The 123459-nt window shown below is 46.5% G+C and overlaps 2 protein-coding genes across 3 annotated transcripts; both read left to right on the forward strand.

Moving 5' to 3' along the window:
- Positions 1 to 735: 735 nt before the first annotated feature.
- Positions 736 to 90170, forward strand: PLXND1 (plexin D1). Its single transcript, XM_078872456.1, has 36 exons — positions 736 to 2212; positions 6240 to 6416; positions 10134 to 10268; positions 11645 to 11745; positions 14348 to 14477; positions 15292 to 15451; positions 17343 to 17451; positions 19264 to 19369; positions 22274 to 22384; positions 24953 to 25048; positions 26724 to 26814; positions 27991 to 28166; positions 30576 to 30727; positions 31277 to 31376; positions 33012 to 33151; positions 33887 to 34060; positions 35107 to 35197; positions 36629 to 36844; positions 38932 to 39084; positions 44629 to 44737; positions 45535 to 45645; positions 46252 to 46364; positions 52472 to 52573; positions 54501 to 54631; positions 55459 to 55657; positions 58304 to 58450; positions 72179 to 72335; positions 75501 to 75604; positions 76943 to 77006; positions 77404 to 77438; positions 77550 to 77657; positions 78531 to 78694; positions 80749 to 80896; positions 85435 to 85575; positions 88389 to 88463; positions 89617 to 90170. The coding sequence occupies exons 1-36, from the start codon at positions 1031 to 1033 to the stop codon at positions 89731 to 89733; spliced, it is 5625 nt and encodes a 1874-aa protein (XP_078728582.1). The 5' UTR covers positions 736 to 1030; the 3' UTR covers positions 89734 to 90170.
- Positions 90171 to 103419: 13249 nt separating this feature from the next.
- CENPK (centromere protein K) lies at positions 103420 to 115124 on the forward strand. Of its 2 annotated transcripts, XM_078872588.1 has the most exons (12): positions 103420 to 103787; positions 106094 to 106263; positions 106619 to 106756; positions 109091 to 109144; positions 109781 to 109856; positions 109964 to 110010; positions 110289 to 110371; positions 110480 to 110581; positions 111049 to 111184; positions 112848 to 112910; positions 113160 to 113194; positions 113758 to 113824. In XM_078872588.1, exons 2-12 carry the CDS (start codon positions 106147 to 106149, stop codon positions 113762 to 113764), a joined length of 858 nt encoding a protein of 285 aa, XP_078728714.1. In that variant the 5' UTR covers positions 103420 to 103787; positions 106094 to 106146; the 3' UTR covers positions 113765 to 113824. The 2 variants fall into 2 exon arrangements, with proteins under 2 accessions (XP_078728714.1, XP_078728712.1); XM_078872586.1 differs by lacking the exon at positions 113160 to 113194 and having other exon boundaries at positions 113758 to 115124.
- The last annotated feature ends 8335 nt before the right edge of the window (positions 115125 to 123459 follow it).

The following is a 123459-nucleotide window of genomic DNA, read 5'->3' on the forward strand; positions in this document are numbered from 1 at the left end:
GAGCAGTGTTACACGACTTCATTGGGTACACACACGCGCGCAGAGAGACGCACAGTGCCGCCTTTCTCGAGATAAAACTACCATAGCTAGCAACATCATCGCATCACATATCACAGCAGCAGCAGCAAGCAGCACCATGATTATTCCGGCTTCGCTCGACGTACGCACATTATACTGAACAAATACGGGCAACACTGAGAGGGCATATAACATTTGCAACAACAACATCAACAACAAAAATCAACGTACGGTTTTTTTTCCCCCAGAAAGAACGGAGAGAAAGAGAGAGAGCCGTGCAAGGAAGGATGGGGTAGTCAGTAGCCACTATGTAAACAAACAGAAGGGCTGGCAGAGCGGATGGCTACACGCAACGCAATATGGCACATCACTGCCTTACGTTACGCACGCGTGTGTATGTGTGACCGTGCGTGTCTAAGTGTGCGTGTGCAATTGGCTGGCTGCGTGCAAGGGGTGGAAATGCATAGAGAGGAGGCTGAGAGAGAGAGGGGGGAGGGGAGGGCAGGCGGAGAGGAAAGAGAGGGAGAGAGAGAGCCTCATGAAGATCATGAGCTCGGGGAAGTTCCGCTCTTCCTTGTCACGATATCGGTCACACAGCGCGCGCACGCTGAGACGCGCGCACACGCACGTGCACACACGCGCACCGCACACACCGCACGCACACACGCGCGCACGCCAGAGGAAACGTGCACACGGGACAATGGGCTGTTAGGAAGCGGACGCAGTTGTAAGTTAAAGCGGAGAGAGAGAGAGAACTCACGCCAAACTTTTGTTTTGTATTTGTGTTCGCGAGCCGAGGACATCTCTACCCCCCGCCCGACCGCCTCACTCCCGTCTCGCTCTCTGTAGCGCCAGTGGCTGATGCCGTTCTCGTAAAGGAGTGGAACCACATCGAGTGATGACCGTCGTTTGAGCGCGGCAGCGATTTGGCGAGTTGACGACCAGAAGAAGAAGAGAGATAGAGAGGTGGTGGTGGGGAGGGAGAAAAAATAAAACCCCGAGGGGGCTCAACATGCGAGCGGGAGGAGGAACGGCGGTGGCCACCGTCCGGGCGTTTCACCTGCCCAGCGTCTTCTCCATCACCACCACCATCATCGTTGTCGTAGCCATCGTCCAGCAACTGCTCACGCGGTCCGCGCACGGCTTCCACGTGCACGGCAAGTTCCAGTTCGGCGAGAAGACCAACAACTTCGCCGTGGACGGCGTCTTTCGCAAGGTGTACGTGGGGACTGTGAACAACATCTACCAGCTGAGCGACACGCTGCGTCGAGAGGACAGCGTCTCCACCGGGCCGATCAACGACAGCATGCTGTGCCACGCGCCCACCGTGTCCCCCACGTGCGTGCACGAGCGCACCAGCACGGACAACTACAACAAGCTGCTGGTGGTGGACTCGGAGCAGCAGATCTTGCTGAGCTGTGGCAGCGTCCACCAGGGCGCGTGCGAGGTGAGGCGTCTGGGCAGCATCGTCGACGTCGTCGTGAGCACGGAGAAGCTCAACACCAAGAACCTGTACATGGCCTCCAACCACGCCGACGCGCCCACGGTGGGCGTACTGGTGAGGATCGACGGCAGCAAGTACGGCATCATGGTCGGGGCAACGTTCACGGGGCAAGGGTCGGACTACTGGAAGCCGTCGGGCAGTCCGCCGGACTACCGCTACGAGAACACGCCCGAGATCGCCTTCAGGAGCATGAACGTGAGCGAGAAGGAGAGGCTCTTCAGCTACGAGTACGACTCGGAGGAGAGCATCTTCAAGATCAGCGGCGAGAACAAGGTGAGGAGCAAGCTGCAGTTCGTCGACATGTTCGCGGTGAACAACTACGTGTACATCCTGGTCAACAACAACACGGGCGACGCCAAGGAGAACAACTACAAGACATCCATCGTCCGCATCTGTCTCAGCAACACGCGCATTCACGAATCGTACGTGCAGCTGAGCATCGACTGCGGCGAGAAGTACGACAACATCCAGTCGGCCTTCGTGAGCCGCGACCTCCTCTACGTCCTCTTCAAGAGCTTCAAGAACGGCAGCACCATCGTGTGCGAGTTCCCCCTGGGCGACATCGACACCCGGATCGCCAATGCTCGCAAGGACTGTTTCACCCGTCACTTGCCCGTCATGACCGCCCTGGATTTCAAGATGGACAAGTCGGAGACGTGCAAAAAGGCCGGAACGACCTCCACGCTGACGGTAAAAGTTCATCTGTTTTCACCAACCTCCTCCCAGACCACCCCCTTCAAAATTATTGTAACCATTGGGCTGGACTGCTTCTCCCTTGATTTGAAGTTTTCGTGACTGCAGGAATCCAAATTCTTTGGTTCTTTCGGTAGAGTCACGTAGGTAGAAAATGAAACGAAATAAATCGCGACGTTTCGGGCGCAACACAAGCGTCCGTCATCAGGTGGGAAAGCGTATCTTTCTCGTTTCTTTTCAGAAGCGACCCGGCCACAAGTGATAGCGCGGAAATTGTATAGCAGCCAAAGGCTGGAAACGCGTGTTTCGATAAATGTGGAGAGAAAAACCGGAGTAACCCGGAGACAAATCCACGCGACCACGGGGAGAGAGACACGCAAACTCCAAATTGACAGCAGGCGTCTGGGTCGGGATGGAACCCACGACCTCCTGTATACAAGGCGAGGGAGTTAACATCTGGCCACCGCTGCGCCCATTTGGAAAGTTGATCGCTGCCGCTGCCACTTTTGAAAGGGCATTGAAAGTGTCGCTTATGGTGAGTGGATCAACTAGGAGAGTTGATATCTACGTGACCTTTTTTTTGCCGGTTTCAAAAAGCTGAAAAAAGAACACGTTTTTGCCACAAATATGTGTGGTCAAATGCAGACTTGGGTGCCTTGCAATAGGTACCTATTTGGTGTTTGAACATCTTAACAGCTGTTTTATTGCCAAAAATGATAAGAGGCTATTTCTATTTTGTTTTCACCCATTGGGAAAGTTGATTGCTGCTGCTGCTGTTGCCACTTTTGCAGAGGGCGTGGAAGTCTGCGGGCACGCTGTCTGTTGGCCACGCCTGTGTTTTCAGCGTTTTGGAGGCGAGGAAAGGGTTCCTTGAGTAACGCAGTGTATTCGAGTCGGTGCACGGATATTCGTGAAAGTGCCCCCAGTGTTCAGCGTTGTAGATGTGGTAAATGAATGAATAAGTAAAGAACGCTGATGCTGCGTAGAACACGTGTGCAGAACGTAGGAGGGCAGCTCTGGGTCTGGCGATCAAAGGGATAGACTGAAGACCAGATTGTTTATGGAGACTGCTACGGCAGATATTTGGAATGCGTGTGTGCCGTGCAGCAGCTGTGGCGATATGGAGGAGGTGTAAGAAAGCATTGGCGAGGTGCAGTGTGGTCATTACACTGGTCAACAAAAAAAACAATTTCTGGCCTGGACTTTTGCAGCTGTTTTAGACTAATTTCAGGGTGCTGATTCCAAATCTGATCTCAGATTTGCTCTATCACATCTACATTTTTTATGCTATCGGCATACCCCATTTTAATTGATTTTACCCGAAATTAACTCCGTCACTTATGATTGCAAGTTGTTGCGAGTCAGTGACTGCTTTAGTGTTAAAATATGGTGCTGTATTTTTAGGATAGTGTGTTTATAATATCATTTTATGTAGATATCCACATTTATTTAATATTTTTCTTCTGCAGTTTTTTTTAAATGCAATATTTGATATCTCAAAAACCTGATGTGATAGACAAAAACTGATGCCAGACCGTTGGCATACTTTATGCCAGAAAAAGTGTGTTGACCAGTGAATTATCAGCTGTAGCCACGGCGTGTGTATGTACGTTGAGCTTCTTTCGCACCGTACGTAGCCAACCGTGATAATCGGAGTTGCTGTGGACTTCTTGATCGAGGTCGCCAGGGGATGATGATACAGCAAGTTGATTATTTTAATAAATGTGTGTCCAGCTTTGAGTGTTATCCCATCATATGTGTGCAAAAGAAGTTCAACGTGCATACGCACTGTGGTGGAATTGTCCAAACATTCAAATAAAAAAAGTGTTTACACTCAGCGGGACCTCTGTGGAGCAATTGAGATGACAAGTTAAATTTAACTATTTAATAAAACATTTTACGAAGGAAGGCGTCCGAGGGAGTACGTCAACCATGGAAACGGAGTGATGAAATCAGCTCGTGTGCAGGTGCTAGGTAGGGTTGCTAGATCACTGGATCGTGGAGATTGCGGCGGCGTGGGGAGGCGTTCATCCAGCAGTGTATTGACCATGGTTGCCATACAGAAAGGGTGTTTAATTTATACGTAACGTGTGACTGTGACCATATCATAAGTCGCTGTACAAGGGTGGTGGCTATGCACACCTCCTGTAATCCGGCACTGTGAGACTTCCTTCCCGTGGGGCGGTGAGATGCCATTCCGTGGCTCGTCAGCAGAAGGCGATACAGCAAATGTGGACTTAAGCCCGTTCCGTCGGTATGGGATAGAGTGTTGCCCCCTCGCACACGTGTTTTTTTTTAAGGTGCTTCGGTTTCATCCCACAAGTAAACACTCATTAATTGACCGAAAATACATTCAGATATTGAGCGGATCGCAGAGGTTTAGGGGGAATTTGGCGCCAGATCACCACCTTTGCTGCCTTTCCTGCTTGTCCGTGATTCCTCGCGCCTCTGAGTCATTCTCTCTCTTTGGGAGTGAGTGACTACCGTGTGCTTTACACCCGTTGAAATTATTATCAGGCACACGAGAAGATGACAGATTTTTTGTTGTTGGTGAAGGCGATGGGGATGGTAGTACACTACACAGAACGTGCGACCAAAGATGTGTTATATAAATGACACGTTCAGTCGCAGCTAGAGGACAACGATGTGTTGGGCCTAGACTAGAACGAGATTGAGGAGGTGAGTGGCACACACCTACGGGAGGGGCTTCCAGACATTGGGAGCAGCAGCAGAGATGGATCGACCTCTCTCAGTGAGTGCGGGTTGACTTCAAGGCTTTCACAGAATGCCTTGATTGCTCCAGTCGTCCATGTTCGTAACACTAAACTAGCTAGTGCGTGCACTTCGCAACACTGCCGTGCACGCTGCTGGGATGCCGATACACGGTTGGTAAACTTTTTGCTGTTCAAGAATGAGAGAATATCTATTCGCCGGCATCAACGGCTTTTGAAAAGTGTTGCGATTTACCTTAATACATAAAGACGTTCAAACACACAATATATATATATTTTTAAACATTATATATAATAAATACGAATCTAAACTACAAACGAGATTAAGAGAAATGCAGGCCAGAGACGGAACTGATAAGCCAAACGTCAATCCTAGAGAAGAGACAAGAGGAAGAAGACGACCTTGCGCCTTCGGCATGGAAGTGCACTTTGGTCAGAGGAAGGGAATTCCAAACTTTTGGGGCCTACACACGAGAGGATGCGACACTCCCAATGAGTGAAAAATGAAGAATGACTTCGAGTTTCAACAAAGGGATTCGTTTGCTGGAGCGAATGTGTGCACGATTCCTGGGGTCATCTATATTTAACAAATCTGCATTCCAGTGTTCCTTTTCGAGGATGCATGTTTAAATCTACAACATATATGTACAGTGGAAGTAAATCAACCCATAAAGGTCAGTTCATTAGATATATTTACATTAGAATAAAACAAGGAAGCACACTGCACTACGTTCAGCGGTTTAGTGTAACTCCCTTTAGGTTTTAAAGTTGGGTTTATATCACGGTTACTGAGCAGAGACCCAAAACGCCAGGGGGCCAGAAAAAACATCACTGTTAACGTGTTCTTATGTAGCAGTCAATTTGATCAAGGTTATACGAACACGGAATATGGGATGGTGGTGAGTGCATTAATTATTTACTGCACCTGCATGTGATGCTGTCGCTTTGAATTCACCTGTGGTTCACATTTAATTTGTTGATCCCGGTGTGTGTCTGTGTGTGGGGAGCGGTAGTGCAGCAGTTAGCGCACTGCACTACGAACCCGGCGACCCGAGTTTGATTCCCGCTCACGTCCAACGCCGGTGACGATTATTTGAACCTCTCCTGGGCCTCCCCTAGGTCGACTGAGTACCCGGTGCAATGTGTAAACATGGCCAACTAGGGAGACAAAGGCGGCCGGGCGTGGTGCTGGCCCGTTTCGGCCTTCATAGGTGCTCGCTAAAAGCACTTGCCCCGAAAGACTGTTAAGAATATACGGGGGGGGGGGGATCTTTGTCTGTGTCTTTTGTCAGCTGACCCCCGAGCAAGCCAACTGTGGTGGGACTCACATGGAAAACCTGCTGGTGGTGCTGGCACCTGTGAGCGGCCATCTCGTCTTCACGCAGCCCAACCTCACGGCCGTAGCGGCGATCAGGCTGCACGGCTTCACCGTGCTCTTCCTGGGCAACTCCACGGGTCATCTCATAAAGGTGCGTCGTCGTCATCGTCGTCGCCGTCGTTGTCGTCGTCGTCATCATCACCACGTGATATTTACACCGTGCCTCCCACGCGGTACGTCTCTAGCCACCCCGCAGCAGGGGACAGACACACAGTGGCGGCTGTCCCTGCAAGGCACGGGGTGAACTTAGCGCTGGCAAGCAAGTGGACATTGCGCTGCCAGTAGACAGAGGGTGGTGTTGCCACGTGGTTTCCAAATTAAGTAATTTACGTGCAATCGATAAATTTGGCGAATTGGACCGTGATGCGCTCTTTCTGAATAATGCCGTGTAATATTTAACGTCTGCCGCGAATCAGACGGCGGCCTGTTTTCACGGCGAGTGTATATGGAACCGTGACCGCCTTGGACCTCTGCAACCAGCGGAAAACGCACTTCTGCATGGCATTGTCTGGGCGTGGTGATTAGATGTTTGGCAGCATGTTGCCATCGTTGTTACACCGCATGGCTAACGTAACGCGATCGCTGTGTGGATACATGAATCCCACACCTCAGATTAGAAGTTTGGCTGTGTATGGTGCGAAAGAAGTTCAACATGCATACCATGAAACAGAAGAGAATACGCTTCAGCAGCTACGATCGGAATACCTTTATAAGTATGGCTTGTTGTGCACAGGTAATGCTGCACATATTTATATTGGAAATGTATTATTGATATATATATTTTTATTTTACCAGTTAAAGCCCACTGATCTATGTAGCTCTTCTTTAGTAGTGCCCTGGTCACAAATGATAGCTCAACGAAGTGGCTTATCATCACGTGGAAATTTATAGCAGCCAAATACTCTAAACGCAAGTCGTTTCTAAATGTGGAGGGAAGGACGGGAGGACCCGGAGAAAAATCCACGCGGCCAATGGGAGAGAGAACACCGCAAACTCAAAATATACAACAGACGTCGTCAGGTTCGGGATGGAACCCACAATCTCCTGTATCCTGGGCGAGATAGTTAACATCTCGCGACCATAGCGAGGTGGGTAGGAATATGCTGCCGCCCAGTGTCAATCATGATAGAATGAAGCTTGCATTTACATTTTACTTGATCTGTCGCGTAACGAAACCTGACGCAGCGAAGGGTGGCGCTGGCCGTTAGTCTGCCAGTAGTGGCCGGCGATCGCTGTGTGAATGATTGTGGGTACATTTTTCGAAAGTTTTCTCAATTTTTAGCAAGATTGACATTGTGTGTGTTGTTTTTGGTCGTGGGAAGAAACTGGGAGAATCCGGCGGAAATCAATTATAACAAGGGGAGAATAAATAAACTCCACAGTAATACATCCTAGTGAGGAATCAAACCCAGATGGCGCTTGCTGTGAAGCGCAAGCGTTAGCGCTGCGCCGTCCTGCCTCCCCAACTCACACGCAAGGATGAGTAGCAACTTGAAGAGATTTTCGGAAGCAGTCCCGTGACATCCCTTTGTGCAGACCGTTTTGAGTTTGATTTTTCGTCTTGCGTCACGACGCCCGAGCACGGTTGGAACACAGTTTTGGGGGGGGGGGGGGGGGCGAAAGACTGAAAATTGCGGTAGCCAAACGTTTGGTTCTGTGTGAGCGCAACCACAGCGGTGGTGCCATGAGGGCAACCGACCTCGGCCCACGCACTGAACGCATGACCCATCCACCCCCAATCTCACACGCACAACCCCACAACCACCAAGCTGCCCAGTACAGAACACCTTTGAAGGCTGGTATGGAGCAGGAGGGGTGGTGGTACAGCCAGCGCCGCACCCAGCCGCCTTTGTCTCCCCAGTGCTGCTGTTTACATTCCACAACGGGTACTAATTTTAGAGTCGAACCAGTGGAGGCCCACGACCGGTTCAGATGATTACCGCCGATGTTAGCCGTGGCCGGGAATCGAACTCCAACGGGATCACAGCCATCTGGGGCGCTAATCTCTGCACTTCTGCTCTCGCAACACGCAAAGACAAAGGTTCCCCCGTAAAATCTGGACAGACCGTTGAGACAAGTGTTGCTAGCGAGCACCTGTGAAGGCCGGCACGGCACACACACACACACTCAGCCCCCAGATGCTTCTTTGTTAATTCGTTGCGATCAGTGCTGGTTTGCACGATCGGAAAGAAATTGGGTTACAAGCGGTGTAATTGCGTTCGTCTAAACAGCTGCGATGTTTAATTATTAAAGAGATAAATAAAAAAAAATACATAACCAAATTCTACTGTGATGAGAATGTATCTCATCTGTGCTTCTCCAATTACAATTTGCTGCCCCTTCACTTAGCACATTGGAGCTGAGCGAGTGCCTCATGAAAATGCAAATTATTTTCTGGAGGGGATATTAAGATTACATTCACACAAATATAATCGAGTCTATGCCTACAACCAGATTTTTTTCATTAGCCTTTTCTAATTTGTGCCCGCCAAAACTGATATTCCGGCGGTTAATTTGTTTCGCCGATAGGACAAGGTCATCCAAAAGTTCTACACCGCAGGCGTCAGGGTTGGGATCGAACCCCCGACCTGTTTACCAAGCGAGGTAGTTAACATCTCGCCACCGTGGTGGCTTAACCATAGACCAGCTGCGTGATTCGAAACGGGAACCTCTGCAGCAAGCGGCGAGCACGTCACCGCTGAGCCGCGTCACCGCCCCCCGCTCGTGTAACAGCTGTTTATCTCATTGCAGGTGAATATCTAGATTTGAAGCTTCGTGACTGCAGGAATCCATACTTTTTGGTTCTTTCGGTAAAGTCACGTTTCGATCACAACACAAGCAGTCGTCATCAGGCAAAGTTCTTGCGATCGAAACGTCGTGATTTATTTTATTTCTAACTACGTGACTTTACCGAAAGAACCAAAGAGTATGTGCAGGTGAATGAGCAAATTATTTTCATGGTATTCACACCTTTGAGCCGCAACACGTTCAACTCTGGGGGTTTTTGGCAGTCACCGCGTGAGTCCAATGAAATCGATGCTGATTCGAGGAGTATGAGCGCATTGCAGATGTCGGGTAGCGTAGGGTAATGGTGCGCAGGTTTGAAATCCTGCCTTGCAATGAATGTTGCGAGTACGGATCCAAATACAAGCAGCCTCACAATGAAAAAAAACTCAGTGTCCGTATCCTAATAATAGTTGTAAGTGGTCGTTTGAAAAGTAATCGTACGTAGTTTAAGAACATGGGGCTTAGTTATAAGTCAATAGTTTGACACTTAGGCATACATGGTACGAACAAAAGTGTTGACTGCACCGTGCCAGCACGGATGAATGTCAGTTCGTCTGAGTACATCCAACGCCACGGTACTTAATGAACATTTATCTTCTATCAAGGAAGGTGGAAAATGTGTTTTTTATTAGAACTACAGCCTCTAATTGGCTGACACATCGTGCACAAATACAATGCCACTTCGTGATTAGGATAACGAGCACGCACATATTTCAAGCGTGGATCTGACTTCGTGGATCTGCCTTCGCGGGCAATTAAATTAAACAAAACTTTTTATTTTACCAGGTAAGGCCCCACTGAGCTATATCGCTCTTTTTCAGAAGCGACCTGGCCACCGAATGATACCTCAACGAAGTGGCTTATCACGTGGACATTTTTCGCGGGCGAGAACATGCAAACTCCAAATATACAGGCGTCAAAGTCGGGATTGAACCCACGACCTCGTGTACACCAGGCGAGGTAGTTAACATTTCTTGATTCAACAGTGGAGTGAACACGCACTGCGTTTGGTGTGCGCCAGGCAGTCAAAGGTGACGCTGGCAGCGGCGTGAAGGTGATGGACACGGAGCTGCTCGACTACGGGAACCCAGTTCACCCCAACATGCTCTTTGACCCGGCGGACAACAGTTTCCTGTACGTCATGACCTCCAGCAAGGTGCGTGGGTGGTGTGGTGTGCGGGCACGTGGCAGCAGGACTTGCACTCGACTGCACGCGCCAACCGACGTTCTCACGAATAATAAATCCCGCATGCTGTGTGGGCTATGGATGTGGCCGAGGGACGGTTGCAAACATTTTCCTCCCCCTGGTTAGCACGCACGGTCAACACACTCGTTCACAGAGTCAGCGCGCACATACACACAATCAGCACACACACACACATTCACAATGAACACACACGTTCACAGAGTCAGCGTGCACATACACACAATCAGCACACACACACATTCACAATGAACTCACAACACACACACACGTTCACAGAGTCAGCGCAAACACAAACACAATCAGCACACACACACATTCGCAATGAACTCACAACACACACGTTTACAAAATCAGCACACACACACATTCACAATGAACTCACAACACACACATTCACAGAGTCAGCGCACACATACACACAATTAGCACACACACACTTTCACAATGAACTCACAACACACACATTCACAGAGTCAGCGCACACACACACACACAATCAGCACACACACACATTCACAATGAACACACACGTTCACAGAGTCAGCACGCACATACACACAATCAGCACACACACATTCACAATGAACACACAACACACACCAACATTTAGAGTCAGTGCACACATACACACAATCAGCACACACACATTCACAATGAACACACAACACACACCAACATTTAGAGTTAGCGCACACACACACATACATTAACACAACCAAATTCAATGACGACTTTCACCTTATCGCCTACATTAGATATTGGGGCAGTGCTGTTTCCAAGCACGATGCACGAGGGGGTGATGTGGCTAGCACCACTTCCAGCCACCTTTGTCTCCCCAGTGCTGATGTTTACACACTGCACCAGGTACTCATTTACGATTGAGTCGACTTAGCGGAGGCTGAGGACTGGTATATGTTTGCCACTGATGTTTGCCATGTGCGGGAATCGAACTTGGGAAACCGGGTTGTGTTGTGCAGTGTGCTTACTCACTGCGCTTTCGCTCCCCAGCACATAGAAAGACAAAGATCCCCCTTATAGCCTTTTAACAAACTTCTGAGAAAGTGCTGTTAGTGAGCAACTGTGAAGGCTGGAACGGCGCACGAGGGGGTGGGTAGCTAGCACCACTCCCTGGCCGCCTTTGTCTCCCTAGTTGTCATGTTTACATACCGCACCAGGTACTCATTTGAGGCTCAGTCGACCTAAACACAGACGCACATACAAATCCCACCGTTAGTCAGACTGTGCCAATTTCGGAACGGTGACTGCGTTCCCTGGTGTCCTACAGCGCTGTGAATGATCTCGTTTCCTGCACTTACCCGCCGCAGATCGGGCGAGTGAAGGTGACGCGGTGTGCCCACCACACTTCGTGCGCAAGCTGCCTGCACGCCGGGGACCCATACTGCGGCTGGTGCACGCTGCTGGGCAGGTGAGCCGGCACCCTCTCCCGCCCTCCTGCGCGGCGCGGTTTTTCGTTTCAGCCGCAGCAGTCCGGAACGATGTTCCGGGAAATCTTTTCGGAGTATGTATTTATTATTTTGCGCCGTGCATAGCCAATCGCGCTAATCAGGGACGTGACATCCGCCTTGCCTTGTCCCCGTGATAACCATGGTGATGCGTGCGGTGGTTTGTGCATATCGGAGTACAGGAACATCCTTCTTGAGTTTTTCTCCTAAGTGACCCACTCTTCCTCCAACCAGTCAGATCTTGTGCTTCCCGTTGAATTTCCCAGGACACCTCCCCACTTTGCAATCTTTCAAACAGCGCCTTCCTCTTTCGACCTCCAGACATTTTTTTTACCAATCACCCTACCCACCAGAGCATCCCGCAGTAAGCCCTCCCCTCTGACAAAACATGCCAGTCACGTTGCCTTCTTGGCAAGGTTGACATCGGGCCTCATCCTTTATTTCCGAACCTGCCGAAAGACCGACTCGTTCGTTTTCCGTCCTCTTGATTCTCTCGTTCGATACCAAAACCTCTTGATTGGATGACCTCCAATCAAGGACACAGGATAACAGCACTACAGCATTGCTGTGAATAGGTGTGCTCCGTACGCCACTGGTAGTAGTGCTTTATGCTGACATAATCCCTACTCCACGCCAGCCGAGCAGCCAGCGTTCCAGACGATCAACGAGTGAAATGAAGTCCTGGACGTAGTCCTAGACGTAGCCCCGCCCTCCACCCCCACGTTCCATTCCCTGGTTACCACATTCAGATAAGCCCCTCCCCCCTTAACTTGTATTTAAGGGCTGGTCTTTTGGAATTGTCCTCACTTGATGCAGTAATTTTAGCTGTGACGGTCCCACCTGATGACGGAGACTTGTGTTGCCTCCGAAACGTCGTGATTTATTATTTTATTTTATTTCCATTATTACTTTGATTAACTTTTAATTGTATTTTTTACCTACGTGACTTTACCGAAAAAACCTAAGAGTATGAATCCTTGCAGTCACGAAAGCTTCAAATCTAGCAGTGATGACCCCCATGAATCCTCCGTAGCCAGAAGTGCACAGCTGTTGCATCTCAAACTCCCCCAGGAACATTTCCCTTTCACCGTTGCTGTGTGCTTGAACAGCAAAACTACAGCTGCAAAGGATTGTTTTGAAGTCACTAATTATAAATGTTATTTATTTATCCAGGAATGCCTCCAAGATATTTTCAGGAGGGCGGCTGCTTTGGAATGTTTTGCCCAATTACTTTGTTTGAGAAGTGCAACAACAGTGGACATGTTACGTGTATGCATCCAATCTCGTTACGCTTTTCTGGGGGGCGGATATGGGAAACAGCAAATATAATCTAAATTCCGTTTTGCCTCTACAATTTAAAAAATATCTCTTAAGTCCATCATCCGACCAGCTTTCCAAGACCAATCTTACCAAGCAGCATTCGTTTAAAGCAAGCAAACTCTGGACCAGTTTTGACAGCAATCAGGCTTGTTAAACATGTGTGGCTCGTTTAAATCTCCATCTGGATGATGGGAAGGTAACTAAATAAACTATATATTTATTTTACCAGCTAAGGCCCACTGAGCTACATAGCTCTTTTTCAGAAGCGACCTGGCCACAAATGATAGCTCAACAGAGTGGCTTATCGCGTGCAAATGTATAGCAGCCAAAAATTCAAAACGCACGTTTCTAAATGTCGGAGGGCAAACCGGAGGACCCAGAGAAAAACCCACGCCACCACCGTGAGAACATGCAAACTCCAAATATATAGCAGGCATCAGGGTCAAATACTCTAAACGGTCACCCTCGCTCACCAGTTTCCACTCCTCACCCAAAACTCACTTGTTATCCCGAGCTCACCCCGCAACCCATTAATTTCCCCTTCATAACCACCACCGCTACCGTTCCCTCTTCACATTCTCATTATATGGCTATCACTCATTCCCCATTCATCATCATTTACTGTCACCAATTTCACTTTCAACAAATTCACGCGTACACAGTTTTGCCCCATTGCTTCCTCTCATCTATGTTATTCACCTAATCTCCACCATTTCATTCATAAGCACCGTTCTTAATCATCTGTAAAGCGCCTTGGTTAAGGCACTATATACATTCTCTTAGTTCTTTCGGTAAAGTCACGTAGGTAAAAAATGAAATTAATATTAATAAAATTAAAACAATAAAATCACGACGTTTTGGAGGCAACACAAGCTTCCGTCTTCAGGTGAAACCGTCACAGCAAAATATCTGTACCTTATATAGTGGTTAAGGGGGGAGGAGCCAGGAAGGGCAGCGGGGGAGGAGGAGTTGTGAAGTGGTCAATTACTGCTTTTTGTTATACTGCTGGGTGGATAAATGAATTAGATACGATTAAGCCGCTCTTTGTTATGCTGTTTGTGCGCAAGTCACTGTGGGATGAATGGACTCGTGGTCAGGGGTATATACATTCCTTTAAGATAGGATAATGGTCGGGGTCGAACCCACGACCTCCTGCATACCAGGCGAGGTAGTAAACATCTGGCCACCGTGGCGTTCTGCGTGCATGACGGCTGTGTGTGTGTGGCTGTGTGTGCGCGCAAACAGATGCACGTTGCAAAATAGGTGCCCTCACTCCAGCGTGGCCTCACACTGGGTGGACATTGGCTCTGGGATGACTCTGTGTCCTACTCTGGAGTTTACCACCACGTACATCAACGCGGATGAGAGACCGCAGGTCAGCCCCACGTGATTGTTCTTAAGCTAGTGATTGTGTGTTGAAGTGGACGCCTATAGTTTATTCTAGATTTGAAGTTTTCGTGACTGTAAGGACCCATACTCTTTGGTTCTTTTGGTAAAGTCACGTAGGTGAAGAAATATATATATAGTTTAACAAGAAGTTCTGTAAAAATCAAACGAAAGTTCTTGCACTTGATTTGCTGACAGCGACGATTGGCGGGTAATTACATACAGCATCATCGGGCTATTGCTGAATGATGCTGGATGTAATTACCAGCGAAACGTCGCACTCAAATTTAAAAACTTCAGTTTGGCATTGTAATGATCGTGATAAGATGTAAGGCACTTTGAGATGCTGTGGCATGTAAGTGCCCATTAAATGCAAACCTTTATATTTCTGTATGTGTGAGACTTTGTGAGTGTTTTTTTTTTATCTACGTGTGTATATGTGAGTTTCTGTGTGGGTGTCTTTGTGTGTGTCAGATTTCTCTGAATGAATTTCATGTGGGGGAGTTTAGACGTGCGTGTGTCGGTTTCTCTGTACGTTTGTGTAAGTTTCTCTGTCTGCACATACTTGGGTGAGTTTCTGTGTGTGTGTGTACGTTTATCTTTGTATGTATGCATGCTTTTCTCTGTATGTGTATCTTTCTCTATATATGTATGTTAAACTGATTTCGCACTGTACGTAGTCAACCGTGCTATTCGGAGGTGAGCAAATTTCTCCGTACCTTTGAGTGTGCGCGAGATTTTCTCTGTGTGCTCCTCTGTACACCGACGTGTGCCTGTACGTGATATGCTTGGCGCGATTGCAGGAGGTCAAGGTTCAGGTGTCAGGCCTTGTCCCTGAGCTCAAAGACTTGGACTTGTGGTGTGAGTATGAGGCGACCAAAACCAAGCTCAGCTACGTAAACTCCACGCTGGCCTGCAGCCTCCCACCACCCGCCAACCTCTCTCAGCTCTCCTCAAACGAAGGTGTGCCCAGCAGACGCGTGGCGTGAACAGTCACGTGGCATGAGCAGTCGCGTGGCATGAGCAGTCTTGGGCCCTGGCGCAAGAATAACGTTTTTTTGTGAGATTGCGTAAATATAAATACGTCGTTAAACCTGCCAACACCCCATACATGCCAATTAGTAAGGTTTGTCAAGTGAACAAAACGTGCCAGTTACTCCCGGTGTGGTGGAGAGTAAACCCACAACATTTACAATGTGAGTGCCGATGTTTTATTTGGTGATTACAACCAGGACAGGTGGCAACCCCAGCCTCCTACGATGTAGACCGAGGCGCCCTCGGTGGTGTCGCGCGAGCAGTTCACGTGCACGCATCCGCCAATCACAGCCACCCGACTTCAGGACCTGACATTGCTGCACCTCCCAGGAATCTCGGAACGTTTCCACGTTGCCTACACCTGAAGCCGACAGTGCCAGGGCCACCAGTCGACCACCAGCGCTTGCCCCTCCCCCCACCCCAATGCACCACGGTTAATCTGGTGTCACGTTGTTCACTTACGGTTCGCGGGAATTTGCCATCGGGCAGGTGCCACGACGCAGATGCTCCTGTTCGCGTTTGCTCCTCCGGGATGACTGTACAATGCTAACTGTACAAGGCCTTGACCTTCGATCACTGTCAATATAAATATCATATTCAGTATCCCTTTGGCTTTTGATGCACGCCACGATGCAAATTGCTTGAACTTGACATCAATAAGGTCACGAGCATTAGACACTCCGCGGAATGAAATGCGATCATGCAATTGGGATTCGTACAGTGTCGATTGTGAGCCTCATCTCCTGTGGGTTGGTGTGTGAGTGCGTTTACGCTTGGGCAAGCAGAGTCTCGCTGTATTTGTATAAGCCTTAGTGCCCTACCATGGCGTAGATGCATGTAGAGATGCATACCCTCCCCCAGCCTGCACTGACCAGCCCTGTGATGAAGTATGGTAACACAACCTCCATGACTGAAAAGTGTGCGGAGGCCTTCATCCAGCAGTAGATAGATAGAGTACGAGAGATGATGTTATATACCATCGCTCTTTAGAAGTCACGTGACAATTCATTGGCTAAGGCCAAATCTGAAGCTCATTGTGCATGCATCCAATCACGCTTAGACTAAATACTACGATATTACTGAAAATTATTTGTATTTTACCTGTTAATGTCCACTGAGCTAAAAAGCGCTTTTTCAGAAGCGACCTGGCAACAATTGATAGCTCAACAAAGTAGCTTATTACGTGGACATGTATAGCAGCCAAATACTCAAAGAGCATCCATAATAGAGGTTTTTGGGTTTGATCGCGTAAATATATAAATGTGTCGTTAAAACCCGCCACCACCCGACACAGCCAACTAGTAAGGGTTGTCACTTTAAACAGAACGTGCCAATTCGTCACTCGTACAGCCAAGCTCTCCAACACACGGGTGGTGGCGGGTTTTAACGACATATTTATATATTTACGCGATCTAACCCAAAAACCTCTATTATGTATGATATTGGTCACGTGTTAAACTCAAAGAGCACGTTTCTAAATGCGGATGGAAAAACCGCAGGACCCGGAGAAAATTCATGTTACCACGGGGAGAGACATTCAAACTCCAAATATACAGCAGGCGTCAGGGTCTGGATCGAACCCACGACCTGCCCAGCGAGGGAGTTAACATCTTAAGAAGACTTGAAACAGAACAAACAATATAGAAGAAATGAGTAATACAAAACGAGACAAAAAAATATTAATTCACCAGCCTTTGGTCGATCATTAGATGACTACATTCCAGCGCAATTCTGGATTTCCTCAAACGGTCACAAAGCAGTTTGCTTGTGCGTAGCCAAACTGAAACGCTGAAACGTGTGGCTTCCCGCTCAACCGCAGGTTCCCGGACGGTGACAGTCTTCATGGTGCACAACCAAACCCGAATACTGTCAGGCAACGTGACATTCTACAAGTGCTCAAACATCGGAGCAATACATGTGAACATTCCGTAAGTTCAACTTCTTGTTTAACGAGTTGCTTTTCTTTTTAGTCGAGGTTGTTATTGCTTGTTAGGTATCTGCCCCTTTTTTCGCAAGCGTTGTCCTTTTTTCTCTCTTAAAAAAAACGTGTTTTTCAATTCACCGTCACTTACGCCACAGCCCACCTATATGGTGACACGTGCAACCTCGTGAATTGTGTGCACGTCGCAGCTTGCAACCTCGTTGTTAGAGTGGGGCAACGCATGCCGGTAATGCATGCGGACAAACAAATTAACGGTTGTCACGACGTGCCCGCAAAAGAAATAAAACATCTATTTGGGGAAAATCACACCGTTACATATATAAAAAAAAACATTTTGACTGACTCGCTGGTTGGCACGCAAGTGAGAGTGAACCTGTAGTGACGTCACCCACACCTCACAGGGTGTTGCGCTTATCATCACCCACCCTACCCACCTTGCACCCCGGGCCGTGTATCCCATGAAAATGCGTGGGCCGTGCCAGTCTATATGCTATACGGCTGTGAAACATCGTACCTGCTCCTCTTTTGCCTGGCAAAAAAAATTACCTTTTGTAAGGCGTCCAATATATGATTTGAACGCGTGAGAATAATTTTACGTAGTATGCAAAGTACAGAAACGTCACTCATACCGCTATGCAGTATGTAATGCACTGTTAGAAGGGTCGATGGCCGTCGGTGGGGAACATGAATGATGGGAGTCGCAGCTTACGAATGGAACGCATCTGGGAAGATGTCCATTGATGAGTTGGAGTGATGAAATCAGCCTGTACCGACTGTGCTAGGCGGATTGTTACATTGCAGGATCGTGAGGTATCAGTGCAGACCTTCGATCAGAAGTGGATAGGACATGGCTGAGATGATGACGATGATGATTTTGAAGAGAATGCTCTTACATGGGCGTATATTTCTTCCGGGCATATTGGCGCTTTGCAAACCACTTTGAACGCTGCTTCCAACTGATGTTTGTTGTATGTCATCTGCTGCCAGCGTGAGACACGGAGATTGGAAAGAGGCAGCAGTCGTAGAGGCCACAGCTTCTTTGTGTCTCAGCCACCACTTGGCCTGCCACAAGTGGGGTGATGTGTCGAGTGACCATATGCTACTAATAACAACAACAACGAGAATTATTCGTACATTTGGCAATCACACCATTCTCATAGCATACGGTTACCACAAAGGCGCTATGTTTCACAGATGGGGGGTATAGTCTGCCAGTTGGGGGGGGGGGGGTAACCAAATGAAGTAATTAGTCAAGTTGTTGACTTGCTGATACATTTATTTTGAGCGTGACGCCAGCGCGCATGGCCTACGCTTGTTCACACAACGTCAAACAACGTCGCGGGATCCGTGACGTCCACAACTCGCAGGGACGGTGCCGTGGACGGAGTTTGCACGGGGGCGGGGGGCGACACTCCGACCAAAATGGGCACCTTTATACAATTATTTTCAGTAGTTTACAATTCAGATAAAACAAAATGAAGTTATATTCACCCGGGATTCCTAATGTGACGGACAAAGCGAACCCCTACCCGCCCGCCCGCCTGCCCCCCAAAATATAGAAGCCAAACTCCGCCTATGGACGGCGCGCATTCGCGGCCAACACGCCCGCAGTATTAACCAGGGCGGTCGCCCGGTATCCAACCGCGAATCCGTGCAACAATGCCGGCGAAATAGCGACGCCAACCGCTCAGCTCGCGTTGCCGCCTCGCCGCGTGACCCGGCCTGGACCGCGTCGCGCCCAACCGTTTGCGTCGATGCGCCTTTTCCTTTTTTTTTGTTGCTTTGCCACCACGAGCAGTTGCACCAGCTGCACGGACAGAAGATGGGCCTGCCACTGGTGCGCCGGCGAGCACAGCTGCGTGTCCGCGCCGTCGCAGTGCTCCGACGTCAGTAACGTGGTTACGGTACGTAACACGAGGATGATGAGGCTGCGCGCGCCGCGCTTTATCGCCGCCGATACGTCTAAGTGCACGAATGCCGCGCCGATCTGCTTTTTGCCGAAATTACTTTAGAACGCCATTAATGGCCACCGCTGCAAAGAAATATCACAGAGGGCTGCCCATTTGAACGAGTTGAGTCACGGTGAGAACTCGCCAAACGGTTTATCTGCTGTTGAAGCTTTCTTTGCTGGATTCGGCTAAGTGGTCATTCTGAAGAAGCAATAAATGCTTAAGTAACCCAGATATGTCGGTAATGACGCGAGTGTGCATCGATTACCGCGATTGCCGGTGCAGTATCTCTCTCTTTTGGCTGCCGTTTTGGCCATTCACTTTGCTTCACTGAGGGAGAGAGAGAAAAGTTTTAAAAAACACACAAACTAGGCAAGCAAGTCTAATAAGTAACCTAATCATTAATAATTACACAGCCCTTTGTCAATCCCCTGCTGGATGAAAGCCTTGTCAGACGTCGTTCAAGTTTCATTTATTAGGTATAGCCCTGTGAGCCATTCGGCTCTTGAACAAAAAAACATCTTAAAGTGACTATGTGCAAACAGAAAATCCAAAATATTGCAGAAAAAGCACCATACACCAACACTGTGTGCAAAAATCCCAGTGGGATGCAAGTCGTGTCGGTCTTGAGAGTTGTTTGACTATACTTCACCACGTTGGTCAGCGTACGGGTTGATAAGGAACGGGAGAGGGGGGCCCGGGACCAGGACCAGAATCAGTGAGAATATTTATTTAGACTGCAGGAGGAATCTGATGAGATGTAAAGCTATTTTTCACAGATGTCCAGTCGGGGCACGGGGTAAGAACGTTACAACAACAAACAGTACAAAAACACGATAGGAGTACAGAGTACAAGAAAGGTAAACAAATCACCCAAACACAAACACAAACAAATACAACACTGAACCCTCCTCATCCTACCAGACAAAGCCCACCGAGGTATGAACTTATTTTTCAAAAGCGACCTGCCCACAAATGATAGCTCAACAAAGTGGCGCATCATTTGGACATTTAAAGCAGCAAAATTATCTGAATAGTCTAAACGCATGTTGCTATGATGATCACTCGACACTGATGTTAACCATTGCTACGAATCAAGTTAAAACTGTCTGCATTCACGGCACAGTGCTCAGACTTCCGCTCCACCGCTCCGCCGATTAAACTTCTGACCTCTCTCAAATCTTTAACTGGTCACACGTGACAAAGTGTTTTGTTTACCAGAGGTATATTTTGAAGGCTAGAACTACTGGCAAATAATCGAAAACTAAATTGCCAATTTTTATTTTTGCAGAATCGAATCTTGCCAATGGTGCGTATGGACACTCGAATGAATACAATAGACCCACAAAAGAGAGCACAAATATTCACAACTATCATCATTAACACCGTCCATTGACTGAATTTTAGTTTGATTTAAAACAATGGATAACCTCACCAATACACACTTACTATCGATTTCGATTTAAAGCTTTCGTGACTGCAGGGATTCATCTTCTTGGTTCTTTCGGTAAAGTCACGTAGAAAGGAGAATAATCAAATAATAAAAATAAACATAATAAAATAATTCTCACAGGTGAGAATTCTCACCTAATAAAGTAATTCTCACCTGTGAGAATTCTCACCTGTGAGAATTATTTTATTATGTTTTATTTTTATTATTTTATTATTCTCCTACTACGTGACTTTACCGAAAGAACCAAGAAGACTTACTATCGAGTTGAAATAAATCGCCCACGACTGATATGCATGCGAATGCTTTCATTCAGCAGCGGATTGAGTGAAGGTACAATTTACATTATTTTCGCTATTATTTGTTATTAATAATTCACATATGTTTTGATTGTCAAAGTGTTTGCAATGTAATTGCATGAGTTTCCGTCCGTTTTCTTCTTCTTTTTAATCTTGGGCAGCCATGCGTGTTGCTTTTTTTCTAGGAACACGCACACACCCGCCAACCCATGTGTATTTCATCTGAGAATGAGAAACCCGTCTGGATTAAATTTTCCATTGCATAAAAAGCCACCACTAAATTTCATGTAAGGGAAGGACAGACAATTTATATGCTCACCTACACAAGTGAAAATGTTTTCCTCAGAAAAACAAAACCGAAAAAAAACTGCACAAATAGGGAAAATACAAATAATGTTTCAATAAACTTAATAGGTTGATTGAATAGGTCACAGGTTAAATCACGACAAGGCTACGTTGCTTAGTGGGATCATATTTAACAATTTAATAATTTGTAATGTGCAGCGCTCACAGTTTTCGTTCGCCTCTGAGTGAGAGAGAGAGAATGATTCAGAGGCGCGGGAAACCACAGATTGGTGAGGAAGGCAGTCATGGCCGGTGCCACAACATTTTCCCAAGCTCTACAGTCCTACATTGGGAAGTTTGTCCAACTCCATTCACGAGTGTTTTTACATGTGGGAGGAAACCGCAGGGCCTGGAAAAAACCCACGGGGGCGGGTGGCGGTGGTGGTGGCGGGGGGGTTAAAACACTCAATCATCGTACAGATGGAATACAGATGGACATTAACACACTTGGCGTACTGCCATGCTCTGGCAACCCTGGAGATAGCGACCTGGACGCCTACGGGTAGGGATTGTAGGTACAGTACCTTGAACGTCTTTCGTGCCGTACGTTGCCAACCGTGGTTATCGGAGGTGCGGGGGAAGGACAACAAATAAACAAACAAAAATCAGTTCTAGCAAAAAAATTAGCGAGGGAGTTTCGCGAGTGCGCGCGATCAACCAACGCCGTTGATTGACGGCGATGTTCCGACGCTTCGTGCGGCCGGTGCGTCTGCTTGGCGCGGTCTTGGCGTGGCGAAGCACTGCGTGATTGCCATTTCCTGCCAGGATGCAAGTGCTTGCCCCCGCATCACGGCCTCTTCCAGCGCGGGGCAGCCCTCCGCGAGTGGGAGCACGACATCCCTCTTCCTCAACACCACCAACACCAAGGCCATCAAGGTACCCCACTGCCGCCCGGAGACTCGGCAACACCCCGTGGCTCTTGTTTCAGCGTTTCGACTCAGGACGGTGGAAGAATGTGTCCGTCATCTCTGTCCGTCTGTCTGTTCATAGCGGGGTAGGGGCATGATGGGGTGCCACGGTGGTGAGATGTGCACTACCTCGCCTGGTATACAGGAGGTCGCGGGTTCGATCTCGACCCTGACACCTGTATATTTGAAGTTTGCATGTTAGAATCAACTTGCGTTTTAGAGTATTTGGCGCGCTGTAAATGTCCACGTGATAATCCACTTTGTTGAGCTATCATTTGTGGCCAGGACGCTTCTGAAATACATATTTTTTTTGTTTTAAATCCTGTAAAGATGTGAACCAATATGAACCCAAATTTAGTATACATTTCCTGTTGACGTTAGAAACTAAGTCAATAAAAAAACATTTAGGCATTAGCTCGATCTGTCCATCCGTTTGTCCATCTCTGTCTGTCTATCTGTCCATCTGTGTGTCCATCCTGAACGGGAGGTGGGTGGTAAACACGTTGTTTTAATTGAGCGATGTTATTATACTAGCTCAAGAAAGGAGGCGATGGGAGAGAATTCCAAAGTGGAGCAGTGCGTGGGAAGCAGGAAGAGAAGTGCTGTTGTGATCTACAGTTTGGCGGTTGCATACTTTATGGATGACACGAAACAGTCGCGTCTTCTATCCTGAATCCTCAACATGGGTGGATAAATCAACGAGTGAAGTTCACAAGCCATGCGAGAAGGGAAACAACGGTGATAAGGGGGCGACTGACTGCCAGTGAGCAAGTGACTGGAGATTCAACATCCCACTGTTTCCAGATGTAATCAAACAACCAACTAACAACCCAAAGTGCTTGGGCCTGGAAAAATTAAATTAAGAATCCTCTCTGAACCCAGCTGGGCTCTGGCAATGAAGACCACAGTTAAGAGAATCATGCGTTAGATTTACGACCTATTACAATGTTAAAGAGATCTGATTTCTCACAACGCATTCACCACGTGCCCACTGCAGACTGTGCGGTGGGAAAGGGTCCAATCCCAGTCCACCCACCAGCGCCTGCCAGCAGCATCTGCTCTCACTGCAGACATAGCTCGTCCTTAATCTTGACCCATCTTCATACGAATACTCCCACAAGAGCCCTTTAACTGTCCGCCGCCTCCGGTAGCTGTTCATTCGGCGTTATTTTCCCGTTTGATGTGACAGCTTAGCAGCTGCGTATGGTCTCGGACTAAGCGCGTAGACCAGCAGTCGGAGCCGCTCACTCCCGATGTGTACAGTAATTGCTCTTGGGTCAACAATGCGATATCCGCAGCCGCCCACTGGCTGTTGTGGGTTTATTGCCAACGCCGTAGGGGGACATTAACCACACACACCGCGGCACCGTTAGCAGGCGTGGGCCATCGCCCACAAATTGCCATCGTGACTAATCCCAAATTTTGATAGTTACTCAGTAACTCAGCGGTTTCTTTTTTTTCTCGACAAAGAGCTCTCACGTCTGTTATTCATTGGAGTGAAATGATACACCCCCGCCTCCCCCTTCTCCCTCACCTCATCTTCCCCCACTTTGACGCAAGTGCATAGATTCTGTGAATTGTTATCTTTGTTCAGTTTCTCAATTTACATGTTGAGGCCCCTCTCGTGGCTGCAAGGGGTGATGCAAAACCCATTACACGCACACAAACTGAAGGTGCAGCCCCTGCAATTGCACTTTGCTGGCACGACTGCTGGTGGAAGGGCCTCCACTGGGAGCTCTAGAGAGGCCCTTTACAATGTTTTTTTTTGCCAACTCGTCCTCGCTGTCAAATATGTTTTGTGACAGGTGGCAGTGTCCACACTTTACCCCACCGCATGCCACGTGCCGACTGAACGGCTGCCATGTACCCACGTGTGCCGCTGGGCAGACAAGAGGCGGGGTGGGGGGGGGGATCTAAGAAACTTGCACCCTTGTTTCAACTGCCGTGCCGGGATATCGAAGCAGAGGCCTTTGGATCAAAAGTTCAGTGTTGAAATCATTACCCCTTTGGCATATATGAACCTTATGGCGGTACCCCGGGGGGGGGTACCATAGTAGCCCGGCTCTCGCATAATGTCCGTGATGCAGTCACGTTTAGTCTGTTGATGGTCGGCGATGCGGCAATCGACTCATCTCGACGAGCTGTACTCACGATGCACCACCACTATGGTGTACACGATGCACCACTACTATGGTGTACACGATGCACCACTATGGTGCGTACCGCGAGCGTTCAGGGTCTCAGCGCAATCATCGTCCTCGCTGCGTTTCGACATCGCGGAGTGGCACTGATTTCAGATTGATTGGGGCCCCAGTCGCGGAGTTAAGTAACACCCCTGGAAAAAATAGTGTCCCAGAAATAAAATATTTAATTGCCTCGGCCATTTTGTGTTATTTGGATTCATATCGAAAAATAAATACGTATGAATGGGTGGATAGATCACTATGCTTCTAATAATTTCTAAGGTGTTCCCTTGAAATAAATAGTTGCAGCTAAAAAGGAAGTTTTTTGAATGAATGGGCGTGCCTCTTTGCAGGACAAGAATGTGAAGCTTGTGTGCAAGATTGGGACGAAAATCATCGTAGATGCAGAATGGGTCGACGCAGACACCATCAAATGTTCTCCCGTAAAGGTGAGCCCCGTACGTCAGGTGCCCCCAAGTAAGGTTATAACGTGAATATAAATGTTGTCGTTAAGCCACCACCACCCCACACACCCAGTAAGATTTGTCACGTGAGCAAAACTATTTACGACTTCAGCACACCGGTGTGTTGGAGTAAACCCACAACATTTACAATTTAACTACTACGTTTCGCTGCTTGTAACTACAACCGGCTTCATCAGGCCATTTTGCCACAATTGTGAAGAAGTCTTCTTGGTTCCGGTCTTTAAAAAAAAAAACGCAAAATTTCGGTAACCAGAGGGGGGTTAATTATTATGAATAACTTTGGTCGCGACAACCTACGTGTTCAACTAGGATTAAACGTCGCGTAGCTTACTCGCTGGGGACTGAGATGCAGGCGGATATGTGAAACGGTCGCAGACTGTACACGCGAACATCCGGAGGAAATGACAAAAGTGAAGCGAAAACCTGTCGAGACGTGAAATGCTGTTTACGGTGCGTTAGACTTAAGCGAGCGTCCGCGAGATTTAGAACACGCGACTGAGTGACTCTGAGCTTGGCTCCGCGCCTCTGAATTGCGGCCGTTACGTCCGCAAATTTGCGCGCGTTATAAATTGCATTATTATTATTGTAAAAAGGTTGGATTTGTGACCATCTGCAGGAAATGACAGATACACCGTGCACAGACACTGATAATCAGAATTAGCGCCCTTAAACAATAATTCTCAGGGCATTATGCGTGGCAAGGTGGAAATAGTTGAACAACAACCAAGGAAAGACGAAGTGAGAAAGACGTTTGAAAATAACTAGAGAGAGAAAGCCATCATACACGTATACGTTTTTAGTCGAGATTTGAAGGTTTGTAACGTGTCTGCGTAGTCCCCTGACCTCGGAACGTCAAAGAGCTTCACAGTTCAGGTGCCACAATTGCGAAGGCGCCGAGACCGTGGTGAGAGTGAGCAAACAAAAATCTGAGGACCGTAATGACCTTGATGGAATATACGTGGCCGAAGAAGGTCATGCAAGAAGGAGCAAGTCCATTTAAGTGCTTGAACACCGGTAAGGAAATGTTTAAATGACTACGGCTACGGACAGGGAGCCGATGAAGGGACAGGTGTGATGTAATCCTTGAAAGGTGTGAGCAGTTAGCAACCTGGCCGCCGCGTTTTGAACGCACCACAGACTGTTCAGGAGTTTCCTCGGGGTTTCAAAAATCAGGGCACTACAGTAGTCAATGAGGGAGAAAACAAACGCGTGGATTGCTCTTTCAGTGTCTGCAGTGTTAAGGATGTGTTGGAGCCAAGATGTGTTTCTCAGGTGGAAAGGAAAGAGGTTATTTAGGGTTCTGTTGACATGGGGCTGTAAGGATAAAGTTTGTTGATCTCATGGTCTTGATAGACGTTCCAACCATCAATAACCAAGTTAAGAGGGATTGAATTGGATAGCTGATGGGGGGGGGGGGGTTACCGACTAAAATAAGCTAGGTATGGGCAGTTCATTGGTCTGGGCGGATAAGTGACGTTCAAATGTATACACAAGTGGTTCTTCGAATAATTAACAGCAAAATATCAGTTGGCACCGATGCTGATGCATTGCCTGGACGTCAGAGAGCTGTTGATGGTACGTGGGGTCTTCATTCTTGCGTGTGAATTGTGACCATGACGTTCTCTTCGCTGTGTTGCAGCTGACAACCAATATGATATCGGAAATATTTCCGGTGAATTTGGCTTGGAAGAGCAACGGTGCTTCAGTTGACAACCCAGATAACATACAAGGTTTGCTGCGGTACACCGACATTAACAAAAAAACACTCAAGCGTGATTCTCGGCAGCGTCAACAGCAGCAAAATCCGCACCATTCTTACCATCAGCATCGCCATCAGCACCAGTAGCAGTAGCCATATCATCATTGTCAATTGTATCATCATCCTTGCCTTCAATGTTATTACCATCATCATCATCATGATGGCTATTTTCATCACCACAATCAGCAGCTGCATTTTTACCACCGTCAACAGCCACATTATGTTCATTAGCAGCAGTATCAGCAGCAGAAGTTGTCAAAGTAGCTTTGTTAATATCATCATCATCATCATCATCCTATCATCAGAATCATAAATCATCATCATCGTTGTCATCAACATTTTATTCGCCATCATCATCGTCATTGGTGATTGCCATTCATCAGGGTCGGATTAAGTTTGATGGGGGGCCCATTGTTCTAGTTTTGGGGGGCCAATCCTCTACTGGTTTATCACCACCCGTGCCCAAAGCCAAACACTGCATGGTTGTTCCCTTTCGTTATTTTAAGTCCAGTTTTTAAATGTGATTCACGAATTGTAAAGCTCCATCAAAGTTAAAATATACAGAACACATTCATATTTTCGCCACGAAACTGGTCAGAATAAAGATTGCGATGGTATGATTCATAAGCATTTTTTTTAGGTTAGGCAGCCACATAATGTCTTGGCCAAATTTACGTAATGAAACAAACCACCACCCAACATGGGCTAACAAATGAAATGTTCACGCGGTGTGCAAGAGTTTAACGTGCCAATTGTTATTGTTTGAGCTCACCAGCAAGTTGAAGATCAATTCTCACAACCGAATTTAGCAATAATATAACGCGACGTTTTCGCTTGAAACTGCACCAAGTATATTCCTGGCACTTAAAGCTGTGGGTTTAAATGACCACATGACACTGTAGAGTTTATCATAGTACCACAATCTTGTATTGAAATTATTATAAAGCTGTACGTATACATTTGGGGGACCCTCAAAATCCAAGGCCCCAATGGACCGTGGCACCCAAACAACTTGTGCTGACCTGGCCCTGGGTCACGACGTTCACTGTGAGTGTTGAGTGAGCCCTGCTTTCTCACTCTCTCCTTTCCTCTCCCTCCCTCTCTCTCTGTCCCCGCGTGTCCCGCTGTGGCCCGGCCGCGACCGCAGTGGAGGTTTACACGTGCGGTGGAGCAACCGTGGACTGCGGCCAATGCTCGGCCATGCGTCACCGGCAGCTGCGGTGCGAGTGGTGCGCGACGCCCGACGACGCCGTCCCCGGCTGCAGGCTCAACACCACGTGCCGGCAGCCCATCGGGGAGTGCCCGGCGCCGGTCGTGACACAGGTCAGACTCGCGGTCACGACGAGTACTGACTGGACCTTGCTTTGTTGGGGGGGGGGGGGGGGTTCAGGACAAACAAAAAGTCCGGCGGACTTCAGCAATATAATTAAGATGGGGGTCCATGGTATATATATTTTTAAAAACCATTCAGAATATTTACATGTTCTTGGTTCTTTCGGTAAAGTCACGTAGAATGGAAAAAATAAAATAATAAAAAATACAACATAATAAAATAATTCTCATATAATAATTGTGAGAATTATTTTATTATGTTTTATTATTTTTTATTTTATTATTTCCCTTCTACGTGACTTTACCGAAAGAACCAAGAAGATGAATCCCTGCAGTCACGAAAGCTTTAAATCGAAATATTTACATGTAAAGTATAACTGCCTCCGCAAATCAAAGCACCACATCTCCACAATTCTATGGGTACCCCCAGTGACAGCTGTCCACGTGTGGCACAAGGCGACACCTTGCCTGCAAGTCGGCATGGGTCTGCCAGTGACGGGCGACGATGCTGCTGTGCGTGTAATCCCCACTGAGCAATTTGCAGTTGAAGTATTTCGGATTTGGCAATTTTTTACCATCACGCCCACGCGCACTCAATGTCCTGCTCACCTCGAATGACTTCACGCGACCTTTAACGTTCACTGTGAAGCTGTCGGCGCGTTCTATGCAATGGTTAACACACGCTGCAGTGATGACCAGGGTGCCCTGCCAGATTCGAACTTAGAACCTTTGTAACAAGCGGCAAACGCTCTACCGCTGGTTTACGTCTCCTCACCCATGCAATGGCCTCTCTTCTTCTTTCTTCTGCTGCTTCTTCTGAGCGGAGACAGAGAGAGCGCGAAGGAATTGACTCGTTGTTAGTTGTAAATGACGTCCTACGCTGGAAGGGCCGTGAGAAAACGGGGTAGTTGTAAGGAAGTTGACAAGTGAAGGGTTTTTAACTGACACTTGTGAATTTTATTGTTTTGTAGACATTGCTTCATGAATGAAAATCATTTTATTGATGATATACAGCACTGTATGTTGATCCACTCCTGGATGGCGGCCACCCAAAGCTGTCTACTTGGCCATGCTGGTCAGTGTGGGGTTAGAGAAGTTATTATTTTTAATTAAAACGTAGCTTTTCTGTAGTGATGTGATAGTCGTTAGTTTTTTTTCTGTTTTGTTCTCGCACTGAAAACTATTGGTCAAGTTTTAATGTACACTGTCGGACACCAGTAACGCCATGAGAGATTTGGGAACAAAAATAACTGCTGTGAATTGAAATTTGGCATTTTTTTTAAATATTTGACCGTATTTCACCGTGCCGGTCAGTTTGGGTTGGCGAAAAGGTGAGGGAAGGCGCGGTGGAGGGAGCAGGATTGTTCCAACTACCACTTACCAGAGTTGAACCCAAGACCAGGAACAGAACTCGGATGACAAGTTTGCAGTACAGTGTTCTAACCACAGCACCACCCAAAACAGGAAGGCAAATTTATAACGTTTAATCTGATCAACTGTAGTGGCAAGTGCAGCTAGTGATCACCTGCTCAGGAAAGTATGTTATGATGCAGAGATGCATACGAAAGCATTTACAAATACAAGATCTCCCATGTAGCCAGAACAGACTGTTGGGGCCAGTGCTGTTTGCGAGCACCTATGAAGGCCGGCATAGTACGCATGGGGGTGGGTGGCCAACACCACGCCTGGCCGCCTTTGTCTCCCTAGTGGCGATGTTTACACACCGCACCAGGTACTCATTTGAGACTGAGTTGACCTAGGAGAGGCCCAGGGACAGAACAAATAATCGCCACCAGTGTTGGCCGTGAGCGGGAATCGAACCCCGGTCGCCTGGTTCGTAGCGCAGCGCGCTAACTGCTGCACTACCGCTGCCCACACACGCACACACGCATGCACACACACACAGACACACGCACACGTGCACACACACGTGCACACACACACAGACACACGTGCACACACACGCGTGCACACACACATGCACACAGACACGCGTGCACACACACACGCGTGCACACACACACACGTGCACACACGTGCACACACACGTGCACACACACGTGCACACACACACGTGCACACACACACGCGGGCACACACACACACGCGTGCACACACACACACGTGCACACACACAAACACACATGCACACACACACACGCGTGCACACACACGTGCACACACACACGCGTACACACACACACGCACACGTGCACACACACGCACACGTGCACACACACACACGCGTGCACACACACGCACCGTCGTGAGGCTGCGCGAGGGGGAGTGACCGCCGAGCGTGCCGATCGCAGTGGGTGGCCTCTCACCTCGTTAACCCCGCAGCAGCGCCACAGAGCTCGTGCCTTGCTTACTTACGTCGTTTGCCCGTTGTTTGTTTAGATTTCTCCCCAGAGTGGTCCACTCCAAGGAGGCACTCGCGTCACCATCACGGGCAGCAATATGGGCGGCCGCTTTGAGGACATTGAGCAAGGGCTCTTCATCGGAGCAGCCCACTGCAGCCCGCTGAAGGAGTTCTACGAAGTGTCCAAGCGGTGTGTGTGGCTCTATGCATGCGCCGCGGTAGACGGGATGTTAACCACCTCGCCTGGTATACAGGGGGTCGTGGGTTCGATCCCGACACCGATGCCTGCTGTGTATTTTGGAGGTTGCATGTTCTCCCCGTGGGGTTTTCTTTGGGTCCTCTGGCTTTTTTCCCTCCACGTTTAGGATCAGCGTTTCACGAGTATTTGGCTGCTAGGAATGTCCACGTGATCAGCCGCTTCGTTGAGCTATCATTGGTGGCCAGGTTGCTTCTGAAAAAGAGCTATAAAGCTCCGTGGGCCTTTCCTGTAAAGTTGTATACATATTAAAAACACATCCCTGGTACAGCCTTTAACAGACTGTTGGGGCAAGCGCTGTTTGCGAGCACCTATTGAGAATGTCACGGTACATGTGTGGGGGTGGGTGGCCAGCACCAAGCCTGGCCCGCCTTTGCTTCCTATATTACCCCCCCCCCCGCACCAGGTACTCATTTAATGCTGAGTTGACCTAGGGGGACATCGAACGTAAACAATAAATGCCACGTTCCTTTTTTTCGCCAGCATCGTGTGCGTCACGAGTCGCAGCAACGTCACCGGGACCCAGGTGCACGTGCACGTGAATGGGAGAGTGTCGGAGTCCACCGTCACTTACACATACGCGGTGAGTTCCGGATGGTAGCCCTGCCTATCGGGTGCCTCGTTAACTCGACACAAGCTTCGTATCGTATACATATACGTATAGCAAAAAACTCAACTCATTCGTCGAGGACACTGTGTGGGGAGCGGTAGTGTGGCGATTAGCGCGCCGCACTACGAACCTTGGTGACCCACGTTGGAGTCCCGCTCAACACCATTGACGATTATCTGAACCGGTCCTGGGCCTCCCCTAGGTTGACTCAGTCTCAAATTAGTACCTGGTGTGGTGTGTAAATATCACCACGAGGGAGACAAAGGCGGCCGGGGGTGGTGCTGGCCACCCACCTCCTCGTGTGCCGTGCCGGTCTTCATAGGTGCTCGCTAACAGCACTTGCCCCAACAGTCTGTTAAGGCTACACGGGGGATCTTTGTATTTGTTTAGCCTTAAAAGGAAAAATAGATCAGAGTCTAAATTTGGGGCAATGGTCCTCCACAGCACTGAAGGGCCATTGCCTGAATCACCGCCGATGACAGAGCGTTCCTTTTAAAGCGACGGTGTTATTTTTGACGAATGTGTGCAGTCTTGTTTTGGTTGTTTGTGAGTGTGCACCCCTGCCGATGCAGTGTCGCCGGACAATGTATTTACAGAGTTGATACAACAACAAAAAAGACTCGTTTGACTTTGCCTTTTAACATTAAAACACATAGTCGTGATGGAATTTTCACTCATGGACTTTCTTGAGAGCACACAGAGAGGGCAGAGAGATTGATTGACTTGGAGTTGGTTATGAGACTTTTTATCTGGAAATTCGTTTCCGAAAACTCGTGTCATTTTTGGCTTAAAGGGTTGTTGAGTTAAGAGGTCATGCTAAAAAAAATATCCTGAAGCAAAACATTAGTGCTGGATGCAGCCACATTTGCCAATGCGATTTGTAAACGTGATCCTTTCCAGTTTATCGATAGTTCACTGTAAATGGGATATTTTATCGAGGGACCCCTATTGCTGCGTGTTGTCTTGGTGTGGTCTGGGACTGTTTCATTGTTACTTTTTCTGCCTTGCTCAAGGTTGATAAAGCAGACTTAATTAATTATTTTTGTGACCTGCTCACATTTTTCTCCATGTTGCACTCCTATCGCTTTTTGTTTTGTTGTTGCAACTTGCTGATCCGCCCATACGGGGACACGTGTTGACAAAGAGCTTCCATAGCTTATGGGATTCCGCCTGCAGTCTAAAATTAAGATTCTAAAAGATGATGATTATCGAGCCATATGTACCATGCAACTTTTAAATTGGGTAAAAAAGCATTTCCCTACCACGATAATCTCACGACCTTCTCAACTCTCTCGCCATTCCACGCCGTTTTATTGAGCCGAGAGTTGGGAATGGTGTTGTATATGGACGTTTGTATGTTGAACTTCTTTCGCACCATACGTGCTAATCGGAGGTGCGTATATACATCCAAGTCAAACAAATAATGGCCAAATGGAGACTTTGGAGGAACTTAAACTTTAACATTTGTCGGCATTTTTCAAACACTCGACGAAATTTTTCCACGCGGCCATTTGCAGCCGGAATGAGACCCAAGAATTTCCTTTCAGGTTTCCTGAAACAACTCAAATACAACCACAAAACATAGCCCAACGACTCTCCCACTCACAGGACCCCAAGGTGGACAAAGTGGAGCCCCTGAAGGGGATCAAGGCTGGTGGCATGGTGGTCACCATCAGGGGGAGAGACCTCGACGTTGGTTCCAGTCTTGATGTCCGACTTGATGCGAACAAATCCTGCACGATACTCAAGTGAGGACGCCTCGAGTTGATACCACGCAGCCCATCTGCTGCACAAGGGCGCCACAGTGGCGAGATGTTATCTACCTCGCCGGGTATACAGGAGGTCGTGGGTTCAACCCCGACCCTGACGCCTGCCGTATTTGGAGTTTGCATGTGCTCTCTCCCCGAGGCCACGTGGATTGTTTTCCAGGTCCTCCGGTTTTTCCCTCCACATTTAGAAACACGCGTTTTAAATATTTGGCTGCAATAAATTTCGACGCGATAAGCCACTATGTTGAGCTATCATTTGTGGCCAGGTCGCTTCTGAAAAAGCTATATAGCTCAGTGGTCCTTACCTGGTAAAATAAAAATATTTGGCCACTGACCAACTCCAGGACTGGCTTATCGGCCAACTGCCTGGTAGGCCAGTGGCCAAATTGAACCGTGTCGGAGACCTCGGCACAGAGTGCAGCGTTCTGGTTCACGTATTAAAACTAAAACACACATTGATTCTAATTGTGGAGGGAAAACTGAAGGACTCGAATAAAAATCCACGCGACCTCCTTGTACACCGGGCGAGGTAGTTAACATCTCGACACTGCGGCGCCCACCATACACATGGTGATCATCGCCCCCCTACTCGAAGACTAATGTCCGATGTCACTTTTGCAAATTCAACTTAGCCTGGTATTTTGAGTTGATCAAGTTGTGAAACGAAATCAACTTGGGACTTGTTTCACTAAACAAATGTATGTCTCTTCCCAGTAAAATCAGCACGGTGATCAAGTGCAAGATGCCAGAATGGGACAGCGTTGGCGAGACCAACATCTGCCTGTACTGCGATGACAGCAGGCAGTGCCTCTTGGAAAAGACGGATAAATTCAAAATCATCGACAACCCCATGGTGGTGAAGCTGCACCCGTACAAGAGCCACAAAGAGTGAGTGTGCTTACAAACGACATCAACAACAATAACAGCAACATCAATAAAAACATCAACAACAATAACAAGATATTCTTGGTTCTTTCGGTAAAGTCACATAGAAGGGAAATAATAAATAATAAAAATTCTTGTATTATATTAATATTATTTTATTATTTCCCTTCTACGTGACTTTACCGAAAGAACCAAGAATATGAATCCCTGCAGTCACGAAAGCTTTAAATCAAAACAATAACAACATCAACAACAATGACGTACTCCATGTGCAAGTTCCCAGGTTGGGCTCTGTGCCGAGCATTTCTTCTTTTCAGCTTCTGCCACGCGCTATTGCGAACATCTTCAATTAAACTCCCGAAGCTGCCCACAGTAATGCATGGTCGAGGGCATATGAGAGAGGAAACGCTCGATGCGCAGCCCAGCCCAGCCCAGAAAACAAACACTTGGGTTACAAGTGACCGCAAGACCTCACGCGTTAAAATAAACAACAACTCACGTGTGTAACGCACTTAGAACTTACCGGTCATCTCCGATGGTTAGGATTACATGTGGAGAATAGGAGCGAACGGGGGCTTAGCAAGGGCAGGAGAGAAAGGAAGCGGTTAAGGGAGTCCGAAGGCACGCCGCTGAACAGGAAGGTTTTGAGCAGAGACTTGATGCAGAGAGAGCGAGGAGGCCAAACGGAGGTCCCTGTGGAGGGAGGTCCAAAGGGTGGAGGCTCCGTGGTTACAAAATTGAAGCCACCAATGCGCCACAACACGCACCGCGTGCTCACAATGTCTTTATGATTATTGCTCTTCTCATTATGGATGAATAGGAGATCTACCGTGGCTATGCTGATCTCTAAACTGTCTCCGAGAGCTCTGCGCATACATAGGTGTACGTGCAGGTGGGAGCATCTCCTGTGCGCTGTGACATCATAGTGCCCTACGTGCCGTTTGCTCTTTGGCGACGGACGCAGCTTCACGATGTCGATTTATCGTGCAGTTGTCGTTTATCAAGTTGTCGGCGTGCATTTCATCTCTCGTTTCACTGCCGCACTTTAGGGGAGGACGACAAATCCAGGTGTCCTTGACGGGCGAAGTCGTGGCGCAGAAAGTGGCTATGAGCATTCACCTGGACAGCACGGAAGTGAGTGTGAGTATCCACACAACGGAGCGCGGTCTCTCCCACTCACACACAGCACAGACTATCCCACTCACACACAGTGTGGTCTCTCCCACTCACACACAGCACAGATTATCCCACTCACACACAGCACAGACTATCCCACTCACACACAGCACAGACTCTCCCACTCACACACAGTGTGGTCTCTCCCACTCACACACAGCACAGACTCTCCCACTCACACACAGTGTGGTCTCTCCCACTCACACACAGCACAGACTATCCCACTCACACACAGTGTGGTCTCTCCCACTCACACACAGCACAGACTCTCCCACTCACACACAGCACAGACTATCCCACTCACACACAGTGTGGTCTCTCCCACTCACACACAGCACAGACTATCCCACTCACACACAGTGTGGTCTCTCTCACTCACACACAGCACAGACTATCCCACTCACACACAGTGTGGTCTCTCCTACTCACACACAGCACAGACTATCCCACTCACACACAGTGTGGTCTATCCCACTCACAGCACAGACTATCCCACTCACACACAGTGTGGTCTATCCCACTCACACACAGCACAGACTATCCCACTCACCCACAGTGTGGTCTATCCCACTCACACACAGCACAGACTATCCCACTCACACACAGTGTGGTCTATCCCACTCACACACAGCACAGACTATCCCACTCACCCACAGTGTGGTCTATCCCACTCACACACAGCACAGACTATCCCACTCACACACAGTGTGGTCTATCCCACTCACAGCGCAATCTGCTTTAGGAGGGTTTTCCCAGTGATCTTTCCTGTGCTGGACAGAAAAGCAATCCCGTTCGTACGTGTCTCCTTTCTTGAAGATTGTTACGATCGTGGCATCTGAGCAATCTCATCCCAACACGTCTCACCTGTACAGCAATGCCCTCTGTCCTGTCTGTACAGTACCGCACGTGGCCTCTATGGAGGAGGTGTGCATCTCCGGTTTGATGTCATTAGACGAAGTCTCCATTCGGAACTCTCGCGGCTGGGATGGCAGTGAACTCTTCCCTGTATACATACTATAATCCAGAACGCACCCACACTTCAACCTTCACGGGTCACTCAATTCAGGGGAGGCCACGGTGGTGAGATGTTTACTACCTCACCTGGTACACAGGAGGTCGTGAGTTCGAGCTCGATCCTGACGCCCGTCTCCCCGTGGTGCGTTTCACAGTATGTGGCTGCTATAAATATCCACTGGATGATGAGCCACTTCTTTGCAACCATCATTTGCGGCGAGATCGCTTCTGAAAGAGAGCTATATAGCTCAGTGGGCTTCACCTGCTAAGCAATACAATTATTTAAAAGTTTAGTTCTCCCTCCGTACATCTTGAACGGACCCTCGTGCCCCCCCCCCCGCCCCCACTGCCCCCCGCTTCTGCTCCGCTTCCCGTCCGCAGAAATGCAATATTTCGTCGTCGTCGAAAGAGCCGATGATCGAGTGCCCGTCCCCACGGCTCAACAGGACGACGGGCAGCCGTCTGCGGGTCAAAGCGCAGTTTCATTTCGACAACCACATCAGCATCCAGGACTTTGACTACTACGAAAACCCACGGTTTGAGTTGATCAACAAGCCGACGCTGCAGAAAAAGGAGCTAATCCAGCTGACGTTCAAGGTGAGGCAATGCTCCACCGGGGATGAGTGTCCACTCTGTGGGAAAGTTCATCGGTGGTTGTCCTATGGATGTACAGGCAGTCCTCTACTTACGATGGAGATGCGTTACAACGAGCCCATCGTAAGTCAAAAATATCGTAAGTCGAAAATGGCCTAGCCTACCCAGGAGTCTTAAAGAATGGTGATAATTTAGCAAAACAGAGTAATTTACAGTACCGTACTGTGTAAACTATACACTGTATGTATTTATTAATTACAATACTGTATTGCACAGTAAAATGTAAAGTAAAAAAACCAAAGTAAATTCTTAGCCTGTCTATATGAATTGCAATATAATAGAAAGTTTTTTCAGGAAACAATCCTATCTGCTATAAAAACTTTTAACATGCATTGAACGTATCGTATCGTGGTAACCTTAAAATGAAATCGCTAAAGCTACGTATCATACATGCATTGAACGTATCGTAACGTATCATATTGTACTGTACTCACCAAGATCCTGTGCGTCGTCTGCATACTTGAACGATGTTAAGGTTGTTGATGGCAATTTTGTCATATCGCTATCGCCATCGTAAGATCGAAATATCGTAAATCGGACCATCATAACTCGGGGACTACCTGTACTCGCTCCCCGCCATATGAATGTGGAATTTCCACTACCGGCTCAGGGCTGTACACTGGGGATGAGTGCCGCCTCAGTGTTAATGTGAGCAGAACACTCCCATTGACTGTGGCTTGAAGTGAGCGCAGCGTTGAATAGTATTTTGAATCTATTCAGTAGGAATTACAATGCAAGACACTTTTTACAATATCGATTGGATTCATCGAGTGTCGAAGCAACATATCTTATGAAAGCATATTACTGTTCCTGCTACGATACACGGTTTACAAAATACAGATGTTGATGAATGAAAATGTAGCAAATAAATGAAACATGTACAGGTGTAATTACGTCACATCAGATGGGTGCCCCGGTGACGAGATGTTAACTACTTCGCCTGGTATGCAGGAGGTCGTGGGTTTGATCCCGACCCTGACGCAGGTATATTTAGAGTTTGCATGTTCTCCCCGTGGTCATGTGGATTTTTCTCCGGGTATTCCGGTTTTTCCCTCCAACATTTAGAAACATGTGTTTGGCAGCGATAAAATTCCACGCGATAAGCCACTTCGTTTAGGTGTGATTTGTGGCCAGGTCGCTTCTGAAAAAGAGCTGCATAGCTCAGTGAGCTTTACCTGGTCCCATATCAATAGTCGAGTTTTACAATCGTGTTTAGTTTGCAAGGGAGATGTGTGGTGCATCAGCACAGTGAGAGGGACATTTTTTTGTAATGGTGGCCTTCATCCAGCAGTGGATTGAGCATTGCTGGCGATAATGATGATAGCATCTAAATACAACTGATTTGGACTCCGAATTACTTCTGGTATTGGGTCCAATGTGGGATGTGATGGCAAGGAATCTGGTGCTCAGTTATCATCCCAAACAGAGAACACCACCCCTTAACATATACATTTCCCATTGCAGGTCCCTTCTCTCTAGAGACCCGGTGGGCCTTTCCTGAATAAATAAATCATGTTATTATTATTATAAACCCCATGATTATGTGTTTAGTTTTGTCTCCGTTCTGATGCATTGTTAAATAATGACTCCAAAATCACGTTGTTGAGCACATTTGTCGGATAACAAAAACACGCAAAAATCTATTGCATGTGCGCATGTGTGTGTGCTGTTGCTTAGTTCTAATACAATCGAATAATGGCATTTTTATTAGAGAGTGGGAAGGAGACACGGCGTCTGTGACAGCCCATTGTGTGTTGTGTATTAAAAACACATTACAGATGTGCCTCTGGTGCTTTGTTGCACTGTTTAATCCCACCCTGTCCGTGCGCCATGCAAAACTACTTACTGCAAACAATGGAGCTATTATATTTAGAAACACAGCGAGGCATTGTGTTGTAAAATGAAATCCACCAATCTGAAAAAAAAAAGATTACGATGTTGTCCACGTGCCACTCAGAGAAGTTGTGCGTTGAGAATTGTTGTTTATTTATTTAATTCTGCATCCTCCCACCCACCCCTCGCCTGTAAAGAATTTCTCTTCAAACTTGGACCTCGCGTTGTCGGAGATCTACATCTTTGTCGGCCACGTGCCTTGCCTGAGCCTTCAATTCTTGGACAACAAAGACAGATTCACCTGCTCCGTCAACCTCTCCACCGTGGAGGACTCGTCTCTGCCGGTGACAGTAAGTGCAGCCTCCTTTTTGAAGAAGAAAAAAAACAAGTTTCTTCACCGCCTCGCGGTCGTGGTACAATGTTGTCGCTGTGAAGAATCTTCACATCTTAGTCCAAAAATGTCAAAGCCATATCTTTTTTTCAAATGAACTTTAAGGCAGTGCTTATCTCCTGTTTGCAGTCCTGAGCCACTTTCAGTCCCGAGCCAATGGTGGAAATTCCACGTTCTTATGACGGGGTTGAGTCTATCCATCGGATATCCACTGTTTACCTTGCCCACAAATTGTTAGCCAAGTCAATCCCCAACCAGGAATTGAACTTGCAATCTTGTGATTGCGAGCCTATTGCTCTACCGCTGAGCCAACGCGCCAGGTTAACATCGTAGTCATTGTACCTGATATTGAGTAGTGCCTGATAACCAGGAGAACCTCGCTGAGTCTCGAGACTCTTTTTCAGGAGGGTCCTGCTTTTGGGTTATTGGCCAATATTTGGCTTCTTGTGGGAGGAAACTGGACTACCCAGAGAAAATCCACACACAGCAGGAGATAGCATTGAAAGCTCCACACAGATAGCTTCAAGAATCCGTTTGCTGTATTGCCTTCTGGCCATCTCGCAGCCCTAGCCAACAGCGCAGAGCGCTCCCTGGAAATCTTCCATCCACTTACGAACCCGGCGCTAATTCGTAACAACTGACAAGATCTCGTCACATTCCGGGTTTATTTGGCATTCGGACTTGTCTGAGGCTCATTTGAGTCAAGCGAAAGCATCCAGATGTAGAAGGGAGACCTTGGGACACCGGAGGATTGCACAGCGCAGCATCCGAGCCACTGAGAGATCCCATCGGCTCGTTTGCTAATCCCACTGGCCGCATGAGATTACTGCAACCACCAAGCCCACTTCCTGAGCCAACTCGTGGCTCTCTGCTTTGGATTTACGCGAGCAAATATCTCTAGACAAAATGCGTATATATATTTACATATACAAAGGTATTGCCTGCGCATGCCACTGCTGGCAGAACGGCATGCACTAGAGCAGGGGTGGCCAACCTGCAACGGACCAAGAGCCAAAAGGTTATCCATGAGTTCTGCAAAGAGCCAAGCGTATACGCGAGTGTAATATATCTTGACAGTTTTCGGCACAACACGGGAGACATTCACTATTCGTTGCCACTGTGATCGTACGTTCTACGTTATGCCCCTTCGGTAGAGCCGTGTGCGGTGGATTAAAGAGTCGCACGCGGCTCGGGACACACCAGTTGGCTACCGCTGCGCGAGATGGAGCTCCCGAGAGGCCCGCCACTTGAGCTTTCTCGAAGGGGTTATTTTGGCGAACTTTTTCCACGCTTCTGCAAAGATTTTGGGAGTACACAAACTTTACCCTAAAACAGACGACGTGCCCATCGACTACCTGTGCTGTACCCACGGTTACTGCTGGGCGGACAGAGGCAGCAATCGAGGCCGGGCTGTGGCAATAAAAACACATTTTCAGTTTTTAAATCTTATTAGATAAGGCCCCACTGAGCTATGTAGCTCTTTTTCAGAAACGACCTGGCCACAAATGATAGCTCAACGACGTGGCTTATCATCACGTGGAAATGTTTCGCAGCCAAATACTCTGGATGCGTGTTTCTAAATGCGGACGGATAAAACCGGAGGATCCGGAGAATAAGCGACGGCGTCACGGGGGAGAGGGACACGCAAACTGCAAATATAGAGCAGGCGTCAGGGTCGGAATCGAACCCACGACCTCCTGTATACCAGGCGAGGGAGTTGACATCTTGCTCCATTGTTTCCACTCTCATGCCCAGGAGATTGCAAGTCCAGTTTGCTAACCATTACACCATGGCAGCATTCCAGTGTTAGAATGCATCTGTCAAATTGATCTTAAGTTTCCTCATTGCACAAATTGTACTTTAGTTAATTGTGCTCAAATTACCCTTAATTCATGGTGTGAATATGGAATCCAGTGTGCTAACCATTACTGCATTGCAAATATATTGGAACGTGTGTTTCATTTAGATTTCAAGCTTTCGTGACTGCAGGGATTCATCTTCTTGGTTCTTTCGGTAAAGTCACATAGAAGGGAAATAATAAAATAAGAAAAAGTAAACAATAAAATACCATTCTCACGACGTTTCGGCCACAACGCAAGCAGCCGTCCTCAGGTGAAGAACAGGTCTGTCGGAAAGACACGGTTCATTCAGACGCTGTCTTTCCGACAGACCTGTTCTTCACCTGAGGACGGCTGCTTGCGTTGTGGCCGAAACGTCGTGAGAATTATATTTTATTATGTTTTATTATTATTATTTTATATTTCCCGTCTACGTGACTTTACCGAAAGAACCAAGAAGATGAACGTGTGTTACCTTAAATGGTATTATGCAACCGCCGCATAAACGCACCGTAAATGTCGCGGAGGTTTTCTTAGTTCATATTATTTTACAGTAAGATGAACACAAATGAAACATGCTGCTTCTAGCACATGCAGGAAAGGCTGTTGCATCACAAACTCGACCACGGACGACTTATCTCTTCCTTGCACGCATCACAGGCTTCTTTTTTTTTTGCCGCTCAACCGCAGCCTGCGGCGCGTTCCGCCAAGCAAGCAACAGCAGAATGTGTCGGTTCTACTTACAGGTCGATACATTTATAGATACCCCACGAAAATCAAAGAGGCGGGTGGGGGGGGGGGGAATTATAGAAGAAACTACAAGTTCATTCAAAGCCTCCGCACGTCACCTCCGACCCATCTCAACCCGCTCATTAAATCCACAGCTGCTCTTCTCCGCCATGCGGCGTGGGAGACGTCGCCTTCATGGCCGTTCAATCGGCCGTCGTGAAGAGAGAAAGAGTGAGGTTGAGAAATCAGCGGGGTGTCTGTAAATGGATCGCCCCGATGAATAAGAAACACGCCGTTGGACACTTGCGACCTTGATTCAAGTAAGATTTGATTTAGATGATCAGAATTTACAGCTGGAAATCTGCTCATATTGGTGAATTCAAAAGTCGTCACCTTTTGTCAATTGCCCTTCGGGATTCCCAGTGTTCTCAGTGCGCTCTCCCTCCGCCCACCTGTAGAGTCAGTGCACCAGTTAGAATCAGCGTGACGAGCGTCGAGTATTTGGCTGCTATTAACGTCCACGTGATGATAGGCCGCTTCGTTGAGCCATCATTTGTGGCCAGATCGCTTCTGAAACAGAGCTGCATTGGCCAGTGGGACTTACACCTGGTAACGAAAACATGGTTTTGTGATTTAAAGCTTTCGTGACTGCAGGGATTCATATTCTTGGTTCTTTCGGTAAAGTCACGTAGAAGGGAAATAATAAAATAATATAAAATAATACAAATTCTCACGACGTTTCGACTGCAACAAAAGCAATCATCATGAGGTGTGAAATAGACAGCAAGAAAATTTGAAAAAAAGTTTGTTTTAAAAAAAAAATTCTAATTATTCTTGCTGTGGATTTCACACCTGATGATGATTGCTTGTGTTGCAGTCGAAACGTCGTGAGATTTTTATTGTTTTATATTTATATTATTTTGGTTTAAGTTTTTATTTCCTGTCTCGAGATGAGGCATCAGCCGGTTACGTATCTTTAGATTGTGATGCGCTAAGAGGTGGAGAAAGCAACAGTGCGTGATTGCAGAACACGGGCAGGTTAAAGATGTCACGTATTGACCGTTCATAAAAACACAACTTGACTTGGGCAGGAGACACACCACTCCCGAACAAGAGAACCACAGGCGGTGGGTGTGAATAATGACGGAGCAGCAGTGCAAGTAATGAGCACTCGTGAGAGCACGACCTCCATCGCGGAGATGGAGCGACTAGACCGGCCCATGTGCTGCTCAACGTGGCGACACATCGTGAGCCTGTTGGGAGATGGAGCTGGCTTTAACCAACAGTGCATAGATCGTGGTAGATGATGATGGGACACTTTACAGTTGGTCAAAGGTAATTAACATCTTCAGAGTATATTTTCGCAAAGCAGAGAGACGTGGACTTTGCCGCTGGTTTTGATAAAGGATGTATTCGTTGATTTACGATAATATCCATATTGTGGAGTGATAACAAACACATGTGAAGTAATTGCTTCCTCCTTAAGCTGGATTCAGTTAACTAAAAAAAACGGATGCAACGTTTTCTTGTTGCCTTTGAAGGCATCGCTCTCACTGAGACATGTAAGCAGCCCTTCCATGACAATTGGCACTCTTGTGAAACCCTGGACACGTGTGAGTGAGGAGAGACAACAGCAACACAACATTCGTCAAGAGATGCCTTTGACAGGCATTTGTCATGGATTCTCTTTGTGTTTTACCGTCACATCCTTTGCACTGAAGGAACGTCCTTGAAAAGCCAAATACATTCCAGTAACTTATTCCAACGATTGGCTCATTATGCCGAATCGTTTGGCCAGGAAAGAATCGATGATGATCAGAATTTGTTTCAGTTTTGGCCCTGCTGCGTTGGGATGTTTGGCCTATTCCAATGACGATTGTTTGACCCATGTGGGCGTCACGGTAGCGAGATGTTAACTACCTCGCCTGGTATACAGGAGGTCGTGGGTTCAATCCCGACCCTGAAGCTTGCTGCTGTATATTTGGAGTTTGCGTGCCTCTCGCCCCGTGGTCGCGTGGATTTTTCTCCGGGTCTTTAGAATCAACATCACGCGTTTAGAGTATATGTCTGCTATACATTTCCACACGAAAAGCCACTTCGTTGAGCTGTCATTTGTGGCCAGGTTGCTTTCGAAAAAGAGCTACATAGCTCAGTGGGCCTTTGCTGGTAAAATAAAATTAAAGTTTAATATTTGAATGCTACCACTACTCCCTGCCCCCCAGCTACGACCAGGCCTACCACATCCCCTTCTTAACCACTTGCACTTGTTCTGTCAGCATAACTACGTCACCACCACTTTTGATGATAGACTCACTCTTTATCTCAAGCACTGTCATCTTGTGTCCCATTTTATGCGTTACTTGAATAAGGCGCCATACAAATATATACGAGACAAGGCACTTGGGAGGAAACTGGAGAACGCGGAGAAAACCTACCACACGCGCGAGAGGGTGACACTCAATGCAGCCACCTTGTGGTCTCTCTGCCTACAACACCTGGCAAGCCACGGTGGTCACCCATCCGAGGACTAAGCAGGCTTAAGTCTGAAAAGCTGAGATTCGACAAGATCGGTCACATTCACGGTGATATGGTCATGGGGCAAATCAGTGTGAACTCAATTGGAACATACAGAGCGGCCATTGCCCCGTTACACTGACAACTTGGCAGGGCCCTCTTGAAAGAGAGTCATGAGACTGAGTGAGGCTTTCCTGGGTCAGTAAACAATGATATTAGTGCAGTGACGTGAGGCTGATTCCGATGGACACCTCATGAACTCTGATTCTGTCTCTGAGCAGTCGCATAGCTCTCGACTTTACAGGCAGTGTCACTGCACTGGGACCCATGGGTTGCAGTGGCCTTCGTGCGGGGATACCAACCAACCACGTTCCACAGCCACCCCTGACATTGCGTTTCCCCTCGGCTGTCTGTGCCCGCAGGTTCAGGTCGGGCACTACAAGGTGACGGTGGAAATGCTGACGGTGGATAAATCCAACTTGACGACTGCCATTGCTCTCTTCCTGGCCCTGCTCATCGTCTGCATTATTGGTGAGCGAGCTCTCGGCTCACCTTCTTCGTCGTCGTCGTCGTCGTCTTTGTGAGCTCTCTGCCCAAGGGCAGGTCCCCTGGCTCTCGGGCTGCCTCCGTGCCACCCCACCCCCTGGCTTTCCCTCTTTAGCGCGAGACGGCAAACTCGACGCAAGGGGGTTCTTTGCGCAGGAACGAGCGGAGGTCGAACCGTTAACCCCCTCCTCCCCTTCCTCCTCCCCCTGTCTCCGCAGCGGAGTTTCGATGAATTGTTGAAATTTGTGGTTGTGATTCAATTGGAGAATACATTTTTCTTAGGTTTTTTCGGTAAAGTCACGTAGGTGAAAAATTAAAATTAATAAAAGTAAAATAATTCTCACGACCTTTCGGCCACAACGCAAGCAGCTGTCCTCAGGTGGGGTGAATCCCACCCTCCTCTCCCTTCCTCAGTCTTCTTCCCGTCCGCCTTAAATAGGCTGTTCCCGATCGTCGCCCCCTACCGCGGCAGGGCAGCGAGCACGGACGGCCCCGGTCGGACCGTAATTTTGCGGGTGCATCGCTTCGGGTTTGTTGCTGTTTCCCCCTCTTCGAAACATACTTTGTATTCTGGGCTCTTGAATTACAACAAAGAACATAAAACTTGTCGGGGTGGATATAGGGGCACACCCGTGGCTGCGCGCTATCACAAACGTTAATTGATTGTCACAATTCAGGTTCGATTCAAGAAACATTTGTGTTACTGTTGTGATGCATAGCAGCGCCTTTAGTTGCTGGAGGGGGTCACATTAATCAGCCACATGACTACCGTTGTTCGGCAGTGTTGGTGATGGTGTTTTACATCAAAAACAAGAGAGCCAAGCACAACCTAAAGAAAATCCTCGTGCAGATGGCGGACATGGAGGCGCAGATCCGAGACGAAATCCGCAAAGGTGAGGACAGAATTCTTCGCTTCATCGCTGCACGTTAAACACGCACACACACACACACCTGTCACCAAACCACGTGGAATGTGCCCGATATAGTCAGATCCCTGGAAGCTAAGCAGGCTCGAGCCTGGATAGTGCTTGATTGGGTGACCAACACGCAGCAGAGGGCAGTGCAGCAAAATCCATTGTTGTACTCTACTTTATATGCTCCCGTAGCATTGCAAAAACGAGCAACACACAACAAATCTGGCTTGGGGCAGCGAGCAAACATGTTTAACGGAGAGAGAACTAACAGCTCGGTGACCACCGCCTCACTGCCATCTGCGAGTCGCAAAGCAGCAGGTACCGTGCGTATCAAACACTCGGCAATGCACAATAGTGCACGTTTGGACAAGGAAAAGTGAGAGAACGGGAACTGCACACCGCCCACTTTCCATCCGTTCGAGGCGAACGAGCGGCAATCTGCGGGGCGCGACCGCGACATCGCGACGGTGCCAAGGAACGCCGTCGGAGCTCGTCATGGGAAATGCTCAAACCACGTCGTTGCTCACTCTCTAACGATTGCCTTCACACCCCACTCCCCCCCCCCCACCCCCCCGGCGTAAAAAGGATTCGCGGAGCTGCAGACGGACATGACGGACCTGGCGTCGGAGTTCAACGGCAACCAGGGCATCCCCTTCCTCGAGTACAAGCACTTCGCCATCAGGATCCTGTTTCCGGAGGTGCGTCGCCCACCCGGTCACCGTCGACGGAGGGCACGGCTCGCGTCAGCGGGGGTAGCGCCAGCAGCGGGGGTCCGGGGTAGTACGCGTGCGCGCAATGGTTCATGGCTCAGTCCCCCGGCGATACCGCCAGTTGTCACGATTGGGATTCAATTGAATTAATTCTAGATTTGAAGCTTTCGTGACTGCAAGGATTCATATTCTTAGGTTTTTTCGGTAAAGTCACGTAGGTACAAAATTTAAATTAATAAAAGTAAAATAAAATAAAAATCACGACGTTTCAGGTCGAACCGTCACAGCCCGACAGCTGTATCAAGTAAATGAGAGATTACAGGAGATAACACTCCGTATATATAATGGTTGAGGGGGGGGAAGGGCCAGGAATGGCCCACTTTTTATTATTATGGTAAGGTGCGGCTTGAGACTATGAATAGACTGCATAACAAAAGACTGAGCCTTTATTATGGAGAGGTTCGGTTTGTGACTACGCCTAGCCTACATAACAAAAGTGTGAAAAAAGAAAGCTAAACCTGGTAGAAAGCTAAACCTGGTAAAACAAAACTGGCTGTCCATCAGTAACCTGCAATAGTGTGGTTTTTTTGTTCGGCCGAGATAATACCCTGTTGGAGAGGCTCTCTCGAGAAGCTGCCTCTGTCCAAGGCCACTCGTGCCAGCAGTGGCGTGAGCAGGCCAATTGCAGGGCTGCACCTTTACTTTAAACAATTATAAAAAAAATTGCCGCTTGAGTTACTGCGACGATTGATTGCTCATTTTTATTGGCAGTTCACGTGCAGTGTGCTTGTTTGCTCTTAACGCAATGTTTTAGAGGATGAGGCGCAGTGAGATAAATTGTTCAGCAACTCGCAGCGGGTTTTTATTGTGAAGTTGTGCTTGCGTGGTGGTCACTTTCTATCTCCCCACAAGTCCACTTGCAGCTGCCGCTCGTACTTTATTGAGGTCATCCTTGCGAAAGCCTTTGGCCAGTCTCCCAACCTCACAAAAATGATGAAATGAAGGAACTGAGAGGCTGATGCATGCTACAGATTAGCTTACACAATTACGTCAACCGCCAAACGTTGAACATTTATCGTTACCAGATTTTAAAACCGTTTGGATGTAATGATGTTATGGTTTTACAGTGCTTTCATAATGAACGGGCAGAGTGGTGAGTGCCGCTGCGCTACGATTCCAGCAACCTGAGTTTGGTTCCTGGGTGCAGCTCACACGAGCGTAAGCCAGTCCTGGATCCTTCCTACACTCATCCACCAGCCTGCACTGACCAGTGTGGTGAAGTATGGTCAAACAATCCCCATAACCAACACCGCACGTGGAGCCCTTCATCCAGCGGTAGATCGACAGGGAGGTACGTTGTTATAACGGAGGACAGAAGAGGCATGAAAGATTTATGTTCAAGGTTTTGTTACGTATAAATTTCGATTTAAAGCTTTCGTGACTGCAGGGATTCATCTTCTTGGTTCTTTCGGTAAAGTCACGTAGAAGGGAAGTAATAAAATAATAAAAATAAAACATAATAAAATAATTCTCACGACGTTTCGGCCACAATGCAAGCAGCCGTCCTCAATCGTCGCAGTAACTCAAGCGGCATAATGCACGGGCATAAGTGGTACTATCTTAATTTTTAGAACTTTCGTGACTGCAGGAATTATTATTTGGTTCTTTCGGTTAAGTCACGTCTAAAGATAAAATAATAAATTAAATTAAATAATAGAATACGACGTTTCGATTGCAACACACGCAATCATCATCAGGTATAATGAAATAGCGACATAAAATCTAACCAGAGAACTATAGACAGACATATTAGCAGACAGATATTACCAAGATACATAGAGAGAGCAACACAGGTAACAGAGAGAGGTGGTCGTCTCTGTGGGGTGGCCTTAAATAGACAGAGGGGGGCGGAGGCAGAGAGAGGGAGGGGGGTTAGAGAAAAAATTAGCATATCAATGAGTGGACAACAAAACGTGGTGCTGCAAGTGCGATGACACGGCAAGCAAGCCTGAAAATCAGGAGAAGGACACACTAAAATTAAATAACCTAGTAAAATATCGAAATGTAATGTAATACAACACAGAGGGTCGGTCAACACACAATTAACGCATAGCCTGGTTGATTACGTATTTCAAAGATTGCTAATGCGTTAAATGTGTGTTGACCGACCCTCTGTGTTGTATTACATTACATTTCGATATTTTACTAGGTTATTTAATTTTAGTGTGTCCTTCTCCTGATTTTCTTGCCGTGTCATTGCACTTACAGCACCACGTTTTGTTGTCCACTCATTGATATGCTAATTTTTTCTCTAACCCCCCTCCCTCTCTCTGCCTCCGCCCCCCTCTGTCTATTTAAGGCCACCCCACAGAGACGACCACCTCTCTCTGTTACCTGTGTTGCTCTCTCTATGTATCTTGGTGATATCTGTCTGCTAATATGTCTGTCTATAGTTCTCTGGTTAGATTTTATGTCGCTATTTCATTATACCTGATGATGATTGCTTGTGTTGCAATCGAAACGTCGTATTCTATTATTTAATTTAATTTATTGTTTTATCTTTAGACGTGACTTAACCGAAAGAACCAAATAATAAGTGGTACTGGTCGCATACCTGCATTTTCCATGGGTATGCTAGATTCCTCTTGATATGCGAATTCCTTTGTCGGGGCGCTCTTCCCCTTCTAACCCAGCTTAAATATACGCTGCCACGCCTGGTGGTTTTCATTCAGACGCTGTCTTTCTGACAGACCTGTTCTTCACCTGAGGACGGCTGCTTGCGTTGTGGCCGAAGCGTCGTGAAAATTATTTTATTATGTTTTATTTTTATTATTTTATTACTTCCCTTCTACCTGACTTTACCAAAAGAACCAAGAAGATTTTGTTACGTATGTTATGCAAACACAAATATCCCCCAGTATAGCCTTCACAGACTATTGGGACAAGTGCTGTTAGCAAGCACCTATGAAGGCCGGCACGACAAATGAGGGGGTGGATGGCCAGCACCACGCCTGGTCGCCTTTGTCTCCCAAGTGGCAACGTTTTTGCACATCGAATTTGGCACCCAATGAAGCTGGGCCGACCAATGGGATGCCCAAGACCAGTTCAAATAATCGTCACTGGTGTTGGCCATGAGCAGCAATTGAATTCGGATGACCGGGTTCGTAGCGCGTCAAACTACAAACCGCTACACTCCCACTGCAGGGGCGGTTTCTTCATTAGGGCGATTGGGCGACGCACCACCAATGTCATTCAACCACAGAGTCACGCTAGCCGTCACTGTGCCTCTGGATATAGTCCAATCAGCGTCATGCTACGTTCTGTGGAGTACCGCCTCTTTTTGGGCGATTTCACTCCGGCTGAGAATCGCCCCGAGTGGCCCCATAGACTTACATTCAAAGATGTTTTTTTTCGAACGGGGGCGCTGCAATGCATTCTCTATGGCTTCCGGGATGGCTCGCCCTAACGTGCTTACGTCATCATACGTGCTAACGTCATCATACGTAAGCACGTTTCATCCAACAATATAATTTATCGCCACCTAGTGGAATCTTTAATAAAATAAACTTGAGTGGTTTGTTTTAATAGTGAGTATAGAAACAAACAAGATGTATTGTAAGAGTCACTTTATTTTTCATTAATATTAAAGAAGTGAAGTTGCCTTTACATGCTTAAGCTGTTAATTTATCCATTGCATGGGTGGACCTTATCCTTATCAATCATCCAGACATTTGCCCCCCCTGAGAGATTTTGCAGGAGCCGCCACTGTCCCACTGTAACTTATACATGTACTCATATGCAGTACGTTTTTTTTGGGACTTATTTGTCCACAAAAGATCCTCAGTGAGTCACATGACCCTTTTTTAGTCAGGGTCCTGCTGCATTGGGCGTTTTATTTTAAGATGTTTTCAGCCGGTTAATGCAAAGGCGATTTAAAGCTTTCGTGACTGCAGGGATTCATCTTCTTGGTTCTTTCGGTAAAGTCACGTAGAAGGGAAATAATATAATAAAAAATAAAGCATAATAAAATAATTCTCACGAAAGACAGCGTCATTCGAAAGACAGCGTCATTCAGACGCTGTTTTTCCGACAGCCCTGTTCTTCACCTGATGACGGCTGCTTGCGTTGTGGCCGAAACGTCGTGAGAATTATTTTATTATGTTTTATTTGTATTATTTTATTATTTCCCTTCTACGTGACTTTACCGAAAGAACCAAGAAGATAATGCAAAGGCATTTATACAAATGTGGGAGGAAACCGCAGAACCTGGAGAAAACCCACGCACTCAAGGAGGCAGCATTCTCCAGATGGAAACTTTACTTCTTGTGGACATGTCAAGTTGTCTTCACTTGTACGTCGCCATCATCAGCCGTGGTCAATCCACCGCTGGACGCAGGCACCTCCCAAAGCTGCTGCTGCTGCTACCTCTCGCGATCGATCCCGCGATGTAAAACTCCATCCGGCACCTGGCACACCAAACGATTTCATTGCTCCTTCTCCTGAGTGACAGCGTCTCTGGAGTGTTCACACACACACATACATACCACAGATATACATCATATTAGAAACTCGTTTTTGTGTGCCAGAGAACAGCAACATTTTGTTAAGTCCGTGGATTCAGAGTGCTGGGCAACACATGCGGGTTGTTATTCCGATTACGTAATGCGGGAATCTTTATGGAGCAGGCTCTCTGCGCATTAAAACAGAAAAAAACCGTACACACACGCGCATTCCCTTCTGTAGAGCGGTTACAGACTCAAACCCTGCTCGCCCCAGGGAGATCGGCGACTCGAGACGGCAGAATGGGAAAGGCATGGGGGACTATGCTCGCATTGTTCTCCGTGTGTCTCCGCAGCACGAGCAGACACGCACAGCCCGAGTCTGAGCACAATGAGGTGTCGCGGTTGCAAGATGTTAACTACCTCGCCTGGTATACAGGAGGTCGCAGATTTGATCGTGTTACCGACTCCGACGCCTGTATATTTTGAGTTTGCGTGTTCTCCCCGTGGTCGTGTGGATTTTTCCTGGGGTCCTCCGGTTTGGCCTTCCACATTTAGAAACATGTGTTACGAGTGTTTGGCTGCTATAAATGTCCACACGATAAACTAATTAATTGGGGTCTTTTCCAGAAGCGACCTGGCCACAAAAGATAGCGCAAGGAAGTGGCTTATCAAGTGGAAATTTATAGTGGTCAAATACTCTAAATTCTTGTTGATTCTCAATGTGGAGGGAAAAACCGGAGGACCCGGAGAAAAATCCACACGACCATGGGGAGAACACGCAAACTCCAAATATACAGCAGGCGTCAGGGTCAGGATCATACCCGTGACCTCCTGTATACCAGGCGAGGTAGTTACCATCTCACCACAGTACAGTTTATGGAAGCATAGGAGTACAGTACAACAATGCACTTTATTGCAATGCCTTCTGCTGACAAATTATGCTAACAGCTGCTGCCTACAAAACCACGTTTTTTTTCATGGCGGTTGCCAATTCCAAGCACTATCCATGCTCATCCCTGCTTAGCTTTTGTGATCTTATGAGATTGCGTGCGTTCTGGGTGATTTGGTCAGAGGATCGCACCCTTACACTCTCTCAGAATGCAAGGCCTGTGTCTCCCTGCTCAAAAGAGCAATGCAGTGGCGCTTATCTGTAGAAGCCTCCGATTAGCATGGTTGGATATATACGGTGCGAAAGAAGTTCAACACACACACATAAACGCCAGTGGTATAACAGTCTCTCCAAAGGACAACCAACTGTTGATGTTTATTCAAAAAGTGGTCCTGATTTTAGTGACTGCCCCCCCGAAGGGATAATTGGCTGGGGGTAATCGGCCCCAGGAGGGGGCATTTGAACTCGCGGGGAAAACCTTTCCCCGATTGTGAGTCAATCGCTATAAACCGCAGTGCCAACCCAAGATAAACATCAATCAACTTTTCCCCCCACCCACCACCACCCGCAAAACATTAAAAAAAAGGTCACAAAGTTGCAGCGCAATCACGGTTGTGGCGAAATTTCCGATGGCTCCGTCGTCATTTTGTCTTGCGTTTGTTGTTCTGTTGTCGTTGCCTTTTTGTTTGTCCCCCTCAAACCAGACAGTGGAGCAGTTTCACACAGTATCACGCCAACTGCGCAGAATCCCCGCCACCGATAGCGCGCTCGTGCTGGACCATCCGCTCTTCGCCGCCGAGTGGAAGGTGAGAAGCGGCGATTTGCCAGCGGTTGCTCTATGAATTGAGCAAGTGAAGCAAGTGATTCTAGATTTGAAGCTTTCGTGACTGCAAGGATTCACACTCTTAGTTCTTTCGGTAAAGTCACGTAGGTAAAATTTGTAATTTTAATTTCATTTTTTACCTACGTGACTTTACCGAAAGAACTAAGAGTATGAAGCAAGTGAATATAACCCCCCCCCCCCCACCCCTACCGTGTAGTTTAAAGGCGAGGGTTGGCGGCATACAACAAATCAGGGGAGCACGGCAGAGTCAGTGGCTGGATTATCCCCGGAGCAAAAGTAGATGCATATCAGAATCAGAATCAGAAAGGGTTTTATTCGCCATGAAAGTTCGCACAGACAAGGAATTTACTATGGCAGGAAGGTGCATACATTCAACATGTAGGAATCTTAAAACTTAAATAAGTGGTATACAGTCTAACTATACTAAAGTTACAAAGTCTAACTAATACTAAGGGGCTAAAGTATGTAAAAATTTTGAATAAGTATGCAATATATGCTACACGCCCCGCACTTTCAAGGGCCCCACGCTAAATTATTTCAAGCTATCAATTCCGCACTCTTTGGTTCTTTCGGTAAAGTCACGTAGGTAGAAAAATAAAATCCAAAAGAATAATATATCACAACGTTTCAATCAATTCCGGTTCAGTGAGTCTGCACTTGCTCTATTACTATAGTACTATACTGCCCAACTTTTTTGAACGACTGGGTGTTCAAGGTTAGCGATTTGTCGTATTATTTGACTGTATAGCAAATGAAAAAATACAATTACTATGCAAGTTATAAATGTGTGTTGTTAATATTTATGTTTTTATTTAGGGCCTCGTTAGAACATATGCCACAGGCCCCGCACTAGCTTAATCCGTCACTGGGCAGAGTCATTCTAAAGTAAACGTTCGGCCAGCGTTGAACACCCACACCTGCGATTGGCACGGCTGGCTACGTACGGTGCGAAAGAAGTTCAACATACATGCACATTCGATATTGAACAAGTGTCTGGTAAGATGTGCATTCTACTCTCGCTCTCTCGCCTTCTGTGTACACATACAGGGCTGCCCACAGAGAGGTGGGTTGGGTGGGGACACACAAAAGAGGACCCCACAACAGCCCTGGGCTTTTTATCAGCCACGAAATGATGGAGCCCCCACATGGACATTTTTTTGCCCGGGGGTCTCCGCTAACCTCTGGGCGCCCCTGTACACAAATGCACGTATATGAAATAACAATTGCGCAAATTATACAACAAAACTACACAGCGGGGTTGTGGCGTCTATGCTTTGTGTGTACATGTTATGTGGGGAGCGGTAGCGTAGCGGTTAGCATGCTCTGCTACGAACCCAGCGACCCGAGTTCGATTCCCACTCATGGCCAACACCAGTGACAATTATCTGAACCGGTCCTGGCCCTCCCCTAAGTTGACTCAGCCTCAAATGAGTACCTGGTGCGGTGTGTAAACATCGCCACTGGGGAGACAAATCTGGCCGGGCGTGGTGTTGGCCACCCACCCCCTCGTGTGCCGTGCCGGCCTTTATATGTGCTCACTAACAGTGCTTGCCCCAACAGTCTCTTAAGGCTATACAGCGGATCTTTGTCTTTGTATGTTACGTGCGTGGTGCGTATGTATGTGAGGGTAGCGGTAGTTTAATGGTTAGCGCAGCGACCCGAGTTCGATTCCTGCTCATGACCAATATGAGTGGCGAACACTTGAACCGGAATCAGAATTTGTATTTGTCCTGGAGATAACAGTGGCGAATATGTGAACCGATCCTCCCCTCGGTCAACTCAGCCTCATATTAGTATCTGCATCCATCCCCTGGTGTGCCGTGCTCACAGTCTGTTCAAGGGCATTCGGGGGATGCGTGTCTTTGTGTTGTGCGTGGTGTTTCTCGCAGGTTCCCGAATTGCGTAGGCAAATGATGGAGGAGGGAATCGGCATTTTCTCCACGCTGCTCAACAACCAGAAATTCCTCATCACGTTCATCCACACGCTGGAGCAGCAGAAGGATTTCACGGTCAAGGACAGGTGCACAGCACAACTCCTTGCAATGCCCTAGGAACGCTGCGTTCCTGTACACAATCCCAATGCGGCCATTCAGAGAGACCCATACATTTTTAGAGGGATTAGACTTGCATGGGGACCCACAGGCTTAGAGACCCATACGATTCGCATCCAATACAGCTACAACAGATCTGGCATGTTTCGTTAATTCAGAGAGGCAACGATTCATGGGAGGAAGAAACAAGGAAGGACTTGACGTTAGACTTTAACAGGGGCCGGAAGTTGACCGCACGGATGGCTGGGGGCAGAGAGATTTAGATTGAGGGCGGCAAAGGAAAATGAGCGACCTCCTACCGAGCGAAGATTGTTTGGAGGGCTTTTACAGAAAACATTCTGGGGTGCAGCGGAGAGTGTGTGGAACGGAGAAGGGCGAGCTGAGAGGGAAGTGGTAGGAGGCATGGGGAAGTGAGTAGAGTGAGAAGGGGGAGGTTAGGAGGGGGTGAGTCTAAGAAGTATCTCGGCGGCGGTGAGTGGATAAGTCCCCTACTCTTTCACTGCTCGGGCTGGCTGTGGTGGAACTCGCCCATTGTGCACCCTAACTTCAAGTCGTAAAATACTCGTGGGATGACGAAAGAGAGGTGCGGCGATGATGAGAGAAGAGAGGGACTAGTCACCTCTGCATATGAGTCAGCTCGTTAATTGGAATTTGAATTCGATATTTTGGGGCGAACCCCGATTTTGTGTCACGAACCCGGTGCCGCCGCCGCCCCCCCCACCGCCTTGAGCTGCTTGCCGACCCTGGCTCCGCTTGCGCCCCGCGCCGGCGCTGTCGTCCCCACGGCGTGCGCTAGGTGCTACCTGGCGTCGTGGCTCACGGCGGCGCTGCAGGGCAAGCTCGAGTACTACACGGCCGTGCTCAAGGAGCTGCTCGTCGACCTCATCAGGTCGTCCACCAACAAGCACCCCAAGCTCATGCTGCGCCGCACCGAGTCCGTCGTGGAGAAGATGCTCACCAACTGGATGTCCATCTGCATGTACGGCTTCCTGCGGGTGGGTGAAGGCGACGGGACAGAGGGTCGAGGCGGCCCCCTCCCCGTCTGTCCGCGTGATTGCGCGTCTGTACGTACGGCCGTCTCTTTGACCGTCCGTCCGTCCATACGTTTACGTGTGTCGACGGGACTGCCTGTCGTTTTATTTGTCTGACCGTTTCTCCGACTGTTTGTTTGTCCACCCTCCTTCCCTGTCGTTGATGATAATTATCATTGTTATTCAGATGAATCTGAACATCGGCGGCACATCCCTAACTGAGAGACAGACAGACACACAGGCAGGTAGGCAGATAAACAGCCAGACAGGCAAAGAGATAGACACGTAGGCAGACAGAATGACAGGCAGAGAAACAAATAAACATACAGACAGAGAGAAAGAGTGACTCTATCAAACACAAATTATAATTTGTCTATCTCTTTGCCTGTCTGGCTGTTCATCTGCCTACCTGCCTGTGTGTCTGTCTCTCAGTTAGGGATGTACTGCTGATGTTCAGATTCATCTGAATAATCCTAAGATCGGATACATTTTTGATGATTTCAAGTGAAATAATTGTTTTGGATTATTCCAATTATTTCCCCTTACAAATGAAACTGATGTCTCTATAATGACGTCACTTTCACAGCTTTTCTGCAAAAAGTGACGTGGCATGGCATTTGGTGACGTCACTTTTATTAGCACCATGTCATTTGCATGAAAATCCGAAGAAAAACAACCATTCAAATTGTTCTTAAAATTCTGACCAGAATGCAAAATGTTGAAGTCTGAAACTCATCCGCATCAGAATCAAAACATGTATTTATTCTGGAGGAATCCGATGAGCGTATGGCTGTCCATCCAACCTCCTGCCCAACGGCCCGTTTGCCAGTGTGCCTGTGTTTGTACGCGTGTCCGTGTATCTGTACGTAATGTCAGGTAACATGCAGAAAGCACTGGCTAACCGGACAAGTGCTAAAGCTTGTAGGCTTATCGCTGCAGAGCAGTTTACTTCCACACCCTATATATATAAACACACGCCATTACACCGTGTAGATCTGCTTTCTGGCTCTATTTAAGTATGGCAAACTAGATAAGGACAAAGGCTGGCCAAGGCATCAATCTTAATCTGCCTCTAAAGCGGCACTCCTTTGCAAGACGGCAGGCAGTCATTAGTCCCCCCCTCCCCCATGTTATTTTTGTCTACATTCCAAGACAGATTGGAGAGAGTGGACAGGGCAGGGGGGGGTGGGGAAGGTGGGAGTGTGAATGGAGATTGTAAACGGGAGAGGGTGTGGGGAAGGAAAGGATGGCGGGTCGGTAGGTGGTTGTTTGGGGTTAGCGTGAGGGAGGGTTGGTCTTACCGAGGGCCCAAACACTTTGACCAAATTACCCCGAAATGGGTGCACGGACACAGACACCGCGGCCCTTCACAGTCACGCACGGGAAGGAAACCCATATAAACACACACCGTACTTAAAAAATATATATATATACGCACTTGTTTTGACTAGATGAAACAAGTGTTTCGTTCGAATCACGTACATTAAATATAACGAATAAGTAAAATAGAAATACTGAACAAAGGTGTTATAACAGACACACGTTCCAAATTTATCTCAACAGGGTCACTTTGCATGCCAGTTTTAACCTGGATTTGCACAAAGATCCCCCGCACAACGAGTGCACATCACAGAACGTCATCACAGTCGTGCGATTAGTCACAGGTCGCCCGCCACATTTAGCTCGGGGTCATGTCGAGGGATGTGATGCGAGAAGGAGGCAGACAGGGGACACAGACTGGAGCAAGCCCTCACTCTCGTGGTGTGCCTTTTCCTCCTCTTTGGGCGATTTATCAGACACTGGTGCCTGTGAGCCTAAACTAAAACCAAACTATTTTTTATTTTACGAGGTAGGACACACTGAGCACAACTGATAGCTCAACAAAATGGCTTATAGTGTGCTCATTTATAGCAGCCAGTTACTCTAAACGCGTGTTAATTCTAAATGTGGAGGACCCGGAGACAAATCCACGCAACCATGGGGAGGACATGCCAACTCCAAATATGAAGGTGTCAAGATTGGGATCGAACCCACGACCTCCTATATACCAGGCGAGGGAGTTAACATCTTGCCAATGTGGTGTCCCTCTAGAGCCTCTATCAATGCTGCTTATAACTCTCTGCCACGGATCGTACCGTGTACTGCTAAATCCGACCGTGTCCGTCCAGGGCTCGCTGAGCTGCATTGGCTTCTGGTTGCTAAGCGAATACATTCTAAGGTCGCACTCAACACACACAAAGTGCTTCCCACAAACGAACCACGATAGCTCGCTGATCTCGTCAAAGAGCATAAACCACCATCACGCGAACTCCGGTCATCCTCGCAGCGGCTTTTGGCTCGCCGTCGAACAAAGACGGTCACCGCATCGCGCGCTTTCAGACGTGCTTCTGGAACGCTCTCCCTTCCGATGTTAGGAAGCCACTGCAGCTGTGCACTTTTAAGTCACCTAGATTGAAAACTCATTTTTTTCAGAACTCCTATTTGTCTTTAGTTTGTTGTCCTTCCCCCGCACCTCCGATTAGCACGGTTGGCTACGTACAGTGCGAAATAAGTTCAGCATACGTACGTACGTGCATCCTCCTCCCCCTCCTCCGCGCTGTGCACACACAGGACCGAGTCGGGGAGCCGTTTTTTCTGCTGCTCACGGCCATTCGGCAGCAGATCAGCAAGGGGCCGGTGGACGCGGTCACGGGCCGTGCCAAGTACACGCTGAGCGAGGACTGGCTGCTGCGCGAGAACATCGAGGCGACCCCCCTGGTGGGTGACATAAGCCCACGACGCCATGCCGGACGGTCTTTAGCAGCTTTCTCTGCAACCCGGCGTCACGCGCACGCTCACGGCCGTGTTGTAGCTTCGTCCCGGCCACACCGCACCTCCACCTCCCATGCCTCCCCCCTGCACATGCTCGCTGGCTGTATGAACTTATCCCACGGCGTTGTCCATCTCTCAAGTGGCGGCAGCAAATGAGTGAATGAAAAAATCAAATTCACGTGAATACCGGCCAGCAATCTCGTTAATAAAAAATTTGGAAATGTAATAATCCTGTTTAATGGGGAGGTAGGAGGTAAGTCCAGATTATTTATCAGTTGTTGGAATGCCTGTCACTCGAGTGAGTTTTGTTCCCTGATAGGGACATTTGGGTAGATATCATTCGTGCACACACAGATTAGCCGAATGTATTTCTGGCCAGGTGAGAGACAACCCATTGACACAAGCCTGCCTTTCATATATTTTGATTTAGATGAACAACACGCAAGTACAGTGCAAGCACAGTACAAGTACAGACAGCCCTTTTGTCAATCCACTGCCGGATGGGGCGCCTCTCTCTGTGCTGTGTGGGCCACGGGGGTGTCATGTGACCACCCTTGCGAGAAGGGCGCCGTGGTGAAGAGATGTTTACCACCTCGCCCGGTGTACAGAAGGTCGTGGGTTCGATCCCGACCCTCCGGGTACTCCGGCTTTTCCCCTCCACATTAGGAAACACGCGTTTAGAGTATTTGGCTGCTGTGAAGTTCCACACGATAAGCCACTTCGTTGAGCTATCATTTGTGGCCCAGGTCGCTTCTGAAAAAGAGCTACATCGCTCAGTGGGCCTTTCCTGGTAAATAAACAACATAGTTCAAATAGTTCTAAGTACTTCACGCTGGAAAAGTTGGGGAGCACATACGACGTTTGAGCATCATCCATAACAACACCGGCTTTTACTTCACTGACTCTGCAGACGATGTAGTAGACCCAGGCGGTCGCCTACTGCAGCTGTTTTTATGCACTAACCAGCACTATCCAGGCTCAGCTTTGCTTTAACTTTTACGGGTCTAACTTTGGTCATTGACAAACATGCAATTGCAATGGCTTAAAATAAAAAAAACAGGAGCAGTTTATTGACATCCGTTTTATCTATTCGTTGTTAACAGGTGGAGGCGTTTGTTTGCTGCTCATTCAAAGTTTAACACACTGCAAATGCAATCTCCAGCCGACAGTCAGTCAGTCCCTCTGCTCTCTCCAGATAATGTTTTTTTTCCTGTCAATCATTCACTGAGCGAGCTTTATGATGGGTGATTTCACACCATTGTCAGTACCAGTCCTGTAATTTTACTGCTGACTCGCCACCGGCTCAATCAATCACTCTTTATTTGTTACACGGAAAGTTCCGTTTACTCAGTTACCCACATGTTTTGGGTGCCACGGTGGCGAGATGTTGACTACCTCACCTGGTGTACAGAAGGTCATGGGGTCGAGGCCGACCCTGACACCTGTATACTTGTGGTTTGCGTGTTCTTTCCGTGGTCGGGTGGATTTTTCTCCGAATTCTCCGGTTTTTCTCTCTACATTTAGAAAAATTACGTGTAGAGAAGTTGACTGCTGTCAAATTTCCACGTGATAAGCCACTTCGTTGAGCCATCATTTGTGGCCAGGTCGCTTTTAATAAAGAGCTACATAGCTCAGTGATCCTTCCCTTGTAAAATAGAAATAGTTTCGTTTTTAAGTAGTTTATCGTTTGCAAGGGAGATGTGTGGTGCATCAGCGCACAAAAAGCACCGCGAGAGCCACCCTTGCAGAGGAACGGGGCAACGATGGAATATAACGTGTCAGAGGTGCAGGCAAAAAATAGTGCTTAGAGAACAAATATGTACAGTGTTAACATGGGCCTGCACGAGAGGGAATTGTACAGAGCCCCATGATATATTGGCCTAATTTCCATGCTGGCCAGACGTCTTGTAAGAGATTTAAACATATATGTGTACGATATATACATATTTTCTGATTCGATTTATTCAAACTGTCAATGGAAAGAGCAATAAACAAACAATCGAGGGCATGGCGTGTTCATGGTCCCATGCTCGTTACGCTTAAGCAAAGCAGGCTGGCGAGTCAGTAGACGTTGACGTCAGAGCACAGGGAAGTCGCGCCCGGAGAGCCCCCCGCGTCTCATTCCTCTCCAGACAGGGACGATGAAACCCACTCGATTGGAAACCACAGATCACTACTTCCTCCGCCCTGCACTTGGGCTTCGCTTGAGCCAGTCGATTCAAGCAGAAGTGCAAGCATGTTTAAAACAAATAGCACAGCACAACTCTTGAACACGAGCTTCACAACGGACGCGTGTACAAGTACTGTACAGAGCTTTCATCGATCCACTGCTGGATGAGGGCCCCCCCACTCCCCCCAAAATGTATCACGCTGGGTTATTGTGGGTTGGCGAGCGCGGCGAGCACAGACACCACACGGAAGCGTAGAAGTAGAGTACAGCCACGGGTATACAGAATCAGAATATGTATTGATACTGAAGAAATCCGATGAGCTATGAAGCTCTATTTCACATATGTCCAGTAGGGGCGGGTGAAAACGTTACGACAACAAACAGTACAACAACACGATAGGAGTGCAAAGTATATGAAAGGTGAACAAATCAATTTCAAAGTTAGACAAATAAAAAAAAACTATTTTTTTTAATCTTACCAGGTAAAGCCCACTAAGCTATTAGTTTATTTTTCAAAAGTGGCCTGGCCACAAACGACAGCTCAACGAAGTGGCTTATCACGTGGAAATGTATAGTAGGCTCACTAACACCTGCTTGTGCACAGTGGTCACCCATCCAAGCACTCTCCCGGCTCAAACCTTGCTTAGCTTCTGAGATGTGATGAGATAGAGGCGCGTCACAACAAGACAATTGCTGCCAATTTGCTGCCTGGGTGAATGGTGAATGGAAAAACGCTTGAATGGCAGGGAACTATTGCACACCTAAAGTTCGGAGGCGAGGGGGGAAGCAGATGCTATTGTTTACTTACACTTGATGTGGTCCAGTAGAACACTGGTCCATTAGTTCATTTGTAAGGCTGCTAAGTTAAGCCCCCAGCCAGGAAGACCTCACTTCCTTTGAGACAATGTCTATAACAACAAGCGGGCAGAAGCAGGAAAGCGTATGTGGAAGGGGGGTGTCGCGTGTAAACTAAACTATTTAACAATTTTTTTTTACCAGCTACCAACAATGTATATGGAACTCCTCTTAATTGCCGTGATACGGGCGACCAATATTGCAGATCCCATGATCCTTGATTGTATTCCTCTTAGGGGCATAGCATGGTGCCACGGTGGCGAGATGTTAATGACCTCGCTTGATATACAGGAGGTCGTGGGCTCGATCCTGACCCTGACACATGTCCTCTCTCCGTGGTTGCGTGGATTTTTCCCCGGGTGCTTCGGTTTTTCCGTCCACATTTAGAAGCACGTGTTTAGAGTATCCGGCTGTCATACATTTCCACGTGATTTGCCACTTTGTTGAGCTATCATTTGTGGGCAGGTTGCTTCTGAGAAAGAGCTATATAGTTCACTGGGCCTCACCGAAAAAAATGTAAATAGTTTATGTGTGGGGTGATACATCGTGGGTTAATGCGGATAATAGGACGAGTTTACCGCAGGACCCCTTATCCACAAAGAAATCGCAGATGACAGGATGCCATTCCGCAAAGGCTTATGGGAAATGTTGCGGATAATCGTGCATAATAGGAAGATATAGAGTAGTGGATAATAGGGTTTTTCACAGATCGTACAGCTGCTAGATATAATAGGAGTTGCGGATAATAGGGCCGTGGTTAAGAGGACTGTACATATATTATTGTATTGAAAGTGTGCAGTGAGTGAATGCTATCATCAGTGCATATTATGGGTGAGCAACATAAACATTGACATATAATTGGACAAAAGCTGAACATTGTACAAAATAATGCAAACATTCTTGGAGTACAATGAGAGGCAGAAAGAGACACTTAGATTGGAGAACATACGCGTAAAATATATCTTGACGACTTTGAAGAAATAGAAAATTATAATAAAAATTAGCAGGCTGGGCAGGGACAATGACCGGCGGTCGAGACAGCGACAGCTAAGGGAGAGAAGGCGCTAAAAAAAGTCTACTTGCAGAGATGGAGCGCGAAATACATCAGCTGGTGTGCGGGTGTTCGTTGGATTGCTACATCAGACCACGGCGAGACATGGCTGACAACTTGTGGGCGGCCTGCATCAAGTAGTGGATAGATCATGGATGATAATGACACGTAACTTCATCCATATCAATGTTTAAGGTCATGATATAGGCATAGAATTGATTGATTTGAAGCTTTGGTGACTGCAGGAATCCATACTCTTTCAGCAGTTTTCTTGCTGTGGTTGTCTCACCTGATGACGATTGCTTGTTTTGCGATTGAAACATCGTGATCTATTATTTTTTCTACCTACGTGACTTTACCGAAAGAACCAAAGAGTATGGAAATGATTCTAGATTTGAAGCTTTCGTGCCTGCAAGCCAGATTTGCTGCAGCAAATCTGGCTGTGACGGTCCCACCTGATGACGGAGACTTGTGTTGCCTCCGAAACGTCGTGTTTTTTTATTTTATTTTCATTAATTTTAATTTAATTTTTTACCGACGTGACTTTACCGAAAGAACTAAGAGTATGAGTATGGAATTGCTTGTTTAACTATCGGTCTTTTCTTATTGTACCCCTATAGCCACTAGAGGTGCTATCATTCACCGCAGTGTAAATCATATATATCATCATATATTCTTGTATCAAATTGCGATCCTGCATTCCAACAATTAATCGCACATCCAGGAGGGAATTTAAACCCTTTCACCCCTAAATATAGTGATATATTTTATGCCTGCTTATTCCTTTAAGGAACTTAAAATTAAAATCAAGGTCATGTTTCGTTTAAAATATCTTGCTAATAATAACACGTTGATATGTTGCGAACACTGAGTACATTGCGAAAGCCTTCAACTGAGAAAGGAAACGTCTGAGGACGCTGATGGGAGGCTTTGTGGGGGTTCATGGGACACGCGCGGGGTGCCGCAGAGGTATGATGCAGGAGGTCGTGGGTTCGTTCCCGACCCTGACGCTTGTGTATTTGGAGTTTGCGTGTTCTCCCCGTCGCCGCGTGGATTCTTCACCGCATCCTGCGGTTTTCCACTCCACATTTAGAATTGACGTGCGTTTTAGAGGATTTAGCTGCGACACATTTCCACTCGATGTATAAACCACGTCATCAGTTGGTGGCCGGGTGGCATCTGAAAAGAAGCTACATAGCTCAGTGGGCCTTACCTGGTAAAATAACAAAACTAGTTTAGTTTATATTCTTGGTTCTTTCGGTAAAGTCACATAGAAGGGAAATAATAAAATAATATAAATATAATCATCATCAGGTGTGAAATCCACAGCAAGAAAATTTGCTGTGGATTTCACACCTGATGATGATTGCTTGTGTTGCAGTCGAAACGTCGTGAGGATTTTTATTGTTTTATATTTATATTATTTTATTATTTCCCTTCTACGTGACTTTACCGAAAGAACCAAGAATACGAATCCCTGCAGTCACGAAAGCTTTAAATCAAAATTTAGTTTAGTTTAGATTTAGTTGTGTTGGGCTGTGTCCTTGGGGAGAGCGAGAGGGAGAGACGGTGCAATCACAGCGAGGGAAGCGGGGCGTCTCTCTTCATTGCCATGCATCCCAGCTGCAAGGTGCCGGACAACAATGCTCATTTATTTATTTACTTATTTTCACATTTTGTTTATATTTTTTACTCGGAGGATATTTTTATCGGGGCTGTCGTAAAGGAGCAATGCATGTTGGGTATTACAAGGGCTTGCGAGAGTGAGAGGTTTGTGTAAGATTAGTACGTAACCTTCAAGTGTCTCATCACGGGAATTTGTAATGTGAGGCTGCTTTGTTTTTGTCGTCATGAGTTGTTAAGGGAAATTATTAGAAACAATTGGGAACAACCAAATCGTTTGCAGACTCATCACCGTTGTGATTTTGCAATAACTGAATAGAAGGCAGAATGAAAAGCGTATATCTTAGTTAAACTACGCAGATGGTTATAAACGCTGTTTACATTTCATTTACAGATTTTTTTTGTGTGTGTAATTAATAGCAAGAATAATAAAACACATTTACAGCCCTGGGTCAATTTGCTGCTAGATCAAGGCCTCCCAATGCCGTTTAGATCATGGCTTTATTTTTACCATACTTCACCACGCTGGTCATTGCCAGTGGCTCGAGATTGGGCCGTGTCACCCAGGACCGGTGCAGATGTCAAGCGCCGCTGATGTTACCTGTGGCCAGGAATCAAACTCGGGTCGTCGGGTTTATAGCTCAATGTCATTTATATCTAATTCAGTGTAATTAATATTTAACAAAAATATGCTAAAGGTGCAGGCTTGCAATCATTTACTCATGCCACTGCCATGCAAAATATTTGTCCTTTCCAAATTAACAACAATACAAGTAAATAATTTAGAGTACTTTCCAAATGTTTTTTATCGTTGAAGAAAAAAACTGCTTTGCGATAAACATTTAAAGTGACCTACTTACGAAAAACTGCGTCAGCAGAGTTTTAATATAAACATTGGTCCATCGTGAGTGGTTGTCGACTCGCCACATGGACAATAACGCGCGTCACATTTAAACGCACCACATGCTGCACATGTCTACAAACCATTAGACATTGAGGAATAATATAGGAACATAATCTGGTGGGACCGCAAATATGCGTGGAGGGAAGCGTGTGCGTGGAAATTATACTGAGATACAGGAAGAGGAGCACGTGGAACGGAGAATACACGCAAGTTAGAGGGCATCACATCGAACTGTTACGAAAAGGAAATAGGCTTGGGCAGGATGCATCATAGCTCCAAGGGACGATGCCTGGTGACCAAGACTGGGAACATTCGTGTGCAAGAGCCAGGTTGTTTGCATCGTGAGACCACGAGGGATAGCAACAGCTTTTGCAGGTCTTTATACAGCAGTGGATAGATGATGGCTGATGATGGTGCCACAGTTGAATAAGCTCCATCCCTATGGGAACCTCATTTGCCAGTAAAAATATGATAATTGTTTTTTTACCCTTCTATCTGGCAACAAAACTGACACCTTTTTACAAGGAGTCATGTTTGCATAGACCACAATACCTGCAGTCATAATGCAAACAAAAAACATAACTCTGATAATGTGCACTATCCTTGAAGTTGATTGGTCCACACCCGAGACAGTGAAAGCTGTCAGTGAAAGCTGTCAGTTTTGTTGCCAGATAGAAGGGTAAAAAACAAATTATCAAGCTCCATCCCATTTACATCTCTGTTGCCGTAAGAATGTGTAATTCACATAGCTGGCTCTGGGCCGCAAACGAAATCATTGGTGTGAAACACATTTTGGAACTTTAACCTTTAAAGCCACGAAGCCAACGGAGCCAAACAGCAACGGCCGCAATGTGACCCACACGTTGACTTACAATGCACTCCTATCCGTGGCGCTGGGGCTGTAGCAGTGGCGATACCACGTGCGCGGGAAATGACCGCGTTGACAGTTTCCGGGGTAGAGGAAACAGCCGCACACGGTTTACCCCCCACGATCACACACCGCTTAGACTTCCCTTGGCCGTGGAAGTTGGAAACTATGTGGCCCGCGACCAGTGCCGGATTAAGCTAGAGCGGAGCCTGTAGCATGATGTTATGAAGCGGCCCTGAATAAAAAAAAATATATAAATATAAAAACACAAATGTTCAACTTGCATAGTGAAGTAATTGGATTTTTTCATTTGCTATACAGCCAGATAATACGACACATAGCGAACCTTAAACACCCTGTCGTTCATCAACGTTGAAGGCAGTATAGTACTATAGTAATATAGCAAGTGCAGAATCACTGAACCGGAATTGATTGCTTGAAAGCATTTAGCTACATATGCCCGTAGCATGCCCGTAGCATATGTAGCTACTTTTGCTACGGGGATAATCCGGCACTGCCCGCGACTTAATTTCACGTGGCCTTGCCTTGCAGCCAAGCTGCGTGGGCCGAAAAAACGATGTCCTCCCGTCATCGCTGCCCTCATTGGCCACTCGTCAGGGTGGCACTGAACTGAACTATTTTTTTTATGATGCAGGTAAGGTCCACTGAGCTATATAGATATTTTTCATGAGCGACCCGGCTATCACAAATGATAGCTCAACGAAGTGGCTTGTCGTGTGGTAATTTGTCGCAGCCAAATGCTCTAAACGCGTGTTGATTCTAAACGTGGAGGGAAAAACAAGACGACCCGGAGAAAAATCCACACGACCAAGGGGAGAGAGAATATGCAAACTGCACATATGCAGCAGGCGTCGGGATCGGGATGGAACCCACGACACCCTGTATACCAGGCGCGGTGGTTAACATCTTGCCACCGTGCGGAACACTTTCGATGTGACAACAACTTAGTGCCTCGAATGTGCGGGGGTTCAGCCAGTGACCGAGGTGCGTGTGGACGTTCATGTGTTGTTGATGTGTCGTTACTGCCGAAGGCATTGGAATGTCCTCTTTGGCTCTCGCTCAGGAAACGGTTCCCACCCCGCTTCACTGCACACAGCCACGTTAATAGACATCCCTTCACTGTGCGTAAGCACCGTTCGTAGACAATTCTTCTTCGTATTGTTTTTTTTATGGTGTTACTGTTGACTGGGCAACTGTGAAAACGAGCTTCATAGCTCATCGGATTCCTCCTCCAGTCGAAAAATTAAGATTTTGATTCTTCACTGCACAGACACCCTTCTTAGAAGCACCTCTCTGCTGCACTCAGAGACCCCTTACAGACACTCCTTGACCCCCTTACCCCCTACAGCCACCTCCCTTCCTACTCATACCCTCCCTGCTGTGTCCCTTTCCCCTCAAATCTGCTTTCCTTGCACCCAACCCTCTCTGACCCATCTCCCTTCTGCCCTCTCTTCCTGCCCCCCTCTCTCCCCGCCCCCCAACTCCTGACCCCTGTTCTCTCCCCCCCTCTGTTTGTCCCCCTCTTTCTGCCCCCCTTCCCACCAACGCCTTACCCTCTGTTCTGTCTCTGCCCCCCCCTCTGTCTCTCACTACCACCGCCCTCTCTGTCTCCGACATCCCAGCACGCACACGTGAAGATCACTCATGTAGCCTTAACAGACTGTTGGGGCAAGTGCTGTTAGCGAGCACTGATGAAGGCTGGAACGGCACACGAGGGGGTGGGTGGCCAGCACCACGCCCGACCGCCTTTGTCTCCCCAGTGGCGATGTTTACACACCGCACCAGGAGGCCCAGGACCGGTTCAGATAATCATCACCGGTGTTGGCCGTGAGCGGAAATCGAACCCGGATCGCCGGGTTCATAGCGCAGCGCGCTAACCGCTACACCACCGCTCCCCACCCAGCACACTCACACACGCACACATTCCACGTGGTCCCACCCGCTGCCCACATACTTATACTTTGCAGGAGTTTGCAGCAGTTCCCCACACTGGTGACCACAGGAAACCCCGGGCCCGACATTATCTGACCCCGAGCGCGGCCTATTCTCCTCGTGCAAGTCACACCCTGCATCCGCGTTGCCCAACTGCACCACTGAGCACCCCTCGCAACGTAGTCATGCGACAGCGCACTTAGATGAGCGTCCGTTTGTACGTTTGCAATTGTACGTTGCGTACGTATCGTCCGGCCGGGGGGGGGGGCTTGCAGATTCCAGTAGGCAATGTGGACTGCAATGGTCACTGTCACGGTGGGTGTGGTCCGCCGACTTGGAGCCATGGCAAGAACCCATTGCCGGATGTCGTATGCTGGGCGACGCAAGTATTTCATGCAGGGCTGAGCTTGACAAACCTGGCTAAAGGCTCTTGCCTCAGCCCTGGGCGTTATAATACCGTATCGCCTTCAGAGCCACAGTCTATGCGCTGCACCTTCGGAATTTTGCTTTTGCTGGAGGAATCTGATGAGCTATGAAGATCTTTTTTTCACAGATGTCCAGTAATGTGAAACTCCTGAAGATTCAGGATATTTTAGATTTCATTTCCAGTTCAGAATTCTAAAAAAAATAGACCTCAGAGTAGGACTTTTTTGTTGTTGTATCGTTCGCAATCAAGGGAATTAAGTTGCGTTCCGTTGCTACAGTTCTAAATCGTGTTGTAAAACAATTGCAGAGCCCCACCTTTCCCCCCCGTCGGTTTACATCGTACCAAACAGCGTCAGCGGTTACAACCCCCTGTGCTCTGTGACCCAGCGGAGCCCATCGTCGGTGTGAGCGAGGTGCCTCAACCCGAACGGCGAGGCTGTAAACAACGCGGGACGATTAACCGCAGCTGTCCACGCCGGCTTAATTCCCAGCGGGAGGTTGCCCAGCCCGAGGGTTAACGCGGGGAGGCGACGCCGACGGACCTTCGACCGATGACTGTTTTGAGCGCCGTCACAATCCATTATTGTCCCCCGCGAGTGGCGGTCGGCACGCGAACGTAACTCAGGGACTCGACGCATTCGTCAAGAACGCCGTGGGCCTTAAAAATGGGGGGAGTATGTAACAAGAGGCAACGTTTCGTGGACATGGCCCTTCTTCACAGGACATAGAGAGGCCAGAGAGGTAGCGTTAAACAATAACTGGGCTGGAGATCCAGTGCTACATGTTGACTTTGTGTATATATATACTTTTTGTGTTTTGTTTTTTGCCTGGATAAGTACTTGAGATGGAGCCCTCTCGTTTGCAAGGGTGTCCCGGGGTGTCAAGGGACACGTGCTTAGGGAAACAAACACGTAACCACACGCGTACAAACATTTGAAAATCCCACGACGTGTGTGGTACATGATGTGCTTGCGCAATATCAAAATGTGTTTACACAGTTCAGAGCGGGGGACAAGGCGGTCAGGGGAGCGCGCGTGAGCGCAATTGTACCAATTATGCGTGCTTCGTCGACAATAATTGTGATGGATACAATGGATACTTGAGGTATATGTTGTGTATGGCACCAATTGCTTTGTATGGCCAGTAAATAATGAATTTTTCCAGGATAAATGTGATCAAACAAAGTCCTTTTCAGTGGTTAAGAAAACAAGAGTAATTTACATAAATATGTCATCCACTGCTGGATGGAGGCCGCCCCACAGGTAATAATCGATCATGGGGGTTGTTCGACCATCCTTCACGCTGGCCAGTGCGGGTTGGTGATGGGGACCCCGAGAACCAGTTTAGATGTCACGCCACCACTGATGTTGGCCGTGGCAAGGAATCAAACGCGGGTTCATTTACGCAAAATGTTGTACAATATAGAATATTAATGAACGTAAAGAGCTTCACCTGAGGTAGGCAAGCTGGAGTTAGTGATTAGCAATGTCCAACAATGTCTACCGATGGTTGGCGTGCAGTTTGGATAGAAATAGTTTTGTAATTCACGGGTGACTGGGAGATATGGATCTAGGTATTTGCAAATTAACCTTATGGCGGTAATTTTTAGTCTGTTTATGGTCGGCGATGCGGCAATCGACTCATTTCGACGAGCTGTGCACGATGCACTATTCAAAGTAAAATTACACTGGTCAACAAAAAAAAAAAAATTCTGGCCTGGACTTTTGCAGCTGTTTTAGACTAATTTCAGGGTGCTGATTCCAAATCTGATCTCAGATTCGGCCACAAGTAGTACTAATCATTCAGACGCTGTCTTCTCGACAGACCTGTTCTCCACCTGAGGACGGCTGCTTGCGTTGTGGCCGAAACGTCATGAGAATTATTTTATTATGTTTTATTTTTATTTTTTTATTATTTCCATTCTACGTGACTTTACCCAAAGAACCAAGAAGACCTGCAAAAGCTGTTGCTATCCCTTGTGGTCTCACGATGCAAACAACCTGGCTCTTGCACACGAATGTTCCCAGTCTTGGTCACCAGGCATCGTCCCTTGGAGCTATGATGCATCCTGCCCAAGCCTATTTCCTTTTTATGCTATCGGCATACCCCATTTTCATTGATTTTACCTGAAATTAACTCTGTCACTTATGATTGCAAGTTGTTGCGAGTCAGTGACTGCTTTAGTGTATATGGTGCTGTATTTGTAGGATAGTGTGTTTATAATATAATTTTATGTAGATATCCACATTTATTTAATATTTTTCTTCTGCAGTTTTTATTGAAAATGCAATATTTGATATCTCAAAAACCTGATGTGATAGACAAAAACTGATGTCAGATTTGGAATCAGCACCCCAAAATTACCTTAAAACCGTTGGAATACCTTATGCGAGAAAAAGCGTGTTGACTAGTGTTATTCGATAACGGATTTTTGTATGCTAATGTTTGGCGTTCCGACATCGCGGAGTGGCACTGATTTTAGATTGGTTGGTACCCCAGTCGCGGAGTTAAGTACACCCCTAGAAAAAAATAGTGTCCCAGAAATAAAATATTTGATTCCCTCGGCCATTTTGTATTATTTGGTACCCCGGGGTACTGCCATGAGCATCAAATGTCCAGCGTCGGAGACTCCCATGCCTGTAGGAGTGAATGCTCGAGCACCGACACCCCAGACAGAATGGAGCTGTGTCAGGAGCTGTAACCGTAATATGTGAAACACCCAAAGGGAATCTCGGTCGGCAAGGGGCACGACCAAGAGACGCCGCTCTTCAAATTCCAGAAGTAGGTCACGTCTCCATCACAGCACGATCGCCGTGGATGAAGAATCTCGCCGTCCAGATTCACACAGAAGTGCCCGGGGCCGTTCAGGGTTCGGAGCGCTGAGGCATCACTGCTGACCGAGTTCCTGTTTTTTTTCGAAGATGGACTTCAACCTTGATTAAACCCGCTTTCACAATTGTAGCAATTTGGTGGTCTCAGGGTTCCCGGTTGTTAATGACTTCACAGAAATAAAACAACGTTGCTGTGGATGTTTTTTTCTCTCTTATGGAACCGGGCACTTACCATGGTGCCACAACTTCCCCATTGAAATGTTATCGAATGTGCAACGTAATAAATATTGATTTATTTATTTCAAATCCATTAATAAGACTTGGATATAGTTCCTTTACATGCGTGAAATGGAGGCTGGCTCTTTGTCGACATGTACGCCCCTTCTCCCGCTCCCGTTCCATTGCAACGTGCACTGCTGATGCCTGCCTCATCGAGGGCAATATTGGCACGTAAAATAAAGATCGATTGATTGATAACAAGGGAGGATAAAAAGTTAACGCGGCGCGGGGCGCCGACGCGGGCCAGCAGCGGCGCGTTCGCCGCTTTGTTGCGGAGGATCACGATTCGAATCGAGCGATAGCCACCCCGGAGATAACTGAAATAATCCTGCACGCAGTCTGCCTCGACAGCGGACGTTAAATGTCGCCCAACGTCGTTCGCAAGAAGAGGCTGCCGTCATCGCATGCCGGCATCAGGTTTCCAAATTTGCCGAATTCGGTATGAAATTACGCCGTCAAATGTACCCAGTCGGGATGGCACGCACAAAGAAGCACTCATCGCCCCCTCCCTCCCGACAGGCAGACCGATGCTCCAAGTTGCTGTTGCAAATGAGCCTATGCTGGTCTCTTGAGTTCTCACCTGGTTCCACAAAATACACTTGATACTTTTCTCCGTGTGCGAGCAGCGTGACCCCGTTTTTAGAGACTGCTGCTGCTGCCGCCACCGCACCTGACCCTCCCCCCCCTGCCCTCTCCCTTTGCCGACTTCCCCAGAACATCAACGTGTCCTTCCAAGGCTGTGGTATGGACTCGTTGGCCGTCAAGGTTCTGGACTGTGACACCATTGGGCAGGTGAAGGAGAAGATCTTGGACGGATTCTACAAAAACTCACCTTGCTCCGTGAGACCGCGCGTCGAAGATGTCGACCTAGGTGAGGCTCTTGGCCTGTTCCCAACTTTGCGTGGCGTTGTATGAACCCTGCCATTACAGCCATGCAGCGTGGAAAGTCATCGGGGTGGGGAGGGCAGTGTGTGGCAGGCATGACACGGTCACAGTTAACCGTTAAACAGGTGTCAATATGAGTTTAACACCTCGGCTTTCGCGACCAGTATTATCCATAATAGAGGTTTTCGGGTTAGAGTCCATGAAAATGCGGTGCAAGAATGGGTAACGATGTGATGTGCTTCCATCTATCTTGGGACTCACGTGAACTAAAACATTTTTTTCGGACGTGTAAATCGAAAATAATTATAATCTTCTCGTGTGTAGTCATTCGAAGCGTGTATCGTCAGCACCGTGAGTTTGTTCAATCAATCTCTCCAAACGCACCGGTTCCTAAGCGAAACAAATCACAGCAGGAACTCTAGAGCTGTTGGCCGTGCACAAGTAATGCCACGCATGAAGAGCCAACACAGCAAGTGGGCGGCAGACTGGGAGACTTTCTCGTGATCATAAAGTGGCCCTGCGATGAGTGCACTGCCCACATTTTGAGTTTTAAATGCAATGCACAAATGCTAAATAATGATGATGTGGCCTCAAAAGGATTTGGCTTCCCCTCGCTGGCTCCACATTTGAACGTAAATCGAAGGTGGCTTGCCAGCTCTCGGCTTTAATGTGTGGATGCTGGGGAGCTGAGCCAACGGCCTCTGCATTGCCGCTGCGCTTTATTCAGAATTACCGAAGAAAGAAGGACGGGGGGGGGGGGTGCGCAATTTGAAGTCATGCTGAAGGGTGATCGTATTTCTCCCTTGCTTCCTGGTGAAGTGAACCAGCCCAATTCGCCTCCCAATTAAATCACCCAAGAATGCACTCAATCTCATCCGATCTTGGAAGCTAAGCAGGTGTTGAGCCCGGTTCATACTCGCATGGCGGACTGCCTGGGACTACTTGGTATTGTAGACTTGGGCTACGAGGTTAATCTGCAGGGCGGTAGTCCGATATTGCAGTGTGGAATATAAACGTGTATTGCCATTGTTGTATACATGGGGTTTCTCTGGGTACTCTGGTTTCATCCCACATGAACACGAACGCTTATTGATGTGATAGGACAAGCATCCCAATGGAGGGCCCTGTTGGAAATGTGTCTTGACACATATAACAATAATGAAATCAGCCCTTTGTCAATCCACTGTTGAATGAAGGTCTATCCTATGCCGTGTCAGTCACGGGGGTTTGACCATACTTCACCATCCTGGTCAGTGACGATTGGTTGGTGAAGGTGGGGGGGAAGGGGGTGGCCATGACGAGTTCAGATATCGCTCACCACTGACCTCAGCCATGGCCGGGAAACGAACTCAGTATTCTCGGTTTCATCGCGTACAGCACTCACCACTGCTTTTTGTGTTGACTTTGTTGTCCTTCCCCCACACCTTCAATTAGCGCAGTTTGCTACGTACGGTGCGAAATAAGTTCAACATTCATACATACAACCACCACTCCCCCCCCCAAATTTTTTTTTATTCAGGGTATTATTATTGTTATTAACTCTGGGACGTAATTTTTATATATATATGAGTCATGCACAATGCCTACTGAGTGCTTTGGCGGGAGGGCCACTCAGGAGGAAGTAGTACATGCAAGCCACTCGAGGTGACAAGGCAGCGGAGGGCACCGTGTTTAATGGGTCATTGTGAAGTGACTAAGTGAGGATCTTTGTGTCTGCTGGGCCTGCCCCGTTCATTAAAAATGTAAACACATCATTTGTGGCCTCCACGTGCACACTATAATGAGTTTACAATTTCACCGAAAGTGTGCCCATAAAGATATCGCTCATTATCAAAGACTCATAATGGGGCTGCATGTTGAGCTCGGTCAATACAAAGTACAAAGACAAATATCTCCCGTATAGCCCTCAACAGGCTGTTGGGACAAGTGCTGTTCGCGAGCATCTATTAAGGCCGGAATATGCACGGCATGGCACACGAAAGAGTGCTGTGGCCAGCACCACGCCCGGCCGCCTTTGTCTCCACAGTGCTGCTGTTTTCGCATGGAACCAGCTACTCCACTTAGAATCGAATCGAACGTGGGGAGGCTCAGGACTGGTTCAGATATTCGTCACTGTTGGCTGTGAGCAGGAATCAAACTCAGGTCACCGGGTTCTTTGTGCGGTGAGCTAACCACCGGAAACCTCCATCTATAGCTTAATTTGTCCACCATGGCTTTGGCGACATGCATCATATCAAGATGTTAGTGAGTCCCAGGTGTATGCCAGCATCTCAGCTCAGGTTGTTTTCGAATTATTGAGTTGTTGCGTGCTGTTGGAGATCACTTGATGGTTATTTGGTTTTAAAACGTGCGTGCATAGTAGACACGAGGTGGGGCAGTCGTGTTGTGGTTCTCTTACTGCACCGTGAGCCCAGCGACCTCAGTTTGAATCCTCGTCACGCTAACATCAGTGGCAAGAGTCATCTGTCGGTTTCTTGGCCCACGCTCCATCACCAAGCCACACTGGCCAGCGGTGATGAGTTCAAACAGTTCCCATGATGATCAGAGAGAATGGAGGCGTTCATCCAGCAGTAGATTGACTTCGGGCTGTAAACTGTTTATCAGAAATACGTTGCCAACATTTCAACCCCACATTTCAATCCACTGTCGAAAAATAACAACAATCATTACAATTATTATCATTACGTAATAATGAATTCAACCTTCATGGACACCCTGTATATAGCTATCTCACTCGAAGGAGCCACGTGAACTGAGAATTGTAACCATGAGTGTATTTTTTTTATTTAAAGCTTTCGTGACTGCAGGGATTCATCTTCTTGGTTCTTTCGGTAAAGTCACGTAGAAGGGAAATAATAAAATAAAAAAAAATAAACATAATAAAATAATATTATAACAAAAAAATACGTGACTTTACCGAAAGAACAAATAAGATGAACCATGAGTGTGTTGCGCAGATCACACGCGTGTGCGCTGTGAATACAAACGCGAAACTCGGCCGCTCGAGACTCAGCGACGCGCTGCAACAAATTCTCTGTCAGTCGCATGAACTTCACTGGCCTGGAAGTGAAATCGCTCCTCAAAGTTCGCGTGCGTTGTGCGCCCTGCCGCCCCCCTCCCACGTCGGGCCGCGTTTCAACCGCACCCACAGAGTGGTTCCCCGAATCCGGCGGGAGCATCATGCTGCGGAACCTGGTGGACATCTCGCAAGTAGAAGGGGAGAAGCAGAAAATAAACCGCGTGTCCGTCTACCAGGTGAGTAGCTGCCCAGGCAACAACTTCGAGCAGGGCTTCACGCGTGGACGCTTTCGTCGCAAGTCGCGCTGAGGATAAGGCTTAGGATTCGCATGAACGGTGGCGCTTGCCTGAATGCGTCGGCAAAACCCGGAGCACCCTACAACGCATCATCTCGCATCGACCTGCTGCTGTCTAATTCTAGATTTTAAGCTTTCGTGACTGCAAGGATTCATACTGTTAGGTTTTTTCTGTAAAGTGAGGGACGGTGAAAAATACAATTAAAAGTTAATAAAAGTAATAATGGAAATAAAATAAAATAATAAATCACGACGTTTCAGAGGCAACACAAGTCTCCGTCATCAGGTGGGACCGTCACAGCTAAAATGATGCAGTAATTTTTGCTGTGACGGTCCCACCTGATGACGGAGACTTGTGTTGCCTCCGAAACGTCGTGATTTATTATTTGATTTTATTTCCATTATTACTTTTATTAACTTTTAATTGTATTTTTTACCTACGTGACTTTACCGAAAAAACCTAAATGCCGCTGTCTAGCCAACTGGAGCCGCCAGTGGCAGCCGAACCCCTGTGCGGCGCGAGGTGTACGCATCACCGGCCCAGCACTTACTGAGTCACTCGAGGTCGTCGCCTCCTCAACGCCCACGGTCACTGTTTCCGCGAACTCCACGCATTGCTTCCTCCATGCTGAGTACTCAGCGTACCACAAGAGCACTTCTCTTTCTGCAGTTCCCCTCGCACTGCTCGAGTTTATAATTCACCCCCCGCCGCCCCAACGGCTCCTTTACAGCCACTTGTAAGAAGTGTAGACAGTGTATATATGTTTTCTCATTGTGTAGAATTTTTCTGTTTTCATGTTTATGAGTGTTAATGTGCGATGGCGCTTCGAGTGGCAGATTTGTGGCACCAAGGCGCCACGTGGTTAAGCAAAAATAAAATGTATTCGACGTTAACCGAGCTGGTATAATAACCGTGTTCAATTGAACTATCGATAGTTATCTATTAAAACTTCAGTATTGATGTTTGCTGCTCGTCGCTGAGAGTCTGGAGCCTGTGCTCAGCTAATGTGTAATGGAAACAAAAATACTTTGCTCATAGTAAAAACACTCAACGCATCTGTCCTCCTGATGCTGAGATTTTTTGTTAGTTGTGGTTGTACACCACTGTCAAGCAGCAGCAGCAGCAACAGAAGAAACAAATAACGTGTTTAAAACCAAAAACAACAGCTCAAGGACGGGATAAGCTTGTCACCCAACTCCAGCAACACAGGGGGGCCTTGGTGAGGCCTTGTAAAATCCTCAGCGGGCCTCTCTCTGATGGGCGTGTTCATTTTTACAGATTCCTGATGGGGCGTCTTTAGCGCTGAGCTTCAAGGACAAGAAAAGCATCTGTCCGAACGAAGGTGCACGATGTTACACGGGCGCACACTGTAACCCACGTTCTTGACAGAGCGCCCTATCGCACGGATGGACACCCACACGTACTCGAACACTCAGTCACACTGATGAAGGCACAGAGAGAGGGAGTTTCTTAAAACAGCACTTTAACTGGCAGCTGGGATTAACATCTCGGTCCCCATGCCCGCCCCGTTCTCCAGATTAAAGTTTAGGACTCACGGCTACACTGATTTTAACAACTACCAGGCATCTTGCTTGGTCAGTGTTTCACAGAAGGCCATGCCTAGGAGTATTCACACAAGGCTGCCTTGTCGTATTTTTTTCATGATTTCAGAGGTTTTTTTTTTAAATTGTGTATTAAGATACATCTTCCTATTTACATTGTAAATTTTTATCTTTCAGATAACGTTAAGGACAATGACAACTATTTCCACCTGGTAAGTTGATATTTTCACATTATATTTTATATGTTTTATCTAAATATATTTGTTCATGCCATTTGCGGGGAAGTTTTTGAATGTTGCAGCACTGACTTCTTTGCCTTCCAGGTGACTCCAGCTGATGAGATGATGGAGGTTAAGAAGTCTAAATCTCAACAAGGAAAAAGGAAGAAAGTCCTGCCTGAGGTTTACCTCACAAGGCTTCTGTCGACGAAGGTAGAGGCTCGGGTGTCCTGATGCACTGTGCTCGTTTATAGCACGAAAAGCCTCACCGATTTGGCGAACTAAAAATCATAATAATAATACCATTATTGCAACAAGGCCTTAGTATATCTCAAGACTCTTTTGCCGGACGGTCCTGGACAATTCAATTCGCGAGTGTTTGGTTTCATGCGTGAGTTAACGCGAATAGCCAGAGAAAATACCCACGCGTTTGAGGGGGCAACACAACCAGAGCCCCACACAGACACCCTTCAAGAAAGATTTCCGTATTATCTTCCCGTGGCCACTCTGTAAGCCCAAGTGTTCAGGGTCTTGTATCGCCAGACATATTCCCATCCAATGACTAGTCATGCTCAACACCGCTTAACTTCCGAAGATTTGGTAAGACCGGGTGCATTTAAGTTGATTTGGTTGTCGGCTTTGTGAGTAAACCATCCAGTTGCCACCATACAATAGTGGCCTCCGAACTCCGTGATGTCGTCTGACGGCTGCCTTCTCTTCCACTGAGCCCCTCTGCTTGTCTTCCCTTCCCTCGGTCTCTGGAGTTTTGCCTCTCATCTCTCGTCAGAAGTTTTCATGACACGTGCTGCCCATGTTCACCTGAGTTAGTTTGCTTTAGCAGCAGCAGCAGCCTCGGTGACCCATCCTTCAGCTACCCCTGTTTTTCCTTATTTAATTATTTCCTATTTCAGTAGCATGCAGTTAACATTCGCGACGTTTAACGGTCATGCGATCTTTACCGTCCACCGTGAAACGGATTGCACGCACCGCCGTAGTGTTAACCAGGGCGGCCGCTAGCCTCGGACCGCGATCCTCCGTAGCCTAGTGGCAAACGCGCCACCCACCCTCTGGATCATGTCACCGCAGGGCACGCTGCAGAAGTTTGTGACCGACCTCTTCCGGGCTATCCTCACGTACCCGACGGAGCAGCCGCCCATGGCCATCAAGTTCTTCTTCGACTTCCTGGAGGAGCAGGCAGAGAGTCGGGGAATTGTGGACCCGGAAACCGTGCACATCTGGAAGACCAACAGGTACCCACGCAGGCTGCCCAACCGACCGACCGATTAGATACTCGCACCTGTGAATCTCACGAATCACAGTTCCCTACTTGTGTCTCGTTGGAAGCATTCACCGTAATATCGTATGAACATTTACTTCACCGCATCATCGCATGAATGATGCGAGAAGAGATTAACGGGTTCTTATGTTAAATTACGGCTTGAATGAGGGGGGAGGGGTATGACTACACTCACAAAATTAATAACAGGAAATTTGGCTCTTACAAAAAAAATGGCGCAGAAGGAGAAATCGGCCGCGGCCGTGTTTGATCGCCACCCGAGTATGTGTTCGTGACCAGATAAAAAAAATTTGTGAATTTTTTGGTTGGAACCTGATTTGGTCATGGTCATAAGCGTTCGTGACCAGAGGTTCTACTGTACAAGGGATTGATGATGTGTTTGTGATAAGAGCCACCCGGCTTCACGCCGGTGGCGTCTCAGAGTGCTTTAGACGCGACAAGCGACTTGCATCTCAGCGCATTGAAAGGGCACCCCCAGTGGCAGCTGTCCCGTTGTGGCACAGAACGACTCGGTGGGTGTACCTACAAGCGGGCATGAGTCTTCCGTTAGTAGGCGATGACCCCTGCGATGCGTAATCCCGAATTGAGCAATTTGCAAATCGTTTTATTCGAAATTGGCAAATCTCGACCATAATGCCGAGACACAACGGCCCACTCATTTAAGATAACATCATGGGATCTTTAACGTCCACTGTGATGCACACGGCACACGTGTTATGGTTAACACACCTGCAGCATTAACCAGGGCTGCCTGCCGGATTTTAACCGCGAACCTCTGCAACAAGCGTCGAACGAGCTACTGCAGGGCTGCGTCACCCTGGTCCGTTTAATTTTTGTGAATCTGTATTTTACTGTTGCTCAAGATCTGTTTGTAAACAGGGTACATGGATAATGCAACGGGCTGTTATGTCTGGATTGACAAATTGCATCCTTCACTAGGCGGCCAATGACATGCACGACATGAAGATGCTCAGGCACATTCATTTTTTATTATTGCTTCAAATGAATGTTGGCAATGCAGCATGAGCATATGCCCCAAATGTACAAATAGAAAGATCCCCTGTATTATAGCCTTAACAGACTGTTGGGGCAAGTGCTGTTAGCGAGCACTTACGAAGGCCAGCACTGCACACATGAAGGAGTGGGTGGCTAGCATCACGCCTGGCCGCCTTTGTCTCCCTAGTAGCAATATTTACATACTGCACTAGGTACTCATTTGAGGCTCAGTCGTCCTAGGGGAGGCCCGGCACCGCTTCAGATAATTGTCACTGGTGTTGGCCATGAACAAGAATCGAAATCGAGTCGCTGGGTTCGTAGCGCAGCGTAGCGCTAACCGCTGCACTGCATAAATGAGAATTCAGCATGACCATTTGCCCCAAATTGTACACACACACACAATCACGTGTCTGAACCTAGGAGAAACCCAAGGCACCTTTGTGATCCTTAGGGTTCCGTGTTATTGCTCAGGGGTTCACAGTGTCAGACTAAGGCTTTAAAACCCTTCACGTGCAATCGCATTGCTTGGGACACGTTTAGAATTGCCCGCTGCTTTAAATAAATGCCCCAATCTCAAGACAGCCCGGTATCAAGATTGCAAAGGTGTGGCGAAACCCATCACAGTGATTAAACAAACAACACAGGTTTATCACTTTATTCATCCGCAGTTAACTTGCACAAGAAATAAAGAAACGGGACACGCACGTCCACCAGGTGTGCAGTTTTGTGCGCGACCGCAATACGTGAAAAATTATCTAAACAGCAGCAGCAGCACCGATTGCACGGCGACGTGGGTGCCACGGCGCGACACTAACCCCGCTGCATTTGTTCACGGCTGACAGAGACCCTGAAGGCAATTACCCGTATGAGTTGTGGCAAATGAACGGTGGTGGGTATAGTGGGGGGGGGGGGGGGAGAAGTAGTGGGGGGGGAAGGGGGTACACGTGCCATCACAGCTCATCTCGATAATGCCCGTCAGCCGCTCAGTGCCGTGCCGCCGTGTCCCCACAGCCTGCCCCTGCGCTTCTGGGTGAACATCCTGAAGAACCCGCAGTTCGTGTTCGACTTGGAGAAGACCACGCACATGGACGCCTGCCTGAGCGTCATCGCGCAGGCCTTCATCGACGCCTGCTCCCTCTCGTCGCTCACCCTTGGCAAGGCAAGCGGCTGGGCGAACACATGGGCGGGCGGGCAGGTTGGCTTTTGAGTGCGGAGGAATGTTCATTCTGGTTCAAAAATATTAATAAAATACGATGTCCTTTATTGATGGCCCATGGCCAAGGATAATAACAAAGCGGCAGGCAGGGAATGGAACGTGTCAGACAGGACGTCTTACCGAGGAGATGGAGTGATGGAATCAGCTCATGTGCAGGTGTTGGGCGGATTTACCACATCGCAGGATTGTCAGGGATAGCGATGGCCTTAGGAGGCTCTCACCCAGCAGTGGAAATAGGCAGACAACTTGTCTCCTTCACACATCTGTCTCTCCACGTAACAAATAAAAGACTTCTACACATTCCATCAGCTGTGCGCCCTTCTGGGAGTGCGTAATGTCAGCAGTGCTGATTCAAGACAAGAAAATTGGATCCAGAAGTGGAATGGCCATGGCTGATGATGATGATCATGGCGATAATGATACCTCCCCTTTAGCTTATAACAGGGCATTATGAAATCAAGGTCAGAGTGTGCCAACCACTGTGCCACCATTCCTCTCCCTCTACGGCGTGTGACATTTATGAAATTCTCTCCCAATTCACCGCACCGATTCGCAATTATTACGCACATTGCAGCGACTTCATTGGTGTCTGTAAATCCACACGCCGGCAGTTTCAGCTCGATCCAAGCGCGGCTGATACGTGGAAGTCACAAATCAGGCCTCGTGGGGGTGGTGGTGGTGGTGATGGTGGAACCACAGGGCTGCCGCGTCACGGCTCGCGTCCCCGCGGGACTCTGCGGAGCAACGGGCGCTGGAAGGAAGCGTGCGCTTGAATCACGGCCACAGGAAGTCTGGATTAATCAGCCGAGGGAAACGCGGACGGCCAGACGGACTTCTGTTTTGTTTTTGCTTTGTTTGTCCGGCGTCTTCGTGTGCCACTTTAGGCACGCGACGGGGGCCACATTTAGGCGTTTTGTTTTCGTTTTTTTTTCGCTCACCTTGTGGCAGCAGCGGTGGCAGCGTGGGAATGTTTTCCAAGAAAATTCCTGCGGGGATCACTTTGGAATAAAATGAATGTTTTGTATATTTATATTCTTAGGTTTTTTCGGTAAAGTCACGTAGGTAAAACATCAAAATTAATGAAAATAAAATAAAACAAAAATCACGACGTTTCGGAGGCAACACAAGTCTCCGTCATCAGGTGGGACCGTCACAGCCCCCCCCCCCGCTACCCACCACGTTTTTTTCCCCTTCATCGTTAAATTGCAACAACAAAAAAGTCGATGTATAACAATTCTGGATCTGAAACACTACCCAATTGTTGGATGAGGTCAATGGAAATGGCTCTGCCGTCTGAGATAGCGTCCCTCCCCATGTGTGTGTGTCTGTGTCCATTGAGTTTGTGATTCTGCATCTATTAATAACCTGGAGTTGTGAAACACAGCATTAACACGGCGCATTTCCTAGAAATCTACTTCAAAGTGTAGCAGCCTCATTAGCACTCACATTTAACATGCTGCTCCCCCGTCGTTTATCTTACAACCTGTACAATATAATTTCAGTTGTTTACAGACATGCATTTCTACATTACGTTGCATTATAATCTATGACAATGAATGTGGATCGGAGCCAGTGCCTAAATGTCACAGCATCTCAAGATGCTGTGCAGATGCACAGGGAAGGAGGGACAGAGACATTTTTATTTATTTTTATTTTTTGGCGAGTGGGAGAATTTCACAGCCCATGGAGGGCTTATCGCAGGGTGCATCCATGGCGATTTGTTCGTCGGAATTTCACTTGAGGGCCGGGCCTCGTGGTCCAAAAAATGTTTCCACACACAAACAAAAAATAACTACTGAATTGGAATAACCGATGGCAACATCGCCCCCTGATAACGGACGACATTATTCGTATAACTCGATTGATAATACGCGTGACCAATCCTCGCCCCCTCATGACAGACTCATGCCCATTGGCAGGCCAGTGCGAAATGGCATTGTGCTGCACAAAGACAGCTACAACTGGGGGTGCCCCCGGCTAAACTAGAGGATAAAAACACACTCGAGTTGGCAATTGTAATGACGGGAATTAGATGCAAGGCGCTGCGGGATTTAAGCACCCATTTAAGCACCCATTTAAGCGCCCGTTAAATTGTGCCAGATGTTAATTCCCTCGCCTGGTATGCAGGAGGTCGTGGGTTCGATCCCCACCCTGGTGTCTGTATATTTGGAGTTTGCATGGCTCTCTTCCCGTGGTCGTGTGGATTTTTCTCCGGGTCCTCTGTTTTTTTTTCCGCATTTAGAAACACGCGTTTAGAGTATTTGACTGCTATACATTTCCACCTGATAAGCCACTTCGTTGAGCTATCATTTTGTGGCCAGGTTGCTTCTAAAACAAACCAAAAAGCCACATAGCTCAGTGGGCCTTACCTGGTAAGGTAAAAAAAAAATCATTGATTTTTTTTAGTAAACACAAAACCTTAATCTTATCCCTCAAGCTGAGAATGTGCCCGGGGCACGGAAGCAGGTGCGTCGGCGTTGTCTATCAGCGCGAGTGGACGAACGGTGCGACCGTCCTCAGCTGCAACTCAATAACGCGCGGGCGCGGCAGGCCCCGCCGGAACCACGGCCCTGCCGCCCCCTCTGACGCCCCCTCTCCCACTCGTAATCTTTCGGTCACAGTTCCTATGATCACTGTGTCATTGCTTTTATGGCTTTATTTTGGTGATTTTCGAAAGTTTTTTGGTTCGGCCATGTTTGTTTGTTGTTGAGTTAGACTGATGGCCTTAATCTAAGTTGTCTTGTGGTTGTTGTTGTTGTTTGACTTGCATCCCACTGGGATTTTTGCACACAGTGTTGGTGTACGGTACTTTTTCTGCAATATTTTGCTGTCTTTTCTTGGATTTTCTGTTTGCACATAGTCACTTTAAGATGTTTTCTTGTTCATGTTTTTGTTTTCTGTTTGTTGCGGTTGAACCCGATTCAAGAGCCGAATGGCACACAGGGCTATACCTAATAAATGAACTTGAAACTTGAACTTGAAACTTCCTCACCGTATTCTTGCCGGTAAAGTACATCCTCGCTCGCCCGCTTTTTTTTTCTATCTGACAACATAAATAGAGCGGTCTGCCGAGTGTTGAGTTGACGGAAAATTAATCGGTGCTCAATTTCGGTCGGCCTTGTCCAGAAGACCGTTGCGGCAATTATTTTGGGCAAGGCCACATCCATCTCGCCTTATTATGCCCTCATTGTTATACCCTATACGCCTATAAACATGCACATAGGATTGTAAGAATAGAGGCCACGATCAATGTAGGTACATATTGTGGATGGACATACGTTGGACTGTACTCTAGTAGTTGTGCCTCGTAATCTCTACTCCAAGCCAGACTTGCAGCTTGGAAATTAAGCTCTGGAAATAATAATAATAAGTCTAAGGCAGTGTTTTAAGCCTGGGACTTTTAATCTCGATGGGTGCATCCCGAGAGTCGTAGTTGTTCCTTCGTAGTCACAAAAAAAGTCCAGCTGTAACATTCTCCCATAGGGAACAGTCCAAACGCGCCTGTGTGTGTGTTTTGTTTGTTGTGTGTGTTGTGTGTGTGGGTTGTTACGGGGAGCGGTGGAGCAGCGGTTAGCGCGCTGCACTACGCACCCGGCGACCCAAGTTCGATTCCCACTCATGGCCAACACCGGTGACGATTATCTGTGCCAGTCCTGAGCCTTCCTTAGGTCGACTCAGCCTCAAATCAGAACCTGGTACGGTGCGTAAACATCGATACTAGGGAGGCGTGATGTAGGGCCACCCACCCTTTTGTGTGCTGTGCCAGCCTGGTAAAAAAAAAAAAAATTTAGTTTTTCATAATCAACGTTTTTGGGTTTAGAGCGCGTTATTTATAAATGTGTCGTAACCCAATTCTGGCGAATTGCCCGATGATGCTGGATGCAATTACCAGCGAAACGTCGTACTCAAATTGTAAATGTTGTGGCTTCAACACACCGGTGGGCTAAAGCAGTGAACTATTTGTCTTTTGTCAACGTGACACATTTTTACTGATTGGCCGTGTCGGGTGGTGGAGGGTTACGACACATTTATAAAAAACGCGATCTAAACCCAAAAACGTTGATTATGAATAACATTAGTCGCGAAAGCATACGTGTTAAACTGTTTAGTTTTTGTTTAGTTTAATAAGGGCACGCTAACAGCACTTTCCCCAAAAGTCTGTGAAGGATATACGGAGGAGCGGAGGGGTCGTCGTCTTTGTTTGTCTAGTTGTGTAATTGTGCCGCTGCTTTAGCAGGAACGCCCGTGCCCTTGTCATTCCCACGTGGCCGGCTTCATCTCACGGAACAAGCCGCTCCGTTGTGATGGGGCAGCGTTGGAGTGCACAAGAGCCTGGTGTATTTAAAAAAGTAAAAACCTCGTCATCGGCGATGGCGGGGCGCGTCAGCCGAGCGGGGCACACTCACAAGGCGCCCCTTTATGCGCCCGTCTCCCTTAACCGAAACCTCGTGCCTCTTGCCGTTTTGTTCCCACACGCCCAGGACTCTCCCACGAACAAGCTGCTCTACGCCAAGGAGATCCCCGAGTACAAGAGCCTGGTGTTCGAGTACTACAAAGACATCCAGCAGCTGCCCATGCTGAGCGAACAGGAAATGAACTCGTACATGGCCGAGGAGTCGATGGTGGGTGTTTTTGCGAGCGCACGCACGCGCGGTTTAGTTCAACGTCGGTGACGAATTTCTGAACTGGTCCTCAGCCTTGCGGTGCATAAACATCTCAACGTTGGCGGAGACGTGCAAAGGCGGCAGGACGTAATGCTGGTCACACTACCCCCTGGTGTGCCGTGTCGGCCTTCATTGGTGCTCGCTAACATCACATGCCCCAACAGCCTGTGTAGGCTGTCGGGGGGACCTTTGGACACGCGCAATGAACACAGCGCCACCGCGCTGAATTCTGGGCCACGGCTAAGTGGTGGTGAACTGATCACTGAACCCTTGGGCCACCCTGTCCAGATTGGCTCAGCTTTAAATGAGTACCCGGTGTGCCGTGTGCCCCTACGACCTGCGTAGGCAACAACGGGCTGATCTCTGTTGGGTGTGTGTACACATGTCAAGCATTCCACTGCTGGATGAGGGCCTCCCCATCTAAGTCGGTGCGACTCGTGGGGGGCGGGTGGGGTCGTTTCGACCGGACTTCACCAAGCCGATCGCTGTGACTTGGTGAAGGCAGGGAGCGTACGCCTTGGCACCAAAGAAACAAACAGTTTGCTACAACAATGGATGTTTTTTTTTCTGCCTCGCCCCCTGCTGCCCACCGTGTAGCCCCAACAGCAGCCCACATCTCGCGTCCTCTGTTTTACGGGCGGCGGTCACAGCATCCGTTGACCAGCCAGTCCAGGCGATGCTCGTTACCCGAGCCAGCACCCGCTCGTCCGCAAAGAAGTTGCCGGCGGAGGAGGGGGGGTGTAGGCAGATTTCATGGGTCCTATCTGTAATCTAACCAACCAATAACCAGCGGGAATCATTCGCTAGTCAGGCACCCCTCCGACTTCCAAAGTGTGGCTGTGCCCCCTGGCTGCGAGGGAGTTGGGGGGGGGCCTTGGTACGCGGGCAGTGGGAGCTGTGGGTGGGGGGGGGTGAAACCTCAAGAGACTCTGTTCACCCGATCCAGCCCAACCCTTCCTGCCCTTCCACCCCCCTCCTGAACAATCCCCCCCCCACAACCCCATTCTCCCAACCCCGCACCCTCCCCCCCCCATCCTCCCAGCCGCCCAGGCAGAACATGTTTTCCGAGAGTGACACCGCCACAGGAAATTAACCGCCTTGTCAGCGAAGCCGTGCCGCCAAATTCGCGGCGGGCGTTTATTCCCTCGGCGGACGTGGCTCCAGCTGCGTGTCGGAGCATTGCCGGAGGCGCGAAAATGCATCGCGCGGTGCAGTGGCGTGATAAACTAAACTAAAATCCAAACTTTTATTTTTTTTTACCAGGTAAGGCCCGCCGAGCTGTGGAGCTCTTTTTCAGAAGCGACCTGGCCACTAATGATAGTTCAACAAAGTGGCTTATCACGTGGGAATATATAGCAGCCAAACGCTCTAAATGCACGTCGATTCTAATTGTGGGAGGGAAAAACCGGAGGACCCGGCGAAAAACCCACATGACCACGGGGAGAGAGACATGCAAACTGCGAATTTATGGGCGTCATGGTCGGGATCGAATCCACGACCTCCTTTATACTTGGCGAGGTAGTTAACATCTCGCCAACCAAAGCACCCGCAGCCGTGCCGAGCTTTTCCTGGCTGTGCCGCTGTACAGTCTATGCCGTGTGTTTTCCGGTTTTACCTCCTCCCGACGTTCCGCTCCACATGGCCCGGAGGTCCACTTCTGTTTTTTGCCGAATAGTCTCCTAGCACAGGGAGCGAAACGTCGGGACGTTGTGCAAAAACGACGCCCGTGGCACAACCACGAAAAATCCCATTGGAGAGGAGTTAAACGAGGTCACCGATGTGTCATCGGAAACCCGCTCACTGGAAAAAATGCGCTTTACTACACGTCCTGCGAATGAGCGGCAGTATAACAGCGGCAGCTTGCTCAGCCATCCTGGGTTTCGTTTTACGCTGTGAAATTTAATTGAAATGTTGTCTAGTTGTACACAGCTGTGACTCAGCCATCCAATTTACAGTAAGTGTTTTGTGGCACCATTGCATCACGTGCTGTGACTCAGACGAGTTCCTGCCTTTGACTACGAACAAGTTAAAACTGGTGAGAGGCAGACTCGACTCAGGATGAGGATAAGTGATGATTTGCACTGACAGGGCTATAAAACTCACCAGCATCTCAAAGTGCCTCCCATCACATCTCATCTTAACCGTTCCATTGTCCTCCAGCTGTCTAGCATAATGAGACTCCCAGTAGCAATGATCGAAGTTGTTTCATCCAATTAATTAATCCAGTCGGTGTTTATAACGATCAATTATAATGATTATTACCTATTTACCCCAGAATGCCACAGTGGCTCCAAAGACTAATTTCTCAGGAGGGCCCTGCTGATTGGGGATGTTTGGCCAAGACAAACGACATTGTGTGTGTGTGTGTTTTATATGGAAGAAAACCATTGATACCAGAAGAAACCCATGCAGAACAGGGCGAGAACATGCGTATGCCACGTAGAAAAGGCTTCAGAGTCAGGAAATGAACCCCCTGCCACCCGGCCGCTTTGACAATGTGGCTATTTATATTATACTCTTTGGTTCTTTCGGTAAACTGAAGTAGGTAGAAAAAAATTAAATACATATTTTATTTTATACCTACGTGACTTTACCGAAAGAACCAAACAGTATGGGTTCCTGCAGTCACGAAAGCTTCAAATCAAGATATTTATATGATGTCGAATGAACTTGTTTCTCAATGTTTTTTTTGTCTTTTACTGATGGTAATGAACAATTCAGCGTTTTCAGTTCCCGAGATTGATTACATGTTTTCATTTTTTTGTCACCAGAGGTACACCAATGAGTTCAACACCAACTACGCCATGTCAGAAATATACAAGTACGCAAAGAGGTATCGACACGAGGTAAGCAATATTTCCTGGGAAATAACGTTTTTGCTTTAACAACCCATCACCACTTAGACAGCACGGCTAAAATACTGTATCCACTCGCGTAAAAGATTGCTCAGTAGTGTAAACTCAGCTTTGACACAATAAAATCACTCGACAGAATATGTCGTCATTATTATTATCATCATCAAGTGCCAGTTGCACTAGAGTGTGCGATACAGTTTTGACGTTATCCGCAATTTTTTTTGTTGTGGCTGCAAATCTACGTAAAATAAATTATGCACATTACGCAAAATCCAGCCGTGCGGCTGAGCAGTTGAGCAAGCGGCTGCGGGGGGTTGACACAGCCCACCACGTGGAGGGAAGTCACCCATGGTTGTCCTATGCAGAGACTTGCCCCTGCCATAAGAATGTGGAATTTCCACCAATGGCTGAGGACTCTAAACGGTTGTGATCCACCAAACCCCCATTCCCATCCAGGCGTCACTTGTCCAGGGTGCGTTTGAATCAGGAATTGCTGAAGTCTTCTCACATTACGTTCAACGTTTCCCAATCATTCCGTTGATATTATTTCGGATTTCGTGTTTTTACACTCAAATCCAAATGCAATTATTCAGCCATGATCTATCAGCTGCTGGATGAAGACCTCCCCAACCGTCGCAATGCTAATTTAAGCAGATGATCACTTTTGACTTTTTGACGTGAAATTTTTTATAATTTTCGGTTATGTGGTTCAGGTTGTTCAGTTGCTGGGTGAAGCAGCGTGCCGCGTGTGCGTGTGTTCTGTGTGTGTGTAGTGTGTGTGTGTGCGTGTGTGTATGGGAAAGCGGTAGTGTCACTGTTAGCACACTGCGCTACGAACCAGGCGACCCGAGTTTGATTCCCGCTCACGGCAAACACCAGTGACGATTAACTGAACCAGTCTTGGGCCTCCCCCTCGGTTGACTCAGCCTCATATGAGTACCTGGTGTGGTGTGTAAACATCACCACTGGGGAGACAAAGGCGGTCAGGCGTGGTGTTGGCCACTTACCCCTTTGTGTACTGTTCCGGCCTTCATAGGTGCTCACTAACAGCACTTGCCCCAAATGTCTATTAAGGCTACACAACGGATCTTTGTCTTTCTAAATCTTTGTGCGTGTGTGCGTGCGCGTGGCATTTCCACGACAGATCGTCGACTCACTGGAAGAGAATCTGACGACGCGCAAGATGCAGCTGGCCCACAAGTTTGAGCAGGTCATCGTCCTCATGGAAGACAACATCTATGAAACCTGCAGCGAAGTGTGACCCCCTTCGCCAAGCAGCGCCGGGCCCAGAGCATCAGGTGGACCGACTGTGTGACCAAATCTCTCTCAATCTTTCATTGGTTCTTGGAAATAATGCAAAGAAGCGTGACTTATGTTTCCAAGACCGCCGCTCCGGAAACACTGGGTGGACCGACCTACATTGGGTGAACGAGCTACCGCCAATTCATGCCGAATGCTCCTGATCTCATCGGATCTCGGAAGCTAAGCAGTGCCTTGACGTTGCTTAGCGCTTAGATGGGTGACGACCGGGGCTTGCCAGGCGTTGTAGTCGTGGAGTTGCACGGCGTCGTCAGGAGATGGCATTGTTGAGTGTTATCCCCCGTGTCTAACGTGTGGTGGGTTTTGTCTGCGCACTCAGGTTTTCCTCCAAAGATGAAGCTAAACACCCAATGTAGCAGGAGCCTGCTGAAAAATATATATTTGCATTAGCATTGCTATTTTATTTTACAGGTTGCGCTTTCATTATAATAACGTTTCGTTTTTGCAAAGCGTCGTTCAATCAAATTGCATCTCACGATCGGTGGAGAACGGCAGACAAGCTGTGGAGGGAAGCTTCTGAATTGTTAGATTGAAATAGCACATTTCACAGCTGATACATTGCCCCGTTCTGTGGTTGCATCGAAGCGTTCGTGTAACCGAGTTACGCCCAGCGTCGATAAATAATGGGCAGCTCGCTATTTACATTTGCACGACAGACCACTTCAACTGTGAAACGAAGGATTTCACCCAATGACGTGGCAAGGCACTGCCGGGGAAGTGATGAGAGAAGAGCGATAGTTTTCTGTTGGGTAAGTGAATTTACTCCACCGTGGAATTTCTGCAATTTGCATTCAGCTAAAAAAGGGTGATGACTCCCCGTCCAATGTGCTGGGCCTGGTTTGTCGAGTGGTGCGGAGTGCGCAAAACCTGTAAGTCAATTTTTGCTGCGCAAAAAAAAAATGTATACACGAACAATGCAGTCTGCGTAGATTGCACTTTAGCCATGCAATTGCCTTGTATTGCTTCCTGTTTAAAAATGCAGTGTTTATTGGCGACAGAATGATCAGTTTGGGAGGTGGAGCTGTGCCCTCGGTTAATGTGAAGTGCTGAAGTCTGCCCGTCGAATGGTTCGTAGGCATGTAACGAACCATAATTTCACGGATTGAAATTGATTCTCGCAGCATCGGATCGTGCACGGAAGGATAATTTATTGGTAATTCACGCACGATACATATGCTAGTGATATGTAAAAAGCACATGGTCTTTGTTAACGTGCAAAAAACCATCAGAATTTACTGAAGAAGTTGAAATTGTCTTAGATCACCATCAATAAACAGTAAATATAAGCAGAGGAGGAGCACAATGCAATTATGCAGGAAATGCTAAAGATGTTATTGCATATGCACAAAGGCTGTGTACTTTTGACACATTTTACGACCTTGATTGAAGCTCGGGGTGTTTTCTTTCTGCACCATGATTCTCTTGTGATTGGGGTTTTCTCGTCATTACAGTTTTGATCACCTAATCGAAAAAGAAAACAAAATTCTGGACAAATTAGACCAATAAAAGAAACCACGCAAACGCCATACGATGAAGAAGTTTAAGTAAAATTGTGACCAAGAATCGTGACGATTCATCGAATTGCTGGGGTCATCTATTGTTACATGCCTTGTGATAAACGATCTGTAAAAGTACTCTTAACCTGAGGCACCTGCTTGTCTACAACGACACAGGCTGAAGCCCGTAAACATTACAAACCGGTGCCCTCATAATGTCCAGATGTGGTGGCAGAGTCGTGTCCATCAAAGGCGAAACGAAGCATGGATTCAGCCAGTAATGGCCATGATCGACCTCGGGATGCGTGCGACGAGTCACGCGTGTAAGAGTCGATGTTTGTTGGTTCGTATATATGGGGCCGTCCATAAATGACGTCACGCACCTAGGGGGGGGGGGGATCAGACATTTGTGACGATGTGTGACGATGGGGGGGGGGGGGGTCAGAGATGTGACGTCACATCAAAATGCGCAACTTTAAATAAATATAGACAACACGTTCTACTTAATTAAATAGACTTTTTTTTTATAAATATTTTCTCCTACAACATTAGAGTACAGCGCCACATTAAATACGCACTACAATGACAATAGTTTAAAGCGATTTGAAGCATGTTTTATTTTTACTGGGGGGGGGGGGCAGAGCTTTGTGACGTCATATTTGAGGGGGGGTCGGACTTTTTGTGACGCCGTGTGACGAAGGGAGGGTCAAAAATTGTCCAAAATCGCGTGACGTCATTTATGGACGGCTCATATGTCGTAAGCAATGGGCTCACCGAAACACAATGTGAAACACTTGATTCATTACACATGAATCAACTTGTGACCCTGAATGAAGACAAATTATCGAGTGTCCAGACAAATGTTGAATATTGGGTGAATTCGTCATGCCCCTAGTACATCGGATGGTACGCGCTTATAATCCAGCAGAGTTGTGGTGGTTGAGTTGTACTCGGATTAGGGTTCGTAGTCTAGTGTAGGGTTCTTCACCTGGCAGCCCACCGGCCACCAATGGCTTACCAAACGATTGCCTGCCGAGACATACATGTATGCAGATTAGTGAGATACGAGATAACCCAGAGAGAAAGAGAGAGAGATGAAAGAGCTGGAGACGAAAGCTCCAACATGGGTGGTCACGTACAGACGCTACGACGTCACGACACCGCGTGACGTCATGACGCCTGTGCACATGACACTATGACGGGGACCTACGTCACGTCGCCTGGCAGCACGTGCTCATTTTTGGGCCGTCAAAAAATCTAGCTGAAGAACCCTGATGTCGAGAGTTATGCGCTGTGTGAGACTCCAACGTGCGGCACAGCAAATAGCCCCATGACTTGTACCGCAGAGTGTGAGGGCCCTTTCCTCATGTGTGAGGATTTTCCCGGGACGCTCCGGTTTCTTCCAATACGCGGAAATGTTTGACAGAGGAACTGGGCAGACATCCCAAAGCAGGATGTTCCTGGTGAAAAAAAAGAGTATTGATGACTACTACCTTTTTCAGCAGCACCCTATTGCACTCCCAACGCAGTCTTTTATATATATAAACATTTCTCTACACGTGTAGAATTTTCCGACAAATTTGTTTCGCGCAACGATTTTTGAGACGAGTACACGCAGCCACTGACACTGCTCTCCGATGTGTTTGTGGGGATCATGCCGCTGTGTTCGGCACGATGAGCTGACGTTTCGCTCCACGTACCGGGCGCTTCTTCGATTGAGAAAAACGACGGACAACGTGCCGAACAACAACAACGCGACCCGGAAACGCGCCGGAGAGCTTTACGTCCACAACTGCAAAAACAAAAACCTACGCAGTGATAGTTGCTAGCATTGGTGTAAAAAAAGTAAATGTGGAAACGAGGGTTTGATAAGGAATGGTGCCCACAGACTCGAGAGTAGAAATGTCGTGTTTTTTTGTGTTTCTGTTTGGGGAAAACCTGAAATCGTGAGAATGTACCCGAGTTAAGAGTTTACACCTGCTCACACTTTAGCAGTGCTGCAGCCGAAACAGATGTTTTCTTATTGATGCCCGGCAGATATTGCCTTGTACATTACCTCAGTGTTAGAAAGTTACAATCATCAAACCTCTTATCACTTCAGGGGCGCGTGCTTTTATATATATAGTTATAAAATAGGAGAAAATTAAACTACTGATTTTAAAAGATGATTGGAGATATTGTATTGTAACTTGAAGTCGCGAAATCACATTATAACTGAATAATAAATAACATAAGGGCTTTTTTTTCCTATACAGACTGGCTCTGTGAAGTAACATTTCAATCATGCTTAGCACAATATAATGCAAGAAGACAAAAAAAATCAATGTATTTAAAATTTTTGCACAAATTATTTTTTTGTGGGCTGACGTGAGAAAGCTTAAATTTTTTTTATGAATGTCTAAAGTGATTAAATCAACCGATCTGTGCTTAAGAACTGCGAACTAATGCTTACATATTCATATTTCACGTTTGATTTATTATTATTATTATTTTATCTCTGTGAAGCGTGGGGACTACACTAATGTTGAAGTTACACGTTGTTGCCTATTGTTGCTTAGTAGATGCTCATCTGTGCTCATAATTGTCAATCCACTGCTGGATGAAGGCCTCCCCTACACTGTGTCAGTCCTGCGGGTTTTTCCGTCATACCAAGGCACAACGGGCCTCCGTTGTGATTCACGGCAGAAGAAATACCAGAGGCGGAGTTCAGAGTCCTCGCAGCACAAACTCGACAGGGATGGCACGTGACTTAGCAGCCACGGCACATAGCAGGAGGCATACCGGATGTGGTATGCTGAGTGCATTTTTTTTTGCCGGTCACCGATCCAGAACAACTCAGATGAAATCAAAACTCTGGCTTTAACCGAACGTACGCACGCGTGGCACAGGATGGCCACAGTGTGAAAATTTGGTGTATTTACGTTTTTGTGTGGGCGCTTATTTAAGTTTTGTTCGTTTGGTAGGAGAAACTTTCGGGGTTGGCAGCCTGTCGTTGATGACTGTCGAATTGTAATTTAAATCGTAACAAGTGGAGTATATTCTGGAGGATATTATCATTTTTGGTGACTTGAATTTTGGAATTAATGCCACGTGAGGTAAAGCTCACTGAAAACAAAAATACTTTCCAGCCAACGCTGTCCGGTATAACTCCTATTATCCGTGACCCTATTACCAGCGACTCCTACGATCTGCTATGAGCTGTAGAGTCTGCCAAATACTTCTATTTACCTGCTCCCAATTTTTTTTCCAAAAATCCGCGATTATCCATGATCTTTTTTGCGGATAAGTGGAGTACAATTGCGGATAATAGTGATTTTCGATGTTTGTCCCCCACATCACCACGGATAAGAGGAGGTCTACTGTGTGTGCATGTACATGCTCTCTTTTAAATGTGCGGACGTTTGATTTTTAATGAGCACTCACTTATTAAAAGTCTCAAGCTAGCTATTATACGCCAAAATGCCGAATATTTTATACGGTTTGTTTCATGTGTGAAATTCTTAAAATGTCTTTTTTTATGGCATTTAAAAAAACAATGTGACTTTCATGACCAAACGGCCACAACCCATTCCAGTATTATTAAGCATGTGTTAATGTTATGTCATACACTGAATTTCGTTGTCCATTCCTTATTAATACCATTAACATTTTGCCAATTTGTACTGTATGTTTTCATATAATAAAAAAATATTATTTACAGACCTTTGTCGAACTAGTGCTTGATTAAGACTTTTGTATGGTATGTCGCACTGTTACTCTTCGTTGCAGTCAAAATGTTGCGTTTAACCTGCATACGTTATTTCATCTAAGTGTCCCTCTGAATATAATTACAAGGATGCGTCTCGCCATGCAACTTGCACACTTTGAAAAACATTCTGAAAACGGTCCGGTGGCTCGCTCTGCTCGCAGTCAACTTGCCACCAGTGGCAGGAAGGGATGGCGCAGATTGATAAGTCCAGCTCGTTGAAGCCAGGAAAGGGAAGCATTTTAAGGGTCTGCTTTGTTATCTGCGGAGTCAAGGCGGTGGGAAAGGGCAGGAAGCAAGCTAAGCAAAATTAAGTGCTCTTCCTTCTGCCGTTTGAAACGGGAAGGCAGTCAGGTCATCCCCTTGTCAAAGCATTTGAAGACGCCGAATGGTGGCAAGCGTTCTGCGCCGACGAGTGATTCTGGTTTCAGCAAGTAGGGCGAACAGTGAACTGCCATTTGCTAACGGCGTCGAGATCAATGCAAGGCAGGGCTTGCCAGTGACCCGGCAGAGCCACGTCTCAATACGACACAGTTTGGATGCCCGTAGCGTATAAATGCGCACGCGTATTAGGACACTTCATAAGCAGTGGGGGATGGTATTTATTTCATTGAGAGAGGAAAAGAAGAATGTATTGTGCTTTGGGTTGGACAGTTACAGGGAGCCGACAGCACAGATGGATGGTAGAAGGGAGTTCCAGACAATAGGGGCAGCAGAGGTGAATGAGAACGAGCAAACCACCCCTTAGACCACCCATACATGTAGGGAAAGCTCTGCCTGTAAACATGCTGCAAGAAAGCAACTCTTCCCGAAGCATATAATCTTATCATTTTTAATTCACAGCCCATCATCAATACACTGCTGGGTGAATGCCTCGCCATGCCATGTCGTTCATGTGGATTGTTTGAACATACTTCACCAGACTGTTCGATGCGGTTTGGTGAAGTTAGGGCACAGGGCTGGTTCAGATCTCACTTGCCGCTAATGTTAGCCATGGCTGGGAAAATCCCGAGTCCAGATTGCCGGGTTCGTGGCGCGGTGTGCTAATCACTGTGTCATCACATCCCCCGTAATTGTCTTCTTTATATAACATATGGTAGAGCCAGATTGGGTTTGAGAGATGGGGTTTATAGTTCTGAAAATATATGTATTGTCATCCTCATCACTAACGGCTGATGCCCAAGATAGACACGTTCTACCTTGCGTGATCTTCAGTGTTTGTCATGGAGAGTTCTGTCCAGTTGCCCACCAGCCGTTGCGTTTCCTCCCTCTTCCACTCTCTTCTCTTCCATTTTCACCTTCATCGTCACATCTCCAGCTATGACCCACTTTAGTATGTGTCCCGCATTCGCCACCTTCATTCTGAATATATATACACACCGTATAGTATATTATATTCCTGTAGGTAGGTGCGTGTGTGTGTGGCTAGATTTGCTTAACTTTATTGACAGCGGCTACAATTTGGGGGTTCGTCCCATAATCCAGAAAATAAAAAAAGTGTTTGATTTGAGAAACCAAAATCGAAACCCCTAGATTAATCAAGGAGTTCCATATGAAGACAACTGAACTGTAGAACATCTAGCAAGAATGCATTTTCGGATGGCCGTTGTCAGATTTATATTTCCCCTAAATCGGCTTGCTTTCCCGATCGAACAATTCAACATGAATTCACAATCGTTGGCATAGCTAAGTGTCTTAATGCGAGCCCGTACAACAAAGTGACCACTGTGCCGTAACTGGATGGCAATGCCAACGCCAGGCTTATCAGGATATACTTAATGTGTTCGCAAAGTGCAGCTTGGAATTACTGTACGATTTAAGGACATTATTTGGTGATCCTGCGTTGGCAGTGGTGCACAAGCATGAACTAAAAAATATATAGAACTGGCATAATTTCCTATTATATCTATTTAACAAGAGTTTATTGCCTATTACACACGGTATATATTTTCTTTAAAGACGGTGTTATGGACAAATGTGTTGAGTGTTCATGTACAGTTGAATGCTTACACGAGCTCTTAACTTGGAACGTTATAGGCCTTTCCTGCCTTAAATTGAATGTGTCGCCTGGTTTTTTTTAAAAAGTCACTGCTATCATGTCTGGGCGATTAATAATGTAACAACTACGGCTGATTGTGCCAGCATTCATAGAGCCGACTCAGAGGTCATCTTTAATGTGTTGTTGCTCAGCCGCCAAAAGGAGTCTTAGTGCGCTCTCTTGTGGACCAGATCAGAAGTGTAAGTAAAGAAACTGACATGAGCTACATGTTGATTTGAAGCTTTCGTAACTGCAAGAATCCATACTCTTTGGTTCTTTCGGTAAAGTCACGTAGGTAGAAATAAAAAAAAACAAATCACGACGTTTCGATCGCAACACAAGCGGTCGTCATCAGGAAAAAACAGTTAGAAATAGAATAAAATAAAACAAATCACGACGTTTCGATCGCAAAACAAGCGGTCGTCATCAGGAAAAAAACAGTTAGAAATACGTAAAATAAAATAAAACAAATCACGACGTTTCAATCGCAACACAAGCGGTCGTCATCAGGAAAAAAACAGTTAGAAATAAAATAAAACAAATCACGACGTTTCGATCGCAACACAAGCGGTCGTCATCAGTTTTTGCCTGATGACGACCGCTTGTGTTGCGATAGAAACGTCGTGATTTGTTTTATTTTATGTCTACCTACGTGACTTTACCGAAAGAAACAAAGAGTATATAAGCTTAATTCACAAACTATGGCACACCTGAGTGCTTTTAGTATGAAACTCATTATCGTCATCTGCCATGATCTATCCACTGGCGGATGAAGGCCTCATCAATACACGCCTATTACACAATATACACACATGTACTGTAGGTTGAACTTCTTTCGCACCGCACGTGGCGGGGGGAAGGACAACAAAATAAGCACAAAAAATAAGTTCTAAAGAAACGAGTTTTTAATCTAGATTTAAAATAAATTTAACACGGAGATGTAAATACATTGTATATACAGTACACTCTAATACATTCAAATTAGTGTGGGAATTCAAACAAGGTTCCCCTATGTATGAACTCGCCCTCGTCAGAGGAATAGGGTCAGGGCTGCTCGTGAAAATGACGTCGAGCTGATTGCGCATTTTAAATCCATTAAAGCCATCAAGTGTGACTGTGAGGAAGCAATTGCGCTGATTGACCGACATCACATTGGCGGTCGTAGGAGATGGAACGATGAAATCTGCTCGTGTGCAGGTGCTTGGTGGATGTTGGGTGGATTGCGACTTTGCACGACCGTGATAAAATGCAACGGCTTTTTTTTTTAAATCAGTGACGAATATCTCCCAAATAACTGACTGATTGTGATAATCTGTGTTTGAATTCCTGAGTCAAATGTATCTCAAAGGACCAGTCACGCTTTCCCTGCAAACACAGACTCTCCCGTTTGCATCAAAGTGTAAATCAGCAGGTGATCAATCACGAAGTGAATTATTCTAATACAGTACTATTCTGTAATCGATCAGAATCAGAATCTTTATTTATATTTGAGGAATCCGATGACCGACGAAGCTGTTTTCACATATTACACTGCCCTCATTAAAACAGGTCCACTCAGAATGCAATGTACCAGCAAACATTGGATAACTATTCTTTTCATACAAATTCGTTTTATTGAGAAACACTTTTAGTTTATTGACATGTTTGTCACTCAAGAGCCTCTAATAAAAAAAAGTTTAATCAGGAAATGTGGTTTAAATGTAATTCTTATAAGGCCCCATGGTTAAAAGTCTCCTATATCTTATTATATATATGCGAAACAGGGATATTGCCCGAAACGTCTAAAGCCTTCTCTCACCAGTGTTAGACCAGAGAACGATAAAAGACCAACAGTACAAAGATTTATAGCTCATGGGATTCCTCCTCCAGTATAAATAAATCAGATTTTCAACACTAGGTTTTACCATATTCTTAGGTTTTTTCGGTAAAGTCACGTAGGTAAAAAAACATTAAAAAGTAAAATAAAATAAAAATCACGACGTTTCGGAGGCAACACAAGCTTCCGTCTTCAGGTGGTACCGTCACAGCCACGACAGCTGTATCAAGTAAATGAGAGATTGCAGAAGCCACCACTCCGTTTATATAATGGTTGGAGGAGGTGGTGGGGCAAGGGCCGCATACTTTTATTAATATGGTAAGGTGAGGCTTAAGACTAAGAATAGACTGCATAACAAAGGCTGAGCATTTGTTATGGAAAGGTGCGGTTTGTGACTCAACCTGTAACAGGGAGACCACCACTAGACATGGTAAAACTGTGATGGTTGTCTGTCAAATAAGTTGGCAAATAAGTGTAGTTAAATCTTTTTTGCATGGTTAATCACATCTTTCCAATGATTACTCAGTTTGTAACCGTCATCACGGTTGAAATTATGTCTGTGTTTGTATATTTGTATGGCTTCGTGTACAAACCTTTGATGGTAGCCAGGAGGTTTGCAGAGAACCTTGGTCTCGGAAAATACAATTTCATGAGAGCCCACCGAGTTGTAGCAATGATCGGCAACGGCCAAAGAATCAGTTCTGCCGTGTTTCAGATCTGACTTGTGCTCGCGGACACGATCAGAAACATGACGTTTCGTTTCTCCAATGTAGCAATCACCACAAATGCAACTCAATTTGTAGACTCCAGGATACTGTAAGTCAGGAACGACATCCTTCACAGATGAAATCCAATCACGGATTTTATGCACAGTACTGAATCGGACTTGGATCTTATGTTTGTTTAGAATTTTGGAGATCTTTTTGGTCACGCCTGCTATGTATGGCAACGTGATAGTTTTGGTCGGAGTTTCATGTGGCTGTTTCTGTATGGTGGGAGAAACAGCTTGGCGGATAGTGCGGTCAGAGTATCCGTTCATCCTGAGGGCCCGATGTACATGTCTTAATTCACCGGCCAGGTGGTGTTGGTCAGAAATGCCATGGGCTCTGTGGTATAGCGTTTTGATGAGAGAATTCTTTTGAGATGGGTGGTGGTGGGAATCCGGTTTCAAGTAGGAATCTGTGTGGGTGGCTTTCCTGTAGACAGAATGTCCCAAGGATCCGTCAGGCCCCTCTCAAACAGAATATCCAAGAATGGTAGTTTACCGTCTTTCTCCACTTCCATGGTGAATCTGATGGATGGGTGTCTAGAATTGATGTGGTCCAAGAAGTGGTTCAATGCTGGGAGGCCATGTGGCCAGATGACGAAAGTGTCGTCCACATACCTCTTCCACAAGGAAGGACGCAGGGTGGATGTCTGGATGGCGTCTGATTCAAACTTTTCCATGAACATGTTGGCTATAACTGGTGACAAGGGGGAGCCCATAGGGGTACCCTCATTCTGTTTGTAGAAGGTGCCATTCCAGGTAAAATAAGTGTTGGTGAGGCAATGCCTAACCAGCGCAGGTACATCAGAATTCCATCCATGTTGGACTAAGTCCTCAATTATTGTTAGGGTGTCCGGTACTGGGACTTTGGTGAACAAAGATACTACATCAAAGCTGACGAGGATGTCATCAGGAGATAGTACCATGTCCTTAACCATAGAGACTAATTGGGTTGAGTACTGCCGAAGAGGTCTTGCCTGTGAAGGGGAGCAGAGTATCTGATAGAAAACGGGCTAGTTTGTACGTAGGAGAGTTTATCGCCGACACGATGGGTCGTAGCGGGGTGCCTTCTTTATGGATTTTGGGAAGACCATAGAGTCTGGGAGGTCTAGCCGCCGATGGTTTTAGAGAGGGACGTTTGCTTGGTTCGAATAGGGAAGTCGAACTCGTGATGATACTGTTGGTTTTTGTCGTTAGGTTTTTAGTGGGATCTTTTTTAATTTTGGAGTAACTCCCATCATTAAGAAGGTCCAGGATTTTGTTGTTGTATGAATCTTTATCCATGATGACCGTGGCATTGCCCTTGTCTGCCGAGAGGTAAAGTCACGTAGGTAAAAAAACTAACCTGATTTCTAAATTCAACCTCCTATCTAAGAAGAAACCAGAGCCACACATCGCAAAGCTGGATGTTAACAAGACCGTGATTAATCAGAGTAACATCCCAATTTCTGACAATCTAAAAACGGTACTGGCCAAAGGACTAAATTTCGCCGTCACCCCTAAATATATACCAGTAGAGGATATGATTTCTCAGATTGATGTAGCCCTCAGAGGCATAGGACACATCCATGCGGATGTAGCAAGAGCTGTAATAGCTACTATTCTTAAGAATGCTAAGAAACCCACTAGTAACATCAGCAAAAACGAACGCTCTGAACTCGCGGACCTAATAAAGAGAGATGATATAGTCATTCTAGACACCCATCCATCAGATTCACCATGGAAGTGGAGAAAGACTGTAAACTACCATTCTTTGATATTCTGTTTGAGAGGAGGCCTGACGGATCCTTGGGACATTCTGTCTACAGGAAAGCCACCCACACAGATTCCTACTTGAAACCGGATTCCCACCACCACCCATCTCAAAAGAATTATCTCATCAAAACGCTATACCACAGAGCCCATGGCATTTCTGACCAACACCACCTGGCCGGTGAATTAAGACATGTACATCGGGCCCTCAGGATGAACGGATACTCTGACCGCACTATCCGCCAAGCTGTTTCTCCCATCATACAGAAACAGCCACATGAAACTCCGACCAAAACTATCACGTTGCCATACATAGCAGGCGTGACCAAAAAGATCTCCAAAATTCTAAAAAAACATAAGATCCAAGTCTGATTCAGTACAGTGCATAAAATCCGTGATTTGATTTCATCTGTGAAGGATGTCGTTCCTGACTTACAGTATCCTGGAGTCTACAAATTGAGTTGCATTTGTGGTGATTGCTACATTGGAGAAACGAAACGTCATGTTTCTGATCGTGTCCGCGAGCACAAGTCAGATCTGAAACACGGCAGAACTGATTCTTCGGCCGTTGCCGATCATTGCTACAACTCGGTGGGCTCTCATGAAATTGTATTTTCCGAGACCAAGGTTCTCTGCAAACCTCCTGGCTACCATCAAAGGTTTGTACACGAAGCCATACAAATATACAAACACAGACATAATTTCATCCGTGATGACGGTTAGAAACTGAGTAATCATTGGAAAGATGTGATTAACCATGCAAAAAAGATTTAACTACACTTATTTGGCAACTTATTTGACAGACAACCATCACAGTTTAACCATGTCTAGTGGTGGTCTCCCTGTTACAGGTTGAGTCACAAACCGCACCTCTCCATAACAAAGGCTCAGCCTTTGTAATGCAGTCTATTCTTAGTCTCAAGCCTCACCTTACCATATTAATAATAAGTATGCGGCCCTTGCCCCACCACCTTCTCCAACCATTATATAAACGCAGTGGTAACTCCTGCACTCTCTCATTTACTTGATACAGCTGTCGTGGCTGTGACGGTACCACCTGAAGACGGAAGCTTGTGTTGCCTCCGAAACGTCGTGATTTTTATTTTAATTTACTTTTTAATGTTTTTTTACTTACGTGACTTCACCGAAAAAACCTAAGAATATGAATCATTGCAGTCACGAAAGCTTCAAATCTAGTACTAGGTTTTACCCTTTCTGGAATTAAACTGATGTTTGCATGTCCACCACAAATAAATTCAGACTTGATTTCTTTAAAAGGGTTTCTATTTTGGTGTTTGAACATCTTAACACCCGTTTTATTGCCAGAAAGGGAACAAACAAACCCTTATTTTTCGTACTTTGACACTGGCAAAAAAGTGTTCTATGGATAAATCGGATTCTGATTATTCTGAAACGTTGAGCGAGCACGTGGTCTCGCCCCCCCCCCCACCAAAAAGACAAAGATCCCCCATGTAGCCTGTAACAGATTGTTGGGGCAAGTGCTGTTAGCGAGTAGCACCTATGAAGGCCGGCACTCTGATACACGAGGGGGGGGTTGGTGACAATCACCGCGCCCGGCCGCATTTGTCTCCCCGGTGGCGATGTTTACTACACCACCGCACCGGGTACTCATTTGATGCCGAGTCGACCTAGGGGAGGCCCAGGGACTCGGTTCAGATAATCGTCACCGGTGTTGGTGGCCGGGACGCCGCCGGGGTTTCATTGGCGCAGCGTAGCGCGCTAACCGCAGCACCACCGCTCCCCACCCGTCCCACCACGCCCCCCCATCCCCCCACCCACCCCCATCCCCCCACCCACCCCCATCTCCCCACCCACTGACCACCGCCCCCACCCCTCATCCCCCATCCTCCCCCCACCCACTGACCACCGCCCCCACCCCCACCCCTCATCCCCCCGTCCATTCCCCCCACCCCCCCATCCCCCACCCACTGACCACCGCCCCCACCCTCCAACCATCGGTGACGTCGTCACACGCGCGGTGCGTCCTGGGAAGCCCAAAGGCGGCAACTTGAATCGCGTTCCCTCAACGTTAAACGCGCGCGTAGACGAATCCATCTCTCTCGCCTCTCTCTCCACTTTATCTCGTCGAACAAACACAGCGCAGTGGACGCGCAATTGCCGTGCGTGCTGTGGGACGCTGCCCTCTGTCACAAATCGGCGAGCGCGGCGGTCGTGTTAAAGAGTTGCCTGTGGTGTGGCGGCGCTAGGCGAGGTGCAGGCCTCGCGTGTGATTTTGTCGAACGAACGCGTTCGCAGTGGGTGCTAGAATTACTGAAAGGGTAACGACTATACCCCTGCTGCTGCTGCTACTACTGCTGCTTCTACTGCTGCTGCTGCAACGTTGCGGTTCGTCTTAAATTGGTGAGCGAGGTGGTTTTAAGAGTTGACTGCGGTGTTGCGAGGTGCTGAGCTCCGATGCCTTGGGGTGCCATCGCTGCTCTCTCTCTCTTTATTCACCACTCACTCTTTGTTATTTTACCAGGTAAGGCTCACTTTTTTAAGTTACGTAGCTTTATACTTTTTAAAGGAGCGAGCTGACAGCTCGCCGAAGTGGCTTGTCATCGTGTGGACACGTACAGCGGCAGACAGCCTCTGGCGCATTCTCCCCTGCGATCTTGCCGCCCCACGGGCAGCTTCCAACGAAATACATCGCCGTTCTTTTTATATATAAAGTATATGAATTACCCTAATGCACTGCTTTATGGCAGTGACATGGCGTAGCAGTAGCGCCTTCGCCACTTGTTGCAGACGTTCACGGTTTGAAGCCAGCGGCCGCCCTGTATATTACAGGCGGTATGTAATCTCCATGTATATAAAAGGCAAAGTTGTGAATGTGTATCTGTAGATTTGAAGCTTTCGTGACTGCAATGATTCATATTATTAGGTTTTTTCGGTAAAGTTACGTAGGTAAAACATTAAAATTAATAAAAATAAAATAAAAATCACCACGTTTCGGAGGCAACACAAGCCCCCGTCTTCAGGCGGAACCGTCACAGCCACGACAGCTGTATCAAGTAAATGAGAGATTGCAGGAGCTACCACTCCGTTTATATACAACTCGGTGGGCTCTCATGAAATTGTCTATTCTGAGACCAAGGTTCTCTGCAAACCTCCTGGCTACCATCAAAGGTTTGTACACGAAGCCATACAAATATACAAACACAGACATAATTTCAACCGTGATGATGGTTACAAACTGAGTAATCATTGGAAAGATGTAATTAACCATGCAAAAAAGATTTAACTACACTTATTTGACCAATCTTATTTTACAGACAACTATTACAGGTTTACCATGTTTCTCCTTTTCACACTATTGTTAAGTAGGCCAGGTTGAGTCACAAACCGTACCTCTCCATAACAAAGGCTCACCCTCTTAAGCCTCACCTTACCATATGAATAAAAGTGTGCTGTACTTGGCCCTCCCCCCCTCTCCAACCATTATATAAACGGAGTGGTAGCTCCTGAAATCTCTCATTTACTTGATACAGCTGTCGTGGCTGTGACGGTTCCACCTGAAGACGGAGGCTTGTGTTGCCTCCGAAACGTCGTTATTTTTATTTTATTTTACTTTTATTAATTTTAATGTTTTACCTACGTGACTTTACCCGAAAAAAACCTAAGAATATAATGTGTATCTGTTCAACATATTTAGCGTACTTCCCGACATGCAACAAACTGGAAATTTGCCATGTGGGTACTTTCCAGAATGTACACCATGCACACATTATAAACATACACTTTTGTTTTTTTGGAGGGGGAGCTCAATACAGTAATGCATACTGTATATTTTTTTCACAGCAGGTGAGCTATGACGTCAAATCTGTCACGTGACCCGCGCACGTGGAAGTGTAACGCATTGTAGTGTAGCGGTTAGCGCTACGCTGCGCTACGAACCCGGCGACCCGAGTTCGATTCCCGCTCATGGCCACCACCGGTGACGATTATTTGAACCGGTCCAGGGCCTCCCATAGGTCGACTCAGCCTCAAACGAGTAACTGGTGTGGTGTGTGAACATCGCCACTGGGGAGACAAAGGCGGCCGGGCGTCGTGAGTCCCAAGTCCCAGGCGAAGCTTGGTAGTAAAGCTCGTATTTATATATGTATAGTACAGTATTATTGTTTTATGAGTGGCGCCTTGAGATATTGTGAATGGCGCCTAATAGGTGCAAATCATAATATAGAACTACTGTCGCTTAAGGATGTATCCTTGTCACGACTGTCTCATCATTGGAACGGGTTTTTAGACAGCACGATTATTTGTTAGTATAAATATTTTTTATGAGTGTTTTATTCGAGTCAACTTGTGTTACTGGAAATGTTATTTTAAATTGATTGTGCACTGCCGCTCTCTTTGCGAACGCGTTTTTTTGTTGCTCTGAGTATGTTTACTTGATTATCATTTTAAATGTTTCGAGTGGGGGAATAAACTATCTCCCAAAAAAAATCTACGTATTTTAACACAAAAATCCATGCAAGTTGGTCATGAACCAACTTTTGCTATATGTTGATTGCCCATGGCAACTGCAGATATTTTTTGAGTTTAGCATCACGTGATCGTCCCCACGTGGTTCAACTTGGATTAGCACGCATTCAACCCAACCCACAACGGGCTATACAAGTACACTGTTGTAATAACAGAGCCTCCCCTTGGCCGTGTAACAACAGGGTTGGACCACACTTTGAATAACGAGTGTGGGAACTGAACTCTGCCGACAACAATGGACAGCCTTGATGAAGAAACGGTTGGAGACATTTCAGAGGAAACAAATGGAGTGAAGCATGGCGTTTCTGCACTGCAGCATCTACAAAAACGGCAAAAGAAACTCCTGGATGAGGTACGTGGTCTGTAACAACTATTACTGCTGGACCAAACATCCAGTGTGCCGGTGGTGATGCATCTCCAAGAGTGTACATATGCTTCAGTGAGTGGGGAGTTGTATTGTAGTGGTTATCGCACTGCGCTACGGACTATGCGACCCAAGTTCGATTTCCACTCGTGGCGATTACCAGGGATAGCCATACCACCTTGTGTGCTACACCTGCCTTAATGTGCTCTCAAATAGCACTTTCCACAACAGTGTATGGCTATACAGGGAATCTAGACAGCATTCACCTCCAATTAGCACGGTTTCCTACGTACGGTGCGAAAGAAGTTCAACATACTTACTCTACACTGTCGTGTGGTTACAGGTGCAGATGCTGGCCAAGCGCTCCCAGGTATTCCAGGAGTTCCTGGCACCAGATGTACCAAAGGAGACAACAGATAACAAGGACGTTCGTGAGAAGATAATTATGGATTGTGAATCCGTCTGGAGGGAGGTGAATGAAGTGAGTATTTCAATGCACGCAGAGGCAATCACGGTGCTTTGAAATCTATCCTCTTAACAGACATCTTGACAGATTTTATTTGTATAGTGTGCTCTTGAAATGACTGCAAATCAAGGCAAAGCTTGTCGGCTGTCTTCATGCTGTGCAGAAATGTCACATGCCAGGGTAGTACTGCTCCACCAACACCTCCAGGACAATCACGTGTTTAAGCTATATTTAACCTTGTATACTTGTTATGCTTTTATATATTTTGCTTTGTTATGCGCTCAAACATAAAAGAAATGGGATGCATTTGATCTTCATGGGAATAACGGGGTTTTGCAAATACAATTGACGTGGCAAGGCACCCTCCATTCTAAACGATCCCAGTATTTTGAGGACACTGTCGATGAGTTTGCAATTTGGTTCCCATAGTTGCCCATTTTGATCACAAACCTGAATAATACAATTAATAGCGGCTTATTTTTTGTCATTGAGAAGAAAGAAAGGCCTCAATGTTGTGGAAAATTGCTTTCTTCCGGAAAGATCTCTGATTTCGCTAACCGTGTGCCTTTAGATTTTTATATTTTTCTGCGTGATAGTAACAAACCTTTTTTTTATTTTTAATCACCCTGTAATTCATTAGATGAGTTCACTGAATAAGCTTTTGTAGACCAATTTCTCGACCATATCAATTCCATACACCCAGCCATCAGATTCACCATGGAAGTCGAAAATGATGGCAAGCTACCCTTTTTGGATGTCCTAATCAAAAGGAGACCTGATGGTTCAATGAGCCACTCTGTCTACAGGAAAGCCACCCACACGGATGCTTATCTAAAACCGGATTCCCACCACCATCCATCCCAGAAGAATTCCCTCATCAAGACTCTATATCATAGAGCCCAATGCATCTCCGACCATGAACACATTTCCAGTGAACTCAAACACGTACGCCAAGCTCTTAAGGCTAATGGTTACTCCGACTACACAATCCGCAAAGCCATCACTCCAACCACCAAGAAGGATCCTGTTGAGGAGCCTTTCAAGACCATCACCTTACCCTACATTGCTGGGGTCACAAAAAAGATCTCCAAAATCCTGATTAAACACAAGATCCAGGTCCGATTCAACACAGTACATAAAATCCGTGATCTGGTACCGTCTGTAAAAGATGTGGTTCCAGACATACAGTACCCTGGTGTCTACAAACTAAGTTGCCTCTGTGGTAGCAGTTACATTGGGGAAACCAAACGACATGTCTCGGACCGCATCCGTGAACATAAAGCTGACCTGAAACACTGTAGGACAAACACCTCAGCCGTGGCAGATCACTGTTACAACTCAGTGGGCTCACATGACATTGACTTCTCCAAGACAGAGGTTCTCTGCAAGCCATCTGGCTATCATGAGAGATTCGTACATGAGGCGATCCACATTTACAAACACAGAGACAATTTTAACCGAGAAGATGGATTCTGGCTTAGCAATCACTGGAAGGACGTAATAAACCATTTTGATACACATTAGGGTGGGTAGAATAATACATAGTGTTATATTAAAAATGTATAAGGTATAGGGTGGTTTATAGCAATACAGTATGTAATTTAATGTTGGTTTTGCCTATGGAAGTATATAGTACGGTATAGACGCGTGTGATGTAAGAGAATAAAGTTTAGATGGAAGCATATTATATAATTTTTTACAACGTAGAATTTTTCATGTATTACTTACTGTTAGTAACTCAGCTTATTGTAGAGTATAGTAAGTTTACTGATGATGCTATGTAGTTTATACTTTAGTTTGTCATGCAGTTTATACTGTAGTTTTTTACGTGGTTGTTTAGTAACTACAGCTACATACTATTAACATTCCTTTCCTTTGTTAATGCTCCCCCCCTTCCCCCCCCCCTTTGATGCTGCTAATCCTGCATAATGCACGGGCATAGTATTGATTTGGAACCCCCCCCGCCCACCTCCTACGCATTTTCCATATGCTGAATTCCTCTTGATATGCAAATTATTTTGTTTAGGCGCTCTTCTTCCCACCTCCCCCCCCTCTAACCCAGCTTAAATATACGCTCCAAGCTTGGGGTGTTTCATTCTTCGCCTGAGGATGGCTGCTTGCGTTGTGGCCGAAACGTCGTGAGAATTGTTTTATTATGTTTTATTTTTATTATTTTATTACTTCCCTTCTACGTGACTTTACCGAAAGAACCAAGAAGAAGCTTTTGTATATTAATTGAACACAATTTATGTTTTTTTACAAAAAAGTACCAATATACGTAGATCTTTAACGTTAAATAATATTCAATATAGCGATTTTAATTGTGAAAATTGTCCTTGTCTTTTGCAGATGCAAGCAAGAATTTGTATGCAAGAAGCCACTCCTGTGTCTCCTGAGAATCCGGTAAGATTTGAAATCATTACATTTCATTACCGCATCTGAGATAAAACCGGAAAGTTCTAACAGTGCAGCTACAATTGATAATGCGGTCATCCCCACTGATTTAAAATATAATACATGCTTTAACACATCCCTGCGGAGGGAGCTGGTAGGAACGTTGGGTTGCTCGGTCAATGGCCAGGGTCAACGGCGGCGTGGTGTATTCCGCAAATATGGCCGACTGTGAGGGCGGGCACAAGCCGGCTTTAGTAGGTTAAACGTTGAGGTTTATAAGGGCACTACGGGGTGACCAGCCCTGGCCCACCCAGCCCTACCCTCCCCACCCAGCCCCTCCCCACCCTCCCCACCCAGCCCCTCCCCACCCAGCCCCTCTCCACCCTCCCCTCTCCACCAAGCCCGACCCCTCCCATTTTTAGATGCACGACGGACGGACACAATAATCCCCTGTGGGCTGGTGGAACCAGGTGGTTCCTACCAGATGTTGAGAATCTGTGCATAATGGAAGTACCACTGCAGTTCCAGGTTGTGTCAAACAGCTGTGCCTAGTTCATGGAATTGAATTCACCTCTTAGCACAGGAAAATGAAGGTTTCATTCATAGTCATAACTTATACTAGATGTACGTGTGTGTTTCTATCAGATTTTGGATATACTTTTGGCAAAGAAATGGTTGCTGAATGCTGAAGTTGAAATTTCAACGGAAACAAAACAGCTGAGTAAGACATGTTTTTTGTAATATTCGAAAAGTGACCTTGCCACAAGACATTAAAATACTTGAAATATTGTTTTTGTATCTTAAACAAATATTTTTCCTGTATTCTAGTGCCTCTTAAATATCCTGAATGCGCACTTGTGGTGGCAGAAGAGAAGGTAAGATATACATTTATGTTCTAGATTTGAAGTTTTCATGACTGCAAGGATACATACTCTTAGGGTTTTTCGGTAAAGTCACGTAGGTAAAATAATAATAAAAAAAATTATTATTATTTCTATTATTTGTATTATTTTTTACCTACGTTACTTTACCGAAAAAACCTAAGAGTATTAATTAATGTATTTTTTATTGTTGATTCCTGAGACTTCCAATAATTCTCGCAAGTGGATGACTTTGCAAGTGGTGATTTTTTTTTTGTATTTTGCACCAACAGCTTAAACAAGTTATCAGTCAACTGGAGGAAACATTGTCATTTTATAGAACCACAACAAAAGCCCTCGAGTCCGAACTTGAAAGGTACGAGACCTGAAAGCGTATTTTCCTGTTTGCTGGTGGTGTTTTTTTTTATCTGGATGAATCTGTGTGAAGTATATCGATCGTGTCTCACAATGAGTGTTGTTGCAGAGAGAGGGCCTATCTGGAAGATCAAAAGAAAATTCAACAAGCACTTAAAGAGAAACTGGCTCAGCTGGCTACGGATACCGCCAACACGTCATCAAGCCAAGAGTATGCTGGAACACGTGTTTAATCGCCCACATTTATGTAAAGTCGGCACACTAATAATTTTAAAGACCATTCTTAACATTCTCACTTGGTTTCAGACTGTTTCTAACCATCATTTAAGTTTTGTAAAGTTATTTATATATGTTTCGTTAGTGTTTCAATAGTAAAGTTAGCATACTTTGATAAGATATAACTTTTTAAGGATAGCTAAATGCACGTGATTATATGGTGGTTACCCCTTTACAGTAATAAACAGAGGTTATCTATTGCAGAAATTGCATAATGTTTTACTACATTAACAACATTATTAACTCTTTCATAAAACTAATACGGTTTTGAAAAATATATACCTTCAGTTCCAGGTCGATGTTCATAAAACCCCTGCATATAGGGGAGGCTTAATGTTAGCAATGAGTGGCTTCATCTTTTGCCAGCAGTAAGTAATGGTTGTACTGCCCCCTGCCTTTTAGCCTCCCCAGAGAAATGCAGGAGCGACTGCGCAAGGCTATGCTGCATTACAAAAAGCTGAATAAGGCTCTCTTTGAGTTTTCAAATGAATTTTTCCCGCTACCAACGGAAAATGGTGTTCATGGCAAGAGGAAGAAGGTAAGTTCAGCTTTTCTCGGCTGCCTGGATGGTGAGAGTGATACAAGATTGTGAAATGAACGTATTGGCAGTCCACCGGTGCGCGGTATTAAAAAAATAAAGCAAATTTTTTTCGCAATAATTATTTATTCTCCCACAATTCGGAACCCCATTCAAAAAATCCTGCAGTGCACATCAAAATCAATTCTCGTTATGTCGAAGCAGTCGGAAGACAATTGTCAGTTAAAACTTATATTTTAGACTGTTTTTAGGAAGTCCGGTGTGTTATGCTGCAACGGTGTACCGCCAGTACGTCCAAATGAAACGTGCATCATCATCACGTTGCCCCAGTGTAATGGTTGGCACACTGCACTTGTCATCTAGAGTTCGCTGATCTGATCTCTCTGTGAGCCAGTTGAAACGATGGTCAGGTTTCCCCCCCCATGCACGGTTCACCCAGCAGTATAAATGGGTACACCACAGTTAAACCGGCAGGTCACATGTGATTGTGCGGTAAGATGCATTCAATATTAGTACGTTGAGTTATTTGAATGGTTTTGAAATACATTCAATATATGATAATTACATCTAAACCATTGTTGTGAATGGCTTAACGCCAAATGCTAAGCGTTTACATTGTTGTGTTAAGGTGTTGGTTGTTGGTGAATGCTGTTAACACATAAATAGCACTATGAGACCTCCTTTACCAGTGGCAAAATATAGTAATAGGTTTTTACCCTTTCAACTGGTACAAAAACTGACACCTTTTTTGGCGTCATCTGGTCCAACACCAATGGAGACTAGGCTCTAAGAAAAGCTGTCTCAGGTGTGGACCAATCAACTTCAAGGACAGTGCATATCATTATCATCATCAGAGTTGTTTCTTTTTGTTTGCATTTTGACTGCTTGTGTTGTGGTTATTGCAAACATGATGCCTTGTATAAAGGTGTCAGTTTTTGTACCAGTTGAAAGGGTAAAAACCTATTACTACATAAATAGCACGTTTAAGCAAACTTCCAATGTGTTAACAGGATATAAGCAAACAGCATATTGAGTGTCAATATTATATACCTGTGTAAGGACAATACGTGGGGATGTACGGACAGTACGTCTCCCCGTGGCCATGGTTACTAATTAACGTAACGGGTTCGGGTAATGCGGGACCTAAGTGGTCGCTAATAATGATTGATGCGACAAGCTTTGACAGGGTCGCGTGAGGGGAAGCATGGGACTTAACGGACGTAAATTGTAACAAGGGCAGAGACAGACAGGGCCAGGTGCGGTAAGAGAGGGTTCGGGAATAGGGGCGTGGCCGGGTCGTCAGGGGGATAAAAGCCGGCACGAACCGGGGCTCTGGGCTGCTGTTGTGGGGAACTGCCGTCGCCACCTTGGAGCGTGTCGTCTTCATTATCCTGGAGTGGGCACCTTGTTGTCTTGGAAGGCGAGAGTTATGTTCTCTCAGAATAGAGTTATCTTAGTTACCCAAGTGTATATAGTCACTCGCGGTTACTCGTTAAGTTATTAGTGAGTCGGAGGACTTCATAATAAATATACATATAACTGAACACGACGGTGTCTCTGAGAGCTACATTACACTTGGATACACATTAACAGTGTTATAACATGTATAAATGTAACATATATAAATGTAATTACTTTTTATTTGTGTGTTTTTCCATGGCAGAAATCTACAAATGTGAACAGCACCAAAAACATAGACTACATTGCTATCCACGAAATACTGGAGGCAAGTGAATTCGTTGCTGCAATCACTTCCTACCAACTCCGTAAATGAATTTTGGAAGTGTTCTGCAGATGTTGTAACTTACGATTCATATGTTTTACATGTGGTGTCGTGTTTGTGTGCACGTGTAACAGCAACATTCTAAGGTTTATTTATTGTCAAGACAACTGAACATCTGAATACTTTATGGATCTGTAGCTGGTTGCATAATATACCTTGGGTAATTCCCCCCCCCCCCATACACTGCTTCAGATGACATTTAACCAGCAAAGTGGCTCAGCAGTAGAGTGAGTGGTTCACCTGAACAAGGTTACAAATTCAAATCTTTGTTGGGGATTGACCAAGCCGATCATCCCTCCCAGGGTCAATAAATGGGGGGTCCCACTTTGCGGGAAAGTCAAGCGGTTGCCATATCGATAAGACTGGTGCCCGCCGTAAGAATGTGAAGTTTCCACCACTGTCTGTGCTGTTAACAAGAGAGGATCGCAGCCTCATTGCTCATTATGAGCAGGGAATCACTTCCACCAAAGTGACAACGCTTTCTCCGTTCCACTGCTGGATGGAATGAGTAATGAGGGTTGTTTTTACCATGCTTCACTATGCTGGTCGGTGCGGATTGGTGTGTCCAGTACCGGTTTGGATATCACTTGCCACTGATGTTGGCCATGGCCAGGACTCAAATTCAGGTTGGCAGCTTAGTGCAGCACGCTAACCACTGTAAAACCGTTTATATCCCTGACGTGGCATTCTAGGCAACAGTTTAACTAACCCTGATATTAGACTGGAAGAGATTGTGGTGTATAAACCATGAGCCCCACTCACCGACTTTTTTCACCTTCCCTTGCCACAGTTGCTGATGAACCAGATGACAAGTTCTCCGCACGACCCGTACATCACTGTGCAGGACAACTTCTGGCCTCCGTTTGTCGAGAAACTTCTCCGCTTCGACATGGCGGTCACGCATCCGGAGGATCACAACAAAATCCGCATTCAGTTCTACCACGAGTAGCGTGGAGCAACAATGATGAAGGCATTAAGACTGCATGCATTCAAGTTTAATGCAACTGATCGCTCAGGTCTGGATGTTTCTGCAACCAGTTGCGAGCAGTTGCACCAATCAGTTGCTTGCAGTAAAGACGGTCTACTTTCAAGCGAATCCACTGTAGTGACGTACTTCATCACTTATATATGTGCCAACAAATGATGAGATATTCTTGGTTCTTTTGGTAAAGTCACGTAGAAGGGAAACAATAAAATAATAAAATTATAAAACAAAAAAATTCTCAATAATATTCTCAGTGATAATTTTATTGTTTTATAATTGTACTATTTTATTGTTTCCCTTCTATGTGACTTTATCGATATGAATCCCTGCAGTCACGAAAGCTTTAAATAAAAATTATGAGTTACAATCCTAAATATGCTGTTTATATAAAGGGTTGGTAAATTCACAATAATATGATTAATGGTAACTTTTTTTATTTTACCAGGTAAGGCCCACTGAGCTGTATAGCTCTTTTTCAGAAGTGACCTGGCCACAAAGAATAGCTCATTTGTGGCCAGACCACATGTGGATTTTAAATGCGGGGGAAAAATAACGGAGGACCCGGAGAAAAATCAACGACCACAGGGAGAACATGCAAACTGTAAATTTCCATGTGTCAGAGCTGAGATCTAACCCGTGTGACCTGTTGACCAGGCAAGGTAGCTAATAATATCTCGCCGCAGCGATGCCCATAAGATAAGATTTTGCAATCGGGATTCTTGCACATTTCCATGAAGTTGTTAATTCATGAAAACCCTTGATTAAAAAGAACTGAGCGCACCAAAATATCATTGCTGTGATTAGCAGAAAATAGAACTCCACACTTCGAAATGTGGAAAGTTAGTTGACCAACTAATGGCTCCGATGTGGAGAAAGCGGTTGTAGGCGATCTCGTTGCGCGATTGCGAGAGGGATTTGCTCGTTTGACTGATCACTCGGTGTCAGCATCAGAATATTGATTTATTCTGGAGGAATCCGATGAACTCTTTTTCACATATGGTCCACGATAGTGCACGGTATAGGAAATGTAAGCAAATGACTTTTAAATAATGTAAAGTAAACTATTTTTTTTATCTTACCAGGTAAAGCCCATTGAGCTATACTGTATAGCTCTTTTACTGGTAGGAACCTCCTGGTTACACCAGCCCACAGGGGATTATTGTGTCCGTCGTGCAGGGAGGGGCTGGGTGGGGAGGGAGGGGCTGGGTGGGGAGGGTGGGGCTGGGTGGGGGAGGAGGGACTAGTGGGGAGGGTGGGGCTGGGTGGGGGGTCGGAGGGGTGGGGCTGGATGGGGAGGGGCTGGTCACCCCGTGGTGCCCTTATAAAACTCAACGTTTTACCTACTCACGCCGGCTTGTGCCCGCCCTCACAGTCGGGCATATTTGCGGGATGACCCTGGTCATTGACCAAGCAACCCAACGTGTTCCTACCAGCTCCCTCCGCAGGAATGTGTTTTTCATAAGTGATCTTGCCACAAATGATAGCTCAACTAATTGGGTTACCATGTGTGAATCTGCCTTTGGGATTGACCCTCATGGTTGGGGCATATACAGTTGGCATGCTCTGTGCAAGCATTCAGTTTTACATAGACGGTACCTTAGTCACTCCACTGCTGGATGTGGACCTCGTCATGCCTCATCGGTCGTGGGCCTTGTGCTACTTTTACCATGCTGGTCACTGGGTCTGTTGAAGGCAGGGAGCATAGACATGGAAGCATAGTACAGGACAGTAGTGGCTTTGTCGCCACCGCTTCCAGCGCCTGTCTTATACGTGGTGGTCACCTATGCAAGAAATATCCAGGCTCAAGACTGCTTAGCTTCTGAGATGAATTTATAAATATAATCGGATACATTTCCATTAAGTACATTGCATTGGAATGCGTCCAATCTTGAAGCAATACATTAATTGCATGCATATTAATTACTGCCATAACCACAGTGGTGGCCCCTTTAGTGCTGGTACTTGCCTGGGGTGTTTCTTATAGAACAATTAAATTTCACTTTGATATGTATATTTTTTTCAGATACCGATGATCGTGTCACCCGAAATTCGCCCAGTCTCGTTGAACCTTTGAAGTTATGCAGTGTTGAGCCTGTGTCGTGCTTAGGTGGGGTAACTGGCATGCATGAAACGGGTGTTGTAGGCTACTTCGCGACTATATTGTGGATTGCTGAGGGCAGTGCATGAACATGCATTGTGCTGCACATCAATGCCGCATGTCGATGCTCTCCGTCTTCAACTTGCATTGACTGGCGCGGTGAAATATGGTCAACGCCCACGATGCTGTGAGGAGGCCCTCATCCAGCAGTGGATTGACAAATTGCTGTACTAGCACATTAACCTCTACAATTCCACAAAGCCTCCTAATGTGTTGTAGGCACAATGGGTTAGGTGTTGCAATACACCAATTAGGCAGCTGAGAAAGCTCTTTTAAAGTATCCCATAAAACCTGTGCTCAAGCGTTCACAGATGCCAGCCATTCTCCATTCTCTTTTTGCATGGTCAGTGGTGGCCCTTTGGCACGGTGGGTGTAATTAAGAGATGAAAACACCCGAAAATTGCCATTTTTGGCATTGATCAGCGCAGCCTTGCGCGAGGCCAGCTGCAATGCAGTGCTATCAGGATCAGCATAGCATTACGGTATTGGTGGGTCAAGCACCTGTTTGTTAATTCCTCACATACCTTGGAGTAATTGGACAATCACAACCGTTGTTCGTACAGTGAATGGAGTGGAGGACTAAATGTTGCCCTGAGAAAGAGAAGTCGGGATGGGATATAGTATACGATAATTTCTGCTCTAGGGAACTTAAAACGTGCAAAGCACATTCGGTTGAACACTGCTTTCTCAGTGCCAATATTACAGTTTGTTTGCAATAATTGAAACTCAGATAAATTGTGGTGCAATTCACTTAATTTTCTTTTGGATTATCCTAGGCAGATACAATGTTGCCAAAAGCTATTGAGGTTTGGCAGCAGAACTTATGCAATTTCGCCTGTTACATTGTTTTTGGTCAATTATAGCCAGTTGCCTTCGACCACCCAGAATGCTCCCAATCTCGTCAAATCTTAGAAGCTTGGCATTGATTTGCCTCCATAGTGCGTGCACGTGTGACCACCATGAACGAAACATGCCGGCTGCATGTTGTCAGCAGAGGGGTAGCAGTGCAGACAACTCCGTTGTACTGGAGTCCAAAATCTCTGCTCTTCACCTTCACAAACATACACTGTGACCAACGTGGTGAGATCCCCCCCACCACGACCTGCAGAGTGGCCGAACCCTCATCCATCCCGTGCATTGGCACAAAGGGCTGCTCGTTGATTACCGGTCGGGTGCATGATATCATTGCAAACTCTAGTATGTGTGCACATTAGTTGTATATTGTTTCAGAAGCATCTGTTGGATTATAGTAATTTTACGAATGTACAGCACTGATGTATGCAGAAGTCACACAGATTTTATTTTTTACACTTTTTACAGAGTTCAATACAGTGTAATGACGTAAATAATGCTTGCGTTGCGAAACATTAAATACCATTTGAAAGTGGTTCACAGCCAAAACTGTAACGTGTTGTAAACTAACATGTGATGATTCGTCATGTTTTATAGTATAACATAAGTAGACGTCTGTACAACGTTTCCGAAGCTTATGCAGACAAAATAATATACAGCTTATAAGTATTAGCCTTATAGAGAGTGTAATTATTAAACACTTGTGGAAGTGGAATCGTGATTGTGGTTATGCCAACCGGTTTTTGCACCTTCCAGTCTGAATATTCCTGGCCACAAGACTTCCAACAGAATAAATTCATTATGAACATTCTCTTAAGCAAGCGAGTGCCCACAACCAAGACGGATAATTCGTGTCAAGACAGCCCTAAATCGCGCTACACAGGTGTGCACAAACAAAGCAATCCAGCTCGTCAACAAGCAACGTCCCCCTGGGGCTTGTAATGAATCCCTCCACCAACAGAGGCAAGTGCAGACCCATGTTTGGATCGGGTGCTAGTTGCGATAACACTCGATGTCTTGTGAGGAGGGCATTGCTTGGTGTGGTGGGCAGTGCTCCAATAATACCTCCAAGCCTGTCTTGGCCACGAGTTCCGTGTTTTTTAGCATAAGCCATTTAGCACTTCAAAGAAACCGCAGTTCCAGAAAGGTCCACTGCACTTGGTTTCGTTACAATTCCAATCGTACTTGTAGAGCTAATTACACTCACTCGTTACTCAACTAATTTGCCATTACAAGCGGTAATGGATTTTTAAGTATGGATGAAATCGTCTTGCTTAGGTCATACATGCATTTGTTCCAACATTAAAGACCTGTGAATATGCATTGAGGTGAGGTTAATTATTTGAAGGTCGTTTATATATTGTTTAAGGATCCTATCAAATCGTGCTCGGTGGCCCTATCTCATCGGATTTGAGAATCTCAAGGAGCCGAGTTCCTGCTTGCGTGGCCACCAATGCACAATGAAGTGTTGTAGGCATGCGTCTTGAGAGATGCAAGGTGCCAGGAGATGGCACTAGTGGTTAGTGCGTTTCGTAGATTTCCACTCACTGGTCGGATTCTGCATTGAAGATAATATGCAGAGATTTGAGTGTTATCTCCTGGCGTGTGGGTTTTCTCTGGTTTCTAAAGGCCCGAAATTGGCATTGGCACAACACCCCAATGTACTAACCATCCTGAAAAAATAATCCCAAGATTCGAGGTTTGCTGGAAAATGTGATGAATTTATAGTGGGAACCCAGCAACTGGCTTTCTAACTGGTGTTTGAATTGGTTTTGTATGAAAATTATCCACTGCTACATGAAAGCCTGCCTGCGTGTCTGCCATATCACGGTCTTGCAAAGTACCAATCCATGAAGCACTGCACACGATCTGATTTTCATATCTCAATCTTTTCGGTGGATGTCTTCTCGGGCGCTGTTTCCATCTGTCGTTTGTCAACCACCGGCCATCAATTTCTCACGACATCTACCCAAGCCCAATTTTATTGACATTCAGTATAATGCGGTGATTTTTCCAATGCACGTGTTTACATAAATGTAATTTCAAGCGTTCTCCCGCTACTCTTTTTTTGTTTAAGCCGTTCCATTTTCATATTAAGTGATGCACGTATTCTGAGCCATGTGGAAAAGCAGGTAACGTTCACTCAAGCGTTTTTCTCTGGGGACAGAGGTACTCTCCTTTTCATTATCGAGCTTCTCTTTCCAAAAGTACCCCAATTATGTTGCCACAATTTTGTATTAGTCGGGGCTTGTTTTGAGCCGAATGTGTGCAGGGCTGAGCTCCCGAAAATGCTGTCGATCATCGATTATCCGTCTGCTTCCAACATTGTACAGCGGTCCGGGGGCTGATGCGGCGAAACCGACAAAACCACTCCACAGGCTGTAACTAATCCGGCGATCGTCAAACACATGTTCTTAGGTTTTTTCGGTAAAGTCACGTAGGTAAAACATCAAAATTAATGAAAAAAAAATAAAAAAAAATCACGACGTTTCGGAGGCAACACAAGTCTCCGTCATCAGGTGGGACCGTCACAGCCGAATTGATGCAGCTAATTCGGCTGTGACGGTCCCACCTGATGACGGAGACTTGTGTTGCCTCCGAAACGTCGTGATTTTTATTTTATTTTCATTAATTTTGATGTTTTACCTACGTGACTTTACCGAAAAAACCTAAGAATATGATTCCTTGCAGTCACGAAAGCTTCAAATCTAGAGTCAAACACATGGTCTTGTTGAAACAAGTGCGTAAGTAACTACGTACATCACCCCATGCCGATTCTTTGAGATTAGAGTGGTAAGTACGGTACAGTAAATATACTAACTTTTGTTAATAGGATATTGTTTATGTGGATTAGAATAGGTTTTCTCCTTTTTTCTGGCAACAAAACAGGTGTTAAGTTGTTAAAACACCAAACTGAAACCTTTTACAAGGAATCGTGTCTGCATTAACCACAATACTTGTGGTCAGAATGCAAACAAAAAACATACTCTGATAATATATGCATTGTCTTTGAAAGTGATCGGTCCGCACCAGAGACAGCTTTCTTTGGAGCCTCGTCTCAAACGGCGCCATCTGGTCTAACACCTTTTGACAACATAGACACACAAAGACAGCTGTGTGTCTCTGTGTTGTCTCTCTGCTTGTGTGTCTGTCTGTGTGTACCTGATGACGATTGCTTGTGTTGCAATCGAAACGTATTCCATTTCATTTATTTTCTTTCTACGTGACTTTACCGAAAGAACCAAACAGTAGTTTTGAAATTGCCGTCCACAAACATTCCACTTTGAACCAGCAGATGGCGGTAGATACACACAATGTTATTCACGTTATTGGCAACCACAATAAATGTATTTAATATTACCAAAGGTCATAATGAAATTTCATTATCAGAACAACCGCGTAGGGACTCTGTTATCCATTCATAAGCTAACACGCCATGCATATCGAGGTTATCATTTGAGAAGCTGCACGACATACTTCATGTTTTGCTCAACTTTGCTGATATCCGCCACGACTGTTTGAAGAGAGCAAGAGTTTCCAATTGTAATTCAGTCGAGCAACTGTGTGTTCTTTTAATAGTTTAGTGATGCGGTCGTACAATATCACGATGCAATGTGAATTCACGTGCCGTCGGAATGCATGATTATTTGTGTGTAGAGAGGCAGTCAGTACGCCAAGTGCCAAAAGAAGGTAGGTCTTCAGGCTCGATTAGGCTGTATTATTTATATTTTATTTGTATTATTTGTATTCACTTTTGTATGTTTCTATCTACGTGACTTTTCCGAAAGAACCAAAGAATATGCATTAGAACAGTCACTCGGATTGTCAATGTTGTGGGTTTGCTCTCCAACACACCGGTGCACTGTACTAGTGACGAATTAGCGCGTTCTGTTTACGTGACATACCCCCTTACCAATTGGCTGTCTCGAGTGGTGGCGGGTTTAACGACACACATATACGCGATCTAACCCAATAAACATTTATTATGGATGATATTAGTCGTGAAAGCCCGCTACGTGGTAACAGCACTGATTCCTGGCGGAGGGGATTCTGGGACACATGAAAGCGGCCATCACAGATGCATCAGATTGCACGGGGTGGTCTAGACGTCTTGCGAATTTAATTTTCTCAAACCTCAACATGTTTTGCATACCAATGGGTGTCAGAACTGAAATGAATAAGCAAAGGGACAAAAACATGTTTAGGGGTCAATTCATTGGCGGTCACAAGACAGCTGGACCACCATGTTACACTGTATAACAAATGCACTGTGGTATTACAATGAGATTCGTCTTACGTCCTCGTTAAAGGTCTGGTTCATTTTTTAAAATCAATACTTGCACGATATATTGTTTACAAACAGTATGCAGTGCACGGTAAACGTGATAAATGCGTTGCTATTCAATTCGGCTAAAGTGGATGCATTGCAACACTTGTTGATAGCTCGTAATCTGCGGTCATTAATACATTCATACTGAACGAGTGATGATAATTGTAGGCTGAGCCACATTGCAACCAGGAATGATACTTTCGGCGTATGCATACACGCGCATATGCTGATGCAATCTCTAACGCAGATCTCTGGTGTCAACACACGGCTGGACGTGTCGGGCGAGGGTATTGTTTGACCATACTTCCTCACTCTGCTCAATGCGGGTTTGGGGGAACGGGTGGTCACGCCACGTGCAGGTGTCTATCACTCGCAACTTGCTGAGACGCATGTGGACTGTACGTGCGTTGAACTTCTTTCGCACCGCACGTCGCCAACTGTGCTAATCGGAGGTGCGGGGGAATCAGAGCAAACTGAACATAAAACGTGTCAATAGGTCGAACGACACTTTACGAACGTTTCATGATTTATCATATTATTTCCCAGAATTAGTTCATAGTTCCAGTTAAATTTGCCGAAAATTCGATAACTGAACGATTTAAAAACGACTACATTACCATGTGTTTCTTACCAAAGTCGATAACACACGTGTCCTTGATTTGTGTGTGTGTGTATACGTACGCTTAAGACGCAATGGATAAGCAACATGATTACATCTTTGCATTTGTTTATCAGGAATATTGGCGACTACTTATTGAAAACCAGGGTGGCGAACCAACACACACACACTGTGTCTACATGCATGCGCATTGCAATCCCAGCCGTCGATCCAAATGCAGCGTGGCACATTTGAGCGACTGATGTATCTGACTACACCGCGACCATGCGAGTATCCATGCATACTCTATCTCTGAACACAGTGTGGTTAAGTTGTGAGCACTGAATGATTGGGAACCCAGCAATAATGATCATTTCATTCATTGCGTGACTTGACCGTGGTAAAATCCTCAACAAAAGGAAGTGAATCGATTCACGCAAACACATTCAGAATGATTTATTCTATATGAGCTTTTCTTCATGAAGCAGGTGAATTCATTCCGTCGTGATTTCTAATTGGCCAAATCGCCCTGTGAAATGCACACACGCACACACACGTGCCGGGATCTTGATAACGTAATGTAATTAAGGAAATGTGAGAGACGTTGTCCGTCTCTCCCCCCCCACTTCTCCGCACAGCCACTCCACGCCACTGAGTTGTATCTGGCACAATACAATTAACCCTGAAGTGTGATACATTTCATCCTAATCGTGTTGTAAATGATTTTAAATGATAAAATATTGTTGTTCAGATTCACCTCTTCACGAAAGAGCCGGAATATACAAAATAAAAAAAGCAAATTGGCAAGATTGTAAATTTATACGAAAGATGAAAACGAACGTCAGCGAACCCGTGAATTGGGGCACAGATTTACGTGTATATGCTTAACATTACGAAAGTTAAGTTTCATATATGTCATCCAACTTACATGCATGGCGTTATTTCTTCATCTTGTTCGTTGAATTGTTATTTTTTTTTCAAGAGGCGTAATCAACAATATGTTCAAGATCGTATCAAACGTAATTCGTTCGTCTAACAGATTTCTCAAAACTTGTTTTTATCCCCCCTTTCAGCGTTTGTGTCCTTGGTGCGGCGGTGTGTAGTTAACATCGACGCGAAGGAGACAAAGGCGGCCGGGCGTGGTGCTGGCCACCCACCCCCTCGTGTGCCGTGTCGACCTTCATAGGTGCTCGCTAACAGCACTTGCCCCCAACAGTATGTTAAGGCTTTAAGGGGAATCTTTGTTGTTGTTTTTTGCCGCATATCTCTGATGTGTTGTTATTGTTGTTGTTGTTATTGTGCCGCGTGTTGTATCGGCACGATGTCCGGACGTTACACTTGTTGGGATCTTCGTCACTAAGCGGCGAAACATCTCGTGCTCAATCTCACCCGGCAAACATTGGGATCGTGCAGAATCTGCCCACGCAGCATCAAATCGTAACATCAATCTTACCGAACAAAACACATTTGCAGCACAACCCAAAAACCACAACGCAGAGTTTGCTACTAAAAAAAAACACGGAACATCGCGTATTCTTGCGAAACAATAAAGGGCTTACGTTGTAGTCT

Source organism: Lampetra fluviatilis, chromosome 34, assembly GCF_964198595.1.
Source record: "Lampetra fluviatilis chromosome 34, kcLamFluv1.1, whole genome shotgun sequence".
NCBI classification, from domain to species: domain Eukaryota; kingdom Metazoa; phylum Chordata; class Hyperoartia; order Petromyzontiformes; family Petromyzontidae; genus Lampetra; species Lampetra fluviatilis.

Bases quoted from the DNA above. Each gene is read 5' to 3' on its own strand.
- PLXND1 (XM_078872456.1), top strand. From the start codon at position 1,031: ATGCGAGCGGGAGGAGGAACGGCGGTGGCCACCGTCCGGGCGTTTCAC. The intron at 15,452-17,342 runs GTGTGCCCAGCA...GCTCAACCGCAG, and splicing joins TCAGCTCTCCTCAAACGAAG to GTTCCCGGACGGTGACAGTC. The intron at 35,198-36,628 runs GTGAGTATCCAC...TCCCGTCCGCAG, and splicing joins TGGACAGCACGGAAGTGAGT to AAATGCAATATTTCGTCGTC.
- CENPK (XM_078872586.1), top strand. From the start codon at position 106,147: ATGGACAGCCTTGATGAAGAAACGGTTGGAGACATTTCAGAGGAAACA. The intron at 111,185-112,847 runs GTAAGTTCAGCT...TTTCCATGGCAG, and splicing joins TTCATGGCAAGAGGAAGAAG to AAATCTACAAATGTGAACAG. The intron at 112,911-113,757 runs GCAAGTGAATTC...CCCTTGCCACAG, and splicing joins CTATCCACGAAATACTGGAG to TTGCTGATGAACCAGATGAC.